This window comes from Hirundo rustica, chromosome 2 (genome assembly GCF_015227805.2).
Source record: "Hirundo rustica isolate bHirRus1 chromosome 2, bHirRus1.pri.v3, whole genome shotgun sequence".
NCBI classification, from domain to species: domain Eukaryota; kingdom Metazoa; phylum Chordata; class Aves; order Passeriformes; family Hirundinidae; genus Hirundo; species Hirundo rustica.
The window spans coordinates 83,484,214-83,628,392 of NC_053451.1; the positions used below are offsets into that span (position 1 = coordinate 83,484,214).

Here is a 144,179-nt window from a genome sequence, read left to right on the forward strand (position 1 = left end):
AAACCTCAGCACTGTGGTTCATGGCCACACACTGCCTGTAACACCTCTCAGACCTGCCTGTGACCCAAGAAATCAGAATGATGGCCATAAGAGCCCAGAATGCTGCCTGAAGCACAGCACTCGATTCACATACAAAATGCTCCCTTTTCACACCCTGGTGGCAACAGTTGTGTGCTAGAAGCCACTACAACACTACATTACCAGTAACTAGTTCAATATTTTGTGTGTGAAGATAGGACACAAAAATTAGGGCATGGCTTTTAACAGATGTACTTTTCCATGACTATTAGCAAGCTCCTGTTTGTTAATTCAAGAGATCCTAAACATTATAATTATGTATGTCTGTAGAAATAATTATTACTCTCAACTTTTAATTCTGCTCAGCAGGTAATGCTAATGTCTCAAAAGCAATTAAATAAAATTTAAAAGAAATTAAAGCAATTAGTTATTCACAAATAATATTCCCTGGTACAAGGTAAACAATCTATAGCTCTTCATCATCTGATAAGCACATGACTTCATACGTCTTTTCCATTTCTTTTATTTCCATTACATTATTGTACTACAATTCTTTGCAAAACATTGTACAAGCCACACCATTGTACATACTAACAGTTTGAAATGTACTCAATGACACATTTGACTACATTCATATGTCTACTTTTAAAACATTTCAGTTACTGATTTCACATCAGTAATTTTTCTTCCACAATCTAATCAATGTATACCAAATAAGGTCTAGTTAATGTAAAAAAACAGCTGCACGAAGCATGAGTTCACATTGCTGACTACAGCTTTATTTAGTCTTCAAAAGCTGTTAGGATTATATTAGCAACGATATTTATAAAACTGAGGACTTCCTCAGCAGTGCATAAGGATCACTAAGAAACAGGGATAATCAGAAAATCAAATGCCACAGGAGTATGGGTGCACTGCAGCTGCTGTCGTCTCCTCACTGCTGCACTGGGCCACAGCACCAAGAGGTAGAACACACCTACCTGTGTTCATGTGTGAAGGTCACCTACCCAGGAACACAGGCCATCCAGGGTGCCAAGGTTAGCCAGAGAGAGAACTGCTCTCAATTTCTCTGCTGCCCCTAAACTCCGAACTTGACCTAGAAGTTTGTATTCAACAGACACACCAATGGGATTCCCCGTTTAAGAGTTTAAGGATAAATGAGAACTCGATAAAATCAGAACTACCCCACAAAAGCAAAAGTAAATCCACTAATGTGAATATTAGGAAGTAATTCTAAGATACTCAAGGATTTTTTCTTCCTCTTCTTCTTTTAAGGGACCTTTTGACTCTTTCATTCCTTTCCTGATTTATTCCCTGCCCCACCCTCTAATCCTTTTTGATGGGAGGAAAAAGAAATAAAATTTCTGCTTCTTTCTTATTCTGCTATCCTTTTTCCTTATTAGCATCTATGCATGATAGTACATCATTGGTTTCAGACAAAATTCCCAAGATATTTCATTAGATATCTCTCTGCCAAATTTTGTGATGTATTTAGACCAAAACATTTCAAGTCCTGAAACACCACTGCAGAATTCTTATTCCAATATTGAGTGAGGCTATAAATAATTGACAAATATAATATTATATTACCCTAACTGTCAAGACTTTCTTTAAAAGTTTTTTTGCTTTGAAAGAAAGTATTTTACTTGATTGTTAAAACAAGCTCACTGAGATGAGTCAAAATTTAAATAGTCAAATAGCAAAAAACGTTCCCCTGTAAATGTCCTTAATATAATGCAATCTCATCAGTAGATATTTTTCTGGAATTACCCTCAGAGATTTATTGGTTCCCACACACAGCTATTGTTTAAAAGATCTTCAAAGGGCCTGTTTAGTAAAACAAGTGCCAATTTTGTTTTCAGTTGCACTCAAATTGCCTGCAGTATGGGGCAACAATGCCTAAGCCAAAGAAGGCCTTTATCAGCTGCAGTTTGAAGTACTGTAAACAAATTTATAAAAAGCACCAGAAGGTTTACACCATACTATCAGTGTTTCTTCTTCTGACCACACAACTCAGAATATGCAACTAAAGCTTACAATATTTTAAAAAGCATCAGTATCCTATGGCAACAATATAAAAGGTTAACATACATTATCACTGTCCTAGAGAGTTTTAAGCCACATTTCCTCACACTCGTTATGGAGCTGAGCAGCTTCCTATAACTAGGTAGAGCATCCACTAGTGATCTCAGATGAAGCCTGAAGTTCCTCTCATCCTAAATGTGTTTAAATTAAAAAAAACTCCTATGAGGTCAGGATTTCATCACTTCTTTCTCGTGTTTAAGTCTACATCATGGTCATCCTTGATGTTAGTGTTAGTTTGGTTTGAAGAAGAAGTTCTTTTTACTTAAATACTTTATAGCAACTTCTGAAAGTACTTTGGGAACAAACTCAGTTTGGAAAAAGTTCAACTTCCAAAACAATCTCAACTTCCAACATGTTTCCTGCACATGACTATTTCTGCAGAATGCAGATGGGGTGCATCAGGGAAGAGTGATAAATACATGAGAGTTCATACTCAGAAAGGTACCATTCATCATCCTTTAGAAGGCACTATGTGAGAACAATGAAGATTAGGAACACATAACAATAAAGTTGAGGCACTTTTATCAGTTAAAAACCAAGATTCTGTATCTATTATGGTCCCCCCCAAAAATGTACGTGGATCCACAATAACCTCTAACTGGTGTCAGCTAAACTGGTCAAGACAGCCAAGAATTCAAGAATTGCATTTCTAAAGAAATCTATCATGATGGGCATAACAGTACACCCTGTCTTAGTGTAGAAATGCATCCAATTTCTTTTTGATATGTTCAAAAGCATCTTTTCCCATATAGTCCATGCGCCCTTCCTCCCATTTTCTCCGTTCATCTTCTGGAGTTGGTTTTGCTGGTTTGAAGTGAATAGACAGCTCTGAAACAGAGCGTGCAACCTCATTCTGTGGGAAGAAGAGTGGGAAGAGATGGTCATTTGATTGTTCTTATTTCAGTATTGTGAATTTAAACCTTAAATGATAAACTTCTACACTGTACACTCCCAATTAAAACAATAAACAAACAATAATTCAAACATTCATTCCTGTTTTGATAAATTGACCTCATTTTCCCATGGTTTTAGTAGTTTCCATGGCATCTTTGAATATACCAAACATTTATTTTACTGATCTTAACTTGGATCTTGGCATACTCAGCAACAATATGATGAAAATATTACAAATACTGCCTGGTTTTTAACTGTTCAAATATTGTCTCCAACAGGTTTTCATATGAGCATACATTTCTAGAATTTTTGGTAATGTTTTATTTGAACTCTAGCGAGATCAGTGTTATTTAGCAGATGTAAGGCACATAGTTCATTAAATTAATTCAGAAGATGGACACTATTCATTATAACAACAGCTAGTGCATTTTGAATGACACTCCAAAATGCTGGTTCAAAGTCATGTCATCATGGGTGCACAAATGCAAGACATATTATTATTAGTGATAATTTCTACCACATAAAAGAAAAACTGCGTCCACAATTGACCAATGCCAGCAAAAAGGGAATGTCCCAACAATTATAATCTGTAATAAAGATGAACTATAACAAGGACTAATCAAGGCAGCCACTGAAAACCTGCTTTTAGTACTACTCAAAGATGCTCGTAGGAAAGCAACTCGTTATAAACAAAACTGAAATCAACTAGAATGGTTTTCTAGTGAAGCCCTCACAAATTCAAAGTAAAAACATTTCAGAATAGAATTTAATGGGCAGGAATCAATGTCTTAAACTGCCTAAATGCTCTGGAATATCCATTACACCTGCCAGTTTGGGGCAGATATGGCACAGGACTTGTACAAGACAAGGTAAGGTATTTCAAACAGTCAACACGCAGTAAGGTGTGAAGATTCCTTTCTTTATCATTGGCAAGTTTTATCAACAGCTTTGGAAGCAATTAACAAGACTACTGGAATCATCATATTTTTAGAAATTAAGAATTTTACCTTGGGCCCAAACACCCTTGACTGCACAGGAACTACACTTTTGTTCCTCAGTCTTAAAGTATTTCACCACGGTGCTTCACAATCCTACAAAAGCCCTCGTTAGGAAAATGGCCATGTTGTGTACCTTACAAATCCTTGCCACCCTGCCAACCCCATCAGCACCAAGTCTGGCCCTGCTGTCACACTGTCACTGCCCACATGTGTAAGTGCCCATAAATGCAGCGCAAGATCACAAAGGAAAGCCGAGTCACTCAGGCTCCTGCACATTCCCTTTCCACTTGCTTGGAAACATCACTTCAGCAGGTAAAAAAACCCACAACAAAGCAAAACGTAACAGAACTAACAAACAGAATACCCAAACAGCTTTGCTTGTGTCAGTAGTGGGGAACTAAAATTAACAGCATGCATTGATTACTCAGGGGTTAGCGCAGGAAAACACATGTTTAAAAACTCAAAGTTTTGAAAAGAAACCTAGAAAGGGATCACAACACAGTATTGGAAACAGTTAAGGTATTACATGGCTAAAAGATTAAGGAATTTATTTGTACATTGCATTATAATTAGTTAAACTTTCCCAAAATTATGTTGGCAGCCAAGATGCAGTTATCAATAGATGTTCAATGCACAAAGTACATGTACCATTTCTGAGGTTTCCTGAAATGCAGGTTGAAATACAGGTTGTTCTGAAGGTCTGTCAGGCTCAGAGAGATGGATGTTAGAATCTCCAGGTTCGACTTCATATACAGGTTGCTAAAATACAGCCACTGAGATTTTATTAGGAGAATACTCTTTCATAATTTCCTTTTCATGAGAATTTATACAATACAATACAATCACTTTCAGTCTTGGGGTAGGGAAAAGCAATGGATGGGAGGAAAGCAAGGAAGCACATTACCACCAAGGAGAAAATTCATATCACCCAGCTTTAGCTATCAAAAATGGCATTGAATCAAAGCTCCTACTATATTCAATCTAGGCTAAGGACCTCCAGAGGGCAGCTCATCTCATCCTAAAATTGGTTCAAAGTGGCTGTCTTTTCAGTGACTATACATACAGCCTGGGAAGCAAGCTTACAGTAGATTCCTACCGTTCATGAGCCCAAAGTCCAACAAGAAAAATCTCATTTCAGGATAATAGTTTGCTCTCATATAAGCTTTTCATATGCATGAAATAAGAAGAGAACGAAGTATTCCAAAACAGAGATTAAATAGATTGTCCAAAAAATATTATTGCCAATATTTGCTTTTGACAGATAGCAAAACATAAATAAGTAGATATACCCCCTTCTAAAGTCCTCTACCCCAAAGCAGTCCCACAAGACAACTGTAGCTGAGCAACAAAAAGTGGAATGATGGTATTCTTAAGTAGGGAACCAGGCTATTACTTTCCAATTAACATGGTCTTCTGATAAACCAATCCTAGTAATCAAAATAGTATTAGAAATTTAAATTTTAATGAAACTACTTTAGGTGAACATTATGATTTTTTTTTTTCCCCCCCAAACAAACATCTTGATAATGTGTCCCTGTTTAGTTTGAGCCTTTCCAGTGAAGTCAGATGCATAAGGCACACAAGAAAATATATCCCTTGTAAATGAATTATTCTAAAGTTATGGAACTGGAAGGTTTGCAAATTTTCTTCAGCCCCTTCACACTTGGAGGGGAAAGGGAAGAAGGGGGAAGAAGGAGGGGGATGGGAAAGGTAAACTACAGTTTTACTTTATAGAGTAACTATAGTCTAAAGAAATTAAGGAAAGAACATCTTAAAAGTTGTCTTCATTGTTCCAGAATGCAGTTCACAAATTACAATGCAGATGACATTAGAACACTAATTTTATTTTCTCCCAGTTGTACCATGGGGTAATGTGGTTTATCATGCAGTACATAATGTCTTACACCTGCAGAGGCATTGTGTTACTATGTCCAACTTAATTCCTGCATAAAATAAGGAGATTCAATGTAACAGAAACACACAAATACATGAAAAGTGAAATAAGACGCAGAAAGACTGCAATATTCATTAATGGATTTTTTCAAGACTCTCCTTGTTGCTCAAGTCACAGAAATTTGAGGAACAGTTTTCTGGGTCAACACTTGTGGGAAAAAACTTTCTACAGAGGAATAGAAAGGATTTTAGTTTTAAATATATTAATTCACAAAAGTATTAATATTCAAAATATTACTTTGGTAGCAGATTTTTTTTTTTAATATATTACATTTGATTAAGTACTTAACCACTTTGAATAAATAACCTTTTCCTAAAATGCAAAGCAAACTCTTTCAACTTCCAGACACATCATATATGCATTATTAAAGATTAAGGAAAATAAATAGTCTTTAGATTATTTTTAAATTCAATAGCTACAGCTAAATTGAAGGTACAATCGTCTAGATCAGAAGCATAATGAAAGAATCTCCTTTTGGCATATAATTTGACTTTCTTACTGCATATAATAATATACTACACACTCACAGCTTTGAAAGAGAGTTCCTCGGGTGAGCATGCTGTGGGATTTACTTCATTTGTCTGCTCTGGGAGCTCAGGCTTTTGTAGAGAACTGGACACGTAAGGACTGACCTTCTTCAGGGTAACTTCAACTCCATTGAAAGTATGCTAATGAAAACAAGAACACCTCACACTGAGATACAATTTTTCAGGACGGTAATAACTTATAAATAAGAGTTACACTTCCTTAGATGGTTTTCATCATTAAAGGAATAACTTAATACGTGCAAAAGAAGTATATGGTCCTAGATTCAGAGCATGCTGCAGTTTAGGTTGTGGTGGTGCAGAACTGTTTTATTAGATTTTTGTAAGAAGTTTATGTTATGGTTCGTTTCACTGTATCCCCAATTCTGTATCCCTTTTGTGTTGTCTGTATATTAAGGTATTTTGTGTCAATCATCCCATACCTCACATGATATGTAACATCCCTTCTGCCCCAACCCCCCTCTCTGGGGCAGCTTGCCTATCACTCCCGGGGTCCCTCCTGGATTGTGAAATCTCCGGCAGAGGGCTTCAGGTGATAGGTAGCCTGGGGGAAATTCCTTTAGCTCTGGATTTTAGTGGTCTGAAGCTTGGGGGTGGGCACACCTTGTTACCCCCTGAAACCCCTGATTTGTGGTCTTTTTTGTATCCTCCCTGGGACCCTCCCCTGCTTATAGGGGGTGGGAGGGAGGAGCAAACTCTCTCAGCCGCCAGGTTCTCAGCCTGGAAACTCTCTCAGCCGCGGGGTTCTCAGCCTGGAAGCTCCGAGCCGCTCGCCTCGGAGCTTGGAGATCTCTGCTAATAAACATCCTTTAACCTGCTAAGCTGAGAGCCAGCCTTTTCTCTTCTGCTGCTATTGACTGTCACCTTTGAGTCCAGCTGCCAAGCCGAGAAGCCAAAACGAACTGGAAACTTTGTGTCCGTGTTGACCCGAGCTAGCTGGGAGTCCGCTCCCACCCGGAGCGGGGACCCAACCGGACATAATTGGCGCGCCAACCTGGGGCACACCACGCCGGCAGAAGCAGCTTGGACCACGTGGAGCGCGGCTCCACGGTGACAGAGCGTCCAGCGCCCACGCAGGGCCCCCCGGAGACGAGGCGGACCCTGCGAACGGACTGGGGCTGATTTAGCCCGAAGAACAGTCTCTGGGCGTCACGCACCCCTGTGAAATTGACTTTTAAACAAGGCAATTCCAGGGGAAAGAAGGGGAGCTTCGAGCCCCGACCGGAGTCCTTCTTGCAGCAGAACATCCAGACCCACGCATCCCCCAGGCACAGGAACAGGTAAGTATACCCACAAAGGGACACACTTACTGGTTTTAGGGTTCCCCCGAGGGAGGGGGATCTATTGGGGAGGAAAAAATCCTCCAAAAATAGCTGCGCAGCTAAAGGGTTAAACCTCCTGTGATTTAGAGCGAACGGGGTCCGCGGGGGGAGTGCTTTTCATCTGGGTTTGGGTTCAAAAGTAACTTAGTATCGAAACATGGGCGGAAAGCTCACGACTGCTCAGAAAAGGTTGTATTATAATTATGCGTCAGTTTGTCTATCAGACCAAGGACGTCTACACAGCAAAAATATGGTGTGGCCGAATCGCCCATGTGGAGATGGCCTCGACTGCTGATGAGAAACCCCTGACCCTTCCTAAAGGTGTATTCTTAATTTGTGGGGATAGAGCATGGGCAGGCATCCCCCCTCGCCTTGTAGGAGGACCATGTACTTTTGGCCGGTTAGGCTTATTTTCCCCCAACAAGACCACTCTCATGAATTGGCAGCAGAAGAATTCCACCAGAATAAAGGTACAAAAGAGAGATCTGACCTCACTCGATGCCAACTGTGACTCAGAAATTATACATTGGTCAAAAGTAAAGGGAGTGGCAGTCACAGTCTTTCTACCCTGGGTATCGATTGCAAAGGCTCTGGGTGAGCTAGCTCACCTGGAGTGTTGGGTAGCAAAACAAGCAAATTTAACTTCCAATGCGCTGGCCGGCCTCCTATCAGACGAGGAAGTGACAAGGCAGGCAACGCTGCAAAACAGGGCAGCCATCGACTATCTCCTCCTCCTCCATGGACATCGGTGTGAGGAGTTTGAGGGGTTGTGCTGTTTCAATCTGTCAACAAAGGCTGAAGATGTCCACAAAGCCATCCAGAATATCCGAGACATGGTGAATGACATCAAGAGAGAGACTGGTGACTGGTTGAATGGATTGTTTGGGGACTGGGGAATTTCGGGCTGGGTGGGTTCAATTTTGAAATCAGTTTTGTTATTTTTGTTTGTTATTCTGTTAATTTTAATTGGATTTGGTATCATCAAAAAAATGTTAAGTAGATTAATTTCTAGCACCACACATGCCCCCTCTGTGAACCATGTTGCTGTATCATCCGTGCCTGGATGGGAGGAAGACGTGGAACTGGAGGAAGACCCAGAAGACAGAAGACACCCAGAGGATGAACCTCAGATGGAGTGGCCCACTCAGCCAGAGTGGCTCACCGAGAGTTACCCGAACTTCGAATATCATCCTCCTCCGTTCCAGCCCTACTCCTGTCATTAAAACAAAAAAGGGGGAGATGTGGTGGTGCAGAACTGTTTTATTAGATTTTTGTAAGAAGTTTATGTTATGGTTCGTTTCACTGTATCCCCAATTCTGTATCCCTTTTGTGTTGTCTGTATATTAAGGTATTTTGTGTCAATCATCCCATACCTCACATGATATGTAACATCCCTTCTGCCCCAACCCCCCTCTCTGGGGCAGCTTGCCTATCACTCCCGGGGTCCCTCCTGGATTGTGAAATCTCCGGCAGAGGGCTTCAGGTGATAGGTAGCCTGGGGGAAATTCCTTTAGCTCTGGATTTTAGTGGTCTGAAGCTTGGGGGTGGGCACACCTTGTTACCCCCTGAAACCCCTGATTTGTGGTCTTTTTTGTATCCTCCCTGGGACCCTCCCCTGCTTATAGGGGGTGGGAGGGAGGAGCAAACTCTCTCAGCCGCCAGGTTCTCAGCCTGGAAACTCTCTCAGCCGCGGGGTTCTCAGCCTGGAAGCTCCGAGCCGCTCGCCTCGGAGCTTGGAGATCTCTGCTAATAAACATCCTTTAACCTGCTAAGCTGAGAGCCAGCCTTTTCTCTTCTGCTGCTATTGACTGTCACCTTTGAGTCCAGCTGCCAAGCCGAGAAGCCAAAACGAACTGGAAACTTTGTGTCCGTGTTGACCCGAGCTAGCTGGGAGTCCGCTCCCACCCGGAGCGGGGACCCAACCGGACATATTAGGTTTTTGCTTTTTTTGCACTCATGAGTACACCAGTATTGTGAGGTAAATTTAACAGGTATTTCCACCTTCACTTACCACAGTTAAAATATTTCTTTACTATGCAAGGATTTAAAAATTAAAGCATGTTAAAGTATAAGATCAAAAGCTACCCATTCCTTCCTCTGCTTTCCAATTTGTCATGAGGTTAACAAGCCAAATTATTCTCTGAGGCTTTGATGGTAAATATTCAACTGATCTTATGGGACTATGCAATTAGTTCAATTATGTTAATAATTTAATATTACAAAACACAAAGAAAATATTTACATATGCACAAATGGGACCTAATTTATCTCATCTGGATACAAAATTAAAAATTGTACTTCTATACATTTCTGTATGCCACTGGTCTCTAAGAAATCATCTATTTATAAACAGGCTTTTTAAAATTCTATTCATGAAAAGCTGACATTGCTGCATTTCCTTTGAAGAAAAAAAAAAGCATAAAGAGATCAGTAAATAATGACATAGGAGTACTGTACATAACATCTTAAATGCAATTAACACTGCTTTTGCAAACCTGATTTATTTGTCATGATCTCAGAAAATAAGTTAGAGTAGTTCTGAAAAAGGTAAATTTTATTACAGTTCAAGAGTTAATTTGGTGGTCTATAACAATTTAGCTACAAGAAAAATAAAATCTGATTGTTTCCTGGTCCAGATTATTCCTTCTCTGGCTAACTTGTTTTGTATTTTACCATAAAAGTTTTATCAATTAAAAGGATGGCTGCAGGATATTTTGGGAAAGCAGATAGTACTAGAAATCCTTCCTAAATAGCTACTTCGGACATTTCTGCTACCAACAAACAGACACTAAATTTTTCCACACATATTGGGACTGCATGGCAAGGTTTGGGAAGCAGGGTAATTCCTGCAGTAGCTTCTGTGAGAAGCTGCTAGAAGTTTCTCCCAAACCCAATGGAGCCAATGCCAGCTGGCTGCAAAATGGACCTGCCACTGGCCAAGGCTGAGCCCATCAGTGTACCACCTTTGGGATAGCAGATTTAAGAAGGAGGAAAATCCTCCTCCTTAAAAGAAGGAGGAAGGAGTTGCCTACCTCTGGACAACTGCAGACAGAGTGAGAATATGTATAAACAACAACCCTGCAGGCACCAGGGCCACATTGAAGGGGAGGAGATGCTCCAGGTGCCAGAGCAGAGATAACGCTGCACCCCATGGTGCATCAGGATGTCCTTCTGTAGCCCATGGAGGTCCATGGTGGGGCACAGAGCCACCTGCACCCCATGGTGGATCACACACCACAGCAGACTGATGTGTGAAGGAGGCTGTGACCCCATGGGAAGCCCACGATGGAGCAGGCTCCTGGCAGGACCACTAGACCCATGAAGACAGGAGCCTGCAGTGGAGCAGGTTTGCTATCAGGACTTGTGTCACCGAGACACACAAAGCAGCCACACGCAGACAAGAGGTTTTTCAGAGCAGAGGTTTCTCCGTCCAGCTCAAAAGCTGAATCCAGGCGGAGAGAGAGCCTCTTTGTTTCATTTCTTACTTTTTATACATTTGTGGGTCTAGCAGAAGATTGGCTTTTAGAGTTTTCACCTCTCGAGCCAACTGGCCAGACCAGCCGTCAGTTACAATTGTTTTCAGGTTAGAAATATGCAAACAAAGGACAGAGAATGAAAAACAAAGGATTTGTTTATGTTACATCTGTGGGAAAAGGTAGAAAACTGATCTTAATATTGTACAATAACTAAAAAGATCTGACTCCATTTAAGAAAATCAAAAGGCTATAAAAAACTCAGAAGAAACAGGGTAACAGACTTGTGACCCCATGGGGGACCCACACTGGGACAGATAATCCCTGAAGGACTGCATCCCACAGCTCATGGGAAGGACTCATGTTGGAAAAGTCCATGGAGGACTGTTTCCCGTGGGAAGGGATTCCACACCTGGATTAGGGAAAGACAGTGAGGAATCCAGCCCCTGAGGAGGAAAGAGCAGCAGACACAACATGTAACTGACCACAGTCCTCATCCCCGATCCCCATGAGCCATTGGGGGAGAGGAGTCAGAGAAAACAGGGAGTAAAAGTGCACCCAGGAAGAAGTGAGGGACAGAGGTTAGTGTTCCACATCTGAGTTTATTTCTCATTACTCTGCTCTGATTTGATTGGTAATAAATTTGATTAATTTCATGAAGTTCAGCCTGTTTCACCTGGTGAGAGATCTCTGCCTGTCCTTATCCAGACCCATGAGCCTTTCCATTTTCTCTCCGCCGTCCAGCTTAGGAGGAGAGCGAGAGAGTGGCTTTGGTGGACACTGGGAATCCAGCCAGAGTCAGCCCACCACATCATGTAATTTCTTCCTCTAGCAATTTTCAGAATTTTTGGTTTTAATTCCAACATATTCCCACTAACTCCTTTTCAGTTACCTTGCATTCATCAGATTCTGATTCTTCCATCTTTTGAAGTTTTTCCAACAAAGGCAATATACTGGCACTGTATATATTCCACCAGAGGGCAAGAAATGACAGTTGATTAAAAGATCCAGAGGTGGTGCCATCCTCCGTAACTCTCTTTGTTTGAAGGTTGTATTTGTAGTTCCAGGGCTTTGTTGCTCCCAAGAAGTGAACAACTTTGGCATCTCTGCCAAAACTGTAGAGATCAAACATACAGGTCTATACATAAAATATTTTTTTAGCTTACATAAGCTCCTAGAAGAAACATGCTTACCTCACAGATGAGGTAATTTAACATTTTGCAACAGCAACACATTGGAGATGTGATTTATTTCTATTTCCCTGGTTTGATTCATCTTTAACATACAGAAAACAAAAAGTTGCATAGCTATTTGCTTCCAGCTGCTGATTCTAGAGAAAATTTCATGAAAGAAACTGACTGGCTCATGCAGTACTATTTCCAGTCCTCCTTCATGCTCTATTCACAAATAAATACATATCACTTCAAATATTTAATCACCAAAATTGGATATTACTGATCCCATATTAAAAATTACCAATAAATACAGTAGCCTAAGTTCATCTTCCAGTAAGAGTGTGTTGAGTAACTGGAACAGAAATTCATGACACTCTAAATCCAACTTGCCAGAAACCAAAAAAGTTTCTCAACTGCATTGTCTGGAATCATATAATTAGTAGAACAAATTTCATTTCATAGAAGAACCTAAGGAATGTCTCAAAAAACTTTATGCAATGCCAACAGCTTCTCTAAGAAATTACTTGACAACAAAGGAACAAGTTTAAAAGTAAACCTGTCAGAACCTAATGCCTAATTACATTTTCCCAAAAAAGAAAGAAGCTTCTTTGAAAGAACATAAAAGACAGTGTAGCCAACTCTGGGACTCTCCCTGTGTCCAGACATTCACACTAAATTTAAGCTTCTATTGCATAATTTCTAAGTAAGATCATTTGTGTTACTGTAATTTATGATCAACGGAATATGCCATTATTGCTCTCTTACAAAAGGATGTTCATTAACAAACTACAGAGGTTTACAGAAGTATTATTACTTACTGATTGAAAGCAGGAACATAGGTGTATACAGAGCTGCTGCTTAAGTTATAGAGGAAAGGCAAGTGTTTGCCAATATCTGCTGTTGCCCAGTTGCTGAAAAAGCTGTTCAACAGGCCTTGATCACCTCCTAAAGAATACATAAAACACTATTACCATAACATGTGTACACTTGAATTTGTATCAAAATTTCACATCCAAGGATGGGAGTGAGACTGGGGACTGAGATTGGTGTCTTCATGGGACTCCAACTTAGACTTGAAAATACAGCTTTATGAGCATGTACAAGTGAATAATGCCTGATTTACCCCGATGCAAGTTCAGTGTAAATGAAGCCTTATCATAATATAAGAAGAAAGGAGAAGTGTTTGGTCTTCTTCAGAGCAGAAGACTGAAGATTAGCTGTAGTTCTCTCGCCTAAGCCAGACAGCAAAATTAAAACTTACCGAGCAAAACTCAAGACACAATGTCCCTTCACTGCCCTTCTCTGAGAAGCATAGTCCAGAGTAAGTCAGATCTTAAATGCAGTCTAAAGGCAAAGTTCTGCACCTTGAATTCTTACATAAACTCCAGAGAACTCCTGCCTACCTCTATACTCCGTGACAGCATGGGAACTGTCTTGCACTTCTTTCCTTACGCCTTGCCCCTTACCATCAAAGCTGCCATGTTCAGCAGCAAACTGGAGCAGCCGGTTGTAAGTCTTCAAGGAGGGCCGGAATACAAATACACCACTATTGAAGCAGTCAGGCCAGCCAGAATCAGGAGCTGCAGAAAATTCTTCTCGATCAAACAGCTCATCAACATTGCAAAGTACCTTAGGGAGAGAAGGAAAAGAGAAAAAAATGTTAGAGTAAATGTTTGTTTAGAGCAAGCATTGTCAAATTAGTACCAATGGAATAAATTAATAGTTTGGCCTAGTATATGGCTTGCAGAGCATAGAAGCAGTGCCATTGTAAAATATGCTAGGGGTCAAAACCTCTCGTTTTAATATAAGAAGGCAACATTAATTGTGATTCTCCATGATGAAATGCAAAACCTGTGAAATTATTAAATGAACCTTGGATATCATCCAAGGTGCTTTTAAATATTATACCATGAAAGCACAAAATTTCCTTCTTTCTTAACTCACCTTCCCATAGTCCATTATTTTTGATAACTACAACAGAACTAAATGAAAACTGGGAATCTGAACCATTTTACTAAACAACAGACTGACCAAAGGGTAGTAGAAAAACTGTATTTGCTGACAGTTATCTAATGTAACTTAAGCTCAGAGATTTGGTTTTCTTTTTTCTTTTAAGCTTCACGAGGACAGGAGAAAATCAGTCAGGTTAAGGCACAGATAAAGTTTGTGGAAAGATAGCTATGCAGTCACTGAAATGCAGGTCCTCACCTACAACTAAGCCACTATGAAAACAAGAAGAAAATAGTTTAGAAGGAAAATTGCTCAACTGAATTTTTATAAAAGACAAAAGTTTGCCTTCCTCCTTTAACATTAATGTAAAACAAGAAATCATAAGCCTTCCTCCTCAAAAGAATAACTTAATTTGGTTTCTAATTCGAATACAATTCTATTAAATTAAAATGCATCCCAAAGTGAGCTATGAAAGCACAAGGGAAAGCTGACATGACTGTCTTTGCCAAAATTATGAGCATTTTTATGTCAATACATCTAAAAACTTAAAAAAAAAAAAAATAAAGTCTGGATTTTTTTTTTTTTTTTTTTTTTTTGAGGGGGACAGCCCTAAGGCTATTTTCCAAACTGAATTTATTTTTATGCATCCAGAACAACTATGAGAATTGCCAAAATGTGCCAGGATGGAGCTCCTGTGACCTTGTGGCCATCAGCAAATCTTGTCACTTCCCAGGCCAGTAGGCTGCCTGACAAGGAAGCATCCCACAATTAGAGACAGACACAAATGTTTCCATGGCTCCCACTCCACTCACCAAAGTGTCCGCATCCATGAAGACACATTTGCTGTAATGAGTAAGAGTCCAACAATGAAGCTTAGTGAAGGTTACACCCAGTTCTGGCCTCTGCATCAGAGCCAAATGGACTGAGTCAGTACTGTCAAGCACATCCACCTCGATCACTTCATCAAATACACTGCGGAGGACTGACCTACCAGAGCGAGCCGTGGAGAGAAAGAAGGGAATTTACAAAAGTTCATCAGAGCTCACCTCAGGCGTGAAAACAGCGACACACAGCATGACATTAATTATGACAATAACCAAAGCTAGATTGATCGGTTAGAGTAAGAAGTCAGAAGCAGTCTTTGCACACAGCCTGCTGAAGAGGCAGCTATCAGCTAGGCCATGAAACATTGTTTCTTCCACTGCGGGGGCCAGCACATCTCAAAAGTGAGAGCTGCTGTTTGAAGGAAAAAACAATGTTTATTTTAGCCACTTCTCTCCTATGGAAACACCAACAAAAATTAAAGCAGTTTTCATCCTGCACAATTGATTCCAAAGAACAGCACCATATTGTGTTCCCTCTGCATTTTACAGGACGAGATGTGCATTTGTACCTATTGTGCCCAAGTAAACACAGCTTCAAAACTGCACCTTTTATAAGGTGCATATATACTTGCTCACCATATAGAGTTCCTCACTACTATGTGGCATCTCAAATGAGACTCAGCTATATTTTTTTTCCTATGCATGTATTTTATGGGAATTGTACAGGAACACCAAAGTAGGTAATTCTCCTTCAAGAAGGAAGGAAAAAAAAAAAGTCCTTAAAACATAGCTTATTTACTCGCACTACACTATTATAATCAAAGTCCTCAATGTCTCACAAACATAGAAAATGAAAACCTGTGCTGATTGAAATCTAGATTTCAAGGTCATTAGCTTTTGCCTGATTGATCTTCAAGGAACAGCAATTAAGTGGCAAAGGACTAAATGAAATACAGATTATTAGAAGTTTATTTCAGTGATCCACTTTTTTTTTTTTTTTTTTTTTTTTTTTTTTTAATGTTAACCTTGCTTTAAAATCCATATTATAAATGCTTTTCTTCCCACTGAACAGGCGTGAAAAGAATTACAGACTTAGTATTGACCCATGCCTCAAACAGATACAGTATTTCCTCAGGAAGGTTACAGTGTTCTGACAATGTTCATACTTCAAAAGTCTGTAAAAACAGATTTATGTGCATCCAGTCACAGAAAAAATGTGAAAATATTTTTCTTGAGCCAGATGTATTGCAAATACATTCACATAGCATGCAGAAAACAGGAGCTTGCACACTTCCTAAGATATAGCAGAACTAAGAGTTTAGGTTGCTATGGCATGGCATGTGCCTTTTAAGAAGTGTCAGTCCTCCAAATAACAGGGTTTGAGTTCAGACTTAATGAGATTTCTAGAAACGCTTTTCTGCAGTGCCTGTAGAATCACAACATAAATTGCAAAGTGATTTATACAAAAAAAGCAAAAAGAAAATAATTTCTTATCATGATAGCTGTGCACGCATATTTTAAGAACAAGAGTCACGTGAAACTGAGCCTTCAGGTTTATGGAGAGTCCTGATGTCACAGGTGGTCATGTATCTTGGTATAAGAGAAAAAAAAAAATGGGGGAAAAACTTCAGTAGTGCAAGACACTAAAACCTTAGTTCCAAATGTTCAGCTCATGTTCTCAAATAAAAGACAAATTCTAGCCAAAAGCTCTACTTCTGCAAGTGAATTCTTAGTAGGCTTAGGAGCCTATAATGGATGTTATTTGAGACTCCTCTTAAAAATCACAAGCCAAGAGGGAAGTAGGCATAATGCTGGGAAATCCAGAGAAACCAATTTAAATATTTCAGGTTGTTGCTTATTCTTACACTATTTATATCTCCAAATGCATATTCATACTTACTTAATCCCACTGGAAACCTCTGGAGTAATTAGAACTGCCAGTTTTCTGGATGTATTATGGTTCCTCAATGACTGTCCGAGAACAAGAGCACCTTGACAGTACACATCATCAGTAGCAAGGGTCACAAAGGCTTGATCTGTTACTGCAAAAAAAAATATTCAGAAGAGTCACTTTATAGCCTTAATGTAAGCCCTTTCAGCTGGCTCCCTCTTATTCCAGATAAACAACAGTGTTTGGCTTGTAACAACCTGCAGCTCCTGCCATGAGTTCTTTTCTCTCACAGACTCCCCCCAAAACTCACCACTGAATAGAAAATCCAGTGAATGTGAGTGCAGAATGCATATTTCTGATTTTTATTATTTTAGTTTGCCTGATTTACACAGTAGCAGGTTTAAAGTTTTTGCACTAGCCTTAAAGACAAAATTCCCTAGGTCTTATTGCCTAAACACAATGTCAATCAAAAAAGATGATTTGTACATATTTAGATTTGATATTTAACAAACATAATACAATACCATTGATAAGGAAAATGTTCTTATTTATACAGTGCCGAAACCTAAGGAAAAGTACAAGATGTTGAGTATTAGTCAGAAATGTTCTCTCTGTAACATCAGTGAATCCACCCAACATTTTTGCTCTGCCTTCTTTTTAGTGGGGTACATGGTGCTGGCAGAACAAGTGCAGAGAAATCCCTACCAAGACCAGTACACCTCCCAGAAGTTGAGAATCCCTACCTCAAGTAACTCCAGGGAGTTATTATAGTCAGGAAACACATGAGAAAACAAGTTACAATAAAAAAGAAAGCAACCTACACTCCTGCACTACAGGGGAAAATGTATTTCGTAGAGACACCAGGCCAGTGGCATGATACCAAGGGGCTGCTTCTTCTGTTCTGCCCTGTGACAGAGCCACCACTATCAGAGCTCTCCTGGGGAGAACCTATAACTCAGCAAGATGAACAGCCTCCTCGGACCAGAAGGATAATACACTCTAGCCTGCAAAATTAACCAGAACAAGATGAGAAGGACACACAGATGAAGGGAAATCCACTGAGCTCTACAGAACTTCAATAAACGCTTGTGTTGGAATACTTTTTTAGAACCACTATCATCTTAAGGGACAGGCAATTGCATTAAATAAATTAAAACAACCAAATAATACCAACATAAACAACCTGTCATACAGTTTCCAGGGTCTGTGAGAAACACTAGGAAGGAATCTCACAGAACTAGTTGTAGAGAACTCAACAGATGACCTCATGGCTGCCTCAGCCAGAGGCTGCCAAAATGAATGAGTTCTAACCCCTAACCGCCATCATGGTATGCAATAAAGTATGGTTGATGCCCATGATAAGCTAACAGATACTAAATATTTTTTATTTTTTACATCCTCCAAATCCAGAGCAAAAGACAGGCAAACTGGTGTGCTGCCCTTCCCCCCTCACTTTTTGTCCTCTTTCACTCATCTCCAGCCAGCCAGCTTCATCTCAAGCACACATACCTTGCATTTGTTGACATTGACACATATCCCTGCACCTCAGGAGAATCCCAGTAAGTGTCAAACTTGGCCAAAAAACCCCCGAATCATCCATACAAACTTTTTAAAGTTTGCACAGCCCACAGCTGAACAAACTCCAGTAACGTTTCTAATCACAATTTCCAGACAAAGCAAATGAAGAATTGAACTTTCAAATCTCCCATTATAATAACAGCTCAAGCAAGCTCAACAGGTGTTCCAGAAATCACAAATAAGGAGTTGCATTAAAACAACAGACGTGAAGTAAACTGCTCCTACTGCAGCAGTTTTCCAAAAGGTTAAAGGAATTAGTATAAGCATCCCTAAAAATGAATGTAAACCAGAATACCACTGAAGGCTACTTCAGTAATAAAAGTACTCTGAAAAGAGGCAAAAAGTCAGGAAAATAAAGCAGTTTTGTGTTAGGCAACAAGATCCTCACCAAAGAAAGCTAATATCACAACTACTGAGAGGAATGTGGGAGTTAGATTAATATAAAAAAAAAAAAAATTGTGAAATGAGTGGGAGTTCCAGTCTTAAAACACTGTTTTAAATAACAACTACAAAACTGAACACAATCTTCACATGACTTTTGCAAATTCTTTTGGCTACATAAGCTGAATCTTTACTTAAGTAATACGTAGAAAAATGTACAAACTGCTCACTAAATGGTTCAGCAAGCTGGTATGGAGAATTACCACATCCTCCAAGCGCTTTTGTGCCCTGCACCCCTGTGGTCATAACCACAAGGAAGCAAACTGCAGAACAACTGCTGCTTCTAAGAAGCTCTTGCTGGCACCTCACAAAGAACAGAAACTAAGTGTCTGTTTTGAGAATCAGATGTGGGTTACATGCTAAGGCCTTCTTCATACAGTGAAACATCACAGAGATAAGTAAATAGATAATCAAACTATTGACTGAAAATATTTAACATGAAAATATTTCTGGTGCAAAGAGAGTAGCAAATCCTAGTGATTTTAAAATCATACAGGGGCATCACTAATTTAAGGATCCATAGGGGTTTAAAATAAAAATATTTTATTATTAATTTTTCTTTCATCTAATCCTTGCTTTCAAGTAAGAAGTGTTAATTGATCTTGTTTATAATTCTTTGGAATATAGACTAAAAGTAAACATTTTATTTTTATAGCTGAAAGTAAGGATCAGTTTTTCATTTTCATTTTTGGAAGAAAATGGTTTGCCTGAAATCAAGGACAACACATTAAATCTACTGTACACAGTATTTCACTCACTGACTTTGAAAGAGCAAACGTTAAGTTTGAAAGCCAGAGGTATAAATATTTAAATTCATTGCAACTGTTTTTTGGTTTGGTTTTGATTTTTCTGAAGTGTCAAGGAGACCAGTAAGCAAAACTTTAATTCTTTGTGCTGAATGACAATAAGATTTTTTATGGACAACACCTATTGTTAAGGGTATTAAGTTTTCAAGCAAGTTGTTTTCAAGTTGTGGATCCTTATGGCTAATACAACACCATTGGCTATCAGTGAACTATGAGAAAAGAAAGTGTATTAATAGAATCCCATTAAAACCCTGTCATATTTCTGCTCTTTTCTCTTGTCTGGATTACCACAAAGCACATGATGATGCAAATTAAGAAATCATTATCATCAGTAGTGGCTCCTCAGTTTTATTAGCTAACAATATTTTCTTAGAACAAAGGATCTTCAAGGAATTAACTTGTTGAGTTACTCTAGAACCTGCTCTGCAGCTACACAAAGACAGCAAAACTAATGTGAATCACTACAGTCAGGGTGATCTTATGTGGAACTTGTTACAGCTTTTTTAGCCAAGATCACCAATTTTTAATGCTGCTTACTCATAGAAGTAGTACCTCTGACACTGCCAGAGGCAAAATTCTTCGACAGCCATGAAAACTAATTCTAGGGCACCTAAAAGCTTTACTTAGAATACGAACAGAGCAAACAGACAGGGTGGTGCTCACTTTCATGTTCAAAGAGAAAAAGAGAATTAAAAAACACCAGGTACCCATTTTGAGAATCTGAGTGACCCAAGTGCACCTTCCAACTTCAATACAAGTTTAAGTAGGGTAGGGAGGTTTTTGTCATAATCCACTAGACATAGCTTTTAAATCACATTTTTATATTTCTTCTGATAGGCAGAGGAAGTGTAAATGTAGTCCAGCTGTAGCTTTAAGGTAGCAATTCAAATCTGCCAAGCTGCCCACTGCAAAATGGCAACAGGAGACCACACACTCTTATGTTATGATTTTTCTGTAAGAACATTCTAAGTAACACATTGTCATTTTATGCATAAAAATAAGAACAGACAAGTCAATAGCTAAAAGACTCCAGCAGGCTGGTAAGGTCCCCAGTGCCTACTGGCTTTCATACTAACCAACATTGCACAACTGCTTTCTTAAATTCCTCCCCAATACCATCTGTTGCTCTTTTTTCACCTCCCCCCTTCTACTCCAGAGACAATCTGCAGGTTGAGCAGGCTGCAGCCTCCACCTGCACCCACTGAGTCGAAGCACCTCTGAAATCTCAAGTGACAATGACACAGCTCCAAATCACAGCACGTTTCCTGACAGCAATTCTGTTGCTCCCTCTCCCACAGGAAGGATTCTATGGATCTTCCCCCAGAAGCACCCCGTGAAGGTATGTCAGGCTACCAAAACAGAATGCAAACTGTAGGCTTCTCACTCCTCTGGCCTAGGACAACCATATCCTGGAACAGAAAGCTCTGCTCCTCCTGACACCCACAGCCTTATAAGCAGTCTAGAAGTATTTTGCTATAAGTACAGAAAAAGAACAATAGTGTCAGACAATAACCTGAATCAGACCCCTATCAAAAATTATTATGCAAGTTTCCAGCAAAGGAGACAGTTCTTGCCCTAGTAAACAAATGACAGCTGGCTCTTTTAATTCCCATGCTTTCTTAGGTCCAATAGTACACACATTGAAGTTACTAATGAAGACAAAAAACAAACATTTTACACAGACCTTTTTATAACAGAATTTAAATTGACATTCAATGGCATACAAAATTTCTCTTGGCCTAATCAAGTTCTGCCTCATCCAAAGCCAGATTCTCTCTTATCTTTTATTAAAATAATACTGAATTTTAGTAGGTAGGATTACTGTTTTTGTGTTGGAAGAGTACTTGATTCCAGTTCTTTGTAGCTTTTATTATGTGTCTTTCAGTTAAAAACTGTTACATCCTGCTTCAAGACTCTGCGATGTTGTTATTCAACAGATAGTAAATAATCCTCATGAAAACTCAAATGCAACAATATCATAAGATGCAAACAAGCATAACACATCACACCCAAAACTAGTCCTAAAACAGAAACATACCAGTTTAAAAATTACTAAGAATTTGTAATAATTATTAGAAATAATTGCTTAAGCAATCCAGAGGCAACAATTTTCTGTATCTCCCCCGTGCTGAAGTGCCATACATGAATTCAAACTCGGCATCCAACAGTTCAGATGACTGACACCCTGCAAATGGTTCAATAAACCAAGATCTGTGGGAGTTGCGGCTCTCAGCATCGAGAAAAAAGGTAAAAAAGTCGAGTATGTTCTGGAACCAGAACAGCACCTGCAACTACCCCACGTGATTACGCTAAAACCAGTACCTCATGGCTTTAAGGACGACTGATTAAGACAAATACCACTGCTGTGTAAGAAGGAGCGTGAGAAAGGTTTCTCTGAATCTGCCTTAGACTGAGATAGCCAGCCCCAGCCTGTCACCCTGGGCATCCACCAGGAAAGCACGCAGAGACCTAAGCAGGCCAAACTGTACATACACACAGAATACATAAATGAGTTCACCTATTTCACCCCATCACAGTTAAAGTCCTCTTCTGGAGCTGCTCGTTACAGCACAGCACTCTGCTGATAAGAAAACAGACCCTCTCCTGCACCGGGATGTGAGAAGGGCAAAAGCCCCGGGGGCTCCAGGCTGCGCTGCCGATCGTCCCGGTCGGCCCCGAGAGGCTGCTCAAGGCCAGGCGGCCGGGGGTACTCACCGGGCATGCTGGGCAGGCGGGGGCCGGCCGGGCAGGGCTCTCCGCGGCACCCACCGCTCCCGCCGCCTCACCTGCGGCCGGGGGCCCGCTAAACCGCGCGATGGGATTAGCCTCCTTCCCGCCGGAGGCAGCGCCAGGTGAATTACGCTCGCAGGGACTCCTGCGCAGCAGCAGAGAAAAGGCATTACCGAGGGAGACCATGGCGGGGGGGTAGGCACGACACACCCCGCCCCCGCTGCGGGTGCTGGCTTTACTGCGAAGGGGGCACGCTCCTGCCGCCCGCTCCCGCCGCCCGCTCCCGGCCCCGCAGCGCTCCGCGGCGCCCCGCTCCCGGGGCCGACACCGCCCGGAGCTCGGCCCGGCTCCGCTCCCGGGGCCGACACCGCCCGGAGCTCGGCCCGGCTCCGCTCCCGGGGCCGACACCGCCCGGAGCTCGGCCCGGCTCCGCTCCCGGGGCCGACACCGCCCGGAGCTCGGCCCGGCTCCGCTCCCGGGGCCGACACCGCCCGGAGCTCGGCCCGGCTCCGCTCCCGGGGCCGACACCGCCCGGAGCTCGGCCCGGCTCCGCTCCCGGGGCCGACACCGCCCGGAGCTCGGCCCGGCTCCGCTCCCGGGGCCGACACCGCCCGGAGCTCGGCCCGGCTCCGCTCCCGCGGCGGGCACGGCACGGAGCTCGGCCCGGCTCCGCTCCCGGGGCCGACACCGCCCGGAGCTCGGCCCGGCTCCGCTCCCGCGGCGGGCACGGCACGGAGCTCGGCCCGGCTCCGCTCCCGGGGCTAACACCGCCCGGAGCTCGGCCCGGCTCCGCTCCCGGGGCTGACACCGCCCGGAGCTCGGCCCGGCTCCGCTCCCGGGGCCGACACCGCCCGGAGCTCGGGCCCGGCTCCGCTCCAGACACGGGGCCCACAGCTGCCAAGGGCAGCTCCTCCAGCCGCGGCTCCCGCTCCATTGGCCGCCGCTCGGCTGCGCCCACCACGGGATGGGAGAGACCCTTCCTCCTGTTCCCTCCCGTTCCGCCTCCTGTCCGATGCTCTGGGCGCCCTCCGGGTCTCGGCCGCTCCGACAAAGCCTCCCCACCAGGCACATGTCTGTGCAGAAACCCAGAGGAAGAGACATAGGTTGGGGAGACTCGGCCACGCAGCGCCCAGAGGTAAACACCTGTGATGGTGAAGGTGGCAGAGCGTGGAAAAAGGTCTCAGAGCATGAGCAGGGCGATTCCAGCGCGGCATGTGGTCACCCAGATACACGGGAGACACCGCCAATTGAGTCTACCCCTAACTCCCTGGGGCCATTATATCCCCTACAGATACTCACGGTCTGGTAACTTCTCACCCAGATGAGCTAGTAGATGATTTCAGTCTCAGGGAGCATATGCTATTCAGAGGGCTGAAAATATTTTCACAAGTGCATAAATAAGTGCACATTTACTCGCACAGTGTGCTTTTGACACTAGCTTAGAAGTCATATAATCATGAAGTAATTGGGCCACTCAATGTCTCTACAAATTAATTTTAGGCTGATGTGGTTCAGCCAAGGCATTTTTGTATCAAAATGTGCTGTGAACATCAGTATCAACATAGCGGAGATCAGCAACTTTCAGATAGTCTGCCACTATCTGGGGAAAAAAAAAAATGCCCTGTGGTACCACTCACCTATTTAAAACCTTATCTCCAGCAATTTGCAAGAGATCTCTGTTGCCACTCCAAGTTGCAGGATTTGTTCTCTCGCACCCTGAGAGAAACAAAATTTTCAGGCATCTATGTTCATCATTGGATTACACGGACAAGTCAGCTAGACAACACACTTATCACTACTGTGATTACTGTTGTAGATAATTTTACTGGCAGATCTATTTCAGTTGGGGAACTTTATGACTAATAAAAGCTTTTTCTTGGTAATAAAAGTGACATCTACGTTTAGTTGATAATCTGTTTTACTTGTGTGCTAGCAACTTTTTTTTTTTTACAGCATAGAATAGATTTTAAGTATCAGTAACACAAGCTAGAGTCCTGATGTTCTAACAGCCAGTTAATATTCATTCCTTCCCATCCTAATTTAAATACACTAGAACTTCCCTACATAACCCCTCAATTACCTGAAATAATAATAATAGAGGTAGTTAATACAATAATTATAAATTTTTTTTTATCTTCATCATCATTCTAGTTAAAAGGGAAATTACCACCTAAGAGTGTATCTGCACACTGATATACTGATATCAGATATATATTGGATATATGCTGACAAATAGACCAAAGAGCTTCAGGGGTTTAAACACTTGGGTCAGGGTTTATCCATTCAGATTCACGGAGTTTGCTCAAATTCTCCATAATAAATCTGGTTTGGGGCTATTAATAGCAACATAAGTAATAAATTATTTTGAAAATATTAAAAACACTTTTAAATAAATTGTCATAGTATAGCAAAACCAAAATGTTGCACATAGATCCTTCTCTAGACACTTACAAATGGGGAAAAAAAAAAAAAAAAAAAAAAAAAAAAAAAAAAAAAAAAAAAAAAAAAAAGAGGGAAATAAAAGAGAGAAAGAATAGATAGTTTTGCTATAGATAAGCTGTTTTGATAATTTTGTGGGTTTTTCCCCTGTAATTTTTCTTTAGTTTGAAGTGTTTCCTTCTTTTCCCTAGTGGGTCATATTTGAACTTGAATATAGAAGGTATCAAACCTCATATGTTCCAGAAAGCAGCAAACAAAACAAACAAAACTTGGGTCATCTTAGACCCAAACATGGTAGGTGTTTATTGAAAATTTTGAAGAGAAAGAAGCAAAATATATATTTTCATGTTTGAACAAACAACTGAAGTTGTAACAGCAAAACACTAGTCATTTCATTAATCAAATCTTTATGTCTATCTGACAAAACATATATCAATCTGTTTTAACTGTTAACATGGAAAATTAATATTTTAAAATAAATATTAAATGTCCTTGAAACCTATATTAAAAATATTTTCTCATTCATAAGTTGAAAGTGATAGCCACAAAGGTGTTCATTTGTATGTTGTCAAGATGTTTCTATGTTTAAACTGATGTACATTATAATTTCTTCTAGGATTAAAAAAAAAAAAAAAAAAAAAAGTGGTAATCTAAGCAGAAAACATATATCAATTTGAAATATAATTTAGATAAATAGTATTTTATGAAAAAGTACTTTTTTAGTGTAAGTATTCCTCTCAATGATGTAATAAACACAAAATCATATTCACCTCCATATAAATGGAATTGTGGTAAGAAAACCCATGCTTTGCATATAAAATGAAGATAAAACCACACCAATTTCCTTATGCTTTAAAAAGTTAGCTCAAATGGCTGTATTGCAGAATTATGTCAGTAAACTGCTAGTTTTGCCAGCTTCCATCTGTATTTAATTCATTTGCTGTTTTTTTGATGCAGTTAGCTAAATGAAGGCAGATAGACAGGAAAAGCACCAGTTTTCATGACAGATTAGTCTACATGAGGACATTGTTAGCACAGCAAGGCCGATCAGGAATGAGGGAAAGACATGAAAACAGCCTAGCTAGGAAAACTATGTCAATCACACCTCTACACAGTATGAAGTTTAAAAGTCATTGTGACTTAGATTTTAGAGATTGAAGCATCACAAACTCATTCTAAATGGATCAGAAAAAGCTTTGTACCCATTTTCCCTTTTCAGAAGTTACAAATAATACTTAAAGTAAACCCAAACCATCTTGCTAGATTAATGCCTTCAAAGGTTCCTAGAGCAGGGCCTAAGTTTGCAAGAAGAGAAAAGAAACTTAAGTGAAGTTCTAGTTCCTGAGAAGAGCTAAATACCATTTCAGTAATCAAATAAATAAATAAATAAAATCAGAATGTGTTCCTCTCTATTCTATTTTAAACAGTGGTTTGTCAATATGCATAATCTTTTCAATATATTATAAAATTAAGATGAATTTTCTAGCTATATTCCTTTTAATTAACTAGTATTCAAACATAAATACAAAGTAAAGGCATTCAAATTTTTAATTCTTTTGACAACAACAAATTTTCTTTAAACATAGTAAACATTACAGAAATATACTAGAGACCCAACAAGTGTGAAAGGAGATGGCAAACTCTTTATCCCAATTCTATCAGAAGAACTAGGTTTTTTGGAAAATTTTGAAAACTGAAAAAAAAATTATTTGGTGACTCAAATCCTCACAAACCCAAATCTTTCCATTTTTAGCTTATATCAAACTTGATTTCTTTGTACTTAAGATAATTTTTGAGTCAAAATCTGTATCTGACCCTTATGAATGCAGGTCAGAGAGTACAATACAACCCCTGGATGTTTTAAGCATATCTTTGATGACATAAAGCTCAAGGTGCAAAAGTGACGTCAGGTTAGAGAGAGCAGGATTGCAATGTCTCAGGAAAACGTCCGTTAGAGGAAGATTTTCTTCTGTCGGAATGGCAATGTAGAATGTCACCAACCAAAGGAGTCTGTGTTCAGACAGCAACTCTTCTTTCAGTAGTTTACACTGTAGCCCCTCCTGAAAAATGAAAATTAAACAATCAGTATTTCCACTGTGGGTGTTCTTTGCCAGCTTCTCGAAGCTGATCTGGGCCACCCAGGCTGGTTTCCCCACTCAGAGCCACAACTGTGAGGCACCTCTCTGGTGGCAGAGACAACTGTTTGTCAAATTCCCATCCACTTCAGCACTAAATCAGTGGAAAACTGTTTGGGCCTTACCACGTGGTTTGAAACAAAGTTTCTTATTCTTGTAAGCAGTGTAGGCAGCTATTGATCCAACAACCAGTATTACAAATGCAGAAATTACAGGAGAGGTAACTCCTGCTATTAAACCCGAATCTGTGGAAAAAAGAAAGAGAAAGGTTTCTTTTTCAGAGGCACTTAAGTGGTTTGTCTTAAGCATATTGTCAACTAAAGTGTGCCTTTACTAAATTATGAAAATAATTTGGTGAAACTATTGAATTAAGCAGATAAATAGAAATTGTGTTATATTACAGCTGATGTGAAAATTATGTCTAAAAGCCTAATTTATTATATGTGCTACTTTCATAAAGCTATCATTGTTTTAATATTTCATAGAGATCAGAAATCAATTGTAGAATAATGTAAATTATTTACTATACCTGTGTTCCCTCCATGATTGAAATGATGCTCCTCTTCTCCTGGAACAGAGGATGAAGTTTCATCAAAGAAATGTTTGTCATCCTATTTTGAGAACTAAGATTTTACTCAGCAAATTGTGATGTATAATGGGAAAAATGGGTGGCCCAACAAGACTGCAAGAGAGGAGCTGTTCTTCCACTCCCCACTGATAGTTGTGCTGGCCAGAGAAATAACTGTTCATCCTCTTGACACTTCCTTTTTGGGGAAGAATGTTATTGTCTTATAGAAGGACCGTATGTAACAGGCTACATCAAACTGATTTCACAGGGAGGCCAGTATACCCTTTTCTACTGCCAGGCAATCAGATCATTTATCAGTAGTTTGCATCAAGATCTTAATCTTGGTCCATCTACTTCATCATACCCCTCGCTTTTGGACTTTCCTTGCTGAATTCAAAGGGATAAAACCTGCAGGCTTCTGGCATATGCTAGAATGTTAAAAATGCTTTGGAATATGTTTCAAGTTCTAGCTTCAGGCTCAAACCCATGTTTTTTCATGAAGGATAACTAGCCTAAATAAAAATAACAGAGTCTGATCCTATACCTTCAGTGAGAGATTACCACCAAAGCAAAAACAACCAGCTCCAACTTACAGGTGTTAGGAACACGTTGCAAGGGAAATAGGGAAATGTTACCTGGTGGTAGAGGCTTTCCGTCAAGGAGATCTGAGTCATCAAAACCTCCTGCAAGATAAATATTCCAGCTGCAAAATTATCTACAGTGGTAACCCCTTCAGCTCTCTTGTCCATGCCTTTTGTAGTGTTCTAGGGAGAGATGTGGGACCTTTGAAATCCCAGCTTCAACATGGTGGATGGGTCACATGTCTTACAATGAAGAGTCACCTATCAAAATTCACCTGAAAGCTGAAGTACTGACACTACTGGTCTCTATGATTCTGTGTCTGCTTTGGGAACTTGTGGGATATGTGGGCTTGGGCTCTTAGTAACAAAAATTCCTTATTTAATTTGAAATACTGAGTCCCAGTGATCCCTGAAGCTGAGAGTCAGTGGGTCCTTTACAGGAAAGACTCCATAAGGACCTGTCCATGCTCACTACAGCCATACCCAAAGTAAGTAGAGGTACAGGGCGAAAGCCAGAATAGATATGCCACATTTACTTTATTTAAGCAAGCGTCTGCAACCAAACTCAAAAGCCATACAGGTTGCCCAGCCCCATTTGCTGTATGCCCCAGGGCCATCTCAGATGCACATCTCAAATTGATCTGAACACAGGTTTATCCCTGCCCTGCAGCTAGATGTCAAATTTGAACCTTTGCATAGTTTAGTGTATACACGCCCAAGGTGAAAATGCAAACAGGATTAAATGTTAGTCTTGTGCCACTTAAGATGCAGCATTCCACATTTTGAACAAACAGAAAAACTTTATGGCATCAACACTGACAGTTCTATTTGGACCTCAGCAAAGCCTTTGACACTATCTCCCACAGCACACTCCTGGATAAGCTGGCAGCCCGTGGCTTGGACAGGAGCTCTCTTCACTGGGTTAGGAACTGGCTGCATGGCCGGGCCCAGAGAGTGGTGGTGAATGGTGCTGCATCCAGCTGGCGACCAGTCACCAGTGGTGTCCCTCAGGGATCTGTGCTGGGGCCAGCTCTGTTCAATATTTTTATTGATGACATGGATGTGGGTATTGAATCTTTGATTAGTAAATTTGCAGATGACACTAAGCTGGGAGTGTGTGTTGATCTTTTGGAAGGTAGGAGGGCTCTGCAGAGAGACCTGGAACAGTTGGATGGATGGGCAGAGTCTAATAAGATGGAATTTATTATGTCCAAGTGCCGAGTCCTGCACTTTGGCCACAATAAAATGGGGTTTAGTGATTGGGGACAGCGTGGTCAGACAGTGCCCAGGAGGAAAGGGACCTGGGGGTGCTGGTGACAGCAGCTGAGAAGGTGCCAGCAGTGTGCCCTGGTGGCCAAGAGGCCAGTGGCATCCTGGCCTGGATCAGGAATGGTGTGGCCAGCAGGAGCAGGGAGGTCATTCTTCCCCTGTACTCGGCACTGCTCAGACCACACCTTGAGTGCTGGGTCCAGTTCTGGGGCCCTCAGTTTAGGAAGGACGTTGAGATGCTTGAGCATGTCCAGAGGAGGGAACAAGGCTGGTGGGGCACTTGGAACACAAACCCTGTGAGGAACGAGTGAGGGAGCTGGGGTTGTTTAGCCTGGAGAAAAGGAGACTCAGAGGTGACTTCAAGAGACTACAATCTCTTGAAGGGTGGTTGTGGACAGCTGGGGGTTGGTCTCTTTCTCCAGGCAGCAACTGACAAAACGAGGGGACACAGTCTCAGGTTGCATCAATGGAAATTTAGGTTGGATATTAGGAAAACATTTTTTACAGAAAGAGTGATAAGGTACTGGAATGGTCTGCCTGGGGAGGTGGATGTGGCACTCAGTACCATGGTTTTATTGAGATATTAAGGCATGGGTTGGACTCGATGATCTTGAAGGTCTCTTCCAACCCAGACATTCTGTGATTTAGGAAAAACTTTCTCAACTCTGACTCAGAAACAGTGACTACAAAAGGAGAACGCAGAGAAAGGATGATAAAAGATATTACTAGAGAAATAAGAGATTAAATCATTAAAAATGTCTGATCTGAACAGCTCATAGCACTACATTTTCTTAACAGCAAGTAGTCTTACCAGAATTACCATAGCTTCCTGGGCGTGGTGGAAGAGGTGGGTATAAAGGTTTTCTTGAGATGTCACCTATTGATAGTTAATATTGTTAGATGATTGAACAGGCAAAACTGGGAGCTGTAAATAAAAACATTTTATACCTATTTCTAATTTGTCCTCCCATGAATTAATAAAGGACCTTGTCAGTAGTTAAGAAGATTTAAGCACTACATCAACAAATACCTAGCTACAAAAACTGACTTGGAAGTAAACAGGGAATATTTTCAAAAGAGAAGAATTCACAAAAAGCATTGAGGGAAAATACTTTAAGTATACCTGGCAAGTGCTAACATTGTTGAAAGCTGACAGTTGGGAGGCACAATGTGTCATTGTGGGTGTCGGTGGTGCAGTTATTCAGAGCCAACAGAGAAGCTGGTGTTCTTGTCTGGGCAGGAGGCAATAGGTTATCTCATTGCCACCCACAGGTATTAAGGCCTGCAGATAAGTTTCATCTAACAGATTCTGAATTTGCCTAATGCATAATGAATTTTCTGCTCTTGAACTGTGCAAAATGAACTCAGACTTCAGCTTTGCTGTTGTTTAGGACTTTGTGCTAGCATTTAGCCTTAATTTTTTGCCAAAGAATTAGAAACAGATGCATTGGATAGAGCAGGAGATCTGATGACTAACAGCAGTTTCCAAACTGCGTATGCAATGCTGAAGAGCTCACTCAGGTCAAAGCCCGCCACATTTAATACCTAGGGTTGCTGCTCTGCGTGTATAGAGTTGGTTTTCTCTTGCCATCCTTTTCTCAACCAATTCAACCACATATTAAACTGTTCTCATACCCAGACAATGAATCTAGCTCTGCCCAGATCAAAATTAGGTCACAGAAATAAATAGCAATTTCCCTCCCCCTCCTTAAATCTTTCATCTTCCAAACATGCCAGATGCCCTTTTGCTATGCTTTATTCTCACCCAGCTGCTAAATACAGTGCTTCTGTTTCTGAGCATCATTTAGGTTCTGATGCATAAAATTATTTAGGTACATGCTTAACTTCAAGTGAGTTTGGCCTACAGCCAATGGATTTTAAGTAGAGTCATAAAGCTTTGCTGAATCAGACTTTGCCCAATCAATTATATTCAGTAGAGGAAAGACTTGTTCCATTCCAGCTCTCTGTGTAACGACCTAAGATTCACTGTAGCACAACAGAAGAAAACCACCAATCCCATATTTCATTTCTATTGTGATGTTGCACTTAGTCTTCTCTAAGCTTAAGAGGACATATTGTATGGCATAGCTGGTGAAAAAATAATGCCCAGAGAATACTGATAATGAGATATGTAACTTTAAACTCATTATACCATGTATGAAGGTCAAGTAAGAACCTGAACTAAATATGGAACAAAGAAATAAAAAACAACAGAAATGCAATTTTCCATCCTTGGAATTAAAATATTTGATTTAGTTAAGATACTTAAGCTATTAATACTTTAGTCAATATATTTAACCTATCCCCTCATAACAGTAAAATTAATAAATAAATTCAATAAAAGCTTGCAGGAATGAAAGAATTATGATAGAGAGGTATAAATGAAAATATAAACACGGGAATTATCAATAAAATTAGATTCAGCTTTGAAAAATGTGGAGTAATATGTCATTCAAACAAAGGCATGAAGTGCCACAGGGGAACTTGGAAATGGGAAAAAAATATAAAAATAAAAGGTGTCATTCTCTGAGGCTAAAACGTGAGTAAACCAGACCACTGCAGCTCATTTTTTCTTTTTTTGTGGCCGTGATTGAAGTGGAATTTAAGGCTTTGATTCAATACTAATTGCATTTTGGGTAACTACAGTATTCAAGAACCTTTCTGGAATACTTCTCATCCTTGGTCTATCTCTAAACACACTAAATAAAATTTGGTGTACAAATTTCCAACCTCAAGGATTTCATAAGTCTGCACAGCTCAGTACAATACTGTGAATATTTCTTAGGTCAGGTCTGAGTGTTATGGGAATATCTGGAAGTTAACAGCATGTTACAACATCTTGACCGCTTCAAGCATAAGCTGTATTCACCAGTGCTCATCTCTGAAACATTCCTTCCCGGATTTCTATTTTGCCATCAGCAGAGCTACAAGAAGCTCAAACCTCTCCATCCAGTGTTACCTCTGATTTCTAATCTTAGGCAGGCTCATTTTTGGTAGCTGAAAATATTACAGCTACTGTCAGAGGACTCCACCCTGAGCCATCACAACTGAACGGACCACATTTGCTCTCCCCAGCCATGCCTGGGGTTCTCTGCCAAGCCCCAGCTAGTTTCAGTTCATGCAAGGTCAGGCAGCTGGAACCTCTCAAAGGTAGCTGGTGACCAGGTGCTGTCCCCACTCTGCATGATGGCCTCAGGCAGAAGAGCTGCATGTACGTGAGTTGTAATAGCTCTCATGACCACGGCACCTCCTGCAGTATTGAAATCTCTTTCTAGAAATTAGGCAGAGTTCAGGAAAAGACTAAGAAAGAAAAAAATCCCCTTGTATTCAAGAAAAAAAAGGAATACTCACCCCCACCAAGAGCATCTCCTAAATGCAGATCATTGTCTAAAAATGAATATGAGAAAGATGTAGAAAAGTGAGTTACACACACATTTTGAAGGAAATTAAATGTTATTTTTGTTAGAATGTGTACAACTGCATGTTTGACAACCACATTTTTCAAGTCAGTGCCACAAATTCAAATAACTTATCACACTTTTCTTGAAAACTCTAATAGACTCTAACACCTTCCCACACACTAATTGACAAATAGCACAGTATTTTCTACTCAAAATACAAACGACTTTTTCCTGTTTTAAACGATGGTAAAATAAATCTTACACTTGAATCAAGATCACTACTTCTAATATACCTGCAAGTACAAAAATAAAATTAGCTATGTTATAACATGTAACTGTACCTGTTTCTAAAATACGCTTAATTATTAACAGTTATACTTGTGGTTAAAATTGGTATATGTATGTTTGGCTTCAGTGTAGTTTATTGAACTGCGAAAACTTAATACCCATTTCAAGAACAAATACTAGGGAACAATAAACCTACTTGGGGAGAGATTGAATCAGCTAATCTGTGTAAGGGTCATGGTGACCCCCTTGCTTCAGGCAATCAAATGAGCCTGGCTGAGGTTGGGAGACAGTCTGTTTTTACTTGCCTGAGCCATAAATGTTTTTAGATAGAATTAAATGTCCACATGTGATAGTTACCCAGTAAATCAACAGGCTGTGACCATTGCCCAGCACCATGAGGTGTCTCGCTGTACCTGGGATGGAATAAACAATTTGTCCATGAGCTGCAGATGTGTAAAGAGGAACTGTTTCTAACACACATGTGTGGATATGAGTATGTGGGTGGTGTTTTAAGGTGTATGTGAAATGAAGGTGAGCTCTGAAAGAAAAACATCAGATGGATGTCCCCTTCTTGATGCTTATATGTGTGGAGTGATACAGTAAATCAGAAGAAAAGGGATAGCAAAACTTATCTAAATTTTGGTATCAGTGCTTTTTGCCACAGAAAATTAGATAGACTCTCAATTAAACAAATAATTTTTTTCATTAGAGATGTGTCAGAATTCCTGAAATGCAGGAAGGTCACCATGCAGAAACCAGTTTTCTTCTGTTCTTTATACCAAGGAGGAGTGGGAAGCTGTGTTTGCACAGTATCTAGTCTCATTTGGGTAACAATGCAGAAATACTTTGATGTCACTAGGAAATCTGGCAGAAAAATAATGTAATGCATGACTTGGTTTGTTCTTGTCAGGTGTAGATCCTCCCTGTGTCTGCCCAGCAGAGAGCTGCATTTCAAAAATGCCTTTACCTGTCAATTGTAAGAAGAAATAAATTGGAAGCCGGATTCAATTTATTATTGAAATGAAGAATTCAGGTAAAAGGCAAGTTCTGCTCCAGAGGGTTCATGTAGAGATTGGTTTCAGAAATGCTAAGGTTGATACGAATGAAATAAAAACAGAATGTGTCTTTCAGGACCAGAAAAAACAACAAACTCTTAAAAGAACAGCAGTAAAACTGAGTAAAACTGAGGAATGTCTTGTTTCTGTCAAAACCAGCAGGCCTGTGCTCCGATGACAGCACAGATAACTTGGCAGCAGGGGAAAAGTAGAAAGGCATTCTAACACCAAAGGTGGCAGCATCTGCACATAGCCTGTGTACTCCAAGCAAATGAAAAATATAGCGGTCAGCAACCTGACCAAGGGTCTAGAGACACTAGAGTGAGAAATATTGTGAGGCAAAGGACCTGTCTATAATACCTGATTACTCCTAAAGGATACAAAAGATCTGTGGATTCTACTTGTCATTTCTGATCCAGAAGAAGCACAGAGACAGGACAAGGACTGGCAAGTTTTGTCTCATGTCGCACATGACGCTCACCAGACCACCTAAGCACACTCATCTTGGTGCTCGTAAGCATGTGGGTGTGAGGATATGGGGGAATTTAGGAGAATGCAGGAACAATGTTGAGTGGGTAAACATCAACTTACTTTGAGATTTTGTAAACAAGCATTATCTTCCATCAAATTTTGTGATGAATTTTGCTAGACTAGGGAGGTGCCTACAGGAGAGCTTCAGCTCAGGCAGAGGTGCATGGGATGCCCAGAGGATGCTGCCTGTAATTAACCTCAGTTGTACAAAAATCTCAATAAGCCTCACTTCTGAAGGATATAGAGGAAACCCTGAAGTTAAGATGAAGCATTAAGCAGATGCTAGAACGTACTTTTGTACCATCTTCCTGCACTTTCCACATCCAATAATTTATTTGTAACGCTGTGGATTTGGGTTTTTTAATACGTTTTAATTGGTTTTTTTAAATTCTCTTCAATCCTCTGTAGTACTGAAGAAGACTTTGAAATAGTTGGAAAACATGGAGTTCTTCCTCCCCAAAAATTAGTGGAGTGGATTTGATTAGGGCAGATATTCATCTGATGTTCATATCTCTAACAGATTTACGAGTCCATAAAAATTCCTTTCACCTGACTGAGGGAACTTCAGTGCAGATATTGGCACTCTAAGCTATCTTTAAACATGACCAAGTATAAAGTATTTTAAGGAGACAGATGTTATTCACACATTATCTCAGCTAAAACATGGCAGCAAATATGATGAAAAACCTCAGGTGAAAGTTTCTTACATATACAAAATCAGTTTTATGACCTATTACTTATTACTCACTGAACACTGGTCTCGTCGGTCTTCTGATCACCGTAGGCTTCCTGGTAATGATGTCATCTGTTGAACACAATGACACGCCAATAAACATTAACAACTTCAACGTAACAAAAGCAGGTAGCTGCAAATATAGGGAGCTGCTTTCAATAAACCTTTATGTATCACAGCAGAAACCACAAATGAAGGAATATGTTTTCAAAGCTATTTTTTTCTTTGTTTTAAAGAAGATTTTCATTTCATGATACAAACATTGAAATCTAGCATTCTCCAGTTCTGTGTATCTTTAACGTAAGTAGTAGCCACTTCATATTCCATTCCATTCCTTTTTCCAAGGAAAAAGATTTAAGATTAGATGTAAATGCCATAGTAAAATAAGGATAGAAAATCTACATACCAGGGTGATCAAGGGCATCAGCTAAATCAAAATCACCTTGACCTAGAAGGAATGTGACAGAAGACACTAAGTCAGCAGGCAAGTTTCCATGACCTCCAGACATGAGGGCTCTGTACAGAGCCAGAATAACAGTAAGAGGCAAAAGAAAGAGCCATCCAAACAGCAGCAGGCACAGAACAAGCTATCAGCTGTCATCCCTGTGCAGTGCAGTCCTGAATGACTGTGAGAGATGGGCTCATTCAATTCAAGGAAGTTATTTGTTCAGGCAGGCCAAAGAAAAGCTGCTCTCTTGTGTTACCATATTCACCTGCTGAGCAAACACCCCTTTGAAGAACACAGGTTGCCAGTTAGAGGGCATACGACTATTGCCAGGAGACAGATGAAAGTAGCATTCAGCATAGTACTTGTGAACCAAAACCATTAGGTGAGAATTTTTAATATATTCATTATTATTGTACTGGCTTAGCTTAGCAAGCAGCTTCACTGTCAAGCTTGCCTTGTGATCATTTGCAGCACAAATCAACTTGTTTTTTTTTAAAATTCTTACTGTAACATGGGCCATAAATAAAAGATAGTAAATGTGTTTACCAAATTTCATTTCATCTGTAAATTTAAAGATCTGAAAAAGGAAAAAAAATAATTCTTCCTGTTCTCTGTTAGGTGACAGCAGTCTTTGAATGTCACAGCAGAGTAATTAGCATCTGTACTTTTGAAGTTAGCAGGCAAATAAAACTGGAAAATATTTTAAATGTATAAACTGAAATAGATGACTTTGAACTGAACACACTGTTATTCATTTGAATCTTACTTTCAACTCTACAATCTGCCACTTTCCTTGTAATATACAGGCTTCATGAAACACATTTGCAGAATATGAATCCACTGGTTTCCATGCAGGGTGATGCATCATCCTTGTGTTTGCATTCCAAATATAAGATCAGCCTACACAAACCCACAAAAAGTCATGACATTCTATGACTTCCCTAAACAGAAATGCAAGCTGCACTTGATCTGCATATGTTTATTATCCTTTCTAAAAGGCCTAATACTTTGAGGAGTTTTTCTTGGCAAGTTTTGAATACTTCACAGCAAGAAAGGTGTCACTGTTCAAGTGAAGAAGCTGGGGAACAGAGAGAGGCTGTACAAAACACAGGTTTGTCAGCACAGCAGTGCTCGGGGTTCAGCTCAGCTCCTTCATCTTGACATGTCCTTTACATCTTTATGGCATTCTTCTCATTAATCACTGTTCCTGAATAATAGCTCTTGCCTGTGTCAAAGAGCTTCCAGAAAGATTAATTATCAGTGGTGAAACACTGTGTGATCCTCAAATACCAGTCAGCGCAGGAATATAAAGTAGAAATGTTTTGATTCCCATGAGGATTTTAATGTAAGTCTGTGAACTTAATTTATGGACAGGGTATAATGGAAGAGATAAAACAAGGTTGGAATGCAAAGTATGAATGGCTTCTAAGCAAAACTGCCCAGTAAAATATTAAGAGGAATACGTTTGGTAAGTAAAAATAGGCAAGAGCGTGTAAGACTTTCCCAGTAATGTTAGCAGAGTGGCAGGTTATCTCTTTATTATTTGATATGTTTTCGGTGTGTTCCCTCATTTGGCTGGCATTCCCTCCTCTGCCCTGGCCTCTCAGCCAACATTGCCAAGTTCAGTAATTTTTGGATTGGATCTTCAGGTGGATAATATTCATGGAACCACAGAAGCACAGAACAGTTTGTGTTGGAAAGGACCTTAAAGACCACACACTCCCGCTGCCATGGGCAAGGACACCTTCCATTAGAGCAGGTTGTTCAGCAACCCATTCAGCCCTGAAGAATTTCTAGGGATGGGGTATCCACAACTTCTCTGGACAGCCTGTTCCAATGCCTCACCACACTCACAGTAAAAAACCAAGTCTTCCTAATATCTAATTTAAAACTACTCTCTTTCAATTTAAAGCCATTATTAAACCCATAATCTAAGACTCTGACAGATTGCATTTTTTAATATTAATCCATTAAATACATAAATATATAAAATAAACAAGTTTCTTTATCAGAAGATATTTTCTGCTTGAGCCCTGAGTGCACCACCAGCCCCGGCCCTGAGCTTCTGCTGTCACCCCAGCCATGGAATCCTCTGATCTTGCTTCAGTCATGCTACGCACAGGTGGACATCCTGGCATTGATTTGACTTATATGGTCAAATGATATTATTCTGATTATAATATTATTATATTATTTCTTCAGTGTCTGCAGTACAAGCAAATTAATTTTGACAGTCCTTTGATTTTGTCCTCTGGTAAAATCCTCATTTTTGATCAGCATTCTGAGTACTGGAGGAGGCTGTCTGGCTTTGCCCCAGGATGCCAACATCAATGGCTAAAACCATTTCTTATTGGAGTGAGTCATCAGGAATAATTTTGTAACCATAATCAGAATAAGAGTCATGATAAATAATTCTGTAATACCGAAGAGCTGTTGGCCAAACCAGCTTCTTTGTTACAGGTCATGACATGCAGAAACTAACAATATGGAAAGCAACTACAGAGGTCCTAATGCTGTAAAGAGAATGTGACAAAATCATCTTGTGAAGGAAGACTGTGGAAAACTTTCACGTGGAATATTTCTTTGAAGTTAGGGAAAAATAAAAATAGAAGCTGGAATCTAATCAGATTATGAAATTCAAGCAAGATGATGCAGATAACTTCAATTGCATGAGAACTAAAGCAAAACAACAGACTGAAACAATTACTGACACCTGCCCTTCTTCTGGACAATACCAATGTTTCCTTCACCTATTGTGTATGTCTGTTTTGCTATGGAAAAGGTGCAAAAAGGCAAAAGGTTTGAGACTTGAAGGTTGAGACTTCAAGGGAGAAACAGAAGAAAGGTACAGAAATTCTAAGAAGAGAAAAAAGGAGACTGAAAATCTCCTGCAGGAATTATTCAGACTGATTTTTTAAAAAATTATTTCTGATGATAAACCAAGTTATAAAAAGAAAAGGACACCAACACAGAACGACCGCCTAGGAGTAAGACAAGAATCCACAGTGAAATTTCTTTGACTATGTAAACATAAACTTTGACAGATGGGCACTTTGTATCAGGACATCTGTGCGGCATGGTAAATTATACTACAATAAACCAAAAGACTGCTTGGACTTCCATGCCAACTTCCTCTGATAATAACATCAAATGACCTCAAGGAGTAAGATTCTGTGGAGCAGAATTTTAAATGCTCATTACCATTCCTGAGACTGTACCTAGACATTTTTAAGAATCTAATTTCAGAAGGATAACAGTTGGTTAAATAGCTGAACAGCTCAGACTTTATATGGTTGGTCTAAAAACAAAACCACATTAGAGTCTCAGAAAATATTTAGCTCAATAGGACCTGCAGTCACTTCAGAGAACTCTGAAGATAAATGACGAGGGGAATAAATTAGAGAAGCTCTCCACAGAACAAACAGACTGAAATAAATTAATTTTCCACATTTTTTTTTTTTATCAGCTTCCATAATAGAAAGAGTTGGAAATATACTGATTAAAATGAAAATGAAAGAAATTTTAGTGGGGCAGAAAGAACTTTGTTCCACTCTTTTTTGGTGGGTGTTTTTGTTTTGTTTTTTATTGGTTGGGGGTTTTGTGTTTGTTGATGTTGGCTGTGTTTGTTTTAATCTGGATAAAGTTGCGAAGAGATTTAGCTGTGCAGGTGGTATTATCTCAGCGTTATCTCTGTTATTACTGTTTTTCAGCTAGTGTTCTATTTCTTGGCATTACTTCTAACCTTTCTTCTGGGAGTATCCCTGTTTTGACAAAGAAATAAAATTACTGTAATAATATTTTTTGTGGGTGGTCCCCAATGACTCATAACAGAGAATTTGAGAAAATGCTTGCAAAGTCATGTCCTCAGGCACATCAACATTTCTTGCTCCCAAATCTGGGATATTAATTTTCTGAAAATATTACCCAAATATCCAGTCACTAAAATGTAGACAGTAGCATCTTCTGTCTGTGGTTTAATTTGTTAGCTAAATGTTGAATGGATCCACCACACTTTAACCGTGCATCTGTTTGATCACGAGGGTCTGAGGTGCTACAGCTTTTGAGTTGAATTCTTGAGGAACAAGGCTGGATTCTGCAAGGGAGTGTTGTCAGTTTGTCGTGACAACAGAAGTAAAGTTTTCTGACCAAAGTCTACCACGACATCACTCTGCAATTCTCAATCTCCATACAAACACAACTTGTGGCCCTTAAAATGACACAGATTTAAATAAGGCAGTAATGAATATTTCTAAGTGAGGATCAGGTTACATGACAAATGAAATTAACTTCTCAGGATTTTAATATGCATAATTTAATATTAAAAAGGCAGCTAAAATCCATGAGAAAATGTGTTTGTATAACTTTGTACATGTTTCTGGACACACACCTAAAATGTATATATCTGCATGTTAGACAAATAATTTTGTCATTAAGATGCTTAAATTAATTGGGTTTGGGTGCATTGCTGGTAATCGTGTTTGGGATAGATTACCTGTGTGACAAATAAATTAGAAGCAACTAACTTCTAATTCTGAGCAAGATAAAAAGGGAGAATAAGTCAACTTTACAGTATTTAAAGACTTGTTCAAGTATGATTTCTTCAGTGTAATTAATTAGGAATTGTTTTGCGAATACAATGAGCTTAAAACAGTATGAAGCTGGCAGAGAATGAGAAAGAAGTCTGTGACTTAAAAATGAGAACAAAAATTTTCTAAAATGGAACAATATGTTACCAAAATCACTCATGAGACTCACTTTATGTATTTTTTTTAGCTGAAATTTTAAGTTATTCTTTGCACAGACCATTTCTGATTATAATACAATCAAGAAACCTATTTGCTCCATCATGAGAAAAAAGGATGTATTTTCCCATGCATAGGACTTGAAGCATGCTCATGTACTGGTCCAACTTTATTCAGGAAGCAATTATGTTTGTTTAAAGGAAATTACTAATTTCTGGGAGAACATGAAAGTTTACACCCCAGAGTGGACACTGCAGACAAAATCTCAATGAGCAGGTACTATTTCTTTCATGTAATAGCCTCATGATCCATATTTCCTGATGATGTTACTGTAGCTTGTTTTTCCTTTCGTTTCATAAACAACGATTGCCATTACAACCCCTTGATGCTGGGGTGGAAAATGAGTATATTTTAAGATCTATAATTAAGATCCAAGGTCCAGTATATAGACCACAACATGTGGACCTGATTATTGGCTTCATAGTTTTTGCTAGGCCACTTCTGGTTTTAGTTTAAATACAAGGGAAATGAAAAGGACTCTTTTGCTTATTCATACAAGAACACATTTAAATAATTACCAGCAACTAAGATGCACTAATAAAGTAGGAGTGCCCGTACTGCTTTGGCTCTGTGCAACATAGTCTCACCAAACACAAAAGAAAATCTTTTAGTTCTATGATATTTGCCTTGCTGTTCAAAGCTAACTGATGTTCTTTATGATCTGATATGCCCTGCATACATTAAAAAATAAAATTCTGAATTTTGCTTCAGAATGAGTGCAGAAGAAGATGGTGCTGTAAAATTGCAGGCAGAGCAAAAGAATTGGGATCTCCCATGAAGGAACATACATGTTTCTGTGCACTTTACTCAGATTTTCAGCTTTGTGTCATGAGGCAGAAGAGCTTAGCCCATGGTGTGGGCTCTTAATCCAAAGCTTCTCTCTGTCACTACAGGTTCATGAAGCTGCCAGCCCTTTTCAGCCATTTGGTCTGAGAGTCTCAGGCTTAATGATGGTCACATTACATGAGAACATGTGCTCAAACAAGAGACTTGTATGAGTATTCCTACTGAAATCCTTAGTGTGGCACAGGCAACAGCTGTGTTGGGCTCTCAGAATGACCACTAGCTGCTTAAGTACCAGCTAACTAATCCCACCTTCTCCAGTGAGTAATTTCGAGACCACAGAGGGAACAGAATATAACGTAGGTGGTCAAGGAGATGCCAAGGTTTTCTGTTTTCTGTCGCTCACAGAATGTGTTTTAATGTTCCTCTTCCCACTTTCACACCAGGTACACTGGTAAAATGCATGCAAAATAGCTCTTGACCTTCAATATTGATAGTCCCTGGTTCCTTCACCACTGGTGTAACTAGACCAGGGATGTAAGGAAGGACTTCAATTTGTCTGCTAATCTTAGTGCCTACTCTGGCCTTTGCATTCACTTTTTCCCTGTCATTGTTGCCCTTTGAAAACATATTGCTGTGATTTAACTTTTACATAATTCTTCATGAATTAAAAATCTACTGATAACAGGCAAATCTTATGCAGCAGAAGCGGGACTTATATTTTCATAACCCATCCAAGCCCATTCTTCCAGCTGGGATGGTGTGTTTGCCTTCAGAAGATATTGCACTACAGGCCAGATTGAAGTATTTTTAGTATTTTCCCATAATGCTCACAGACGTCAGCCTGTGGAAAGGAAGGAAGACTCTAATCCAAACAAACTGAATCTCTCCCCTCCTACTACGAGGCAAAATGCCACAGAAAGGTCTGTTTTTATTGATTTCTAATATTGAAAAGTATCTGACATTTATTTGTTATTTATTATCCTCAGTGGGATGGAAAGGGTTCGACAACTGATGGTGCAAAGAAGTTAATAATACACACTCAAGCAGGCTTGCAACATGGCAGCAATGTTTGAAAAGTGAACCTGAGAAGCTGAGTAACTACACCAGTTGTTTTCTCTTCCCGAGCTCTGATGTTGCAACCGTTCTGCCGTTGTTAAGTGTCTCAACCAGTTCAGGTATGTGGATTTTTCGAGCTGCAATCACTCCCTTAGCTGATAGCACTGATGTGCCTGTGGATAATCACAGTTCAGGTCTTGGGAGTGAAATAGTTTTGGCAGCCAGCAGAAGAGAATTTGTTGCCTCCTTAATCTGTAAGTGCTTCAGCACGTCCACAGGGACCTCACACTGTGAGGACAGTGAGGACTGCAGATACATGGAGCAGTAAAACAGGACTGTGTTTGTCATCTCTCCTGTTTCTGTCTTTTAACTCCAGTGGAAACTACATTATTCATAGAACTAAGTCACATAGGGTCTCAAATTCAAATAGGTCTACAATTTTCCCCCCATAAAGTGCAAAGCTGATTAACCAAGACTACAACTGACTTTGAGTCAAAAGCTTTGTAAGCCTTGGCTGAACAGAGGTGCATGGTTTGCTGACTTGCAATAAATGCTGTTCCCTTTACCTAGAGCATTCAATACCTGGTGGAGTAAAGCATCTCAGACATACCAGTCTTCACAGTGTCTTTGTTTCTGGCTAAACATGTAATCTATCAGTCAACATTGAAGACCATGAAAATATAGATTATATTTACATTGGGAATCTGAGGAGCATGCTGAGCAGTCAGGTCTGAGTGAGAGTCTCAGTTGCCTTCCCAGTCCATACAGGGGAGAGCCCCTAGGTTGCACAGATTCCCTACTGCAGGTATGCACACAGGTTTGTGGCCAAGATGGGGATCTATGTTTCAAACAGATGCATGATCTCAGTTACCTGGGAGCAATCTGAGTTGTGTCTGAGCACACCTGAAATGAAAAACACAGCCAAAGCTGAAATACCAGAGATCAGCCAAGCTGCAGGAACTGGTGAGGAACGTTACCATGAAATTCAGTGGAAGAAGTTTCTGTGAAGTTTATTTCATTTGGATTGGGCTAAAATCCTCACAGACAATTCATTGTTGAAGCTCAAATACATAGGAGAGTTCATGTAACCCACCTAAGTCTGGATATTCCAAAAGCTAGAGCGTAGCTAAAAATGGAATACTGCAGTCAGCATATATGTTTCTGAACTGTATCAGATTTCACTTTCCTTGTGCAATATTGTTCTTGGTTCTGTTATGCTTCTGTTAAGATGTGTCCATCAAGGTAGTTTAGCCAACTAACTCAAGATAGTCGGACACAAAGGAAATGCTGGATAGTGGGAGGAATGATGTCATCTGGTCTGGCTGTGATGGTCCAGTAATTTATAGATGCTATCACAAAAGATTGCGATTTAGAAAAGAATTAAGCTGCCTATAAAAGGGTGAATCGTGGCATAGACATTCCTGTCATAAGAACACCAGACCACCTTTTCACAAGCACGGGCAAGCATTTCTCATGTCTTGATTGGGACTGAGAAGAGGTTCTTGTAAATGTCCCCTGAAACATGGTGAATACTTTGATGATAAAATTCAGTGGCTGTTGCCACAGTCTTAAAATAATTAAGTTTGCTTGTCAAAGTGGATAAAATTGTCTCCAGAGTCTTAAGACTGTGCCCAAAGCCCACAGCAACTTTCAGCAATGTCTTCTCCCCCAAAGCAAGGGAGAGACTAAATTGGCTCTAAATTAACAGATGTATAAATGAAGAATGATTAGGCTGACTACCCTTGTAATTAAAATAGTAGAGTATATGCAAATTGGCTTGCTCATGCTCAGGTTGTCTGAACAGAACTATTCAACATATGACAGTTACAGAACAAGAAAGTCTGCATGCCAAGAGGTGAGAGACTGCATGAATCATGACTGCTCACAATACAACAGGCAGGCTGGCACAGTCCTACTGCTCTGCTCTTTCTATGCCATGCTAATTGCTGAAGACCTCTAAAAAATTCCTCACTTGTTAAAATGAAACCATTGAACTAAGAAGTTAAGACAAGGTGATTTCCACTGCCCATCACTGCAAGATCTCCTAGGGACTTTGTTTAAATAGGGGTGGTGGGAGAATCAGCAGCAGCTGCTATTTTGGAGCAAGTGATTAATAATTGATTTCTTCCTGCACTGTACTAAAATTTTCTGCGATATTGTTAATATACAAAAAAGAAAAGGTTACAAGTATACCACATGGCAGGTGCACACAAAGTTAATTCTATTTGGTTTGACTTCAAGAAAAGTTAGAAATAATACTTTGCTGAAAGAAATTATGTTTGAATATAGTAAAATGACTCAGTATGAAAAGACTACATTTCGCCTATTGCTATTTATTCATCAAAAAATATATACAAAATGTATTCAATTCTAAATTAGCCCTGCATGAAAAAGTATGCTTGTGTGTGGAATACATTTATTAAGGTTAATAAACAATTAGTTTAAAATTACTAAAGTATATGAACCAATATAAAGGCCTTTAAACTGAATCAGAATTTGGTTTTACAATAAATATCAATAACCAAGAAAAGCTTTAACACATGAAGTCATTCTTTGACTAAGAATCTCTTTGGAGCAAGTTCCCCTTGAAGCTTTTATTTTACAGCTTCCAATTTAAAAATTTATACTCAAGCCTAAACTTGTGAATCATTTTAGGGAAGGAACACTAGTGATAAAATAAGAAATGAACAAACTCCAACTAGTATAGCTATTACGAACAATCATCCAGGAGACACGTATCACTTTAGAAACTGGTGAAGCACATATAAACACTTTTGAATGCTTCTCATGAAACAGTAGCTTAAAAAAAAAAAAAAAAAAAAAAAACAAACCAAAAAACCAACAAACTGCTAGCAAGTTTTTCAAAACAAACAAGCATCCCTTTTAGGCGTTGGGAACTTAGGTTTTTTTGTTTTGTTTGGGGGTTAGGCATTTTTTTCATTTTTAATAATCTAGCCTTTGAAATTAGCCAAGGTAAAGGTCACTTACCTCTTACACAGACTAGAAGAAAGCCAAGGCACAAAAGAAAAATACTCCTGAATTTCTCCATGCTCTTCTATGCAGTGCCTTGATTGCAGCAGTTGGTTTTTTACCAGCAATGATGGCAGATGTTGCAACTGCAGTGCCAAGGTTTGAGGGAGACTCTTGGAACCAGCAGCTCTGTACAAAGATTATTTCTCACCACCACACCCAAGCTCTGCAAGAGAGAGAGAAACCTTTTTGCACACAAGGCAAGTAACAAAAGCAAGCAGCCCTGCTTGAGCCAAGCTGCAAGCAGCACATTAGGTGTCACCTGTGCTTCAAGAAACTTATTTATCACCCAGGGAGGAAGCACGGAGAGCTGGGGAAGCAGTGGCAGCACCCAATCAGGAGGGTGCCTGAACTCTTTGGATCCACCTCCTTCCCAGAGGGGAAAGCCAACCTGTTTGACATCCTCGCCTTCAAAGTAGGGTGTGGTGCTGTGGAAGCTCAAGTAGCTTGTAAGAGGAGACCGTCCTTCTCTGAAGCATGCTTGAAAGGATCACTCAGACATACTTTGTCCTCAAAGCAGCACTTCCCTGCTTTCTTCTTGGCTCAGCAATAGCAGCTGATAAAAGCCATCCTGTCAGCCCCCTTACTTGGCCCACCAAATTAAAGAAGTGGATGGAGGTTAGGAATCCACTTTGCAGCAACTTGGAATTGGCAACAGAGGGACAACAAAAAACCCCTACTTTTATAAATTTAAAATATGATGTTGGACTATTAAACTGAAGCATGCTCCGCTCCCCAGTGAATGCTTATCCTCACAGGCAAACATTGCCCACCATGACTGTTTCTATTGATCTAGTTTGTTTGTTTGATGTATAAATATCCATGCATATTCTACATGGCGAGAGATGTCAGATACTGCAGACTGTGATGGTACAAAGCTTTGGAAAATGAAAAAATCATGCATCTATCTGTACATGGACACACTTTTAAATTATTGATGTGATTTAAATCCAGTTTTGTCATAGCATCATAGCTATCTCATGCCTGTCTCTAGCAAACACATGTGCCTACAGCCTTGTCCTTTGAACTGGATTGCAGCCATCACCCTGGTGCCCAGCACCAGCAGGGTGGCTGGTGGGCATCCTCCCTTGTGCTTGCGGGATAACGTGCAGGGGGCTTGTCAGAGCTGTTTTGTCTAGGGCAGCAAATAGCTCAGGACTCTGCTACCATGAGTGGCCAGTCTGAGCACTGATGGTGTTGCAGGGTGATTGTCTGTTGTGGGGCACAGGCTGCCCCCAAATGCATTTCTGTTGAGTTATCCAGAACATACAACTGAACTCGTGCTTTTATGCTAACTACAAAAACCAGATGCAACAACATAAGAGGGACTGATAGAACTTGGTGACACTGGATGCTCAAGAAGGTTGATGTTCAAGCAGGCAAACTCCCTCTCCCCTGCCCAAATTTGAAACATCAGAATGGTTTATAAAGGTCTGGCTTATAGCTACCTATAGGAGCTCTAAAATTCAATTTGGGTATTGTCATTCTCCATGTCAAGGCCAACTGCTGAGTCTCAGAACAGTTAAGGACATTTAGGCTGAAGAGGTGACTTTTTCAGCCAGTTAAAACAAGAACTATACCATGAAATGAGAAAGGAGCAATCCCATAAATCCTCAGGGGTTTTTTTGTTGGGTGTTTTGTTTTTGTTTTTGTTTTTGTTTTTGTTTTTTTCCCCCCCCCCAGAATGTCAAAAGTAGGCCGACATGTGCTGATCTCCATACAGGTGATGAATTTGCCCAAAGGGAACTGGAATGTTGGCAAGGTTAGGTACTAGTCCCAGGCAGGTCTGAACAGCTTATGTACGTTCAGTAGCTTTACTTCAAAACAGTTCCTACAAGTGAAGTCTTCCCAAAACACATTGTCTCACCTGTCTGCTGATACAACTTCATTGTGATATTGAACATTCTCAGATGATGATGCACATCTTGTTCAGTTCTTCTGAAGCCAGCTATTGCCCTATCTAGCTAAATAACAATATGAAAGTGGGTGGCACTGGAAGGAGTGGACCTAGGGTAGGAATCAGGATGTCTTGAATGTTTATTGCCATCCTGTTCTTGGGAGCGTTAAAGGAACTTCTTAATCTTGGTGCATCAAAAACATGCAACAGCTTGCCCAAGATAGCAAGCAAAAAATATTGTATATTAAAAAGAAATATATGATTTAATACCATAAATCACAGTTTTAGCACATTATCAACCCATATTTTTCTGTGTAAAGGGAAACAAAGTTCTCTCTACTATTGACCCGACAAGGTGGAAGAATTGCCTGTATTTTTTTTACCTGTCTTTTAAGGAAATCCCCAATATTCTAGAAATGCAAATGGAGGTAGAAAAGGAGTCAGTGTGTCTGTCTATTATAATTTACACCACATAGTTTTACACCATCAGGCCTCTTTTAGATGAGACACACTAAAAGGGAAAAAGTTCAGTCACAACTCATCACAGTGGCAGTCCCATCTTCCTGTGGGCAGAGGTCAGAAATTGCTCTCTTTGGCATGGGTAACCTGCTCTATGTGTCTGCTGGAGATGAAAGAACTGAATTATACACTAGAACTACTTGGGAATGCCACTAATATCCTACACTACTCATCTTTTTTCATAAAAACAGAGGCACCTTAATTAAAATATTGAAGCATCCAGTAATACAAGCCATTAATTTAAGTGCTAGCCAAACACACAGCTGAATTGGTGATACAATTTCTTGACAACAGAAGACTACAAGTACTATGTACTAGCTAAAGCTTCAATGATTTTTCACAAGAAGATGGAAGAACATGTATTTTATTCTTGTGGTTATTAAGGTACTCCAAATGCAGAGATTTGGGAAAACTATGGGTTTGTTCCATTTAAGTTCTTTTTCCATTCCTAATAATCTCTTCACTTCCTTTACAACGTGTTTTCATATCTTTGTAACAGAAAAGAGCAAAAAGGAAGTAATATATTCAACTTGTGAAAAGGTTAGGGCTTGCTTCATAATCTTCTATAGTGAAAAACACACATAGAACAGGTGAGATGTGTTTGAGGTGGTGGCCTAAAGTAATAAGGGTGGGGGGGGGAAGCCGCATTGAAAATGTAACTCAGCCCAAGATACACTGAAAATTAAATGCACTAAAATGTTTTTCTTAGCATTTAAAATTTCACACAGATACTGAAATATGCCTAAATAAGAGCTACAGCAAAAAGCTGCCAAATGTTATGCTCAAGATTTTCTTGCTTTCATTTGAATAAGTATTTGAAATGAACATCACATTAGAAAACCATCAAAACAGTTTTCAAGAAGTCTTTTCTGCTTTTCAGTCATTTCTTTATTCACCAATACGATGAAAAAACTGCCACTGCAGCTACCTTGTAGAAGCTGAAGTGATATATTATTCTACAACTGTGAGTTTATCTTTTCTTCGTGTTAGAGCTGGGATTAACGCACAGGAGTTGCAGTTTCGTGTTCAGACTCAGTGTTTATTAATTCTTATCTATAGTACAGTCTCACGAGTCCTGAGCTCTAACTAACAAGGTAGAAAATGGAGCTGAATTTTAACTCCTTCCAAGGTCTTTTAAGCACTAACTGTCCAATGATGAGATGACACCTGTATTATTTTTACTTTTAACCCAATAACCAACCACCCAAGGCCTGCAATGCCTTTTTCACCCAATTAGAAAAAAACACCTGAAACCAAGGTGAAGAAGGACTTGGACAACGCCTTAAATCCTCCATATTTCCCCATATCTATTACTATATACTAAAACCTTAAATTCCAAGTTTTTCACTCTGTGAGATCACACAATACTATTGAAACTACACACCCACAACCCCAGTGCCATCACTCAACTTCATGAGCCTGTTCCACGGCCTCAAGTCAAATGCACTGCTCGCTTGAGGGTCAGTGTCTTTTAGCACAGAAAGCCTGAAATCCTCACTTACCACAATTCCAACATACAACAAGATCCTCCTCTGATTATTTTTCCTCCTATTCCTGATGATAACTCCTCGTTATCCTCAAAGGAGGTAGACTAGAATAAGAAATGGAAGTGAAGAGGGTGTGCCACAGGAACAGGAGAGCACTCCTTGTTGTGCCATCCATTTTAACTCAGTTTGAAGGTAAAGGTACCTCACAGGGATCAACTTGCAGTTTGGACCTAGAAAGAACAGTATTTTTTTCATTCTACCACACAGTCTGATTGAAGCATGTACAAAAACTACACTAATTCCCAGAACTGAAAGTCAATGGCAGCTCATGAGGCCATGATGGGCAGCAGCTAATCTGTGGGACATGACTGCAGAACTACTGGAGTGGAGTGGAGAATAATGGTAAACTGATAATGTTTCCTTTCCCAATGGGTGGGAGAAATAATGACTTAGAGTATTTAGTTCAATAACGTAATGGCAGTTCAGCGAGAAAGAAACAAGATCAAAGTTTCTGTGGGTAGTGAGGCAAACAGCAATGCAGCAATTAATACCCCAATAACTGAAAGTGAACTGCTACATTTCATCCACAGGTAAGTAACAGGAACCCATAAACTGGCACCTTCTCACAAGAGAACAAAATGAAATTTCAAGTCTTCTGTTTAACCTTCTATGTCCAGGGAGCAGCAGCCAGTCTTTCTTCCTTCTTCCACAACTCCAGGCTGTGGAACCATAACTAGACAAATCAGTTAAGTTGGAAAAATCAGTAAATTTGTTGCTATCTAGGCACTTGGCAACCTCTGTTTTGCCTTCTCATTTAGTTATGGTCCTCTCACATCAGAAAGTGAGACAACACGTGGCCCTGCAAAAGTGTCTGCTGCTAAAGGATCTGAAGGTATTTGGATGAGAAAAATTGAACGCCATTAAATATACCCACACTAAGATGTCAAGTGCGTATTTTCAGTAGATTCTGGGTCACTACATCTTTTTGTTCAAAACCATTCCTGTCCTTCACACAGACAGATGTCTTCTCTACACTTCACACGGGTAAGCATCTCCTGTAAGCAGCTCAAAGCTTTGTTGCTTCTGGCCAACTTCATTCCAAAATGATTAAAATGTCTGACTGAAATAAACCTGATCTGCTGATGGAGCAGGAAGACAAACTATTTAAAAGATCCTTCTCTAGGTGAGTGAGCACCAAGCTTTTTATTTCCAGAACTACTGAGAAGAAGGACACATAAACCTTTTTTTTTAATTTATTTTTAGAAAAAACACAATGTTTATCAATGTTGATAGGTCTTAATAAGTAAATTTTAGGCTCACAAAAACTGAAAAGGGATTTAAGAGTCTTGGTCAGCTAAAAGCTAGTTTGAGCTCCTCCTGCCATTTTATCCCAAACAAACACTGACTTATTTTTATTTACTCTATACTTCACATAGATATATCTGTTTATTCATGTAGGCAAGCAGTACATTTCTTTTCTTTGTATTTACATAAATCAAATGTTTATGTAGGAATCACTTTTGCACTCTCAAACACACTTAAAAGCACTTTTATACTGAAAGCAAACGTAGGGAAAAAAGAGACAAATCAATTCCATAAGAAAACACTAACATTTGTGTAAAGCTTTGTTGCAAGCTAAGAAACATGTACAAGAAATTCTTAAATGAATTATCCTTGACATACATTCATATTTGAATGTACAGATATATTTACAGGTTTAATATCCAAATTCATTAATTGCTAAGTTTTAAGATGTTCCATGAAACGTCATGTTCCTGTAGAACTTTGTCAGGTGGCTGAAGCCCATTAATAAGATACCTACGGTAAAATCGCATGAAAATTTAAAGCAATTAGAATGAAAGCCAACAAAACTGGTCAGACCATTCCTTCCTGACAGAACTCATTATTATTCCAGATTTAGTCCTTTAGCTGTTATGAGTTGTAGTTTTCCATGTTTCCACAGATCCTTGAAATGTTTTGCTGCTTTCAAGAACCACAGCATGGGTCACAAGTGCTTTCAGAGGTGGATGCAACCATAGCTGATCATCCTAGGGGAATCCTTCACAAGTCCAAAAGCACTCCACGTGTTTGCTATTTCTACTGTTCAGTGGATGCCTGTGGAGTGAGGTTGGTTTGTTCTGGTCAGTCTTGCTGTAATTTGGAACTGTGGTACTGTTTCTGTCCCTTACACATGTATGATAAGCCTTCTGAATTCAACACTACTTTCTCTTAAGATTTTGGCTACAAAAGCCTGAGGATGTTAATCCCCACTCCCAAGTACTTCATCCACAACTGTTTACACAACGCCAAACACCAATGTCACCAGAAATACAAAGTCCAATTATGTTTCTGATCTGCAAAACAAGCTTTTCCACAACTGACCAGCCCAGTACTTGCTAAGCAGGAAAAGCCAGAAAGGATGAAGGCTCCGTGTGCATTAACCTTGGGTTTCCTCAATCTGTACCAGACAGATGCAATGGAAAAAAAAAAAAAAAATCTAAAAACAAAACAGAATTTTTGTCTCCTGAATGCTCAAGCACAAGCATCTCTTCCCTGGCAGCTGGCCCAGGCAGCTACACAGATTGGATCACCAGCACCCACACACAGATCAACCATCCATACACAGTGAGCTGTTTGCTTTCAGGTGCCCACAACATACACCACCTTGGTTGGTTGGTCCACTCACTGAGTACAGGTTATTCAAAAAAATATTTGTATTGCCTGAAAGCAATAACATAACTAAATCCATAATTGAATATTGGTTTTGGAGAGGTAAGGAAAAGTTAAACACACTGAATGCACTTGAGACACACCCATTTGTCAGAGGAGTAAAGGAAAAATGTAAAGGCACAACATACTTCTACGCTCCCATCATTAAGGCCATGTACTGGTGTGCAACAATGCTTCACAGGGCTAACCATACTCAGATCTAAGTCACAGTCCCAGAGGTGTTTCAAACAAGAGCTGTTTTCTCATGAAACTTCAGGCACTGCTGTTTATATTATGCTTTTTTTGTTTCCTTTTTTTTTTTTTTTTTCTTGGCAGAATGCAGGTTGTTTATCCAGTTCCAAAGATGTGTTCTTCACCACTCTTTTTTTAGTTTAATTCTCCAGAAGTGTGCGCTGAACTGAAAAGAGAAAAACAATTCAAGATTAGCGCACTGAGTTAGTGTACAATGTAAGTTATACATTACTATGTAACAATTTATGCTGTTAACAACTTTCAGTAGGTGTTTGATATTGTGATAGATTTAGGTAAGCAGAGGCTTGATTCTGTGAAGCCAACAGGCTGCATAGCAAGGGACATTACATCCCAGATCTCTCGCTCAAATAACCACATCCTACTACATCAGGGAAGCTATCTATGCTTGCAGTGTAACCCAGCACTCAGTCCATGCTTGCAGCTCTTGCACATGCAAACAGGCTGCTCAAACAAAAAGTAAGCTTCTGACACTAAGTTCCTAGGTTCAGGAAGTCAAAGATAGGCTTACATAACATCTTAAAAACACAGACCTACTCTGCTATGCCATGTGACCAGGCCTAATGAGAGACTGCTTCTAACTGGAAGGTAGGTGTATATACATGTACATCTATTACCAGAAGCAGACCTAACATCTGCTGACTCCCAGAACTCAGAGCAGGAGCAGCACCATGATGCACCCAGTCTCTTAGCTCAACACATGATCATGCTTGTCTGCAAAATGTAACAGAGGTATGAAATTTGGGATGTAATATGACATCAGTATGTAGGCAGAAGTAACCATATTTGATAACATACCAAGTGTGACTTTCTGATTAAAATACGGTATGCATCATCTAATGCCTTTCACTTTAAGTTCTGGTAAATCTTGGCCAGAATTTTAGTATAACCCAACTACAGCTCATATTTTAACTGCCTTTGGTAGAGGACTTTGAATGATACTACTTGCTTCCCTAATGCACAGCTGAACTGAGGACAGCTGAGTCCCCTCAGTCCTTACAGCCAGTCACAAGAAAATGTTTTGTACTTGAGAGTTTAATATATTTAACAGCTTATAGTGTTCATAAAGAAGATAATGAAACTGATAAAAGTTTATAACATACTGATGCAATACTTGAGAGAAATAAGGCATATTTATTGTTTTAATTATTAAAAAAAACCCCAGAAACAGTTCTGCAGGTTTAAGATTAAACTCACAGAAGAATATACTGCAAATATATACTGCTTTGAGATTTTAATACTCAGTACTTCAAAACCAATGAAATTCAGCATGAGGTTAGTGCCTCTTCCTTTGTTGACGGTCACAAGGGCTAGAAGGCCAAATTTCACCAACACCATTTCCTCCAGTTCTATCCATGGATTCCTGGAGCTAATCACCTGCTCCATCAGCCATACCCCTTACACAACCATACATGGAAGTGTGTTCGTTGCTCTAAGAGAGATCCTTCTACAGCTCTCACCTTTGTAGAAAGGTTAATTATGTGATAGTTCTTTCATACAAGAATCATTCTCTGTTCACAACAAAGAATATTTTAACTACAACATGCTAGTGAGTTCAATCCTCTTTGCCTCCAGTGTAGTTTCATCTCTGCCCAAGTATCTTAATTTTTTTAGTATGCATTATTGCAGTGTTCTGTATCAGTTTATAATTAGAAGACATTTCAGATTCTAATCAGAAAAAATATGCACTAATAAACTTCCAACTGCAGTTACTTGTCACACTGGCAGAGCAGGCTTGTGTTTTCACAATTGTCTCTAATGACACTTTTGCAGCAAAAATTCAGTTCTTCACTTTCTCCAAGCTCCTACATTTCAACACATTCTCAAGGCAATAAACCAATCTGTTCAGTAAAATCTAGAGAAAAGTGACCATACTGTCAGAACTAAGTGCTTGATTCAGTTCTAAGTTTGTTGTCTTGGTAAAATCATAGAATCACAGAATCATTTATGTTGGAAAAGACCTTTCAGATCTTTTAACACCTATTTTAACTCTTACCCTAGGACTGCCAAGTCCACCACTAAACCATGACCCTATGTGTCACATCTATGTATCTCTTAAATACTTCCATGCATGACAACTCCTCTGCTTTCCTGAGGAGTTTCTGAGCAGCCTGTTCCAATGCTTGACAACCCTTTTCATAAAGAAATTTTTCCAAATATCCGATCTAAATTTCCTCTGGCAAAGTTGGAGGCCATTTCCTCTTGTCCTATGACTTGTTACCTAGGAGAAGTGACCGACACACACCTGGCTACAACCTCCTTTCAGGTGGCTGTAGAGAGTGAAAAGATGATCCCTGAGCCTTCCTTTCTCCAGGCTAAACATCTCCAACTCCCCCAGTCACTCCTCGTAACACGTGTGCTCCAGACCCTTCCCCAGATCCATTGCCCTTCTCTGGACATGCTGCAGCACCTAGGTGTCTTTCTTGAGGTGGGGGACACAGCTCTCGAGGTGTGGCCTCACTGGAGCCAAGTACAAGGAGATAATCACAGACTTGGTCTTGCTGGCCACACTATTGCTGATACAGGCCAGGATGGCACCAACCTTCTTGGCTACCTAGGCACACTGTTACCTCCTATTCGGCCAAAATTGGGGGGTTTGGAGGTTTTTTGCCTTTTTTTTTCCAAACAAAACAGCACAATTCATCTTCTCCAGTATGTCAGATGTCAATAGTGCATTTAATAGGGTCCCCACCAAAGAACTGATATTCCGTCTAGATTCTTGTCTTACCAGGTGGCTCAGATTGTGCTCCTCTATGGCTTTCCATATTCACATTCTCTTCATCTGCTGGGAAAAAAGAACAGATATTTAGCATTCAAATTCTCTTATATTTCAGGTTCTTGATAAATAGAGATAATTTGAGAGAAGAAATAGCAGTGAAGAAAATGGGCTACTGATAGTTGAGTTGCCCTGTTTTGTGTGCACATTAATTTTAGCATGCATGGCAGAGATGTTTTTCCATTTCCAAGCTTCTCAAATTACAAAACAGCCAGTGTCTGGCTGAATGACTGGTCTATTCCTCTCCTAAATACTCAGAAGACTGAAACAGACAAAACCAAAGCTTCTGGCCCTCTTATCACCCTCAGTAATCCCAAAGTTCTCTGATCCAAGTTATGTCTTCTTTAGGTGGAAAGGAAGCAAGCAATAGATAACTGCAGCAGAATCATTTGGGGATGAGCACTGGCTTAAGTTGCCATAAAACTAGTAAGTAGGCAAGTGAAGACACAAAGGCAAAATTTACAAAATTAGAAACTATAAAGTATTTTTCAGCATGAAAAAGTCTCTAATCCCCAACCTCCACTTGATTCTACTTTGAAAGTATTTTTTGCAGTCTCTCCTGCTTATTTTTTAGCAATAAGTGCTTTTATTTTAAGAAATGTAAATCTTTAAGTCCTACTAGTTTTGAAACTCTTATTTTTGGGCAAGGAATTCTTCAGTCTTAGATGACTAGTAGGAACATACTAGGAACACAGGAACATGTTACTCCCTCTGAACATAAATTCACTGGGTTATCACAACTTCCTTATGCATAGGATCAATTTATAGTCCACATATAAATACAAAAATGCCTCTATTTTAGACAGTAGAAAACAAAACTAATTTGGAATTCTTACCGCTTTGCTTGAAACAGAGTTTCTTCTTCTGATAAGCAATGAAACCAGATACGGCTGCAACTGCACTACCAGCCACAGCACTTATAATTCCAGCTATTGCTCCCGGAGAGGCTGAAAAAACAGAGACACTTGTGTACATTTTTCAGAACTGAAAGCCAAGTCAAAGTACTGTCTCAAAGTAAACCCTGTGAACACTTCCCAAATCCATTAAACTGAAATTACATGAACTTGCAATAATCAACTCTGTGCATAATGAAAAGTGAATAATCTCATTTTATTGATTTCTTAGCAATGCCCATTGTTAAGGGACTTAAGCATGCCCATTTTAAGTTCCACTAAGTAAAAAAGCAACCATTTCATAGCCATATCTATTTTGTATGCACACCATCACTGCACCAGCATCTCAGACCTTAACACTTAGCAATCATTTGTAACATAGAAATATTAAAGGACACTGGAAGCAGGGCTTAAAAGAAAGAACTCCAGACTGCACAAAAACTTTTTAATTGCAACCCACTCCCAATAGTGATCATTCTAGCAGAAGGTCAGTAAATAGAAACCCCAAGAAAACAAGCTTCATACATCCAAACACCGTAATACACACAAATTCATGCATTTACCCTCCTCTTCTTGGCCAGTTTTTGGAGTTGGGCCCTTTCGTTCTGTAAAAATGAATGGAGAGTTTACATTTTATATGTCTAAAGAACACTTGTATCATAACTGACAAACCTTTTGTCAATTAATTATGCAAAATTGCAAACCATCTATTGTATCCATACAGTGCTAAACTGGCCCTGAAAGTTTCTGCTTTCAAAGCATGGCTCAGAGCAGTGCCAACTCCAGCCTTGAGTGCTCAGCACTTCTCCAAAATGACCACATAATATCTGCGGAATCTGGTTCAATAAGCCTGTGCACCACCTCAGAGAACTCATATCACTTCAGAGTAACATTCAGCTGTATTTCCACAGAACTATCTTTTCCTAAAATCCCACCCTCACCTACTAAATGCCTTTGCAATCCTCTTCACAAGCAAGCCAGAAGTTCTATAAATACTAACTCTATTTGTCACTGTGCAACTTGTACCACTGAGGCAGGAACCTGTGCAGATGAAATCACCACAGATGTTTCTTGCCCCTTCCAATTTTCAAGTATTGCCACAAAGGAACCTTGGGCAGGGAAAGCTACCCAAAAAAGTGGCATCAGTAATCCCTACCCAGGACAACTCTCCAGAGAAGTCAGTAACCATTAGCACATCCCAAACCCCATCAAGATCACTAAACTAACTCTGATCTGGAAATAGTAAAATTGCAGTAATGCACCAATTAGTTAGACATAGTAAATTATAAAAAAAAAAAAAAAAAAAAAAAGTTTAGCAAGTTATGAAATGGTTTCATACTGCTCAGAGTAGAATCATATGGTGGAGAAGGGACCTTAGGGACCTTAGCAATAACAGGGCTTCAAACCCTTTGCCACAGGCAGGGACACCTTTCACTAAACCAGGTTGCTCAGAGCTCTAGCCAACCTAGTCTTGAACACTTCCAGGGATGGAGCATTCACAACTCACCTCCTCACCTCTCACCTGCCTCACCACCACCACAGTAAAGAGGTGAAGACTAAGGATCACTTGGAAGTGTAAAGATTAGTTCATGCTGTGGGACAAAGGAGAACTTTGAGAACACAAGATGGACCCTCCTCTGGCCCACTCCCAGACTTTCTAACTACAAGAACTAAAAAAATCTAAGAGTATGTCATAGAAGATCAAAGATAACACTTGGATGACCTTCAAAACTACATTCATCATGAATTTTGAAGTACTGCATTCACATTTCAGTTTTAGAAGCCATCTTTCTTCACACTACAGTAAAAATCACTGCAAATTTTTGCTCTAGACCAGTTTTACCCCTTAAATATTTGGGGCTTTTTTCTGGCAGAGACAGAACTTCTGAACTCGAAAGTATGCTCTTAAGTTTCAGATACCAGAACCAAATGCATTACAAATTAGAGCATGTCTAATCAGCTTGTGAGCAAGCTTTAATCAAAAGCTCAGGTAGCCACAGAACCAATATGAAGCACAACCTGCTATCTTACCATTACTGCCACTGCCATCACTCCCTCCTCTTGGGAGATCGCCATCCCATAGATCTGAGTCATCAAATGTGTCTATAAAAGAATACAAATAACATTACCATGTTTCAAGTTCAGTGCATAAGACACACCAAGGTATATAGTAACACGGAATTCTTCTCAAGACCTTTCAACTGAATTTGTGGTGGTTTTAGGCTCAGCACTCGAGTCACAACAATTAATCTTTTAAAAGCCCTCACAATGTCAAGTCCCTTCAGCTCAGCACTACACAGTCTGACAGCAGCACTCCTTTCTCTAGACTTCCTGAACAACTGAGAGTAGTCAGTGTCCAAGAACAGGTAGCACAAATCAGGTTAAGCAAGCAAGGAGCCCTCTAAGCTGCTTAACTCTAACAGCCCAAATCTCACTGTCCTGCAAAAGCAAAGAAAGAACATGAACAGAAAAGGACCATTTACTTTCAATGCTGCAGCTGTGAATGATTCTTCAGACTTCTGTCTCTAAGTCACAGAGTCCCTTCTCTGACTGACTGCAGGACACTGAAGTAGTCCCTCTCCGTTTTCACTGAGCCCTACCTCATGGAGTCTTCCTGTGCCCCTCATGGCACCTTCTCCTCATTCCTTCTGCTGCCAAATGAATATTTAATTTACACAAAGCAAATGTGTTTCAGGCAGAAAAACTAAAAGTATTGCATCAGAGGATGTTTCAGTTTGGTGCCAAAAGCGCTGTACTGAGGCAGGCAAGACTCAAATTCAAGCATCTGATGCAAATCAGACAGGTGAAAACAAGAAGTGACGCTTGCATTCCACAGCTCTTTACCACCATGTTTGTGAATAATGGCATCATCACACCGACATCCATCTGAATCTGTTTTGGTCTGGGTTAGGCAAAGACAGAGAGGACATCTAAAGCAGAACAGGCAGGGAAGGACATGCACTTTAAACCTACCTTTCAAAACACAAATAATTGTATTTCTTAATGAGGCCTTCAAATGAAGGGAAAAAAAAAAAAAAAAAACAAACCAGCAGTCTTTTAACTTGGAGCTTTACCTCTGATTTAGATCCTTTAAGAATAAAGATCATAGGCAGTTGCTACTTGCTTTTGAGCATGACTAGAAGGGATTCAGTTTGTAAAGAATAAGAATTCACCACTACATGGGTGCTTCACCACAGGCAGCCAAGAACAGCATTGCCCCAAGCATACACACACACTGTCTCACCCTGTCTCTTCCCCACACCATCCTGTTTTTAAGTGAAAGTGACTCAACAGGTTTGCTAAGAATTTTCAAGACTGGGGCAAAGCTTATTTGCAAGACAACTTTATCTCAATCTTTAGTGTTTGATGTAAGCCACATATGACACACATAGCAGGCAATTAACACGAATCAATTATTAGAAATGTAACTGAGACAGTAAAACCAACAGTTTGTGCTACAAGCCTTACCAGAGCCTTTAGGTTGATCTCGCTTGGGGTTATCTAATCACAGAAGAGAGATTTAGGGAAAGAAAAAAAATAAAAAATATTAAGATAACAAAACCAGACTATAATACAGTAATGTTCAAAGGGACTAGGAGAGATTAACAAATACTTTTACTATTCAGAAATTCCTGTTAGATCAGTCTTACCAGTGTCTTTAGGGTTTGCAGGAGGATGTGGCTTGGAATCATCTGTAGACAAATAAGAGTTGGAATAAATTGAGCAAAATTACTAGTGTGAAAAAACCAAAAGCAGAGCATGTAGTGACCTTGAAAGATAATCTGACCTAAAATATTGTACCAAAACTTCCCCATCTAATTTTCCTTTAATTAGCTAATGCTGTATTACTTTGGTTATTTCAGCTAAACACTGTGTTTAATGCCACCAAGAGTTTTTCTGCTACATTGACCAGCATGTCAGATCCTTGCTATGATGGAATACACACAGAAAAACTCATTAAGTCTTATGCAGCATTTTAGTTTGCACATCTGATTTCAAAGGCTGAGCTTCTTCAAATTTTTCTATCAAGTACAGTTTACTTGGCTTTTTTATCTTTTAAAATTACCAGGTTTTAACCAAATTTAAAGCTTGGTACCTCTCTTGAAAAACAGACAAATTACAGAGAATAGAACTAGACATACAGTCCCCACAATGACACTTCATTTGGATCGCCACAAAATAGGAAAATAAAGAGATCTTAGAAATTATCTCTGTACAGTTCTGTCACAGCCTTCACGCTGGAAAGGGTACTTTCCTTCAAATTATTTTCAGCAGATTAATGTTTCCTTGTGCTACTAAAAATACCTCCTGAAATGGGAGAGAATACTTAGGAATTAGCATTTACTTCCATTAGTAATAGTTAATGGAGTTAGTGCCATCTAGTGAAAAAACAGCAATGAAACAAGTAGAAGCTGGCTAAGAAATTATTGAAATTCCTACAGTTTTGGTGATCCAGAACCTTAAGATTAACAAACATAATTAGACTGCAATTATTTTTATTGACAGTCTGCTACCTTAATCAACTCAGTGACTTATTATACTTGGGTCATAAAGGATGGATAGACATTGGAACAGGTACATTTGAGCAGTATCCAGGAAAATATGGTACTTACCAGGATCAAGAGCATGGATCAAGTCAAAATCATCTACAAAGAAAGAATGGAGTTTTAAATGTCACGCAAAATCTGAAGTAGTCTCAGACTATTTTTTAAACAAAATGGACCTCACAATGTTTTCTCAAAAGTGAACGACTTTCCCACTCATCAGTGACTCATAGAAGAGGGCCACAAAGTTATCAGGCATTACCTGCCAAGTGATTTGCTGCTTTTGGAGATGATGGGACCTGTCAAGAGCCAACTCAATGTGAGCAAGCTCCAAACATGTAGATAAAGCCAACGGAAGGGATTCTCACAGGGCCTTAAAGCTTGTGAAATCACAAAATATATTTCTGAGAGCAGATTCCAAAATGAAGAAACCCTTTTGCTGGTAGGGAACTGCTTTCTTTTATAGAAATATCACAACCCTGTGTGCCACTAAATTGAAAAATTCAAGATCTCAAATTGGTATGTACACTACACTTGATTTTACAGTGAAAGGCATTACGAGCCAATTAGATCTCACCTAGATTTGATGATGGTGTCTTCTGAGTTGCAAGAGGCTTCTTTGTACTTTCTGTCAGGTATGGTTAGGGAAAAAATAGTAATTAAATACTATTTAGCACACTATTCAGAAAGCTACATGAAGGACAAAGGACAAATATAAGTACACATCTATACAACAAAATGCACAAGATCAAATCTATACCACAAGACAATTTAGCCTCAAAGAGAAATCTTTAAGTCTTCAAAAGACAAATTTGAATTCTACGTGGTCAACATCTTGACAAACACATGGCTGAATTGTTCCACTGAGGTTTAAACAAACCATATGTGGCAAAGTTGTCATACTTGGTCATGCAACAATGCCTAGAAAGAAGTCAAAAGAGCAGCCAATTTTCTGCCTACCTTCCAAAAGTGCATCTCCTAAGGAGAAGTCATCTTGGCCTGTAGAAGATAAAGGAAACAGTAAGGACACTGCTTTTTCTTACTCAGACCCAACATTTAATAAAGTCATAAACATGTCTGTGATCGATCTAGAGGTATGTTTTCTGCTTCCTGAGTCAATCTTGAAGAATATTTTGAGTCAGGGTTGAAGGCAGACATTGTTCTCTATTTCTCGATGTCACTATTCACATGTCTTTTCAGAAAAAAAAAAAGGAACCACCATAAAAATTGGCTCTGTAGAAATGACCTGAAGGGTTGGAACATGCATCCCTGCAACCAATAATGCACTTTTTTTCTTGCCACTGTTATTGTGTGCTTTCTTAGTGCATTCACAGCATTTTCTTTCCCACCCTTCTTTCCAGTGAGCCACAAAATAAGCTGGGGGACAGCTCCAATGCATGAGAACATAAAAGATTCAAGTCTGAAGAAGGGTTTTGGAGCACAAGGGCCATTATGAAACTTCTGTAATGGAGTTAATATCTTGGCATTAAAAATTATTTTTCACGGGTTTGTAAGGGTTAGCAGTATGAAGGTGGTTAAGATATTAGCACATATGATCTTGAGCAGTCTTTTCAACTTCCTAAAACACAGCTAAATGCAGCTGGCACCACTATGGGGTCTCCACTCCAGGGAGATTAGATTCTGTTTTCAGCCCTTAGGAAAAGAACAGTCTCTTGCTGTATTAAATCAGTAGCTAGAGCTACTGCTGCTTACCCAGCCAACAGCAAACACACCAACTCAAGACATACATGACACAAACTGGTTTCACAGCACAAATGTAGTGGTGTAATCTCAGCAGCAGAGGCTTGTAAGGTAAGTGGATAGCTAAAACAACTGCATGGGTGTTTCTAATTTTTCATCATCCCTACTTTCACTGAAGCATGGAATAAGAAAAAGGCCTGAAAGTAGATACCAGGTATTCAAGAAAAAGACACCCAAATAAACTGCTTCTGCCCCATAGAAGCTGGAAGACTTTTTCTACCTACTGAGTATCAAGGCAGCCAGAGCAAAATTTATTTCCAGACAGAAACAACCTTAATTCAGAAGACACCTGCATAAAGCATTTATGTGGCTGGCTTTTCCTCTAAGAATGTAACCACCAAAGAAGCATCAGAACCAGCTACTGCGAGGTCTGAAGAGAGGAATATAAACATCAAAATCAAACCACAAGCAAAACGCACCTTTCACTTACGCAACAGACCAAGTACAACAAGTCATGAGTGTAATAATGATGGATGTTTATATACCTGGTGACGTCTTTCACTGTAACTGAGGTCAAAATTGAAATCCCTTTTCCTTCTCAAATAACCGCCCTAATAATGCTCTTTTTCCAGAAAATAAAGGAGAGTTAGATTTTTTTTTTTTTTTTAATAGGGAGGCAACTGGAATAGAATAAAAAAAGTGTGGACTCTGGCCAACTGAACTGCTACAGCAGAAACTGAAATCTGAAGTTTAGGAAGTGATTCCCATACTGTAACATTTGAACTGAAAAACACCTTGCTCACAGCCAAGCAAGGAGACAGGCCTGCCTGGTCTGTGACAAGCCCTTTCACAGAAACAGAGGTGGCTGATGGCTTTGTTGTGGTGCACGAGCAAAGCACATTTAACATCTCCTGGATAAAAGAAGTAGGTACAGATCTGGAACAGAAAGCAAGAAGATGCTGTACTTGGTGTTCCTTATTTCAGGTGGAGACCACAAGTTCTGTTAGATCACAAGAAATTACTTCAGAGAATGCAAAATATTTGCAGGTCATTTACCTGAAGTCACATCAACTTGCAATATAATTTTATAAACCTCTGTAAAATTAGCAGGAGCTAAGACACAAATGCCAGTTACTTCTGAAATTACTCTTTTGAAGAAACCTCCATATCGACAGGCAAAAAAAAAAAAATGGTCAAAGCATGCACAAGAAATTTTAACAGGCATATGAGTTGTTCCTCAAATCTGAATTCTAGTTTGCTTGTTCTCAAGTACATCCATCTCTCAGGCTACAGTCCTCTGAGAGGTATGCCTCTCAGATCAGACAGGATCTGATCAGAATTTGGTAGTCTAACTCCAAGAGGGCAGGCAGAGGAATCTGTTGAAGATGCACACTCCTCAAAACACTCTACCAGAGGAGGAACCATTGCGAACTGATAATACCATCTCTCTCAAATTCAAGGTATATCACTAACACAATGAACATTACACTCATTTGTGTATATTTCCAGAGCCCTGTTAATTTTCAGGCAGATGGGGAAAAAAAAAAAAAAAGCACATACGCTCAAATTTATGCTTTTGTGCGGCTGAAATTTTACCTGGAGCAGAAAAGGACATAGGAAGAGTTTCCCACTGTCAGGAGGAAACAGAGTCCAGGAACTCGGAATAGCTTCAGCTGCAGTGGTTTCCCTCAAGAGAAGGAAACCTTTGTAAAAGGGTGTGTTTTCAGTGACGTTGCTATTTTAAGGGATTTTGCACATGAGCTTCACAGAGAAATAATTTAGGATGAGACTGCTGACTGCCAAGCTCACATAAAAAATGCTTTGACAGAGGAATAGACAAATTTGAGAGTCAATAAAGGAAAAAAAAATTGGCTGGAATTATTATATTGAAACCAAAATTCTGTTTTCCAAGCATGCAGCAAGGTATCAGGCTCCTCATGTATGTTACTTTTTTTGAGATAAAGTAGCAAAAAATGTCAAAACTTAGTTTATAGAACTCATTACAATAATCTGTACTCTACGATGCTGGAAGCCAGCTTTCCCAGCAAAGAAAGGTGTTTCTCTGCTGTTCATGACAAATCTTGCTATGTCTTTAAAACAGTTGCTTTTATAAATGTACTCGCTCAAGTTTTGGTATGGGTGGGTCCAACTAAAGCAGAACTCCAGTGACTTAGTCTAAAAGGAGAAAAGCTCAGTATGATTCAGCTTGTTCCAGGAAAGAAAAGTAGTTAGAAAACAAGAGATAAAGCTAAAGAACTAGAACAAAGGTACTATCAGGGTGCAAGAAGGAAAATTCAGCAAGAATATGTTGCATTCCCTACAGATTTAAGGAACACCCAGAGCAACTAAGCTTATGAACATTTTCTTAGTCTAAACAAAGATATGTACAAATAGAGCAGATACTGTATTGCATATAAAGAACAATACAGCAGGTATTTCTACCTCCTAGGGGCATGATTTAAGAATACTTCAGAAGTGTCTCACTATTTTCCTTTCATGTCTGTTGCTCAAATGCCTGGAATCTCAAGAGACATATGTTCAACAGGCCATCTCTAGTAACCAACATAGTTTGTATTTGCTGAGGTAAAAACTGTAGCTAAAACAAAAAGAGCAAACATAGGCTTTGAACAGCTGAAGAACTAGAGCGTATTCAAGAGATCAAAGTAAGCAAATAAGAGCACAAAGACCTCTGCAAAGACTTGTCACTGCTTTCAGATACTCCCTGCTACAGTATTAGATTGGTCATACTCACATTCCACTGCAGAAGGCAACAGGAACTTTGGAAAGTTCCTCCATTAGTCACATGTACAGTGATACACCAAGAAAGGAGACTTGTGATGAATCACCACAAAAGTAACTTTCTGACTTGAGCAATAGACTGCTTCAATTTTGTTTCCCTAAAAATGTCAGGGCTCCTCTGCTTCCCTTCCTGCTCCTCTCCCTAGGGCCTTGCACACCACAGGGTACCCACAGAGCCTGCATGTTGCAACAGGTCTTCCAGCTGTAGGCCTATGATGCAGGTGACAGTGATCATCCTACCTCCATTCCACAGCTGGACATTACCTGCTACTCCATCACTGGCTGACTTACAATCACAGAATATCTCCTCTTAAATGGGACCCATAAGGATCACCCAACACCCTGCTCCTCACTATAAATAACCCGTATGAGTAAGAGCCTCATTCAGACATTCCTTGAACTGTCAGGCTTGGTTCCATGCCCAGTTCCTTCCTGTCTGTTTCAGTAACCAACCACCCTCTCAGATAAGAACCCTCTCCTAATGTCCAATCTGAACTTCCCCTGAGGCAGCTTCATTCCCTTTCCTTAGGTCCTCTTGGAGGTAATCAGAGAGAGGAGAACAGCACATGCCCCTTTGCTGTCCTCCCCACCCCTTGAAGCAGCTGTAGGCTCTTGTGTAGTCACCTCTCAGCCTTTTCCTCTCCGTGCTGAGCAAACCAAGTGACCTCAGACACTCCTAATAATTTTTGCCCTTGAGGCCTTTTATTATCTTGGCCACTCCCCTCTGGACACACTCTAATAGTTTGATCTCTTTATTGCTTTGAGACACCTAAAACTGCACACAAGGACTTGAGCAGAATAGAATGGGATAATCACCTCCCTTGAACAGCCACCATTGCTGTTCTTAATGCACCCCAAGGCACAAGTGGCCCTTCTGGATGTCAGACTGTTGACTGATGTTCAACTTGCCATCAACCCAACCTCCCAGGTCCCCTTCTGCAGGTTGCTTTCCAGCTTCCTGCCCTCCAGTTTGCACACAGAACCAGGGTTATCCCATCCCAGGCATGGAACCTGGCACTTGCTCTTGTTAAATTTCATATGGTCGGTAACTGCCCAGCTTGTGTCTGCTTTGCTCCTTACCCCCTTATTTTTTGTGACTTACGCAAAAATCTTGAGCTCAAAGATGCCTTTGATGTCTCTAGAGTCTGCATGAGGTCTGGCAGCCCTCTTGCAGAACAAGCATATTGATAGCACTCAGGCAGCCAGGCAAAAAGCAACTTCTCCAACTTCCAGAATGAAAACTGGATAACTGGATTTTATATGCCTATGTCTTGTGCTCCTTCTTCTCAGGGGACTGAAAATACAAGGAGTAAAAACATTCAACACCTAACCATAACAGAACCTGTAGAAAACAGAAAAAGGCCAACACACTGGGACTTGTTTAAGAAACACCTTGAATAAGAGAAGATAGACACTACATCCCTTCCAGTTGGTTTTTAGGCTTACCAGCACTTGATTTCGATCCAGGTTTTGCCCCAGCAGCATTAGTTACCTACAACAGAAGTCTTTTACTGCTCATCTCACATTCAGACAATTACTTTTTTGAATGTTCTATGCAGGCAAAACCAAAAGGGGCAGTTTAATTATAAAAAATCTGGGAGAATGGTGACTTGGTTCTCCGTATCTTACTATGAGGACTGTGTCCCTAAAGGCTTTAAATGGAGAACCTGGAATGTGAAACATACACACAGGTGGACAGCTATTGGAAGTACTTAAAACTGTACTCTTTCCTCTCAGCCAGCGCAGAGGTTTGCAGGCAAGATCTGTGTGTCAGGCAAAGCTGATCCTCCCACTGCTAAGCAACAGTTTATAATTAGCCCTGCCCAAAGTCTCATGAAATTAAATCCCACTGTTTTTTTCAAACCCTGTACCCTATCGTTACCAGTTGTCAAGTTTGGTTTCACTGCAGAGCAAGTTAAAAAACCAAAGAACTTTGCACAAAATTCTGTTTAGCAAATGAAGCCGCTTCCTACCTGAAATAAATATGCCCCAAATATGAATAATAGCTGTAAATCAGCCAAAATAAAAAGCAAAGTTAATTTTTTACATTTGGGGGAGCATCTGCTTTCTGCACATCTGGAGCATTCACTAATGTAACCAATGGGAATAAGGTCAGCTAGTTCTCTGCCATAACCAATAAAAAGATTTATTTCTTCCTCAAAGAGACACATAAGACAAGCCTAATAATGATCACATTTATTTTTTGTACAGTAATCCAAAAGCTGCTTCCCTGAAAAGTTAATTTATTTGACCTATCTTGAAAACACAGTACATAAAAAGTTAGGCAATTCTGTGGCCTAATCTTTTCCTGATCTGACCGCTAGTAAAGAGCTTTCAGACTTGTTTAGTATTTGAATTACTGTTTCTTTTGTTCAAAAATGGAAATTCAATACTTTTAAGAAGTCTACAAGGCCGTATTTTGACTCAAATTTATTTATTAAAATAACTAGAAATGTGAGGGGTTTTTTAAACAAAACATGGTAAAATAACGCATTTGGAAAAGGAAAAAAACCTCAGATTTTGATGCACAGTTTAGGGAATTTTGCTTGCTTAAAAAGTTTCCTGTGGAGTAGGCAACTTCTGTTGTCACTTTACACTATAGAAAGTAGGAAAACACAATGGAGCTCTTAGAGCTATTATGCACTATAAGCAGTTTTCCAAGGGAGGATTTGACATAGGAATAAGAGGACAGAATGAATAGCTCTAAATCAGCAGAAAGCACACAGAAGAATGGAGTCAGTTGCAAAGCCAGAAAAGTAACATGATGGCAACAGTCCTGCCAAATGCTGAGCTGCTTATAAGAAAGGGTAAGAGAGAACTTTGCAAAACTAAGAACTCCTGTGAGTCCCTCCAATCTGGTACCAAGAATAAAAGCAAATATATGGCATGTTAATCATAACCCAACCAGGGATGAGCTGTCTGCTGCAGTCTGGTTCATTTCTTACAGTTTGTAATTCTTCATGCCCATAATGGATGTGACCAGTTCCCTTCCAAACTGCAGCTGGGATGTTTGGTGATAGCACTCAGCGGGCAAAACAACATCAAATAGAAAATCCACGGACCCCAGATCTTCTTAAGATTAAAAGAACTTCCAAGACACTGCCACTGATGGCAGCTCGGAAAGAGCTGAAGTATTACTCCATGCTGTCAGAGACTGAATGTTGTAATTTATAGCTTAAACATCTTCGTGAAGGACCTCTGCCTATTAGACAAAACCCTATTACAAAAGCTGCAGAGAACACCACCACACCCTGAACAGGCCTTCTGACTGAGGCCCTGAGGTGCTCTGTGATGGAGATGAGACAAAGTAAATTCAAGTCTGGAGAGAGAAGAGGAATCAATCTTATCTTCTGGGATGAGGCCATAGCCCAGGGCTATCAGCTGACAGACCCTCACACCAAAGGGCAGTGGGGAAGAGAAGTTTGGGGGGTGTGGGGTGATAAAGTCTCTGGGCAGAGAGTGAACGCCCATCCTCCAATGTGCAGAGGAGCACAGCTGAGGGGCTTCTTCCTCCAGGGAAAAGCATATCCACAGCAGAAGGGGGTGTCATGGCCCATCAAAGTCCCCCCAGACCCTGTACCAGAGCATTGCAGTATGATGCAACAGAGCCACAGTGCTGCAAGGGACAGCGTCAAACCCAGACCCCTCAGAGGCATGTGGGCACTCCCACCTGCCCAAAACATATATTAATCCACAGGACTGTATACTTTTCAGCATGGTGTTGTGACTGGGGACCCGCACCACCAAGAAGACCAGGTGGAGGGGAGCAATGAGACATCACTGGGACCCCTGGAAGGGTGATATGCTTTGCCAAAGCCCTGTCACTCTTTCCCTGTCCCCCCACGCCATCCACACACATACTTTTCTCTTCCTTCCTTCTTGCCTCTATTACTATTAGATTAAACTTTTTTTTTAATTATTTTTTTTTTGGCACCAAAATCTAACCTCGTTTGGTTTTAATCACATTTTTTGGGTATATTTTGAACCTTTCTGGGTCCAATCCGTTTTATTACTTTCCTGTGGTCTTCTGTGTTAAATTGGTTTGTAACACGTGCTTTGGGGAAAGTTGTTTCCTGCAGAGAGAACCACTACCCCACGTTCAAAATAAGTAAAACCCAGCTGACCACAGTCCTGGGCAACCTGCAGTGGCTGACTCTTCTGAAGCAGGGGCTGGGACTAAGAGGGCTCCAGGGGTGTCCCCCAGTTTCAGCAGCCTATGGTTCTGTGACATGGGCCAATCCTAGCCACTGGATTATACTCCTTGTGCTACAAAGTCGTAGAACTGCAGATAAAATAAGTCACTCTGTCCATCTGTAATTCTTTTTTACAAATAAGAACTGAAATACATCACTCTGTCTCCTGACATTTGTAAGCAGAAACCTAAGCTACACCAACAAGAGCTGTTAGAAGGACATTTGGTTGATGGAAGCATGGCACTTCCACCAAGAAATGACAAGGTCTGGGGGCACTGGGATGGGAAGTAGTTAAGAGAGAAAAAGGGTTTTGCAAAATGTAACAAAGGTACTGAATCCACATGACAAGTAACCAAAAGTCATTGGATGTATTTATTTTTTTGTTCATTTTTTTCCTACCTGTAATTTCAGGAGGACCTCACCACAATTCAAGACTGCAAGTGCCATATATTATGCTTATTGCTACACTTTGCACTTGCCCTTACCAAACATAAATGCATTACTAAAGTTAGTGAACATTTAAATTATTACTAAGTTACCTTTTGTGTCAGTTCAGGGACTAAGGCAACACACAACTGGCAGACAGAAGCAAGGGCTTGCCTGCATCCATGTGCAGTGTACCCTTGACAAAGGCCACAGATGTTTGATTGAATTCTCTTGCCTTAGTTATTTAAAGCTCGGTTAGTTCTTGCTCATGCATGCTGAATTTTTCACCCTTCTAGGTATCTATCTGGTCTTGAGCTCATGGCACCTTCCTCACAGCAACCCTAAACCACGCTGAGGTCACTCTGTGCATTAGACATGAAGTTACTTGATGTCATCAAGGCCAGCCCAGGGCCACTGCTGCCACTGCCTTCTCTTGTATCAACAGAGCATCTGCTGAAGCCAGGCCTGTTCCTCACGCCCTGGAGAAGGCAAGGAGCAACCCTGCCCCTCTTCCCAGGTCTCAGTGTAATCCCTTTTCCTCTAGGGAGGCTCACAATGGACCAAGACCTCTCTGATCTCTATTGCTGCCTCCATGGTCAGGGGGTCGGATCAGGAGCTCTGAAGCAGACTTAGGAAAATCTCAAATCTCCAAGATCAAGAAGGCACTGCACACCTGCTTTGCATTCAGACACTTCCAAAGTGCTGTCTTGGCATAAGAAATGTCAGAATTCATTTTTTATAAGCCTAAGATACCAAAATTCTCTAACTGCATGTTGCTCACAGTCTACAGCTTCAAACAGGAGCTCTTTCTGTTCAACAGACAGGACTTTAAACTTTCACAAAGCTGACAAGCCTTGCAGCTACTACTGACACACCCTGAATTTCCATAACCAGGTGCATTCTGACCACAAGGCTCACACTTACTCTTCCTCCCTAAGTTCCCTTCCCTAACTATTATATCAATCAGTTTTTGTAGCATAAAAGTATATTAACTTTATTAATGTATATTAATTCTCATTTTACATTACAATGCAATGTGGTAGTGGAATTTTAATGGACACTTTGGTTTTGATCATGCTAAAGTAAAATAAACCAAAGGACAGCTTGGCCCTGTAAATACTGAGTTTATTTCTTTGAAACTTAGAGATAATAAAATATATGCCTGGACAACCAACAACCTAACCTTTGTAACACCTCTTAGAAACCCTCCTGGTACTGGCTGGCATCATAGATAATTAAATAAAGTGAATCTGATTCCAAGAATGTCTGGATTAGTTGAAAAGCAATATAGATACTCTCCAAAGTTTTGCTATGACTAGTATTCAGTACTGTGGGTGTCAGTGACTAGTCAAATTGTGTTATATTCAACATTTGAAAGCTACAAGAACCCCGTGTAAAACCACATTTGGGATGGTCCAATTTGGCTAGGATACCTTGGATGCACACAAATATTTATTCTCATAATTCTGCATTTTACATCCTAGCCCTCCTCTCAGTCTGCAAGGGTCTGTTGCAAAATTTCATAACATCCTCCAAAGATCAAAGCCAGTACGTCAGCACCGCTCCCTCTTCCAGTGTTGAAGCTCTCACTACTTCTCAAGGTTTTCTGTGCTTACATCTAGCAATAGCTTCAGCAGTTCTTGACAAGAATCTTTCTGACATCCATGAAGGCTCTTGGCCAGAAGTGTGTACCTCAAAACAGTGGCCACATCACAAGCAGTCAAACCTCTACATGCACTTCTGCAGTTCAGCACCCTGTCCAGTCTAGTGCAGAGAAAGGAAGAAATGTTTTCAGGGCGATTGTGTGATGTCTGGGATGTGACTTCAAGGGCTGTGTGCTTTTTCTGCTCATCCCACATCAGTAAAACACTTTTTACAGCAATAAAGTGTGTAAGATGATAGATTAAAGGCTTCACTCCACAACAAACAGTCCAGAAACATCAGCATTTTGTTTGGTCTGCATCCCCACACTTGTCATCTCTGATGGCCTCTTGGATTGGGGCAGGGAGGACTGGAAGGAAGAGTAATCCTGGTGTGGTGGGCGGCTCAGAGGATAAACAGAAAGTGTAGCAGCAGGTTCAGGGGGCAAAAGATTAGGGCAATCCGTGCTAGGTGAACCATGGCAAAGTTTTAGCACAAGGAATGAGGAAGTACTAAGAACCCAAAATTTGTGATCTGACAGACATTGTGTAATGACTGGCATAGACATGGGTCCCCAAACCTCAACTGCTGGACCGGTAAATAATCCTCATTCTGATTCAGGAATAAAAGTTAAATTATAATTTATGTTGAACAAATTAATGGAACATGGATCTTCATTTATAAATTCCTTCTTTAAAATGGAATTTATTTGAAATACACACTTGCAATGCATACAGAGCCAGATCAATACTGTTTGTTTGTTTTTTTAACAGCACACTGAAGATTCACAGTAAGCAGAACTCCTACATCTCCTGACACTTTTAAGATGACAGTTTCACAGCTTGTTTCTTTTACCTTCTTCACCACAATTCTTACCAATTCAATACAGTTTGTATACTAATAGTAGAGTTCACATAAAATCTTTAATCTAACCAGAAACATGAACTGAACAGTAAAATTGACTTTGTTTTTCCAGACTCTTTCATTGTGGCTTGTTCAGTTATGGCTGAAAAGACTCTTCAGGCTCTTCAATCTGTGTACTTAAAATGAGCTACAGCCTCTTGCACTAAAAGAAAGAGGAAGACTTTGGGTTTTATCATGAGGTTTTCCTGTGGAGAAAGTGTGGGCTGAGGAAACCAGAGTCAGTACAGTGTTTGTAACGATTTGAGTCATAGGAGTTGGCACAAATACATGGCAAGGCAGAAATATGATGTAAGTTTTACTTCTGATTTAAAAGAAGGTTGAGAGGTTCTCCTGTTTACTTCCTATCCTTCAGTACTTGAGGAAAAAGGCACGTCTTCCCTTTTGAACCAATGCTTCAGTAGTTTCAGTGAGTTCATGAGCTCAGAGAAACAGCTGGAAAGTGTTCACAGTGGAACTGTAAGCATTTCCAGTTAAAGTGCATCTTGTGAAACTACTACTATTTAGACAAAACCTTTAACAAGAATGCTCCATGTCCGCTCTAAGAATCATTTTCATCATCTTCACTTTGATTCTGCATCACCTCCTTAAAACCAAATTAGATTTTATGTTACAGTGTTAATCATTACACATCTGCCATTATACATGCCAGATTTCAGTTTGCACTATAAATTTACCCATTTATTAGGAATTTCATCATTTCATAGAACACCATAGGAAAGCAATGGGAATGGATACAGGACAGGTAAGAATTGCAAGCTGAAGGACCTGTGCCAGGATATAGGACTGGCAATGGGCAAAGATACAACGGCAATGCCCAAGGGATATGAGTAGAAGCAACAGTGACAGGGAGAAGGAAGGAGAGAGAGAGGGAGAAATCTGGATGCAGGGGAGTTGTGATTCTAAATCTTGTGGCTGTAGTGAGCTGACAAGTCTTGCCTGAAGTTTGGGGGAAAAAGGTCCACATCTCTGCTTAGTATACAAAGAAAAGAGCTGACCTTCACAGAAGGCCAGATTATAAAAAAGGAAAGCTGAAAGTTTGTGTGAGAATGGTGGAGAAGAATACTGTAAATCAGATTCCAAATTTGCTGGCTAAGACAAGCAGCTCTGAGATGAAGAGATGTCTCAATAACTATTTGCAACATTTGGGGAGGAAGAGAGCAAGGAATAGATGGGGAAGTAACTACTGAATTTGGGATCCAGTTGCAAGATGCCTGGCATCCAGGATGGAATGAGAAACACAGAGTAGGCAGGAAGGCATTTCTGGTATTGAAGAGATAAAATACAGACATGTATGGGTAGCTAGAGGTGAAGGAAGAATTAGAAGATTGAAAAATACTGATATAAAATGTAGAAAAAGACAGCCTTATCTAAAATCTTTCTGCATAGGCTTCTCCAAGCCCCTCCCAAAAGCTTATACTGAAACTTCTTATTTCTAAGCTTAACAATGACTTGTGTGACTCTAAAGCTGTCTGGTTTGTCCAACAATAGCATCAGCTCTAATAAACACTGTACACTACCCAACACATTCACCTCACTTTTTACTCGCCACATCTCACAGCACATACTGCTACTATCACCACTAGCTCTTTTCCTCATCACATACGTTACTCTTCTCCTCCAAATCACAGGGAACAAGAAAAGTGGTGGCAAAATATAAATCTAAACACTCTAACTTCACTTTTTCGAGAAATAGAAGGTTTAGAGGGTAATATTTTTGTGTCAGTCATAAAACCAGTAATTCTACCGATATCACTTGGATTTGCTTTCCTGGAAATATCAGAGTTAAAAAATGTTTGACTTTATGTTATCCTCAGAATGTTAGATTTCTTCACAAATATACAAGCTAACATGTGGTTAAGCAAAAAACAGTTTTATAATTAAGATCAGATTTTTACCATTTAAATTGATGGGTGCTTAATCAAAAATAACTTTTATTTCATGGAAAGATTAACTTGTATACTGAGTTTAACTTTTAATCGAAGAAAGAGCAACCGCTATCCTAAAAAAAAAGTTTGATTTTACTATAATTAAAAACTCTTGGACTCAGAGTGAAATGAGCTTTGTGCATACTTTACTCACATCAAGAAATGGATACCATTTCCTGCAAAAAATTTGGAAGCAAAAAGAGATGCAATGGGAGTTTTACAGAATGCAAGCTATGAGAAAAGTACAGCAGAATTAACATCTGCATTTAACTAACCATTTCCCCTGTCAATAGGCCTTCCCGTTACAAGTACTGTTAAGGATGCCATTTTTAGATGTTTATAGCATGTGGACACTTCCTAAGTGACTGAAATGTACACAGAGTAAACTAAATGCATTTGTTATGCGGCCAATTAAAATTATATAGTCTAACTTTAAATGTAAATGTTTTCCTTCAAAATGATCTTTTTCCCAAAACGTGTTTGAGTTACTCCTGCATTTGACATGTCAACTATGTATTTTAAAGGCACTGCTCTAAACTTAAAAAAAAACTGTTCAGTATTTAGAAAAACTATTCTAAGCAGGCCTTACACCACAAAGAAATAAGTTCTTAGGGTTTCACAGGTACTTGCCTTATGACTTTCTTGAATTCTTTGTAAAAAAAAAAAATCTTCTGGATCTTATTATTCTGGGCTTCACAGTCACATCAAATGCAGAGACTAAACCAGTTTAAAACAAATTTTTGGTGACTATCACTGCATTTATTTTTAAAAAGTGAAAACTGTACCTGTGGAAGGAGCAACAAATTTTCGGCAGCAAGCTGGGAAATCTTTCCCAGACTAGAATTTACAAATATATAGAGAAACATTTTTTTTTTTTTTAAATGAAAAATAAACTAAACCTACCTTGTATGATACCATGCAACCTTCCAAACACTAGCTTTGGGTCTGCCCTCACCTGGAATGGTGTCCAATATATCTGGAACTGGCTGTAACAAGGGGTAGAAACGCAGCCCTACCATCTCCCAGGGCAGCATCTGCAAGGGTTCAAGGCAACCTCTCTGGAGAATTTTTTCCATGGTATTGACAAGATATTGATTGAAGGAAAAACCTTCAAAACAGTACTAAGTAATGGGCACCATGTAATCTTTGTCTTTCCCCAACCTGATCTGATTAATCCGAAGCCAGCAAATCAACATGAAGGTTGAACTCCTCAGGCTATAAAATGCCCCAGCATACAAGAAGTTACATGCTGAAGAGGCAGCTATGAATTTGCAGAAGTTAACAGCCTTTGTTCACCTTAGACCATGCCTGGGAGCCCCAGAGGCCCTGAGAATACACATACACAGCCTCCTGAGTGATCACTACTGCAGTGCAGAAATGGCTCCAAGATTGGAGACGTGTTAATCAGCAGCAGCAGGGAAAACCATTTTCCACATCAGAAGATTGAAAGTCATACAACAGCTACTCAGAGAAACATCTATTTGAATACATGATGTAAAAAAGAATATCTGAAATTAAAGGCAATTTAAGAAACACAGTAACAAGACTGACCAGTTAGCCAGACTTCCCAGTAGAGGCTTACAGCGTGGGCACAAAGGAAAGCTATTTTTAGCCAGGTAGGTCCATGAAATTTCTGCTCATGTACTGAGGGAGGAAACACAGCTTAGACATGCCTCAGGAAGCTATAGTGCAAGCAATCAGGCAGTTTGAAATCAGTGGAATAACAGGACATGCATCAAAAGTATGAACGTTGAAACAGTAAATGTGATGGGAGAATGGGAAGTTTAAAGAAGTTTGGCAAGTAGATCAGCCCCCTTTATCTTCACCCACCAGTCTATGCAGCAGCAAAGTCAGGAGTTGCTAGACGATTTTCTACTTGGAAAGATAATGTAGGTGGCACCCTAGGTGCAACAAACACGTGTGTGTTGGCATAATGGAATGCAGCCTTGGCTAGTCTTAGCAGCAATCATTTCAAAACCACAGCTGTTGAAGAATGAGGGGAAGATTGTGGAGTAGATCGGGTGTATCATATTCCTTCTAATCCCCTGGCATCTGGAAAGTAGAACAGTACAATGTCTCACTTGAAACTGCACTCCAGGAAGAGGGAATCTCAACTCTATGAAGCTGCAGAGGAGCCAGATAACACAAATGTAGGAACTCATCATAGCAGTCACGCAGAAAGCCATTTATCCCAATTTCAACTGGGTGACAAAGTACCACGCAGCCCCTGGGACACCAGAATTAGGACACAAGGTTGTGTCTATCCTCCTGGAGCAATTGAAATCCCTAAGGAAGAAGTCCTTGTCACTCAAGGACCAAGAATTACCTACTAGGTTGCCTTTGAAAAAATGATAAAGAGATTGGATATGTGCTGTTATGTACCATAAATAGTCTTAATTTAATCCAAAACCATGCCATGTGTTTTGGAGACACGAGATGTAGATATTCGAAGATTTATGTCCAAACAATTCCTGGGTACATGTTGCTCAAGAACAGGTTGCATGGATGATCCTAGAAGTGTTCATGTTGGATGGGGCTTTGAGCAACCTGGTCTCATAGAATGTGTCCAGGCCCATAGCAGGGGATTCAAACTACAGGATCTTTAAGGTCTTTTCCAAGCCAAACCATCCTGTGATTCTACTGCACTGTCAATGAAAGTACAGGACATGAACTTGGCAGGGGTTCAGCAGCAGGCCGCCCTGCCTGGGAGGAGGCCATGAACTGCCCTGTGCCGCTCACAATCATGTCACCGCGGCACTGACACTGCTAGTGCACACCTGTCTTGGTTTGAAAGACCGGTGTCTGCCAAGGGAGGTAGCAACTCCCCTGGAACGGAGAACATGACCCCCTTCCCTGTGAATTATTATAACTTTGAAATTAAGGGGATTATGGGAAAATGAATGAGAGTTCTTTACTAGTACGTGTACATGTGACAAGGCAAACAAACAACCGCGCCGGCAGCAGCAACAGCCAGAACCACAAACCCAGCGAGCCCTTCCCGGCCGCGGGCGCTTTCCCTTCGCCGCCGTTCCGGGCACAGCCGCCAGGGGCGCTGGGGGCTCCCGCGGGGCAGGCCGGGTGCGCCGATTCCCCCGCGCCTGCCGGGGGCGCTGTGGCGCGGCCCACCCGCCTCTCCCTCACGCGGTAGTGGCGGATGGGCCGGGTGGCGGAATGCGCCGCAGCAGGAACATCGCAGCCGCGCCTGGAACGGCAGCGTGGGCTCACCCGGAGTAGCAAGCAAGAGGTAGCAGAAACTCCACACGTGTTGTAGGAGCCATGGGGAGCCCCAGCAGGCAGGGGGTGTGGGTTAGAGTGCAGCAAAAGAGCCTGAGGCAGCAGCAGGGCTTCTCCTCCGCAGCTGCCGCATGCGCCAGGGAGACACACCCTCCGGGAAGGGGGAGAGATTTGAGGTCTCAGTTTTCCCCCCGGAGGCACGCAAGCAGATGGCAGGGGTCCTTTCCAGTGAGGCAGGGTGCCAAGAAGGTCCCAGTTCAATGGCCGCTCTCATGAGCAAAGGCTCACCCTTGGCAGGAGAAAACGGCAGGGCTGGGCTCCGGCAGCGAATTCCCCCATCAAGCAGCAGCTCAACCATCCTCCTCCAAAGTCAGGAAAGCAAGAGGGCTAGGAGCCACCCTATCCCGTTTTTCCCCAGCCCAATTCTCGTGGTAGCTCTGCCTCTCCAGGAGAAATCCCCCAGCTAAGAGAGGAGCCAGCTTCCTGTGGAAACCTCTTTCAATCTCTCCTAAGTATCAGTCTTTATGATTTTAGTGGCAGATGGGACCAAATTCCATGAGAGAAAGAAATAGAAGTTAAAATCCTAAATCCCAACAACACCAAACCTTCAACTGGTTCCAGGAGCACAGAGTATTGCTGCTGGAGCACACTTCGGGAGTCAGCCAGCAGGGACAGTAGACAAGACATGGTTTGTGACTCACTGGAGATGGTACTGTAGATGGGCTGTAGATGTGCTCTAGGCAGTAGAGGCTCCATGCCAACAGGAGACCTCCTGAAGGTACTGTGGCAAAGACACCACTCAGGGAGCGTGGCCACTCACACCAGGGCTACCCACAACAGAACAGTGACAGCCCTGATGGGACCATAAGTGACCCTCATAGGGGCTGGGACATGGAAAAGCAAAGAGGAGCAGAAGATCAGCATGAAGGAGCAGCAGAAAGACACCATTAAGCTCATTACAACCTTCCTGCTCTACATGTTACTCCAGCAAAGGAGCAGAAGATGGGCTGAGCACAACCCGCAGTGAAAACCAGAGAAGCTGATACAGATTGGTAGGGTTGTTTTGGCTTAAAATTAAAACAGAGAAGAGGGAGGACCTTTAGGGTTTGATGATTTTTTTTTTTTTCCTCTCAGTTCTCAAACCCATGGTAAGTTTGTGTCAATTGACAGTAAGTTAATCTAAATTCCATGACTTGAGACTGTTTTGCTCGTAACATTCTCTCAAAACGTTTTTACTAGACTCCAAAGAGCAGGTTCCTGTGCCAGAGCATGCAAAAGCAGTTTGCAGAAGGCTAGAAGAAATGGAATGCTCCTGTCAAAATGATCCTAAGCAATGACTACTGTTATTGTTGTATTTTCCAGCACAGCTGACACCTGATGAAATTCAAGGTTATTGCAGTGAGAAGTTCAAGACAGCAAGAGTTAAAGCAGGCAAGAGTCTCAAGCACAGGCAACCCAATCATATGAACCAGAGTAACATCAGGAAAATATTGAAATTGGTCTGGGCTGGATGGCAGTAGGCTGAGTCACACTTAACTCTTGCCAAGTTAAATCAGTGTAACTAACAGTTACAGCTTAAGGAAAGCTTAAGGATTATTGCAGTGACATCATTTTGATGTAACAGTGCAGTGGCCATTTTATATAAAACCACATAAAAAAAATTAGCCATTTCACATTAGAGAAAATAGATGGAAAAACAAGTGCTGCATTTTTAAAGTTCATGCTGCCATGAACCAATGCTCTAGCATTGCTGCTGAAATTGTTCAAATGAAAACTATGCGGTGGTTTGTTGGCTTATTATTGGTTTTGTTAGGGTTTTTAAAATCAGATTTAAAAGGCAAAAAAGTCCAGAGCCCACAAAGCAGAGCTCAATCTCCAGAAGTTCCTGCAGCACCTCCCTGTCCCAGCTGAAAGCTCCATCTACTGGATTACAGACAGAATAATTTCACCATCTTTCATCCAGCCAGTCGTGCCTCTCAACACTGAGCTGCCTCACCAACAAGTCAGGAGCACAAGTGTTTCCTTCCCTTGCTCAGGGCCCTCTAATTACAGAGGTCATAGAATGAAAGGATCTCCACTTGCACTTCACCCCAGGCTACTGATCTTGCAACGTGGGTACCTCATTTGCCAACCTGTATTTTGTTCACCGCCAGGTGTCTTTTGATAACTATGTTTCAATCAACACACTCTACCCAATTCTTGCAACAGACACTGAATCCCTGTCCAAAATCCAGGTCCTCAGTAAGCAGATGGGTTTTCATGCCTTGATCTTCCTGCGGTAGATAAGGGAGACTTTTCAGCCTTGTGTCTGAATGCAGCAGATTTTGCTGCTTGTCATGTGCAGAATCACAGAGAATCACTGAGGTTGGTTTAGACCTCTAAAATAAATCATGCAAGGCTTTTTGTTTTGTTTGATTCTTCATCTGCTATGGTCTCCATACACATCGTACAGAAGTCATGCTGCCAAATGCCTTTTTTTTTTTTTTTTTTTACATTATTTTTGAAAACAACATGCCTCAAAATAGACACTGAGCTAACCTGATGATTTTGCAGGCATAAGATGGCCAAGTCAGTCTCACACCTCACAGCCAGCCACAGCGGGAAGTCTCCTGCCCTTTCCTCCCCTGTCCCTACCTCATTTCCACTCTCCCGTGCTATGCCCTGCCACTCCCTTGTGCTGGCAGGAACACCCATCGAACACTCCGCAGAGCAAACTCAATGCAGATTAGTCATTTGCTGACTTATCAAACTGAATCATCTCAGTGCAGGCCTCGATGGGCACCAGATCAAAAAAAAAAAAAGGAGGAAGAGAAACAGAGATAGTGCTCCTCAGCAGGGGAATGCTGTCAGACTGCCTATAGAAACTGGTGATATAAACACTCACATTCAACCTTCCTATGGATATATCCCCAATGGTATCGCAATTCCAGCTTTGCCAGATTGGCAGAGTTCATATTTGGCATACGAGATAACACTTAAATAGCAGCTTTGAGGTTAAAACTGTGAGCTGTTTCCCTAAGCAAGCTCAAATAACACAGTTCACCCTTGCTTAACAATACATTCAAATCCTTGTTGATATTTTGAGTATTGATTTAACACTGACAACTTTCCTGTGCCTAAAATGGATGACCCTGTAAGAAGTTATTAATCCAGAGCACAGATTCTTTTGCTTAAGTCATGAAAGCAGGCAGTCCCAGTGAAACCACTCAACTCCACACAGTTGTATGACAGCTGATCTGCTGACAGAGCAAGACTCCTTCTATAGCAGTTCTGTAAATTCAGACAGCCCAGCAACAATGAAATAAAGTTTTTCGAAAGCATGTAATTCAGGTTTTGCTTTTGTCATTTACAACTGCATGAGCACAAATATCAAATTCCCCTGGAGGGCCCCACCCTTTTCAGACTGACATTCTCAGCAGTTCTCAAATTCTTACACATTTTGTTGAAGGAAAAAGCATCCAAACTAATTATGACCTATTTACTCAGTTTGCATTATTGACATTAACCAGTACTCATATAAATTAACTAGCTTTCTAAAAGCAAACTGCCTAAAACGCAGTATCATTTTCCTCAGAATTCAAAACAAAACCCCTAGAGGCAGTTGTTGTGCACCTTCCCTCTAGAAAAGCATAATCCAGACATCTCTTTTCATCTTCACACTTCTTGGCAAAAAGTTTAGGAAGACTGTCAGCCCCAAATACTTCCAGGTGTTAAGAGCATCACAGCAAAGATCTTGCTGTCCACAACCATGAGGACTGCCTGCAGAAGTAGAGAGGAGGAAGTTTTCCACACATGTAGTAAGATGATAAATGTAAGCAGCCTGAGTAATCTATCAGCTTAAATGGTGGTTTCCGTAAAATTGTACTATTTTTCCAAGAGCTCAGCTTTTCTAAAATCTGCAAATCAAGACTACAGCAAAACTGAATTCAAGCAGCCTCACTGTCAAACTGCTTATTCGGCATCATGTGTGCACTATCTACAGCTTCCAATCAACATGGAACATGTTAGGAACATGTGTTTCTCCTTCTCTTTTACGGTGAAGAGGCAGATATTTAAGATTTGAGGAACTGCTTTTATGAAGTACATGAAAAAAAAATCTAGGCATAGCAGCAAGTATGCTCATGAACATGGTAAGAGAAGAAAGAAATGTCTTAAAAACAAATCATATAAATGGGAAATGACAGTTTGGACTGCATATTCCAGTTCAGCAGTCCTCCGCTTGGGGAAAAAAACCTCTGTATTGGGGACTTTACTACTTTCTCCATCCCCAAATGTTTTTGGTTTTTTTACCAAATACCAATTACTATTATATACTTTTTTGATCAGGTTTCAGGGAAATCGTCCCTGACACATACTGAAGCAAAGAGAAGCTTGTCAGAAAACATATCAGTGTTTCACCCTGCAGTTTTGCCAGAGTTATTTTTTAAGGGCTGTCGTGTGACAGCAGACTTTCTGGTGAGTAACTATCCGAAGCCCTGGGAATGCCTTAACTCCGCTTTCTTTCCTAAAATGGAAACTGCGCTCCTGCCGAGCTCCCCAGGACCCAAAACCCCCTTCAAATCTCCTTCAAGGACCACCCTGCACCCAAGGGCCCTACTGGGACGGCGACCACGTATTCCCCGCAGATGATAAACCAATCAGTTTCGAAAGCAGACGGGAATACTTTTCCGGCGAGTTAAAGGAGAAGAAAGGGAAGGAAAAAAAAAAAAAAAAAAAAAAAAAAAAAAAAAAAAAAAAACCAAACCTGGAGAGAGAGAGCGCTGTGTTTCCCCGGTCTGGACAGACAGATAAACACGGCCAGCCAGGGACCCACCCAGCTCCTTCCCGGGACCGCTTCGGCGCCCCGCACCGCTGCCTCGGGTCCGTGCGGAGCGGCAGCGCTCGGCCGCGGCCCCGGGGGCTCCGGCCAGGGGAGCGCTCGCTCCCCGAGCCGCGGCAGGACCGCTCCCACCCCTCCTCACCTCTGACGGAGACCAGGACGGCGAGGAGCACCGGCAAGAGAAGGAGCGTACAGCGCCGCATGACTGCCCGAGCCACAGACTCACAGACAGAAACACAGACGGCCCGCTGCCCGACGGCCACTCCCGGTACCGCCGCAGCTATTCCAGAGGCGTAAAGGGCGGCACCGCCCCGGGGCCGGGCCACCGCCCCAACGCGCTCCGGCCGCCGCGCCCCGGGGCCCCTCCTTCCAGCTGCGGGGGTGGGATAGCTCCGGGACCCGTCTGCTGAGTTTTCACTGTGGGACGAGATGAAGGAGGAATGGGAGTTCGTCGCGCTGCTCAGCGCTGACCGCTGCCGTGGCTCCGAAAAGAGGCTACGGAGCTTTAACTCTGGTCCCAGGTTTTAATAGCAGAGATGAGTGCTCAGGTGCTCAAGTACCGCCGCCCTCTCTTAAGCTAAGCACTTCCTTTCATTGCTTTTCCTCAGGAAAAGTTACCCAACATTTAACACACCAGGACACCTACTAATGCTGCCCATGGCAGGCTTGCTTTTTCTTTAGTCAGAGGAAACCAGTTTTGAGTTTTGTACTTGACACTTGTGCTGAGCTGTGTCGAGGGGCGTGTATGAAAAATTCACAGCCCCTAAATCCTGGCTCTTCAATTGCCGGGTCTGCACTGTTTCTTGACTGGATAATAAAGAGTATAGTGACACGCACAGTGTGATTTAGAAGGTAGCTGGTTATCTGCAGCCGACTTGGATTCAGTAGTCACACACCTATAATTTCCTCAGAGAGGTCCATACCTGTTATTTAGCATTTGTAGGACCTTGCCAGCTGGAAAAGTGGGATGTCAAATCATTGTCACCAGTTCATAAATTGATGGGTGTTTGTTTGTTTGTTTGTTTGTTTGTTTATTGACAGTGCCTAATCAGGTTATTTTTCGATTACTCTAAGGCATAAAAGAGTAAGTGTTTAACCATACTAATAAAAACACTTAAAATTATGCTGTGTTTTAAATCAAGAATAACCTTTTTCATTAAAATATCTGAGTTTTGCAGGAGTAGTATTGAAGTCAACATTATGTAGTGGTTAGCAACTCCCATTTTTGCCAGACTCCAAGCCTAGAAAGTAAGATTGAATATGTGCACATGCATTGTGTAATCCATCAGTATGGATCTTGCCATTAATGCTATGTGCACATACACAGGAAATTATTAATGTTGCTCAAAGGATGTCCTTTAACAGAGTGTTTATGGTTGTTGTTAGGAATCACCTAAGAAGTTGGTCCCTTGCCAAAAAGAACATGAATTGGTACTTCTTAGACTGCTGTACACTTCTTTAGTCACATCATACCAAAACATTCCTCTCGCCCAAGGTCTGCAGAGCTAACAGAGAAAACCTAGTTATCTCACTGATAGTACCATGTCAGAACAGGGCCCTGTAGCTTCCTGTTGCCAGAATTACTCTTCATCAAAGCTGCCTTCTTCAGATGAAGTAAAAGCAACTTCCTGTTAAAACAGACATTAAATAACTGCACTTTGTACTAGAGCTTGTGTTTTCCACTTGGTTCAGTCATTGTGGCAGGGGCACAGCTGGCTGGCACTTGCCACTTTATGGCTAATAAATTTTCCAAATTTATAAATGTCTGGTAATTTTTTTTCCAATCTTACTAACCTTATGATCTGAAAATTTCACTGATATTTTGTGAAAATGAGGTTTCTGATTTGTTGTTACCAGCTTTTCTCTATGTGTGGACTTGATGAGAAAAAAATCCAGGCTTTGTTGTTTCACATGTAAAGCCAACTCATCTTTAAAAAAAACCCCAAATTTTTTAAAAATAGTAATAAGGTGGTTTTTCCTATTGTGCGAGTAATAGTTGTAATCTGAGACCCTCTTCTTCCAGTAGCACCTATCTCTGTCTTGCCCAGCCTGCAATGCTTGTCCTAGCAGGTCTTTTACTCTCTCTGTACTGTCCATAGCCTCTACCAGGAAGTCTCTGCAGACAGCGTGGGCATTTTTCTGATCTGAAGATGCTGTGGTAGGAGAAAAAGTTGCCATATGGCTTATTTCTAAAGAACATGAACTTTAAGACATGTATTGTCTGTGGTTTGACCTGAAGAAAAATGTGACTTTATAGAGCATCACAATGAAGCCTGGAAATTGTAAACCTAGGTGAAACTGTTCAAACTTGAATAAAATCTGTGATGTGCACAGCTGAAGAGCTGTCTGAGCTGTGAAGGTAATGTTCTTTCTTCTCAGTTTCCCCCAATTCCTCTTCTGAAATAAGATCCTTGTATCTCTTTTACTGCCTCACTCTAAATTTTTTTCCCCTTTTACCTATGAGTTTTCAACCTTGCCAGGAACATCATAGCTCTCCAGATGTCCAAAGAATCAAAGGAAAGACAAATAGATTTTTATTTGCTAAAACCCAGATCTTCATGGGGCAGTTAAAACCTTACTGCTCTGTCCCCCAGGGACACCCTTTGCAATCAGAGGGCTACAGCCACTGTCCGTGGATGGTGAAGCAGATGGACAAAGACAGCACTAAGGAAAAAAGAAAGAAGATGGGTAGGATCAGCAAAGTATGCTTTGAATCACTCTTGTGCTCAGTTACTGCTATAAAATTGGTAGGAGTATGAAAACAACCCGAGGAATTATGTAGCCTTTTTTTGCTTTTACAATTCACCAGAATCTGTCAATACTCTGTAGTGACTACATTTCAGGTGCAGTGTTTTTGAGGCTAAGAACACACATCCAAGAGGTGTGTTTGGGTGTGTAGATGCTGTGGCTCCATCTAACAGCATGTATTAGAGTATTTGCCGTAAGTATGTCACGTTTTTTACTCATTTGGAAATCAAACTGAAGGGCAGGGTTTCATTTCTGGTTTTTGTCATGGTATCACTGAAGTATGAGCTCTGATCTTTAGGTTTATTCTCACTGTGAGGATATAAATGTTTACATTTATATACATTTATATGTAAAGTTAAAAAACCAAAACAACAACAACAACAAAAAACACCAAAAAACCACCACATTTATATGTACTTTTAACTTAAAACCAAACATGTAACAACTCATTTTCTCCAAGTGTTTTCATCTTGAGCTGTGAGAAGGGGCTAGTTCCACCAGCAAAGTTTCCTGCAATATTTTATCAGCAAGTGAAGTTTTAGGGCTGCAAACAATCTGATATGGCATAGTCAGTCAATACAATCATAATTTCTTTTAAAAGGATTAAGTATAAAGAACTTGTTAAAAACATAGTTAAGCCCTATTTGATGTTTAATCACAAATTATAAAAACTGTATCTGTTTGGGTTTTTTGTTTTGTTTTGTTTTGTTTTTTAAGTGACAGTAGTATTCCCAATTCTAAAGATATATTCAGAATAAGCAAGAGTCCAAAGACACTCCAGAATCTCTGCTGGCTTCCCCTTGGATGCTATTTTCTAATGGTCTCTGCCTTGCAGGACAGGAGAGATATTAAGGTACTGCAGCCTAAGTGTTTCTTCCCAAGGAATCAAACTAGATTCCTCTACTTCAAACCAGCTGCTTGATAACAACTAGTGCTTCAGAAAGGAGATTCTGCAGGTGATTCTGAGCGACTTCTACAAACTACCTGATATTTGCCACCCTGAGCTTTTCCTGCAGTGAATGTCCTCTTTCTGCTGGTACCTCTTGCTACCTCCAGTACCAGCAATAATTGCAGTGTGCTTATTGCAGACTTTCAGCACTGGCTTTCATACGTTGGCACCAAGGTCTACTGCAGCTGAGAGTCTATCTCCTTTAAAACTCAGCCCATTACTCCCACTATAAATACCAGCTAGGTATTATTTCCTTTTCAGATTCTGCCCACATATTTTTGTATTTTGTTTTGTTGGTTTTTATCTTTCAGTAACTATCCAAATACCTTTCTATGACCAAAGTCTATTGCACCTTTTTTTCATAACAGTTCATAAAAAGAAACATGATTTTTTTAGATCATTTTTCTGTATACTGATCTGCATTTGAAGGGACATTAGGCAAAAAGTTGTTTATAAAGTAACTGTTACTTTATGACCTGGATACCATCAAAGATTTGTTCCACAAGAGAAAACTCAGCTTATTGATTAATGAAATAATTTGTATCTCTTAAAAGGATTTTCTTAGTAATATTGTATTTTATCTGAAACGGAAGGATATTGTTTTTCATGTACCCTTTAAAAAAAACCAAAACAAACAAACAAACAAACAAACAAACCTGTAGCAACAACCCTTTAAATGTTTTTTCTTTAACTCCTGTTTTGTTAGACTATAATAACTTCACTGAATTCTAGTAAGTTGAACTTTTTGGTGTCTGGAGAGACATTTACGACAGTTTTTCTTAATAAAGTATGAGCTAGAAATATCTAGTCTAGTATAAATGCTGAACGCAGTCTGGTTGTAGCAGTAGATGATGTAGACCTCTACACAGGCTTTTAAATGATAGTGAAAAGATTTAGTTTTTTGGGTTTTTTTAAGATAAAGCCTTTTAAGGCACACTATAGTATAAGTTTTTTCCAAGGAAAGTAAAGTAGGTCTTTTGCTGATAGGAGCTCTTGATTACTCTAATAATGTTTCAATTTTATGCTAATTGCATAAACTTGTATTTGTATTTAACTGCTGACATTGGGGTTTCATCGTTCACTATATATCTTTAGAAACCTGCTTCTTCTATCTCTTCATTTTACCGTGAAACTTTGTTTTGAGTATTTAAGGTCATTTTTATATAATGTAAATATTTGACTTACTGAAAAGAAAATCTGGAATACCTTTCCTCTCTTTTTGGCTAAGTGACATTTTTTGTAATGAAATGTTTGCTCCTTTTGAAAAACCTCTGATGTCCAATTTATTCTTTCTCTTTGTTTCAAGAACAAAATAATTAAATTTTAAGATGGTAACTTTGTTTTTGTATGTTATTTCTCCTGGTACTAAGTTCTGCTTGTCTCTGATCTTCAGAGAGAAAGGAAAAACTGACTGAAGCAGTTCTTCAACAGGTAAGTGCCACATTCAATTTATACTGTTTGATTGAACTGCATCCTTCAAAGTCTAATCGAATGTGACATATTTTAAAGGTCTTTTATTCTATAAAAGAGGAGCATGTGAGTATATATTTTAGTTGTTCAAGTACTGCTGCCATTTGCCATATTATCTAAACATTTCCTATTTAAGGCTTTTGTTCCCATTTACATTTTCTCCTCAAAGGAAAAATAGCTTGTTGTCGTAAACTGTTATATTCACAAGAAGTAAAACAGAATTGGAATGCCTTCATATTCAGTAACAGAGTAATGTTTGTGGTATTCCCAGTACTGACATTGTCTAGACAGTAAAAAAAGGGAGAAGGTTACTTTATTCTTAAAAAATCTTCCTTTCAAGCTCAAGTCTGTGTGTCTCATTGTTTCAGAATCGAGTTTCCTAAAACATCTTTCAGGTAAGAATGGATGGAAGCAGTCATACATGCCACTGCCTGTGTTCCACTCCTTCTTGCCTCAGGGATGCATCCCAGTGTAACCAGGGCTTGGTAGGGCCCTCTTTCCTGCATGGCCTCTGATCCATGCTGAAGCCTCCTGCAGTGTGGGCCACAAGGCCACCTGCACCAGGGATGTGAGCTGGACCAGTGGCCTTTGAGGGGCTTTTAGTTTGATACCAACTGCATGAACTCTGACCAGGACTGAGGAATTTCCAATGAGATAATCTCAGGTTATTACTGTGCTGATGGCTTGGGTTTAAATAAATAAATAAATAAATAAATAAATAAATAAATAAATAAATAAATATCAGGGAAGAAAACTAATTATTCTTCTAAGGTTTGTTGTCTTCTCTATTTCCACCTCTGTTATGTAGGATGAGTTATGTGACTGCTCAGTTTCGTAAACACAATGAGGGTGTAGCTGGATTCTTGAAAGTGGCCAGCAGATCTGACAAATATGGCAAGAATTTAGCATTCATTTATGAAGGCATTTTCATGTTCATAATGACTTTTGTATATGCACACAAGATGCATCACATCAGGGCAAAATCTTTTGAGCTCCACTGATAAAACAAAACCATCTCTGTATTCCTTGCTTAGATCTCCTTCATTAAGATGCTGTGGCAAATGCTGTTGGCAGCTTCAGCTATCTACAGCCTGACAGGAATAAACTATTTTAGTCTTGTGCTGCAGCTGCTCCAGTATGTTATGAAGTGTACTGTTGTTGCCCTTAGCCTTAAAGGGGCTATAAGAAAGTGGGGGAGGAACTCTTTATCAGGGAGTGTAGTGAGAGGACAAGGGGTAGACTAGGGGAACCTGATATAGCAGGTGTTCCTAACATGGCAAGAGGTTGGAACTGGATGATCTTTAAGATTCCTTCTCATCTAAACCATTCTATGACTAAAGTTTTTAAATTTATGCTTCAAGTCCTAGCACAGTTTGAAAGACAGTAGTCTTTGTCATCCCATAGCCTGGCTACAGACTTAATGACCAAAAGAAACTCAAGTCATGTATGTGTTGGAAATGATGTTCCATTTGGTGCCTGTTCACAAAGACAGGAAGACACTGTTATAGAAAAGGCATAGTTATAAACATGAATGAAAAATCATGACTGTGAGAAATTTGCAGTGCTTTAAATATGGGAATACCCAGAATTAATCTGAAGTCACGCACAAGAGAACTAAACAAATTGCTAGTCATGCATGGTCTGAGGAACAAATGAATCCAAATAGTCAAATATCCCCCTAATGGGGTGAGTGTTTGAAAAACAGCTAGGAAACAATAATTCTTATTTCCCTTTGAAAAATTTCAAATTCCCCTTTAAAAAATAATTTTCAGCATTAGAGTGTATTTCCTGCTTTAGGATCTTTGTTGTGGTTTATCTCATCGTCTGTTTATGAGCAGATAACACTCTGTGTCTTTGTGTTCCATGATACTGATCAGCCAGCTCAGGAGGTTCCCTCCTCAGCCCAGAAAGCTTTTTTTCAGATCATGACACAGAAGTACATAGCTGTTCTTATGTACCTTGTTGATGAAAATAAATTGTTTTCCTGAGTTTGGCTCCCAGAGGAGGTCTGTTGGTATCATTTTCCTTGCAGTCTGTACCACAGTGGTGGAAAGAAGGATGTAACAGTAGGGAAGTCTAGATATTTGTCCGGGTCGAGCAGAGAGCTGAGGAGTTGCACAGTTGATATTGTGGTACAGCTGAGAGAAAGAAAATCAAGAAATCAAAAGCAGTTAAAATTATTATATGATTCAATTTGCAAGGATCGATAATATATTTCACAAATTAATCAGTTGCTTCATATTTGGAATTTTTCTTCTTTTTTTGAAACTCGTGATTTAAATTTAGTTGAAGGTCTAGAGTAAAACTATAGGTTGGGAGTTTTCTCCCTACTACAGAGGGTAATAGTTTTTCCTCCAATTCTCTACTAATTATTTGCTTCCCTTTCACTTCTGCCTTTCTCCCTTTGCATGAAAAATAAAAGCATGTATAACAGAAAGGCACCTAGTAAGACTAAAAAATTCAAGTTTTCTTTAGTTTTTCCCTTAAGGGATATCTTATTAATAAAAATATACATATTTATGTGGTTTTGTTGTTAATGCTGGGATCTGGGGAGACAGATCTACACTTTAATTCTTATCAAGAATATTCACAACTGTATTTTTTATATTTTCCTCTTATTATCTAAAGGAAAAAAGAAAGTACAGCTTTCTAAAGTAAAATTATAATGTTCTTGATTGTCTAAATTTTTCTGCACTGCAAAATTAAAAAATAAATAAATACAAGGCAAAATGGGAAACTGGTATGTATGTGAAATACAAACCACACAGCTGGAACACCCCCTTTTCCTGTGCCTGTGAAATTTAAGAAAAGCCGTTAAGTCAAACAATACAGCATTTTCCATTTGAACACATAAAATGTGAGTTCATAAAACAAGCTAGCATAACTCTTCCTGCCCTGGGAACACTAGCTGTGAATAACTTCTCCACAGAATGTAAGAAACGTGGAAAGCAAGCGTCACTTGAGAAAAATAGCTCATGCATTTGTCATTCCCACATCCATTTTTGTGACTCATTTATTTTTACACTGCTGTTTTCTTAAGTGCCCAGAGTGCTATCAGGAAGCTTAAACGAATGACAGCAAATCCTCTTGCCTTTTTTTTCCAGGAGTGGAGTGGGAAATTGAAGTGACGTCTTATTTGTCCTGATAGAGCCAGATTTTCACCTATGGGGTTTGTTATAGCCAGGTTTAAAAATCTCAGTTATCATTCTTTGCTATTCTTATTGTTGCTTTACCTTCTTTTGCCCAGATGCTGTTCCATTTTGTTGCCTTGTCTCCTTCTTCTGCATCTGGGTAATAGGAAAAGTCAATTTGACTTGTCCTTGCTGCCAGCTGAAAGCACTAGACAGTAGCCAGCAAAGGAATTCACCACAGCTTTAATGTTAAGCACCTCCAGCTATGTCTGCTGCTATGAAGTCAGAGAGGAGAACATGTTGACAAAGAGATTAACTGCAGACCCTTTCCTGCAGCCCTCTAATGTAAAATCTGAAGCTAAATGCAAGCCAAAATTTAAAAGAAGCTAAAACTACATAGTGATATCAGATGTGGAGGAGGGATCAAAAGAACAAATGTGTATTGATGAGGTCTTTCATTGCTACTGACTATGTTGCATCACATTTGTTGCCAAACGCTAATGACTGGGGTGGTTTGTTATGCTTCAGCCTGCAATAAGTGATTTCAGTACTTCAAAACCAGATAAGGAAGTGGAACACATCAGTTGATCATATCTTAGATCTCAGAAGGGCAGTAAAGTTTATAGATCTGTAAAGGGCATTTCTACCATAATTACGTATTTTATTATAGATGGTCCCCAGTTCTAGTCAGCATCTGCTGGTATGTGTGCCAGGGAGAATTTTTTAAAGGCACAAAATACTACAGAAGTCTATAATTAGTTTCTTCCTGCTTAGTAGTAAGAACTAATTGTGTGTCCACATATGTGCTTTGTGTGCCAAATAAATATTTTTTACCCTTCCCTCCATATGCATCCTGTTAGCATGGGTTCCATGTAATGGCACACTGGGGACAGCTATGGCCGGTGGTTTAGATGAACATTGCAGAAAGGTAGAGAAAGGTGCCCCTAGCCTCTCTCTGTGAATATTCTGTGAGACAATGTGATTATGGGGAGTGAACTGTCTTTTTATAATTAAAGTAGACCAGTCCTACAGACTTCTTCTACATTAGAGTACAGATGTACAAAAATACTTTTAGTTTGCATAAAGGTTCAAAGAGGACTTTCCACATTTTGAGCAAAGGCAGTGATTATTTAGTGATGCAACTAGGGAGATTACAAACGGAGATTTCTATTTCTATTACCAGTTTGAGATCTTGAAACACCAGAACCTCTGCTTCTAATTTCTTTCCACAGCTCTACGCGTGGACTGACATGAAACTTCCAAAATTTAGCTCTGATTTTTTTTAACAAGATAAAATGTGCCTGGTGCTGGCCTTGGAGAGAGCCAATGCAGATGCATTGGATGACTTGAACGAACCACAGGTAGCATAAACGTAATTTCTGTCTTCCTGAATACAGAACCAGGAAGGATATGTATCAGCCTGCACAGCTGAAATTAACACAACTGTAAAACTGAACAAAGCTTTGTGGCAACATCTTTGCAGAGGCTGTATGAGCAGGAGGATGCAGCACACTAAGCCTCAGCTGTATTACATTCTGGTGCTGGGGGGCTCGGCATTGTGAAACTGATACCACCAGAAAAAGCAGATGTTTACAATGTTTTGTTTCTCTGACATAGCAACAACAACCCATTGATTTCCAGAGGCTTAACTTTGTACAAAGATCTCCTCCCTGCTCTGCCAGCCATTTTCTACAATAGCTTCCCGTCCCACTTTCAGAAGACAGCACTGAGAAGGAGGTAGAAGAATCTCTTCTTTACTGTCTTATCCACAGCTGAAAATATTTTGAAACACCTTCAGGTTTTACAGCATTTTTCTCTGCTGCATTAACTTTAATCACTGGCCTTAGTCTTCATAACTTAAAAATTACTAATGAGAAGAAAAATCAAGATTTGTTTACCTATTTATCTTATAGTAATGAATTTTCTGCTTCAGAAGTAATGCTGGGCAGGAGAGGATGCATTAAGAGGGTGAAAAATCTGCATCTGACCTGACAAGTTTTGTTCTCACCCAGTACTTTTGCAGTGAACTTTTTAAACTCAGCACAATGGGAATTAAGAAAAACTCAGCTCAGCACACCAGTTTTTGGCAACAGTTGAATGTCAAGTTTATGCTGTTCTTGCACATGCCTCTTTGCCTTTTTTTACTATTTATTTAATAATTTATATAACTTTTGGGGGTTTTTTTATACAACATTTTAAGTTTCCTGTGAGTTTCCAAATATGTTTAAATACCAGTGTAATTCACAATATAATATATATTGTCTTCTCCCCTGCACTCAGCATTTCTTCAGTTAAACATTTGTACAATGTACAAGGATTTTAAATTATAAAATATGAGATTGATACACACAACTGTTTGCTATATAAACAAAATCTAGTACTGTTTCAGTTTAATTAGATTAAGTTTACATTGTTTGAGTTTTTACAATGTTTTTCAAGTGTTCTAGTTTATCGTATGGGAAGGTAAAAATCAATACTTGATCACTTGATCAAATTCTCAGGAATCTGTCTTGCAGACCCTTCATTATTTCAACAGCATTTATTTTGTGTGGAGCTATTTGAGAGCTCAGAAATATTCCTTAGTAGAGAATGGAAGACTGGAAGAAAATAATTACCTATACATCCTCAGAGGTATGTTCCCTCAGAAGCTTAAGTTGGTTTTTTTTTTTTTTTTTTTTTTTTTTTTTTTTTTTCACTGAGAGGAGGATTCATTTTTATGTTGCTATTAGTCCTTTATTGATTGTGTTTTTGAGCTTGTTTTCAAGAAGATCATTCATTTATGCTGACATCCTCAAACACTATTTGGGGAATGTCTGAGAAATGCCTGCTCTTGCTGGAAAAGTCAAGAGGAGTAGCCATTAGCTGATACCTGATCTCCTCCAAACTGAGCAGGAAAGGTTGCTGTTCTTTTTCCATAGAAAGGTGCTTTCTGCATACAAAAACCCACCACAACTTATTTCCCAACCACAATTATTGTACTGGTGATCCAACAAGGCAACGTTGATGCTAGATATAGTTACTTTTTTGTTAGATACCACTGCTTACCCCTTATGTTAAAATGCAAGCAACCGAAGACCTGCTCTGTTGTTTCTATTTCTTTACAAAGACTGGGAAAGGAGGAACTGGGAGTTCTAGCAAGCACAATGAATGAGTAATGAGCTATAGGAAGCACAACTCCATAGTTCGTGTTAAGGGATTTCCTGCCTGAACTTTTTCAGCTAATTTCAGCTGCAGCAGTGTGTGGTAAAGGAAAATGGTCTTTTGGGTAGGGCACATGCACTCTGCCAGAGAGAACTTACACACAAGTTGAAACTTTATACAAAGCACATTCTCCACCCTCAGATAGAGGAAACAGTCAGCTAAGCGCACAGAACAAAGATGCTTATGACTCATGAAACAGATGAATGGCGTTTTACTGGCATGCCTAGTTTGAGTTGAATATGAAGGATAAAAAATGCCTCAGACCATCCCTGGTGAATTAAGCAAATGCTGGATTCAGCTGTGATTATGCTTGCTGCTCCTATTTGGAAGTTGATTTTTTTGGAATTTCTCATATCTGTTGTTTTTCTTCATAAAATCTTTTGTGTAGCCAGTAACTGTGGGTCAAAAAGAAGGCATGCACACATAAAAAAGCTGTGGGTTGTATTTTAATAGGGAACCCTACTGCTTATCATTGCTGGTTTATGTAATTGTCTGGAAAAGGTCAGCATAGTTTGTACTGTGAGCAACTGAGCAACTGAAGCTGAAAATTTTTGTGTGTTTTTTTTCTGGTGGGGTTTTTTGGGTGTGTTTTGTTTGTTTGTTTGTTGTTTGTTTTTGTTTTTTGTTTGGTTGTTGTGTTTTTCTTTTTTTTTTTTTCCCCTGCACTGGACTTGTAATCTTTTGACTAAATGCAATATGAAAAAGGAACTGTAGGAAAAAAAACACTGAAAAAAACCACCAGCCTCAGGCTATTGCACCTTTCTTCTTAAGTTGTTGTGAATCTTACTAACAAAGCTGTTCCCAAATAAAGGTTGGTCACAAAATATTTAGTTTAAAGACCAAATATTTTCAGATCTTTAGCTTGAAGGCAAGTCCCACTTTGCTTGGCTAGATTGTTTCTGTATTTCTCTTATAAATTCTGTGCTAAAATATCTATAATTTTTATTTTGTTTACTCTGGTACATACTCAAACTGTCATATTCAGTGTGATTTTTTATGTTGATTATACTTCTCTAATTATTTCTGTAGGTCTCATATATAATTTAAAATATTTTCTTTGCTTTGTGTTGTTCAAAGCAGCTGACTGGTTGTTTAAGTACCTCTCAGATGAGGACAGGGCTGAGGGAGTGTTCCTACTATTGGCTGAGCGAAGTTAGCCTCTGCTGTCAAGGGGAAAATCAGGAAGAAGAGTTCAATGTCAGTTTTTATTTGTATTTCAGAGCACTCTAGAAGAAGGTTCCGAGAGTTTTGGGCATGGTGCTTGGTCCTTGAGGCTCTAGGGAAGGAAGGCAGCCCTTGTGTTGTATTGAGAAGAAAAGCTGGCATGTCACCTGCAAAGCCAAGGCAACCTTTTGTTCTTTAGAAATGGGGAACCAGAAGAGATCATTGGCAGTAGTGCTATTTTATGGAGATGCAATCTAAGGAAACTTAGAGCAGAGGCAACAGGATCAAACTGAAAATAGTCTAGGGAAGACACTGGCAGAGAACATCAGGGTTCTTCAGCATTTTTTCTCTTACTATTAAATATGTAATGGATGGAATGCAAAAGATTTTATTCCTGAAAATAAAAGAAGTAGCGTTCCTGAAAAAAAACAAGTATTAATTTCTTCAAATTACAAGGCTATATGTTGTTATTCCCACTGTCTGTCTGGGAAAGCAGGGAGAGCGAGAAATATGCACAACAGAAAGACTGCTGAATTTTTGCAAAAACTAGCACTTTCTTCTAAAACAGATGAAAAAATTCCATTAACAGTTGCACAAGCTGCATTTCTACCAGGGCAGCCTGGGAGTGATTTCCACCCCTTGGCTCTAGATGAACCTCTTTGCACCATTTCTGTATTGAGTAAGGTGAAGACCCAGATATACATCTCTCCTGAAAACTTAAGCATGGGAGATAGTTGCAGGATTTTTCAGGAGATCCTGTAAACAGAATGACTGGGAATCATAATATGGTTCTGCTGTGGAGTATGTCTGTCCTTTGAGGTAAATATAGTACAGATGCTCTGAAATAGAAGGCATGTTTATTACATAAGGAGTTCATCTACCCAAGTAAAGAGAAAATAATATCTAGGAGACTTGCTTTGTAATTGCAGAAGCAGTCATGAGGAGTGCCTTTTGACACACCTGATGTTGCTTTCATAAAATATTTAAAGAAACATGTGACTAATGAGCTGTAACCAAAATTAGTTTTACTTCTGAAAGCAGTACTCTGTGAGTAAAGAAATCTACCAGATTTACTCAGAGTAACAGAAGCTGCGAGACAGCTGTCCCATCAGAATTCAACTAAGTGACGTTTTGTTTCAGAAGGGCCTATGTACTTGTTTGTATTTTATTTCCTCTTTTCAGCCTTGTTTTGCCCCAAATTGGACACAATAAAGTAGGTTAATTATTCATATTTGAATTTCGTTTCATAATGAGTATGGCTTCATGGGAACAGGACACCTGTGTGTTTACATTAATTTCATTTCGAGAATAAATAAACCTATAAACAGGACAGGCAATCATACTTTCCCTTTACCTCCTTTTAGATTTTTCTTACCAGTATCAGGTGTTTACATGTACAAGGTTACAGAGGTGCAAAGGCCAGATGAAGTTCTGTAACAACCCCTGCTGCACTTGTGAAGAGGAATCTCCTTCAGCAGATGTTAATTAAGACCGCTGTAGATAACAGAGCTGCACAGGTACTCATTCACCTGACATAGGTGTCGCTTCTCCTACCAAAGGCAGAACATGCCAGAAAACACAGAAAGCTAAAATCTTGGTGGGAGCAGGAGAGTGCAATCTAGAGTTTGTCCTAGCAGGATGCTTTTCTTGGGAAAATTATTAATAATATATTAATATTGGGAAAATAATAATAATAATAATAATAATAATAATAATAATAATAAATAGTGGGCCATTGACCTAAAGTGCATTTATAGGAAGAAGGTTGGCTCCTGTAGCCCTACAGTGCCAGGGACAGTCATGCACTGAAATGCAAAGTAGTTCTGCAGGGTGGGTAGCCAGTGCTGTTGGTGATGTCTTTCTATTGACTCCTGAGCTTGTCTGAATAAGTTTGTGTACCAGAGGAGAAGCCAGAAGGAAATGCAGACATAGAATTTAATTCTCTGTGTGTGAGGGAACAAGGCTGGAATCTGCATAAGAAACAGGGAGGATCTGAAATTAGTCATGACACAAAAAGGCTTTTGTGTGATATAACCAGCTCATCTGTGATTGCTCAGACAGCACTTCAGCTGTCCTAAAACTGCCTGCTGGCAACCAAACGCTGACTTTTGTCAAAAGATCAAATGCTAAATAATGAAAATCAACATGTCAGATACATTACTCTCTGGAAGTGACTGAGAGTATGGCAAGATAAAATATCGGAAAAGGGCAGTCTTCTCTAAGTCAAACTGGAAGTAATGCAAGGGTGTGAGTGGCAAGTGTTAGTCATCAGTATTTTCTGTGCTCCTGCTATCCTGGCAGATCCCAGCTGCCTGCTTAGGCTAGATGCAGCTGTGCAGGGCAGTGTACAGCCCCCAGCTGCATCTGTGGAGGAGTATGAACTTTCTGGCTGAACAAAGATTGAACTTTCTTCCCTTCCTCCAGAGAGCTTTGCTCATCAATAGAGCAGATGTGGAGTATATGTTCTACTGACAGGGTGGAGGACCTGACTTCTCACAGGAATTCTGCATGCTCTGGATTTGGTAAAATACTTCAGAACAAAACCTCAAAACCTTAGTCAAGACTGACTGTTTTCTGAGTCCTAGCTGTTACTGACTATATGTCTGCTGAATGGCTCCATACCAAGCACTATAGTTTATCTTATCATCCCCTCAGAAGGAGATATGCTTCACTGTGAAACTATGAGACTTCAAATTTCTATCAGTCAAGTCTTTGAGAGCCTTTTAACCAGGAGAAGCCTGTAGTACTACACTGGCTGACTGGATTCTGCCTTATCAACAGTGAGAAAACACTGCTAATCTTTTCGTAGGTTGTGATTTATTTATTTATTCATAGAGGCTAAAACCCAGATAACAGGAATTCATGGGCCATCTATTTAAGACTGCATACTCAACAAACTCCAAATATATAAGCCTAGACCAGAAAGCTTGCCAAAGCTTGCCAAGGTGAAGTATTTATATTTCTCTTCTGTAGTATATATGTATGGCAAAATTCTAAATCTTACAGCACCTTACAGCATCTTACAGGTTTGTAAAGAATCTTTACTATGTAAATCTCTAGCCTTGCTGCATGCAACAGATGGTCTCGGAAGAGAGCTGAAGATCATCACAGCTGCAGTCCAGAGGCTTCCTATTTTCATTGTTCCCAGACCTTGTCCAGATAACAAAATTAATTTTTTACCACATGATAGCACAGAAAAAGCATAGGTAGTTTGGCTTTGTTGTTTGTTTAGATTATTTTCATCTTAGATATTGGATGTAGAAAAAATCTGAAAATATCCAAGTCTAGGTGTGGACTTGCAAAGAGAGGAAGGGGATCTGTTGCTCAGTGGAATTCTTATTGGATGTTCCAACCTTTCTTCTCTCAAACTGCAGCTAAGTTAGTTTTGTGTTTCTGGAAGGAGCATGCAGCACACTGAGCAGAATACAAAAATACTGCTCTTAGATAATAGGATATTAAGTAACAGCCTAGGTTCTTGGGAGCATTTGCAAGCCAAAGACTTTGTACTAGGGGCAGGGTTAGGCGGTAGCAATCCATTTCCACTGCAGTTGAACTGGTAAGATCCTTTCAGCTCATGGAAAATCATAACATTTAAACCTTATTCCTGCTTTTCCAGCTCTTCTATGCATGCATGGCTTTCTGGTGGATTAATACTGTTGAGGCTAGTGAAATACAGTACTAAAAATATATTTTAAAGCTACAATGAGAGACAGGGTTTTAGCAGATTTTTAGTACTAACAGAATTGAGTCCAAGCTTTTCTAGTCCCCCTTTCAATGTAATGTTTTGTAAATGTGATTCATAGAAATGGAGTCCTAAACATGGGCCTGTTTAAATCTCTGGCATTATCTGGTCCTAGCCTCTGGAATCCTGAAATATTTGTCTATTACAGTTGTGCAAAGGCAAATCCAAATCAAACATCCTAGGACCTGTTATTCTTTTCACCTCATGTCAATGTAATTAAGGAAAAAGCTAAGAGAATAGTTACACTGAATTATAAAAAAGTTCTGCCGAGTAAGCATGCCCATCTGTCCTCTGTCTGCATGCTATGACTCACAGATGTCTGGAAATCATCCCACTTCCTGCCTGCCCTGAAAAAGAGGTTTTTACAATTAGAATGCAGCTACCTTCTTTTAGAGTTAGTTTTGATTCCTGTACAGAAATCTCATTCTAGAGAAAATAAAATGGATGTAATTTGCTATCTAGTTAAGAACGCAAAGTCAAATGTATACTTACTTTCGTATCTTTTATCTTTTTCTGTATGTCACTTCTGTGATGCGTTCAAAATCCTTCTGGAGTAGTAAGAGGTGATGTATCTGCTGTTCGTCATTGTCTGTGTGGTCACCACCTGGATACAGGTTCCTGAGGGAGCTGGTGCAGGAGCTCACTGAGCTGCTTTCCATCATTTGCCAGCAGTCCTGACACACCAGAGAGGTCCTGGTTGACTGGACCTTAGCAAGTGTGACCCCCATCTACAAGAAGGGTCACAGGGAGGATTCAGGAAGCTACAGACCTATCAGCCAGACCTTGATGCTGGGGAAGGTCATGGAGCAGATCATTTTGTGTGTCATTGTGAGCACATACAGGACAACCAGGAGTCAGGCCCAGCTGGAATGGGTTTAGGAAAGACATCCTGTTTGACCAACCTGATCTGCTATGACAGAGTGATTCACTTAGTGGATGAAGGAAATGCTGTAGATGTTGCCTGCCTGGAAAATTTAGTAAAATTTTCACGTCATTTCCCACAGAATTCTCCTGGAGAAACTAGTAGGCCATGGCTTGGACATGTGCCCTGTTCACTTCATAAAACCTGGCTGGATGGCTGGGCCCGGAGAGTGGTGGTGGCTGGAGCTCCATCCAGCTGGCACATGGTCACCAGTGGTGTTCCCCAGGGTCCCAGTGTTGGGACCACTCCTGTTTCATATCTTCATCAGTGATCTGAATGAGGGGACTGTGTGTGCCCTCAGTCAGTTTGCAGAGGACACCAAGTCAGGCTGGAGTGTCGAATCTGCAGGAGTGCATGAAGGCTCTGCAGAGGGATCTGGGCTGATGGGTCAAGGCCAGCGGTGTGAGGTTTAACAAGACGAAGTGCTGGGTCCTTCACCTGTGTCACAACAACCCCATGCAGTGCTACAGGCTGGGGGCAGAGTGAAAGCTGCCCAGCAGAAAAGGAGCTGTGTGTGTATGTTGACAGCTGGCTGGACATGAGCCAGCAGTGTGCCTAGATGGCCAAAAAGGCCAGTGACATCATTCCTGGTTTGTATCAGCAATTAGAATGTGTTCCCAAAACACAAGAGAGAGCATTTTGTAAATATTTACTACAAATGCATTGTTAGCACTTGATTAATATGATTGTACAAGAGACAAACATTATTATTGTTCTGTTTAATGTTGTGGTCCTTGTTCATTTATGCCACTTTGTTTTCTGAAGGCAAAAGGACACACAAAAAGAGTTTTAGCAGTTTAGAGAACAAGGTTATCCTTGCAGATACAATAACTTCTCTGTTTTTCAGTAAAATGATATTTCATGAGCACTCTCACTAGATGAGTGGAAAATTAGGAAGATGTCGTTGTGCAAAACTTTCCAGATAGATTGAGTGTGTCAAGTAAAAAGACCTGCTGTTTCATTGATGATGGCTTCCAAAGAGATCACTCTATTCACCTTGCTGGATTTGTGTTGGAAGAGCCAGATGAAGTTGATGCTCTTCCACATGTTACATATGAAAACTTTATTGGAAGCTTCAGAGAAGTAACATTTCCAGCCACAGACTTGCTACTGAGGTACCAGCTAAGTCAGTTTTGTATGCTCTCCAAGATGAAGCTCAGCAAAGCACAGTGTAATACGTCAAGGAAATGGTAGACTTGACATCCTAGATACACAGTCATTTGCAAACAGTCCATAAGCTAAGGACTGTTTTGTTTAACCATAGACATATGGTTTTTGTGGCCAACTTCAATAAGCATTTAAGCTAACGCAGCAAGGATATAAGTAATTATTAGTGCAAGCAGCTGCATGAAACAGCTTGGATAGCTTTTCAGATAAAGAGAACTGCTAGTGAAAATGCTGATAGATACTGACATTTGTTCTCAGATTGTGACCTTTCCTTCTGTGGTGTTTAGCTGAACTTGAGAATTTGAAATAACATCTTTCATTTCAAATGAGAGAAGGGGTAAAATATATCCATTAAAAATGATCAGCAAGTGCAAATATTCTTCACAGCTTCATGACTACTGCTTCCCCCTCCCTGCAAGCAATCCAGTCCTCCGGTCTGTGGTTCTGGAGGAGTGATGATTCATTAGCGTGCCCTTGACACTCGTTTGTTTTACGAATACCACTAGTTTTATAATAGCCTGGGATTTCCATAAAAAGAGGGTGAAAACAACTTCTAATCATGTATTCTATTCTCTCACAATATTGTGTAGGAATTTGGCTTTTGGTATGATACCTATGGATTCTGAACTCCAAGTCTTTGGTAATTGGATTTATTGTTCTCTCTCTTGTGGGATTTCTTTGCTGTGCAGTCAGTATATTGAACACATTGTAACAGCTTTAAATGAAAGAAAACTTTTTAAAAAAAAAAAGTCTATGAATAAGATTTCTTTTCCACTGTCCTCCAAAAGTACATTACAGTCTCAAACGTGCTTCGTAGAGGTATTTGTATTCAAAACAATCTCCACACTTTTATCTTTAAAAAAAGATTTTGAGTCTTCCTGGTAAAATACATGAAATCTGACTAGTAAAAGGCAAGTAGACTACTCTCCCTAGTCCTGCAGTGCTCAGAGCAGAAAATAAATGCTGGAAAGAGCTGCCCTAGAACTAGTGCTACATGTCAGACTATTGTTTAGAGTTTCACTAGAGCTCTGAAGGCACTGGCTTCAGCAACTTAATAGACACCATGAAAGATACCTTTTTCAAAAAATGTCAAGGTGTGATTGCTCACGTTAATGCAAAGTAGCAGTCTATCATTTATCTTCTCCATAGAACGGAAGTGCAATTATTCTACTGATCTCTTACTGTGTTTCAGGTTCACAATGCTCAGGCTCTGTAGGTGATGTACTCAAGAAATATTCACACATGGCTGCTTGGGAATGGTGCCAGTGTGTGCCAGCATCCTAAGAGTATTCTGAAATACCATGACTGGCATGGTATTTCACACATCCAGAGACTGGTGATCACTGTGGGAGATGAGGGCCTGCATATGAGGGCTTATTTCTCAGATCTCCTTTCCTGCTTTGTGGAGATGTGATGTACCAGAGGTGCATAAAAAATGCTTTTGAGAGAATTATGAGATTGGCACAGTCATACTTTTCACCTTTGTCCCTGACTTAGCACAATTAATGACATATCATCTTCATGTTGGCTCAAATTATCATTCTGACACAGGTATTTAAAAGAAATTCCAGTTCTACTTTTTTATCATACCCAAGTAATTTTTCATATAGACCAGACAAGAGCAAGGACCGTCTGTTTTTTGTTTGTATGTGAAGGTATTTCACTCACATGTTCACTACTACAGGGAGAAACATTTGGGAAATGACTGGCACATAGCAGCAGAAAACAATAGGTCTTTTTTGCTGTTTATAAGATTAATCCTTTTACAATCATAATAAAGAGTCTGACATTGCAAACACAGAATCACAGAATCACTGAAATCAGAAGGCATCTCTTGAAATCATCTAGTCAACCAGCCATCTGAAGCAAGGTCAGCCAGAGCAAGATGGTCAGGACAAGCCTCATCCTGATCATCAAATGATACTGGATTATTAAAAAACTACAGTAGTTGATTAAAATAATGTATTTTGTCTTACCAGATTCTGTATGTAGCATTCATGGTTCCTGTTTGTAACTATTTCTCTGAAACCATGACAATGAAGAGTTGTAACTGAGAAAACAAAATAGTCTGTTCTTAATCACAAGAGATGACATTTTATGACAAAAAAAATTCAGAGATTTTTGAATTATGCTAACATCATGTCACATCTGTTCTAGACTCCACACAAAGCTGCATAAAATCTAGAACTATCAGCCAGCCCTTGAGCCAAGCAGTGGATATGAATTAACTCCCTGTACTGTGAAAATAGTGTTCTTTACAATCAAGAACTTCTTCAGTCTCTGCTCATCTCAGGTATGAAGACTAGCAATGGTTTTAGGAAGAAGCCACAGTAGATCTCAGCTACCATCATGACTTTTTGAAAGGGGCACTCCACTTGTTCTTGGCAAGGATTGATCCCTTCAGAAACAGCTGAGGAAAGGGAAATGTTGATGAATTACTTTGAAATCTGCAAATAGTCATAAGCATTCTATGCTTTCCTCTTCCAGAAGCTTCAATTTCTTTCTTATGTCATTTGCATTTCCATCACATGACTTTCTGTGATTCATCCCCATCTCCTGTTTCTCATAATTCTCCTTTCACCCTCCTTGTTTACATCTACCCCACCTTGAGGTTGTTTGTTTGTTTTTAAAATAACATGTGTTGTCATTCATTTAAGTACTCCATAAAAATCATGGAGATAGGAGATGTTTTCCTACTCATGTGAGTAATTTCACAGGCATGATGTATCTATGATTTTCAAAGGATCCAGACAGGTTTGTTTCTTAAAACTGATGAACAGGTAGAGCCAGAAGATTCATTGGCTGGTTGGTGGTTGGGTTTTTTTTTTCAAAGATCTTCTGATGGGCTTGGTTTGGCTGCAGGAGTCAGTAGGGGTAATTGATTTAGAGGTTTGCTCCTTTAACTTTTCTACAAGCATACTGTGTCATTTCTGAGAAAGCTGACAGTTTTAAAATTTCCCATGGGTACTATGAATTCCTTCATCTCACATCATATTGCCAATTACAAGTAGACATTGATCAAGGGTCCTATTCAGCAAGATGCTATTGACCTTGAAAATGATTTTTTGTGCCCTATTAAAGTAAACCTGATCTGACTTTATGAGATGATCTAGAGGAGGTTCTTTACCAAGAATGTGTTTACTTCTGGTAGGTTATTTTCTACTCCAATTTATTTGTAGATATAAGGCGTCTTATTTTGGACTTTGTTTAGAGAAATAGATCTTCTTCTAAAAGCTTCCTCTTCTAAAAATGGATTTTCTGTGTGTTTTTTCTGACTTCAGTTTTTTCAAATAGAGCCCCTGCAGATTAACACTGCTTTAATGCATAGTTCCACAATACTTAAAGGAGAGAGTTTTAAGAGATCTGCTAATATTTTCTCTGTAACTCTGGTACAGGACTACTGCACTGCCGAGTGTTCTCTTTGCACTGGCAAAGGTACTGGCAGCCCTTCCATGCATAACTGTGCTGTAGAGCTACATAACCTCAAGAGGCTTCTAGGCTGAGCAAAAGCACATGGGGCAGGGATGCAGAGTCCAGATAAAAATGAGAATAATGGCCACCAAGTAGTTAATATCACATGGTGATCAGGATTGCTGAGATTAATTTGGATTTGGAGTGTTTCGTTTATTAAAATTTTTGTTGAAATGTTTACATTCTTTGGGTTTTTTTCTTGAACATAACCGTATTAAAACCAATCAATAAAATCTGAGTCTGCAAGTAGAAGTTGATTATTTACTAGAAAGTGGATATTGACCAAAAGATGTAGCTGTGTCAGAGTTGAATGAACAGGGGAAAATTAGAAATTATAATCAATAAACACTCACAATGAAAAAAAAAGAAATCGTCAATTTTAATAGACAAATTTTATAAGTTTGTGATCTGCCAAGTGAAATTAAAAGACAACCCCCTCCCCCATTGTTTCTGAAGGAGTCATGATGCTTCAAATCACAAGAGCGGGCATCCTGGGTTTGGCTGGGATAAAATTAATTTAAGTTACAGTGCCATGCCTTGGATTTTTGTGGCTCAGTAGTGCTTAGTCTAAGTCAAAGACTTTTAAGACTCCCATACTACCTGCCAGGGTACAGGTATAGAACCAGCAAAGAGGCAAGGACAGCTGATCCAAACTGGCCAAAGGGATATTTCATACCAGAGAATATCAGTATATAAACTGAGGGAATTGGGCAAGAGGGGCTGATCACTTCTTGGGGACGGTCTGGGAATCAGTCAGCAAGTGCTGACAATTGTATTGTACATCATTCGTCTTTCTTCAGTTTTATTCCTCCCTCTCTCTCTCTCTCATTTTCTCTCCGACTACTGTGATGATTATTATTAATTATATTTTACTTAAATTATAAAACTGTTCTTATTGAAACTGATGGGTTTCATCTCTTTGCAGTTCTTCTCCCCATCCCACTGGGAGTGGGGACAGAGGCAGTGGCTGTGTGGTACTTTGTTAGTGACTGCGGTTACATCATGACAGCAGCGCAGTAGAAAACATAGATTGGACTTCCTGGCCTTGAGGAAGAAAACACACCTATGTGTTGACTGGTATCTTCACTCAGATCCTTTTCCATTATTTATTGCCAGGAAGCTGGAATGTATGACCTAATTCCTGGAGTGGGTCCTTCACTTTTTCTGTTAAGAAAAACTTGTCCAATAGATGTAAATCTTGAGGAAGGTTCTTGAAGCCTCTCAGAAAGAAGAAGGAAAGATAAGCAAAGTTCCTTTTCTTCATCTCCCTGTTCCAGGGTCGCTTCCATCATTTTTCCTCTGGGCAGTGCTCCTGCCTTGCTTCTCTTTTCAATACCACTTGAGTCTTCCAAAGTTTCATCTTCTTTCCATCTGACTGGAAGGAACACACAGAACATGCAGAAGCCTAAGAGAAAGATTAGTGTGTTGCTCATATCCTTTTCTCACATCAGACATCTTGCAGTTGGATATACTTGGTGCATTGAACCCATCTTGCCCTTTATAAACTTGAAAACTGTGACAGATCTTGGTTATAAACCAGAAAAATCCATGCTGCAAATTGCAGCTGTTCAGGAGCTGACCCACCAGCACTTCAGATCCCTGCTGTGGCAATGGGAAAACAGTTGGCTATGGCACAACATCCTGTCCCAAGCCAAGTAACCCTCACATGAGAGCCAACTCTATACAAACCACTCACTGATCTCCCTTTTAAATGAATACACAGCTGCTGGGCCTCAGGAGGGAAAGAAGGGGCCTCTGATCACTATAGAGGCTGGCATTTGTTGATCCATGTGATGTGTCTGATCTAGAGGTGAAGATGCAGATGGTGACTTTTGACATAATAGTGGGACATGGCAAGTCACTGAGAGGAGAGTGGTTTCAGTTTCTTTTCCAGCACACCTTTTCTCAAAGAAAGTGGAGGGGCAGAGTAGGAGACTACTTCTCACTCCTCCTCTCCCACATCTCCTCAAGGGACATCTTGAAGAGCCCCTACCTTTCTGGTCACACTATATACTTATGGCTACCTCTGAACTCTAACTTGAAGAGATCACCATTAGCATATTTCTAATAATAGTATATAAATGTGTATATATATATTAACATATATATTAATATATGTTAATAAAAAGTGCTGCCAAAAGCAGTACAGACATGAATTTTATTAGTAAGCTGTAGCTACGTAAAATGTGCATATGACCTGTTCAGTGACCCCAGAGCATGCTGAGGTTATCAGGAAGATACAACTGGCAATGTTAGATCTCTAATCAGGAAACACTCTTAAGAATGTTGAAGATAACAGAGGTATTCTGTTGGGGAAAAAAGCAACCAGCCATTGCACAGCAGTCACATAACCCAATCATCTACGGAGCAGTTTGTAACAACCTGAACAGGCAGAGACTGAGTATTTAAGATCCTGATCAAAACCACTAGTTGTGCACACACTTTTGCTTCAGCACTGGGTATGCAAAAATGTTCACTTGTTACCTTGTATTACTTATACTGTCGCAGTGTCCTTTCCAAGCGCTGACCAGCGCAGCCACAGGCTAGCTCAGTGTCCTCACCGCGGCAACGTGGTGAGGTCGGGGTGGCAGGCAGGGCGAGCCACCTCCTCCCTGTGGGAACTTGGATCCCACCTCCAGCGACGGGCACGTAGATGTAAAGCGCAGCCGCGGCGACCGAATGAAGGGTCGACTCCTCTGAGCAGGGTTAAGGATGGTTTATTGAGGGGAGAGGGAGCACGGAGCTCTGCACTCTCAGCCTGCTGCCCAGAGAGAGCGCCAGGAGCAGCTGCGCAGCAGCTTATAAACAGGGGAGGGATTAGGGGTGGTGACAACCAGTCAGCCAATAGGGAAAAACCAGGGCGTAACTGGGGGTGTTAACCTTAGAACCGGGGACCAACCACAGATGGGCAGTAGGGGATTTCCCAGGCCCCAGCCTATCACTCGACGCCCTCTCTGGAGCTTTCTAGAAGCCAGGGAAGGGTCCTGGAGTGATAGACAGGGCGCCCAAGAGGGGAGAGAGAGGATTGACAGCAAGGTATGAAGGGGAAGGGATGATTGACATTTAACAAACAAGGGACCACTTTGTGGTAAACAAGTTGAAACCATTACAAAATCCGGGGGGTACATGGAACGAACCATTACAAAATTCAGCATAAATTTACATAAAACAAATGAAACAAAACACACACCACCACATTATACGTAAGTGTTAGAATGTCATGAGAGGGGAAAAAATAACCTATGTTTATATGCTTCCCAATGTGCTGTTGCACTTCAGCTACAATTGTCTGTCTTATGTATAAAATGAAAAATCCCTCTGTTTCCAGCCTGGTAATTTTTCCTTGAGCTAAAGAGGTAAATGGGCCTCAAAATTAGGTGATGACTTCATTGTCTTTGCATTTGTCATCACTGGTGATTGTAAGGCCTACATGATAAATACTGATGGCTTGTATGATGAGTGAGGATGCACTGAAAAATAATCATGATTCATTTGCTTTTCTCTTACAGAAAGTTATTTCACACAACAGCCACGAGAAGAAAGTCACAGGAAGGGAACAGCTATTAACAAGCCTTTAACAAATCACTGTAGCAGCCTTTTAGGTGAGACTTAATAAGAGTGATGGAAGGAGGAAGCTAGTTAGAATTTTGTATAGCAAAATCTTGTTATAAGAGAACTCTAGGACAAGATAATTTATTCTTTCTTTTATAAATACAAAAATTATGACTTCACTAGCATGCATCACAAGGCCAGTGCTTAGTAAGGCATGCAGATTCATCTCAGATGCAGAGTAGAACCTGTAATAAAGGACTAGCTGTTGAGCTAGCTGAGATGTCGTGTTAACACTAATCCCCACTCCTTGGAGAAAAAGTAAAGAGCAAAAGGACACACAGTCGGAGTGCTATGCTATCACTGTAATGAATGCATATTCCCAAGGAAATACTTGATTTTTTTAATAAGTTGTTTTTTTTTTTTTTTTAATTTTTTTTTATACTATGCAGCTGTAGCAGAGATGTAGCAAGACTGAGCTTAACAGAGGTGAATGCCTCTGTTGGTTGTGGAAACAAAAGATCTGCTCTACTAACATTTGTTTTGGATGAGCTCAACTTACAATTACACAAATTCTTCTGTAGTCAGCTTTTGTATCTGGCATTTCCATCTAACTGGCTTTAAAAGCAAAACTTGGCTCTAGGTAGCAGTTGATATTCAACAACTTCACAAAATTTTTATAACTAAACTGTAAGGAAATCACAGAAGCAAATAGTGTTGCTAACAATAAGGAGTGATAAAAATATCTCTTTGGAGAACTGAAGTTAAAAAGGATATATCTCTAAATGAAGAATAGCAAATATCTGCTCATAAAGTTTCCCTTTCTCTTTTTTCCCCTACCCCAGTTTTCAAGCAGTAGTAGCATTAGCTTCTGGTTATCATGTTGTTGAATATTCCTCTTAATTTTTTCCTGGCTCATCTTCTTCTGAATCATGCCAAATTTTAACCCAGTGTAAAATTTTGTGATGATGTTGCAAAGTAGAAACTTAGCAGGGGAAGCTGATGTCAACATCCAAAGGAGTGTATACAGTCCTGTTCATCTTTTAAGGGAGATTTTTGTGTGGTAGCTCCTCTGATCCAGCTCTATGCATGAGTGATTAAATTAAAACAAACAAACCCAAACAAACAAACAAGCAACAAAAAACCAAACACCAGCCAAAATTAGCAGAAAAAAACACTTCCTCCATAATTCAGCCTCTGCTTTCCAAACTGCAACTGCCTTCATGCCAAAGACTCCCAGTTCTTTTCTTCCAAAATTAACTTTTCCAGTGTTAGAAATCCCACCCGCTTCCAGCTGCAATACTGGTGAATTTTGAAGAATTCTTTTAGTTGGAGCAGAAAGAAGAAAGTATTCCTAGGCCAGTGCAAACAATATAATTTAATACTCTAAATGTCATATGAGCAATGCTCTCTTTCTCCATCCCTTCTTGTCATTGTTAAGAATACACTATGATGCCTCTCTCCCTGGCCTTACAGTTTATATTCCATATAAACAAAAACTCTCTTTTCCTGGATATGTCATTGGGCTACTGATAAGTTGTACACACTGACAGGTTTTTTTTTTAATAATGTTTTGAAATAAAATTTCCAGAAGTACAACCTTGCCAGCTCTCCAAACTTCCTGTATCCCCATTCTTTTCTTCATACTTTTCAGCTAATGATATCACAAGACAGTGTTTTACATGGAGAAGCTGAGGCACACTAAACCTGCAGGTGTCTGATGAAATCAGACACAGATCCAGCAACTGAAGAAGAAGAGCTGTTCTGGCCCTTCAGCATATGCCAGGAAAGCAAAGAAAGTATGGGCCAAAAAAAAAAGGAAAAGAAAACAATGCTTTCTACCAGAAATGGAGCATTTGTCATGCTGAAAACCTGTCAAAAAAACCCCACTGGCTATTAGTTCCTTCTTTATATATGAGAGAGTCTAAAGAAGACCAAAGGAAGCTGAATCAACATTTAAAACCTGCATCGCAAAACTCTCATCAGTATGCAGGAGGCTGTCTTTTCATAGTAACACTCTCATTGCCATCTTTCAAATTTTGGTGAGGGTTTTTATGAAACAAAATTATTAAACTTCCTTGTCTTCAGAAAAGAGAGCCTGTGTCCTGCAGATGCAGTGTAAAGCCTTCTGCATTATTCTACCTCTGATTCTTCATTTTATGGAGTGAAATTTTAGAGCATTAGAGAACCTCACAGGAGCATATCTCACAGGCCATGAGGTACTCCTGGGATATGAGTGCTGTGAGGAGAACTTTTGGACTTGAGCTCTGTCTATATCAAGTAAGTGACTTGACATGGAAGACTTGAAGAAAGGGTGTCACCTTATACTCACACTTCTTTGAAAGACAACTAAAGCCTTTCTAGCTAAAGCAAAACAATATCTGCAGATTCCACACAGAGTTAGGAAGTTGCCTGCATCTCCCTGTAGACAAAGCTCAATTTATGTTTGTACTTTGAACACTGGCCTCTGTAGCACCATAAAGTGCCTTATTCCCTCTGAAGATTGTTGAGACTTGTTGGGAGAGCTGCACAGGCAGCACTGAGCATTATGCTAAATTCTCCACATGATTGTTTCCCTCCCTACTGTTCAATAGAGACATTTGTAAGAATATTGACTCGGGAGACTCCTTTGCATACTATTAGTCAGCAAAGGCAATAAAGAAATAGTCAATGAAAACATGATGAAGATGTTCAGGACCTCTAATGTCACAATTAACAGCACAGAGCTGTATATAACACGTCTCCTGTTGCAGTGACACCCATAGTTGAGGTTCTTTTCTTCTTTGTAAAATGTAATTCCCGTTGGTTCTCACTACAAGACAGAAAAGAGACCCTGTCACTCACTGTTGGAAAGCATGTGATAACGGTTGGGAGCTGACTAAATAAATTTTCAATGTGCTTATCAAATTTTCCTTCAGAAGTATTCCAAGTCTTCATATGATAGAGCAGCACAAAGCAGTGCTCAGCTTTTCCAGTGCAATGCTGTGAGAATCTTTCCAACAGGGGAAAATGCATAGTTTTGGACCTGCAGGGCAAACACAGCTGAAAAGTTCATTTTAATCAGGGTGATCTTTGTAAAAGACTCCAGTTTTTAACTTTTTCAAGGTTGTGCAAACAGAGGTATTCAGTAATGTTAATCAAATTGTTAATGGTACTTTGGCAGGATTACAAAATTACTGTCTCAAAAGTAAAGACATTCTGGGGAGGTGTACATTTTGCAGCTGTTAAATGCTGTGTTGTACCATTTGGGAATCTGTAATGTGATGTAAGTCTTAAAAAAATTGGAGTTTTTCCCACTGATCCTGGTATATCACTCTGTGCCCAGGGCAGAATGAATAATTTCCTGAGCAGTTATTTCCTTTGTCAGCATGCTGCTCTGTGGGAAGCCTCTTGTCTTGTTCACTGGTCACTATTTCAGCCTAGCTTGTGTGATGTAGCTGTTCTCCATTACTTTTTCTCTGTCCCATGATACAGGTGCTTCAAGAAATGGAACTAATTCACCATCACATTGTACTTGTGGGAGAGGGAGATTGTACCCTTCACATTTAAGCAAGAAGCAACTGAGATGCAGAGGAACCCAGGGAAAATCATCCCACTGTTTTGGAAAGTCCAGTCTGAATCCTCTTCAGCCTAATTTTTTGAGAACACCTTATATTAGCATTTAGGTTTAAACTGCAAATTGCAAGAAGCAGGGTGCTAATACTTACAAATTTTGATGATAATATAATTAGAGACATACATTATTTCAGATTCTGTGAGAATATGTCTTTAAAAAAGCACTGTAACTGTGTGCTGATACTTCAGTAACTCAGGTGGCACCACTAGAGCATAAAGCAGGTATTATATGAAGAACAAATTGCACCCTTTCTACCATGTATTTATAGAAATTTGTTCTTATGCTAGCACAGATAATACAAGATTCCAAACTAGCAATCAGATTGCCATCTTGAGGCTCCACGACTTGTTATGTGTCACTCTGTCACTCTGATAATAGCTATTTATCTTAGATCTCAGCTCTGCTAGACACAGTCTAAATTATTTACCTCTCAAGAGACAGCAGTCAGGCTTTCTGCATGTGATAAAGAGGAGAAATATGCTAACCAAGTGCAATGCACGAGCTGCTCTTAAACATATCACTGCATTAGTCTCTGTTTTCAGTGGCTTGATCTTGAGATCCTGTTTACTGACTCAAACAGCTGAGAGCAAACCTTAATGTCTGGGAGGATTAATAGAATCTGTATTATCCATGTTTTGATGTTTGGTTGGTTGGTTGGTTGGTTTTTGGTTTTTTTTTTCCTTCGACTTCAAGGGCCTTGCTTGTGCAACTATGTGTACTTTAAACCCTATTGTCTTTTGTTGTATTCCTTCCCCATTTTGGCAAAAGCCTTTGATGATTCCTAGTGGTTCTAAGGAGCTGCAAGTGGAAAAGTTTTTAAAAGATAATTAGCAATTCCTTGAGAAATTAGAAAGGCTTGTGCTTTTTGTGTTCAAACAACTATGAAAAATCCATTCCAGAATAGCCCACAGTAGCCAACAGTCCACTGGACAATGAAGAGTTCTGGTCAGAGGACCAGGAGTCAAGCACCTTGCCATCATGAACCCAATCTCAGATGTGTGTCAGCTCTCTGGACTCCTAGAATTTCTGCTCAGGCCTTGAGGCACCAATTTTTTTTTTTTTTTTTCCTTGTTTTGGTAAAATTGTTGACAGTGACTTCAAAATTCAAACTGTCTTGCTCTGTTCACTCTTTCAAAATGGAATTCTTCTTCTAGAACTTTTATTTTCAAGATGATGGCAAATAATTGTTGCTGATACAAGCTCTCATTTGTACCAAGAATGTAGCCAGCAGAACTCAGGAAGGGATCATCCCCCTATACTCAGCATTGGTGAGGCCACACCTTGAATACTCCATTCAGTTCTGGACCCCTCAATGTAAAAAAGGATATTGAAGTGATGGAGCGTGTCCAGCAAAGGGCAGCAAGGCTCATGACAGGACTAGAGAATATGTCTGTTCTACTGTGCCCGCAGTGAGAAGAAAACAAACCTAGGGACCAGAAAGGTATTAAGACCTCAAAAAAGCCTAGGGAACAGAAATGCAGAAAAGACTCCATTCTAAGAGACATTAGGAATTCAAGAAGCAACATGGCCACTGACTGTTTAATCTGCCCCCAAAGGACAACCAAAAAATGCAGTTAATAATAATCAATACAAGTTTTTTCCACTCTCTTGAGCCCCACGTTGGGCACCAGTTAGAAGTATGTCCTGGTTTGGGACAAATTTGGGAGAAAACCCCTGTATAGGATCCCTCCAAGGAAGCAAACCCAAGTGGCCCCTCCCTCCAACTGGTCTGGTTAAAAAAAACGTATTTGGAGAAAAGTGGAAAAAACTATTTTACTAAACAAATGAAGTGCATACAAGTATAAAGAATGAATAATATGAAACAATAAAACCTCTCCTTCTGAAGTGAGATGGCAAATTGAGAAAGTCCTTGCCGTGGGTGTAGCTCAGCTCTCTCTCAGTCTCTCCTCAGTCCCAGTCTCTCCGGTGCTGCTGGAAAATGCCGAGCTCCAGGCCCCAGTGGGCCGCAGGTGCAGCCCCCAGAGCTCCCCTGGGTTTTCAGTCCAGAGCAGGTTTAAACAGTTCCAAGAAAAAGGAAAAAAACAGTCCAGGGAACTTCTCTGCCCTAGCTAGCTGAAACTAACTAAAAGCAAAACAAGATCTCTGTCCTGCAGTCTCTCCAAGCCTCCGCCGAACACGCCGTCCGCAGAAGAATGTGGAGGAGTCAGGCAGTTTTCTCAAAACAAACTCCGCGCTTCTCCTTGCTCTTAGAACCAGTCTTAAAGGCACAGGACTCAATATACAGCACAAACAGAACAGACGATTGGGGATACAAGCATCATAAAGTTACCCTAGGACAGGGGCGGAGGAAATGGCATTGGGCTGAGACAGGCATCGCAGTAGGCTGCCCAGGCAGGCGGTGCAGTCACCATCCCTGGAGTGTTCAGGAGGTGCCTGGGTCTGGTGCTGGGAGATGCGTTAGTGGTTTAGGGGCTGCAATGGTAGTGCTGGGTTGATGGCTGAACTTGATGATCTGAAAGATCTCTTCCAACACTGATGATTCTGTGACTGTATATCATTGCTTGCTTTCTCTTGTGTTTCTTTCTAGTTCACAGCATGGCACTGGGTAAAAGTTATTTGCAAATTAGGGTTTGTTTAGATTTTTTCCCAGAAATGGCAGGTCTGTTTCCTTCCTTTTCTAATCAATTGCTATGTCCTATTTTGAATAAAAGATAAAGCAGCCACTGGACATAACTATTCAGTTTTGTTTTCACAGAATATTCTAATGAAAATAAATCTAGAAATTTTACATGCTGTGTCTGGCTGCAAACCTTTAACCATGAGCAAGCTGTGTTTTATAAGCTATGAAAGGATTTTGCAGACTACACTTTTACGAGCGAGGGTTTTGAGGGCAGCGCTCATCCTGCAGCCCACCTTTCCCCCAATAGCTGGCATATTCAGGGTATGTACTCAGGCACCAGGAGGTACAGCCAAGTGCGCATGAGGAGGCATCTGCAGTCCCACACATAAAACGTGTGCTCAAAATTCTGGCTGAACACAAAAATGCACTTCCTCTTTTAATCCTTTAGGCTGAAAGTATGCTGCTCTGCCATGCCACTTGCAAGATAAGCATTCAGAAAATGGTAGAAAAATGAAGAAGAGGGGATTTGTAGAAATCTAGCACCTTCACCACCGATGAAAAAAATCCCTCCTGGAGCTGATGAAGTGTCAGAAACAAGAAATCAAGCATCCTTCTCTGTTAATATTATTGTTCCAAACTAAAGAAAACACACAATAGTGGCATGAAATTTCTGTGAGTTGCTTTTTTCCAGCTTGTGAGATTCAAAAAAACCAGTGCCATACATGTTGTAGTTACACCAGTGGCAAGATACTATATAGAAGGGATCACCTGTGTATAAACAAAGATCACAAAAAGAAAAGAATAATGAGTGATGATGGGATTACAGTCTGAGAAGCAGAACTTTCCAACCCCATTTGGTGTACAAAGCACTGTGAATATTACTTTTTCCCCCTTGGCTTTATCTTATCACTTCTGAAAATGGAAATTGTATTTTCACCCTCACTTCGCAATGACTTTGGAGTAATTGGTTAGCAAAATACATAAAGCTGAGGGGGAGAAAGATTTACTGTGGCAGTTTTAGCTGTATCCATACAGAGTGCCATCTAGGGGAGCTCAATAAAACCTCATCCCAGATTGATAACCTCATCAGTCCTTATAAATCCAACTGGAAAATTCCTCAGCTGTAGGATAATGCTCCAGGATCTTGCTACAGCTGATGAGAACACTGCTTGGAGTACATAGGGTGACATTAAAATTATACGAAAATAAATTGGGAAGAGATTACAACAAAATACAAAAGAACTAGGTCCATAAAATCAACAATCACTTGTGAGAAAAATGATGCGCTTTAAAATCCTAACTTTTAAATGTAGTGATTAAATCAATTAAGAAAATTACTTTTCTTTTTTCTTTGATAGGACACAAAGGAAATCTTTAACTCTTGCAAACTATAAGGAAATTAGCAAATTTTTTTTTCCATTTTATTGGCCTGGTTTGATCACCTGTTCTAACTTCATATATTTTTAATCAATATATATTTGGAGTAATATGATCAAGTCCATAATTGCACTTCTGCCTAACATTTCCTTTACTTAGCTTTGCTTGAGTCAGCCTAGAGAAGTCTGGTTTTTCTCCTATCTTTCTGGAAATTGTGATAGGCAAGCATATAAATTCTGAAGGTCTCAAGGCAGATAATTATGCTGAGCTACTTTGATGACGCTTGAATTTCTACCATTATTTAATTTCCCAAGATAAACTTGCTAAAGAAAACGTGTTCTATTTTTATTCTATTAGAAAGACTGCTAAAATTCTTGTAAGAAACACTCAGAATGGCCTGTGCATTTTGGACCAGCTCTTCACTCTTCAGGCATGGAGCCATACGCAGACTAGGTTCCTTTCTTCTGCAGGAAGCAGCATCTGTTCCTTACACCATCCCTATCTTCTCAGACTTGCAAGTTCGTTTGTCATCTCTTTTTGGCCTAACATGGTCAAAAAACTGTATCTTACACATGCCAGTCTCACAAGGCACTGCTTAAAAAGGTCTATTTGAGCCTAATAGCCGTGTTTTATCTCCTCTACCGTATACATTTCCCAAATTCTTTGTGTTAGGAGCAGTCTCCAAACTCTATTCAGCTCCTAAGTCACAGTTCAGTCTATGGCTTGGCTCCTCAGACTCATTTCTGGAAGACTTATTCTGCTTATGCCTCTGACATCACCACTGCATCATGTTATCACATTCTTCTCCTAAGAAGAGCTGTGATACACTGGTGCTGTGTTAAATCAGCCAGTGATAGAAGCTGTTCTCACTTTTCCTTGGGCTGCACAGTGTTTTTTCTCTACAATATTGACATAACAATTTATACATATTTGATATTTACAAGTAACAATGGAGGTAAAAACTGAGTTTGCAAACATATCAGTGTTATTCTGTCATTTTATCGTCCCTCTCATGAATTCCTAGCACCCCTTTTAGCAGCAATCTCCACTCACATGACTTAAACTTGAAGATAACAGTAAGTTCCTTTATACTTTGTAAACATGATTTACAGAAAGGGCGATGAAAATTAATTATAATTTTGGCTGACACACTAAAAAAAACCCCAAAACTACCTGAGTTGTGATACTTGGAAGCAAATTAATTGGTAGAAATTGTATAAATGGTTAATAAGTATGTAGTCTGTTCCTGCTTTGTGTAATATTTTTCACATTACTAAACTGGAAATCTCGAAGTGTTAATGGCACCAGTGGGCAAAATTCCTCCCACTTTCATCCCCTTCCAAGTCAGTGTCAGCATCCATTGAATTCTATAGGTCTCAGGCAGTGGGACAAAAAACATCCTTCAGTTTTGTGCATACCTAAGCACACACATACACTTAAGTAGGTATTATTTCTGAATATTTCTGAAACCAGGAAATGGTAAAGGATCTTACATTTATTTCACACCGAGTAAGAGTGGGTGAAGTTGTGCTGTGATTTACTTTTTCCTTGGTAGCCAGCCTTAGAATGCAAGCTCTCCTTCCTCCCATTTTCTGCTTTTAGGAGAGAGAGAGGTGCTGTTATTTAGCAAGTGGCTTTGTGTGCTCTCCTTCATGATAAAATTAAAAAAGGTTAGAATAGAAAAAAAAGCCAAAAATTGTAATGATAACACAGCAAATTTTTCCCTTTTTAAAGAACAAGTATTATTAAATCATCCATAATAGCATATGATTATCTTTTACAGTATCTACATTATAAGAAGCATAAAAGCACAATAAGCCTCAGAAAGGTAAAAATGAGTTTTGCAGTGCTTTTTATTTTGTTGTTCAGGGTATACTATACTATATGGAACATGATTAATACCCAATAAATGTATAAAATAAAGAAAGGAAGCTTAATTATTCATACTGGATATAACTGACAACACTATTTAATTTTGTTGGCCAACAAGTTTTTGCTTTGTGTTTTGTTTTTCTTAGAAGTATTCAAGCTTCAACATGCCTGTGTACAATTGCAGGACAATTCCCATTCACCTGGCACTAAGTTGCAGTAAATCAGAGTTTTAAACTGAATAATCTGCCATGGGAGAATACTGCATGTGGTTAAGCCCTTGTCTCCTCAAAGTGTTCTACGTTAAAATGCCAACATGGGGAATTGTATTAACCAAACACATCTCTGTCTGCCAGTAGCTGCTTTGAGTGGAAATCAAGTGATGCAAAGAACCTGAACTGGGGCAAATCCCTTCCTGAGTGAGGGACTGGTACACAGAGATCCCTGCCCCTTTCTAATTAGCTCAAGTAGTCACTGTGCCCATGATTCAATTAGCACTTTGTAATTGTAATTTCATTCTAACCCTATTTCTGATTTTATATAGTGCCTCAAGCCCACTAAAGTTCTTTTCCTTCTGTCAGAAGGGAGTTACTAGCAGGGAGCTGGAACGGCCCTGCCAGACCTCCCTTGGCAGAAGCTGTGCCTGCTATGTGAAAATGTACATTTCACCCTTCAGCTAGATCTAATTTAGAAATCTTTGCGCTCTTAATGATTTCCTATAGTTTGGCCTAATTGAATCTAAGTGCTTTTGCATTAAAACTAGAATGCCCAGCTGGGCTGAAGCTGAAAAGCTGTGACCCTGAAACACAGTCCCAGAAACACAGAAACTCTCCTCTGTGTTGGCAGTTGCCATCAACTGCAGTGAAGCCACAGCCTTCTTCCATTTAAACCCAGTGCATAGGGGCTGCTCTGACCAAAGTGTCCCCCTGGGAGGGAAAGGGCTCTGTTTCTGCTGGGAAATGTGCCACCCAGGACAGCATCACAGTGGGCAGCTGCACTCTGGAGCTCTCCCTTCTCTGTCTGACTTGAGATGCTGTGAAAGATCGAGCAGCACCTCAAAGGTTCTGCCTCCAGCAGGTGCTGGGGGCAGGGAGATGGCAGACTCAGACTCAGACTCAGACAAAGCTGCCTGGGCTCCTCTCTCTGTGCCTTCCACCAGTGCTTGCTGTTGGCTTTTCTCCAAATCTATTAAAGCCACTAGTGAAATTCCATTAGTTTCTCTATGAAATTCTCTTCTTGAAGGCTTTTACAGCAGAGGAACATATACCATGCAGGGTTGATCCATTATCAGTGTTTTGTTTGGGGTTTTTTCGCCCAAGTTCCACTGTTCTCTTTAATGTTCAGGCAGGAACAAGAAATATTTGCACCATGTCTAAGTAGAAACCTCTTCGAAGAACACCACACCACAAGTGCATAGTACAGAATTCTTACTGGTCTGTTGGTCTATTAATAAACACAAAATATTAACAAATAACTTTCAAGCACAATTACAGAATATGAACTCTTATTCTTATCCCCAAGCTAAGAATGATTCAAATGATGGTATGAATATCTAACAATTGTCTAGCTACTAAAATCATATCCCTACTAAACTAGACAGGCTTTTTTAATTTATTTTATTTTCAAGACTATGTTTAAGTAAAAGCACTGCTAGTGTGTCCAGAGGGTTGGAAGAACTTAGCCAACTGCTGTCATACATTCAAACTAACTCAGACTGTAAGGCTCCAATATTTACATCTCAGAATTTCTGGCCTACTAAATTATACTTCCAAAGCAAATATCATTGCAGTATAGCAAATTATTTACAAAAGATGAGCTAAGGAAGGCAACTGCATCATTTCTGTTTTCAGTGAGGTGGAAAACACAATCATTTTACTTAATCCTATGCTCCATTAGCAGGAAATTTTCCTTTGAAGTCAGCCCCGATCTTTGTTTCACAGGAAAATATTGTATTCTGTAGCAACACCTCACCTTGCTGTCAGTAAAATCAGTGGAAGATGTGCTTCTAAAGGTGACGGTAGTAAAGTGAGATCTTCAGTCATGTTTCCTAATGTGCTACATGGCCAGGAAAAGAAACACTGATTTCATAGAATCGTAGAGGTTCATCTCAAAACCAGATTTGCTTCTGGTTAAGAAATTCATGGCACTGGGTCTGAAATTTAAGAAACTTCAAAGTAACCTGCACTGCAGCATGGAAAGAATGTTATACCTTATGAATTTTAATAATCCCCACAAGGACAAATCACCTGATTCATTCAATGACTTCTGTGTTGCAGTTAATGTCCAGATGCATGCAATATAGCACCTTAAGTTGCTGATTTTGAAGTTTACTTCTGTTTTTAATAAAACCCCCTTTGTTTCCCCCAGAAATGCCACAGAAACAAAGGAAAGATGCTTCATTTGACCAGACAGAAGTTTGGGGTTTTTTTTCAGCTTTCAGTTTGGCAGGAAAGCAGGAGAGTCCTCAGTTTTATCCATATTTATTTATTTTTACTTTGGTTTGTTTGCATTTTCCTTCTTTGAACTCTTTCATAGGTGATCTTCTGAAACTTATTGGAAGTTTTGGAAGAATTTGATGGTTAGAGACAGCATATAGCTCTAAAATCACTTCTTCCGTCCTCCCCGGATAGTATGTGGGACCATCCTCTCCATTTTCACATAGAGGCCTTTGGACCTCTCCCTAGAGATGTTCACATTGTGCAGTTAAAGAGGGGTGGTGTATAGATCTTGCCAATTTTCCTGCATGTTTCAAACAGACCAATATTTTCTCTGGATTTTAGCCAAGGAAATATTTTAACTTCTCAGAGCAGGAAATTTTTGTCTTTGGCACAGTGGTTCTTTAGGTTCTTTAGGTTCTCCCTAAAGAAATAAAAAGATCAGCTTATGAGTTATTTACTCAGAAAAAAGAAATTATTTTAACAGAAGTGTATTGCAGTAATGTTACTTTTAATTAATTTAATCCAAAAAAATTTCCATTTCTAAGTTTGTGCAAAAAATACTCATCTGGGTAGATATATAATACCAAACACACTTCCGTATTTATGGAATACATATTTCCATAAATAATTGGCAGAACAATCTACTAATTGTTCATTGTTTGTTGAAGATATTCCTATATCTTTATAAAATTTATTACTTTAACAGATTCTTTATGATTAAAGATTTTACAAAATTGATCACTACAAAAAATAAAGTTTACAACTTGTTCTTCAGTTTGAGGCGTCACTTGTTTATAAAGTTTCAACCTTCGTAAATTTTGAATTCATGACATCTCATGAGCTGTATACCAAGATTAAAATAGTAACCATAGCAGTCACTTTTAGGATTGAGCATAGTTTATACATAGCTTTATTTTCCCCATGATTGCTTATTGCCAAGCTCCCCTGTACCACCTGACCCTGCAGTAGAGCACTTGGGTGGCAGTCACACTAGGCTGGACATCGAGGCCATGTGCGGGCTGCTCACACTAAACACACCTTGGAAACGTGTTGTTAAACTTTAAAAATGTTTCCAGTCATGGTTTTAGCCTGACCAGATGCCCAGAGAATTTGCAGGCACGGCTCAGGGGTCAGCATGGGCCACGGACAGCTCCAAATAACCTGTGCAAGTGACCATGCTGCTGTTGGTGTCTGTGAGCTCAAAAGGGGAAGCTTTCTGGGGTCAGTAGGCCCCTGATAGGAAATAATCCTCTGCACATTTAACTTACTAGCATAGCTGAAGCTTTAGGGGCAGCAGTACAGCTAAATTAATTTTCATGTCAATCAACAGTGGATGAACAATTTTCACAAAGACAAAAGAATGAGCCTGATCTTTACAACTCAGTTGACTTCATGCTTGTATTAATTTCCTCTTTCTTAAGCAACGGTTGAAGCATTTCCTGACCTCAGATCCTTGGCAGAATAAAAGTAGGTAAAAAGATCAGTGCATCTTATACACTTCTTTTCTTTGAGATCCATAAAAGCTGTACCTTTGCACTGCTGCTGATTGTCATTTTTCAGATGCTCTCTATTTCAGCACAACCCCAAAAGACACAGCCAACACGTAAATAATGCATAGACCAGGCAGCAATACAGTACAGTGAGGAAAAGCAAACATTGAGGCAAGGAGGAGCTGAGGCAGGGAAAAGGAAGGAAGCAGAAAATGCATGAAAATCGTGGCATACAACATAGTAGAAATCAGCTACTTTGAAGTATTAGCTATGACAGGAATCATATGAAATGAGTTCTGCATCATCTGCCAATTCTAACACATGTCCTGTGGGACTTCATCTGGAGCATGGAATCAGCATCATATTGCAGTCAACTACACTCTTTCCCACAAAAATTTCTCTCCACATTCCACTTGAGGGGAAACCCCAGAGAGCTGACACATAAAAGCTGCACGGGATCTTGGGGAACTTGTAAGCCGAGGCAAAAGGATCAGCCTGACTGTGGTGCCTCATGAAGCAGCTGTTGTTGACAGAGGAAGTCATGGGGTTGGGCAGTGGAACAACTGAGAAGTAAATCTCAGGAAATTTTATTCACCATCCCTTTTTTCCAGACCTCTCACTGTTTTTTTCCTCCTAGGCAGGGACTGCTTAGCCCATGGTGTCTCAGTAATACCCAGCTGAAAGTGAAGCACCCAAAACAGTTATGTTCTTCCAAATGTATGTGGCAGTCTAGTGTAGGCATCAGGAGCATAATTCACCAAACCAAGGCAGGACATATCTGAGTTAGCTGTCTAGAATACCTTTATCATGTAATGAAAAGGCTGTTTCTACAAAGTGACACACTTCTTGCTAAAGTTGGTTTCTGAAATGAATCACACACAGAAAGTGCTTATTTACCTCCACTGGTAGCAAAGGGACTTCAGAAGTGCTTCAGACATGGTCACAAGACTGCAGACACATAAAGTTAATGAGGTGAGCTCAGTCACTGTTGCTATATATAAGGAATAAAATAATCCAGAAATTAGACTATCACAGTCCAATATGTGTGTCCGGTTGTGTCCCCGCTCCGGGTGGGAGCTGACCCCCAGCTAGCTCGGGTCAACACGGACACAAAGTTTCCAGTTCGTTTTGGCTTCTCGGCTTGGCAGCTGGACCCAAAGGTGACAGTCAACAGCAGCAGAAGAGAAAAGGCTGGCTCTCAGCTTAGCAGGTTAAAGGATGTTTATTAGCAGAGATCTCCAAGCTCCGAGGCGAGCGGCTGAGAGCTTCCAGGCTGAGAACCCAGCGGCTGAGAGATTCCAGGCTGAGAACCCAGCGGCTGAGAGCTTCTAGGCGGAGAACCCAGCGGCTGAGAGAGCTTCTTCCTCCCTCCTATCCCCTATAAGCGGGGGAGGGTCCCAGGGAGGATACAACAAGACAACAAATCAGGGGATTCAGGGGGTAACAAGGTGTGCCCACCCCCAAGCTTCAGACCACTAAAATCCAGAGCCAAAGGAATTTCCCCCAGGCTACCTATCACCTGAAGCCCTCTGCCGGAGATTTCACAATCCGGGAGGGACCCCGGGAGTGATTGGCAAGCTGCCCCAGAGAGGGGGGTTGGGGCAGAAGGGATGTTACATGTCATGTGAGGTATGGGATGATTGACACAAAACACCTTATTATACAGACAACACAAAAGGGATACAGAATTGGGGATACAGTGAAACGAACCATAACATAAACTTCTTACAAAAATCTAATAAAACAGTTCTGCACCACCACAAATATGCCTTGTAGCTGAATTAATACAGTCAAAGTTTCATTTAAAAAAAAATAAATCCATTTCCCACAACATGTTTCAGTTTCTATTTAATATAGAAAACAGCGTTGAATTAAATATTATCATTTGTAATATTGCTGTTGAGTGTCCACTTGACAAGTCAGGATGTACCACAACCAGAACAGGAGATGTTACATAGACTTCAGGCACAGGATTGCTTAAAATGTGCCTATTGCTAGAAGTAGGTGCCAGCTTTCTCATTTTTAGGAATCAGCTATGTCTCCTTGCCAAGATGAAAGCTCGTAGTACCTGTAGCCTTGTGCTTCCTCACAGCTTTTTGGGAGCAGCCTCTCCTAGCTCCAGCCTGAGGCAAGAAGCAGTCATGGCAGTGGTGTTCTGCGAGACTCACACCCTCATGTTTTTTCTTCACCACATTAAAAGTGTAAGCATGGCCATATGTGTCATTTCTGAGTTTCCCCAGAGCAGAACAAATTTACAGCGACACGTAAGTAAGGCCTCCAGAACAAAGCCTCATTTCTGCACTTATCCACAGGTACAAACCACAAGATTTAACAGGGATGTAGAAACACCCATCTGGACCGCCCCAGTGGTCCCTGCAAGCATTATTCTCACTTCAGCAGTGGCTGCCTGATATGTTCTGTAGGGCAAGTATGTGAATGTCGCACAAAAGGGATGTTCCTTGATCCATTTATGTTTGTTTGGTCTGTGGGTGCCCAGGGAAAGCTGAGACCCTCGTGCCTGCCCAGTGTGCCAGTGTCCCATTATGGGGACGCCAGTGATCAGTGTGCTGTACCGGAGGGTGGCAGTTTGGGTCACTTGCTCTGGGACATGTGCTGCCAATCTGTCAGAGCTGAATATTTTAGAAAAATTTAGGAATAGGAGCTTCCTCCTGGATCTCCCCACTTGTATCAAGTATGACCTCTAGCAGCCTTTAAGGACACACATTAAATAGTTTATTGAATAACACACTATATCAATAAGCAGTCTGATAATAGAAAATTGTGAAATGCTAAGTTTAGAAGATTGCAGTTGATAACAAAACCAATATTAAAGCAATAGATGAACAGGCCGTAATCACCAATGAAAGCTATTTTGAGATAATCATTCGGCACATAAAGAGTAAGTTTCTTCTTATCCAATAAAAGTTCCTATGGAGGAGAAGACAGGTTCAGCCTTGTCAGCTGATCTCAAAAGTTGTGATGGAGTCTTCCATAACTTCTTCCCATTCTTATCTTTCACACTATTTCTTTAAATTTTGGGAGGACCTTAAGTGACTCCAGTCATACATTCTTTTGTTACTGATTGGTGTAAAAATATCTCATTTTGCTCTTAAATCCCAGAATCACAGACAGATCCCAGTGACCCAGACAGATCGTTGAGTCCAACTCTTACACATATGGGGCTCAAACCACAGCCTTAGTGCTATTAGCACCATCCTCTATGGTCAGGAAAATATTCAGCACATGCCCAGTGAAGGGGTGGTGGTACCTTGGAGGCAGGCACACCTGGGAGGTGTGGGTTAATATCACAATTAGGTTATAATGAACCAAGTTCGTCCGAGGAGAGCGATTTTGCCAGTTGCTGGTAGAGCAGCAATACATCTGCTCCCCTCTCCCCTGGCTGGCAGGTGCTGTGCACTTCATTGGCTACACGATACCATCGAGTTCCCCCCCTGCAAGGATTACAACAGAGCCTGAGATGTCTCCACTATGCCCCACCCTCCATTTTATCCCTCTTAATATGTGCCTAAGGTTGCAAGCTGAATGTGTGGGGAGTCACTGTGGAATAGGTTTCATGCATGCCAACCACATTCCATCCAGGAAGCAGCATTTCACGCTATAACTTCTGTACTGTTATAACTTTCATTAGAATTTAAATATGACTTCCCAGTTTTCTCTAATTTCAGCCCAGTCATCTTCCTACAGCAAGTTTACCATTTTCCACAGTCTATGCCCTCTCCTACATCCTCAGAATCAAGTAATTTCATTCACAAGTTGAAATTTGCAATAGCGTGACCTCCTTACCTCCTCTACCAAGTCACGGAGGGATTTAATTGGAGTTCTTTCCTTTTTGAATTGAGGCAGTTTACCATGGTTTATAAAACAATATTTGTAACAGTATCAATACAATAATAACACTACTGTATGAGTTCTGGCATACTGATATGGTATTTAAAGCATCACAATTGTCTGAATATATTTCCCTTTACCTGACCTTCAGCCATTCATTGCAATCTTCAATACAGAGCATCTGACTCAGCTGCTCCCTCTCTACACCATTAGAATCTGCCTGCTGGCCTTTTCTCTCTATTTCCTTAGACACCTGTCAGTACCCACAGCTCTCTTCCTAACATAGCATCCTTTGGCTTACACTTACACTTTGCAGAGTAAAATGTTCTTAGTCTGACAGGTATCAGGAAGACATATTCCTCAACAAACAGCATCCTTACTGTATTTTCAAGGATTCATATTGCTCTTCTTTTCTTGCTGGTCCTGTTACCATCTTCCATTTGGTTTAACTCTCTGTGCTGAGGCAAAATGCACCTTGTCAATAATGGGGTTAAGATATTTAAAACATTACACACAATTGTCTTGGTTTTTATAGGCTACAGGTTTAATGATGTGCTACATCATGTCCTGCAGGTCTTGGGTACTGAAGAGTCTTGCTTACTGTGAGGAGCTCAGCTTCCACTGCAAGAAGGGGAAAGAAATATCTACCCCTCCCTATTGCAAAGAAAACATTGAAAACATTGTTGCAGCAACAATAAAAAAATTTAAAAATCTGGATTCAATGTAATATAAAAGGTAGGTTCATGATTTTTATTATTATACATGACTTTGGTGAGGGCAGAGGGAAAGGACAGTCATTCTTTACTTCTGAATGTTTGCAGGGGTAATATTGAGGGAGAAAATGTCATCTTTGGGAATGTTTTGGCACCAAACACCATAGAGCAGTAACAATAGCATTCTCTCCTGAGTCTGTGTGGACATGAATAGTCCTATGGTCTCATTTATTCTCTCTGCAGATTCCGACCTTGATTTTGTAGGCTATTTGTTTTGTACCCATAAAAAGTGCTGCAGTGATATGCAGTAGTGATGTGCACAGGTAAGCCCTCACTGTTGAAGATGACAGATCTTGCAGCTAAGAAAACTGAGTGAAAAAATTCAGAGACATTTAGTTTATCTATATTAAATTTGCCTTTATAGAAATTGCAGTAATTTCAAATCCTCTGCAACTAAAAAAAGGAGACTGCATAGTACAAAATTCCGGTTCACTAATTGTCTTTTACTCCAAAAGTCAAAGGATGCACCTCCTCCCACTCTTCATCCTGGCAACATGCAAACACCCGCATGAAAGTAATGAGAGGGATTTTAATGGAAAATCTGAAAGGTTGATACCTTCCTTTTGATTCCATTAGGTGGAGCTCTCAGACAAGAAGAAATGAATGAAAAAACAACCCAGCGGAGGCACACTTAGGAATTATTAGTTCTGTACCATGCGGGTATTTTTCCCTGCCGAGAGCTCTCTTTTCTCGATAGAATTAATTTTTATCCAACTAGAACTCTTATTACATGTTTTCAAAACTACTATTAATCAGCAACCTGCCTCTACAACTAGGTTTTCATTATCTTAACACATTGCTGAGATCAAGCTGCAAACTTTGGAGGCAGCTGAAGGCTGCATCATTGATCTCAACATAAATAACCAGACCGACAAAGAAATAGCTATGGAACAGGGAAGAAGAGCAGATAAAGAATTTAAAAAACAATTTATGGAAGTCAGAACATTCTAGCAAGTTACTGACCTTTGATGATGGAAGTTCACTGACATTAATGGTGCAGGATTCAGCTGAAAACATTGTCATGCAAATGCAAGGGCATAAATCAAATAAAAATGGCAAATTGTTTGCTTCCTGATTTTCTGCCACTTTCCCATTCTAGTTTCTGCTCTTGTTTTGATCTCATACTTAATATATACATTCTTGCAAATTTTGGAGAAGCTCTCCCAGTTCCTGGAAAAGGGGAAGGATGAAAATAATCCTGTGTAAAGCACTGTATGAGCAAAGGACAGAATGCTGCATGCATATTTTCAAGACTATTTTCTCTTACACTACTTGTTTGTTATGTGCAGCAACTTAGAAATGTCAATACTTTTGCCAAATAAATTCCTGCTTTTGAAAAAATGCGAAAAACATAAACGATATTATAAAGAAATTAGCAGATATTGTCCAGAGATATACAGAAGGAAAAAAAGTCTGACTTGTTTCCTATTGGATTCTACACCTTAGTTAAGAAAAATTATTAACTTAATTTAATCAATTTAACTGTAATCAAATCTTGCTAGTTTTATCTTTTATGAAGGCAAACATGACACATTTGTAACTGACAGTTTACGTAAAGCTTAGCAAATTTCAGTAAAGCTTAGCATATCTCCTAAATTTATCCTTGGTACAAAAATATGATCATTTAATGACTTCTGAGTTATGATGTTGGAAGGTGGTTTGTATTTTTTGTTTGAATATCATGTCTGAAAATCATGTTCCAGATTTTGTAACAAAATCTTCTGCAGACAGTTGAACAGTCTGGAAGTCTGTTCCATTTTCAGACTTTTTAAAACCTGTACTCTATTGTACCAAAACCACCTTTCAGCACATTATGCTAAAATAAAAAATATACAGTGCCCATAAGACATGAGAACCAGCAACTCAGTTTCTGTGTTGAAATCAGTTAGCCTCAATATTTAGCAGGCTTTACTTTTACACATTACTCTAGATTTGCTTCACCAATGTGAAAAGAAGCCTTCTCTAAGTATTACAGACTGCTGCAATGTAGGAAGGGTGTCTTTCCCCAACACTGAAGCTTTCTCCCTCACTTCCATATTCTGTTCTGCGCAATTCCTCAGAGGAATGTTTAGCAACAAGGGGTATCTTTTAAGCTTTTAATTTTTTTTCCCACAGGCACCTGCCGCTGACATTAGAAAGGGATCACAGGTCAGATCTGACCTTTCCTTCTTGGCACAGATGACATGGAGCAGGATTGTTCTGGTCATACTGAGCAAAGAACACTGCTTCTGGTGCCTTGTAGCTTCTACAACTTGTTTCAAATGCAGAAGGCACAAAAAGCCAAAGCATCAGGAACACATCTAATTTTTAACTTTCCCTTGCCTGCCTTCAGGATGGCTTTGATGAATACAGCATGGGTAGGCAGTTTTCAAGCTCTTGTCTCTGAATCTGTTCCTCTTTCTGATGACAATACATATCTGTGTTTTGATATGCTCCATACTTGGTCATATATGGCTACTCATAGCCCCTACTGTACTTATCCTGAGACCCTTACCTCTAATGGAGGGAGTTATTGCAAACCCTCTTTTATGTCTTCAGGCTACGTGATTTGTTCAGCATTAACCATGGAGTAGGAGTAGGAGTAGGAAACCGAACCCAATTCTGACACATTCCGGCTCTGGCCATTGAGCTACATTTCAAGGTAAGGTGACAGTATACAGAGACATGAGTGTAGGTCTGATTTAAACTTCAAGTGTGGGAATGCAGGTTATGGCAGTCTTACCCTGCTTGCCTAGATTCCAGAGAGAAGGAAGCAGGAGGGGGGCCAAGATGGTGCAGAACTGAAGTATTTTGGTGCCCCACAGCGAGCCTCTGATAAAGTCCTGTAGGCAGAGAGCACAGCTGGTGACATTCATCTGGCTAGGCATGTCAGAACCAACACACCCTTTTTCCCAGTGTAAACCAAAATGCACTTTCCAAATCTGAAATTTTTCCACCAAGTTTTTTTTTTTTTTTTTTTTTTCCAAAAACATGGCCTTGTTTTTAGGAGATAACTATTTTTCCTTGGAAATTTTTCCACCAGAAAATTCTCAACAATCCACTATATCCTCCTTAATTCCTCTCCTGCTTTCCAGTGTTCACGTCCCTGAATGGGTGAGAGTGTTCGCTTTTCCATGATTCAGTATTTCCCTAAAGCACAGCACGGTTAAAAAGCAGTCAGGCAAACTTATCTACCGAAATTTCCATAAAGTTCAATTAAAAGTGCCAAGCTATTGTGACTAGCTTTGTCAAAATCTGGGTGATAATCTGTGCAGCAAACCATGCTTCTTTCACAAAGTGCTGGTGAGGAATGGCAGGATGTTGCTACTCAGGAGGCTGCAGGCACACGAACTTTCCAGCTGTATCTCCTCAGCTTGCATCTGACCCAAGCACCGAAGCTGAGCCGCCCCTTTGGAAAGGAGAGTCTGAGGAGGCAGCCAGTGCACATGCTCTGGGCTCAGAAGGGAGACAGCATGATCTTGACAGGAAAATAGCATTCACACAGCCAAAATCCTCGTCTGTTGCTGATCATGCTGCACTGTTATCTTTCTTTTCTTCACCCGATAATCAGGCATGGTGCTTTGAAGTAAACATAAATCCACTTTTCTTGACTTCTTTGCCTATCTTTTCGGAAAAGTGCTCAGTGCTTGTACTGTGTATCCCAATATGGTTTCTTTTTGAATATCTGTTTCAGAAAACACACCCCTACTGCAGCAGAGTGCACCCTATAGCAATGAAGAGGGAAAATAATAAAATCCTTAAAGACAGATCTGGCATTCTGAGTGCTATACTGGGGTCAAACTTGAATCTGAAAGGTTTCTTTGGACCATTTTTTTTTTTTTTTTTTTTTTTTTTTTTTTTTTTTTTTTTTTTTTAATCCTGATTTCACAATAAGTTATTGGAATGTTAGAAATTTCTGCTAGCAATTATGTTTGAGTAAGTTGAATTAGCTGAATTCATTATGCTTCTTAAACCAGATTTTTATTTACTCTGAATAAATTCAGTCTGCTATTTAGTAGCAGTCTCCTCCTCCTCCTCCTCCTAAACTTCATTAAAGCCTCATCCTGTCAGTGGCTCGGCATCTGCTAGTAAACATAGGTGCTTTGAGAGGCTCAAGGTGCTGTGGTAAAGCTTCCCAGGTGAGTTCCATGTTTCACTCAGTTCTGATCTGTTCAAAACCTGGTAATCCTGCACATTTGTTTGAACAAGAGGTTCTGTCATGACCAGCCCTGACCTACCTTTCCCAGTGCCTTATTTGTTGCACACGTTTCACCTTTCCGCTGACTATACTCTGAATACAAGCTGCCTTTTGCTACCTCTTAGAAAAAATGCTCAAAGCAATGTGGGCCCTCATGAGGGGACTCCAGTGCCACTCTGCTACACAGCGAAGAAAGAGCAACATATGGCCATCACCCATCAAACCAGGAGTATTAACCTGCTCCTCAAGCATGCTTGGGATTCATTTCTCTCAGCTGGCTAGTTTGACTTCTTATGGCATGGTAATAGAGGAGCAAGTTGAACATAAATGTGTGACTCCTGCAAAAATAAAAATCTATAGAAGAAAATAGAAATGCCATTAAAGGATAACAGCATTTAACAGTCTAACCTCTCTTTACTGCTATCTAGAGACAGACAGAAGACAAAACCAGTTCACTCCCTGCAGAATACATTGTTCCTCATCTCTCAAACAGACCCAGCATAGATTCTTTTGTTAGGCAAATTGATATTTTCCAAACTGCACGTGGGCTATCCTTTATTTTTCAGGACAGCTTGATTGTTGGAGCCAATCTCCAGTGGTTGGGTGAGTGGAGCTGTTAGTCCTAAAGTAGTTATGTGGTCACTGGCTAGAGAAAATGATTTAAAGTTGAAAAGATTCTGTTTTGATGTCCAAGTCTTTAACTTATTAGGGATTCTTTAAAGGTGCTTGCAAAAACAAAAGAAATCTCCACCAGCTCTTCCAATGAACTCAATATGGTGCTGGGCAACTCCTAGATGTTTCCTAAATAGTTCACCTTGGGTTTGGTTTTCAGTAGAGATTTTTCATTCCAAATGTATGATACAAAGGGACAGATTTTATTTCAGTGCAAATAAAAAATCTATAACCCTAGGTATTTGTAAAATGTTTGTGTAGGAGTGTGCAGGATGAGGGAAGGGAAGGGAAGAGAAGGGAAGGGAAGGGAAGAGAAGGGAAGGGAAGGGAAGGGAAGGGAAGGGAAGGGAAGGGAAGGGAAGGGAAGGGAAGGGAAGGGAAGGGAAGGGAAGGGAAGGGAAGGGAAGGGAAGGGAAGGGAAGGGAAGGGAAGGGAAGGGAAGGGAAGGGAAGGGAAGGGAAGGGAAGGGAAGGGAAGGGAAGGGAAGGGAAGGGAAGGGTCTAGTTAATTTGTATACTTCTCTCTCTCTGTAGTAAATGAAAAAAAAGACTAGATTAGTATGTTTTAAAAGAGTCAAACAACAACAACAAATTTTACAGACTTTTCCACCATTGTACCAGGTAGGAAGGAGAAGGCATGAAAATTTCATCAGATTTCTCTTTTGAAATCTGAAGGGAACATAGCTGAGCCATATTAGCTATCTGTTAGGACGAACATCTGCCTAATGTAAGCTCTCTTCTTTCCTCTGATCCAAAAGACATGTATCAAATGTGTTCATAGACAATTAGGTCAGAGATAACTCATTTTTCTTAACTTGCTTGCTGAGTTTATTCCAGGTTTTTAAATTCCTGTTGATAAAATTGAAGAGCAAAAGTGCAGCTGGAGTTTGTGCAAGTGGCAATTTTAGGAGTACCTTCATTCTCTAAACAGCTTGACTTTTCTTGTCAGGGAAGCGTATCTGTCAAATCACATGTTCTTCTCCTGAAGATCCAGTAACAGTTAGCCGATATCTGAAAAAGGATGATATTCAAGAACATGCAATATTTCACCGTTACACTCACAACAATACAGCAATGCAGTCACATCCACTTTCTACTCCTCCTGGACAGAAGAGTTATGTAAATCACTCAAACCTGGATAGCAAAGCAGTGCCACAGGCAGGAGTATGACTGAGCTTTCCCAAGTCTTAACTCCACTGTATAACCACAGGGACATATAAGTTGCTCTTGTGGTCTCTTAGAAACCCCAAGTCACTGTAGCACACAATGACATGAGGAATAAATCCAGCTGGCGCCAAACACAGCCTCAGCTAGGTACAGGATGAAATTCAACCTGGGGAATAGTGCGAATATGGTCCCTATGGCCAGGCCATGCTGCATCATCACACAAACCATCTTCCCTCTTTTTCTGGGATGAGGTGTCAGGTTTGGATCATGCCCAGCACATGGACAGGCCCAGAGGTGTGTGAGGCAATAGCACAAACTCTATCCCAAATGTAGAGTTTGTGCCTGTGCCATAAGCCAGATGCCCTGAGAGAGGCCCAGGGGGCCTCTAAGTAAATCCAAGGCAAAGAGACCTTTCCATCCTCTGCATCCTCTGGTGTTATATTCCCTGAAAACATAGGAGGGCTTGTATCTGTAGCTTCAAGAGAGTCTGGGAAAGTAGACCTACCTGATTTTCTGCCCCACTTTGAGGCTTTGATTTGATAAAGATTCCATTCTTACAGCCTTGAGTAATTTTAGCTACTTTTTCTTGCCTTTCTTTTCCCAAACACTCTAACCTGGAAAGTGGAGCTCCAGTACCCCAGGAGGGTATTACTGACATGATGCAGCCTGACAATATGTAACTCCTGTCTCCATCCTGCATTTCTAGCCTCAAGTATTCTATAAAAAAATATTTTTTTCAAAGTTGCATTGTGTATAAGACTCAGTTAATCTGTTCTTTGCTGTGGCAAATAAGGGCTTTTTCTTCTCCCCATAAATATACCTCTCCTTGCTGTGAATTTCTTGAAAATGTAAATTCTTACACTCCCTTACATTAAACTGCATCTTCTGAATATTGCATATGGGTTATGAACTCCTATGATTTTTCTCATTACTTTGGTTCATCCAAATAGCTGACCAGAGGGAGGTCCATTAATTAACATATCTGATAACTCAGATCTTGTTTTCTGGCTCATTCTTTTGAGAGGGAGATTTTTTTTCTGTTTGATTGCTCTTCATGCTGTGTGTTCATGTCTACCCAGGCTTTTATGTTGTGTCCATCATCATGAAATGTGAGATGGTTGATATTTCTCTTCTAATTCACAGAACAGATACTGTCTCGGCAACGGCTCATTTTGGCCTGAAAAGCAGTAATTGAAGCTTGACATGTAATCTATGGATTTGTCCAATCTAATTACTGCCACTTCCATCAGTGTTTTTATGATATAGACATACATCCATTCAGAAAAATCACTAAAGCTACCGAGGTAGCTGCCAGGCAGTCATTCCATCACTTTTGGCTTGGAAATTATTTGAAAGATGCTATGGAGTTGGAAGGCTCTGATAAGCACCATCAGCCCCTTAAACAATGTGTTTTCTATTGTTTCTGCTCACATTCAAGCACTATTTTAGTAGATTAGACTCATTTTCTCACTAATATAATTGTACTTTCTTGTAATTGGGTAAAATTCTGGTTTTGTTGATGTCTGAGTAATAAAACTTCTACAGCAAAAACTACTGAATATATCTATTTTTTGAGATAATAAACTGAGGTAAATTGGGGTAAATTAACATGCATTGAGCACTGTGCAGCAGCCCCAGACAAACTGCTGCACTCAAGCTTGTCTGTTCACTCTTGCCTTTAGTGTTTCTAACACGTGTGACCCTCTTCAATGCAGACATATTCCAGGAACAGTTGGCCATGTGCACTCACTGGGCATCTTAGACATGTTTCTGACACTCATTCTCCAAGGAATTGTTCCATAAGCCTAAAAATCTTTCTAATAAACAAAAAAAATGTCTTCTTTTATTTTTCTGGGATCTAAAATTCCCGTGAAGCCGTTGGAAACTGGGCATGCAATGAGAGATTATATTTAGAAATGATCAGTCTGTGTTTGCCTATCTGCACCAGAACTGCCTTCCACTAACACCAGTGTAAATCCCAAGCCTTTCACTGACACCCTTGAAATTACATGCAAAAGCAACTGCCCTAAAAAATAAAGGTATTAGGCTGGTTAGATGTTTTAATTGATAAAGGAATTTTAAAAAAGAGTGATTTTTTAAACCTCAACTCATCAGTGTTCTGGCCAGTCTGCCCCTGTCCTTACTGAAAGAGGGAAACACATTGGTTTTGCATTGCTGCCAATTTTGGGGTCATGGTGAGAGAATATTAACAGTCACAACTTCTCCATGCAGCAATCTCCATCTGTACAAGCCTTATCCAAGCCTTATCCAGCAGCACACGCCACTGGTTGTTTCTTTGTCAAACACCACAGCCAACTCCCAGGGATCCGATGGCTCCAGATCCCATCCCAGGCCCTGGACGTACTGTGAGTCCTCAGGATTTGCTCCCATTAGTGGGATGCAGGGTGACATGGACTGTCCAAGCCTGGAGGTAGAAAACTGACCCTGCCTTTCCAATAGATTTTAGTGGGTCTGAATAAACATCCTGGCAGGAGGACTGGAGGGTCGACAGGGAGGAAGGATAACTTCATTTTGGCTAAGATTGCCGGTGAAATTAACGAGAAACAGCCTGGTCTCCTCGTGCAGTTTATGTCGCACAAGCATCCCGTGCATTAGCATGGGATTTAATTTGGGCATTTAAAGCTGTCTGCATTACGTTGTGACTGTGGGTCTTTTTACCCATCTTTTCTGCATGCTCTTCCTTGCAAATGTTTATTTGATGCAGCACATTTTCAAAGGGAATCGAGAAAGAGAAAACTGAAAGCTACATGCTTTAGAATTCCTGTTTAATTTAATATCAGCTTACTAGGTGGAAATTAAAATGATTTTTCTGTCACTGTTATCTCTCTTCACTTGGCAAAGATTGATTTCCTCTTCCCTGCTGCTTACTAATAAGATATCTGAAAACAAAGATGGTTTTTATGTTTACTTCTTTGTTTAAATCAGCTTTCTTATCTAAGGACAGCTTTGGCAATATATCTGTTGTTTAACTTGTGATTTCTGTGTTGGCTCAGGCTTCACCAGTGACAGAACATCAAACTAAGAGAGACTACATATTTTTAATTACTCAGGGATGCCCTCGTGCATAAGTACATGCAAATTAAACAGACTTCAAAACCGGTTCAGAACAGATTGTGCATTACACAATCAATCACATTTTTGTTTCAGAAATGATGGTGCATTATTTTGCTTCTGCTGCTGACCGGTATGGAGGTTATCAGCCATCCCTTGCCATTGCTACCGCCGTGTCCGGCACTGCCAGGTTTGGTACCACTTTATCGGGAGCTGACAAGCCAAGGAAGGAGGATGGCAATGCACAAACGCTTGAGTGTGAGAATCAGCTGGACAGCTACTCTACATGGAATGACACCTTCCTACAAAGGAAGTACCAATGTCCAGCAATGGATTAGAAAACATTTGTCTCAAAGAATAGAACACAGGCACCCAGCCATCTGCCTCCAGAACCCAGCACTCCTTTGAACTGGAAATGATAAACTAATGAGCACAGTTGCAGTTTGGAGTCCAAGCTGCATTGCAAGAACTTGGTACTTGCACCCCGGTGACAAGGCAGCTCTAAACAAGATCTAATAATTTCAAAAGACACAAAAGGTTCAGCGAAAATCTTGCAGGGCAAGGTGGTCATATCAAAGGAAAAAGGTGGGAAAATCGGCCATTTGCATACTGCAGATGAGGAACAAAAGCATTAGAGACAGGGGTGGCATGGTGGGTATCCCTAAAGAGCTAACCATCCCTTCTGCACAAAAAAGCTGAGCTTTTTCGAAAAGCTGTGTGATGTGTCCTGCAACACATTCTCTTGAGATATTATCTCATACTCTTTAGATATTTTACTGTATTGGAGGCCTCCTTATTTAAGAGCCTTCTATTTCTCTTTCTTCCTTTCTTTCCACTTCATCTTAAATCCCCATGCTCGGCATTAATAACAGTGTTTCCTCTAGAGTATTTGTGCCTGGAATACCTATATAGCAGCATCTTACCTTCTTCCTCTCAAATTTGATTATCCTTAATTTATCTGCTTTTTATATATTGAAGTTTAAGCCTTTTTTTCTCCGTCTTGATAAAGTTGCTCTTGTTCTTCTTTTGGGATGACGTCTCCAAGTTTCTTTCAGCCCTTTCTTATGTGGTTCAATGACATTCTTCTGTGTTTCAGTATTTTTGATACAACTGCACTCAGAACTGAAATCCAGCAAGAACCTTCTGTGAAGATGCACCTGCTCTGTCCGCACTAGAGATCAAAGGTGACAACTCCTTGCATTGTACCAGAAGCAGCTCACACCACATGAGCAGCCTGTATCCCACCAAGGATGCTCTGCTGCTCAGGTGACCTGAGGGAAGGGTGCCTGCATCTCTGGTTGCCTCGCAGCACAGGGCTGGTCTTGTGGCACCTGGCTCCTCGCCTGTGAGCCTGGTCCTGATCAGCTGTGCAAGGCGGGCAGGCAGGTGTCTGGGCACACATCAGGTCCTGTGTGCCAAGGCTGGTGTGCACGTGATGTGCCAGCTACACGGTAACTTCTGGCGCTACAGAACTCGGGGGTGAGTTGAAAGCTAAACCAGACCCGCTGCTGGGGGTGAATATGCAAGCGATGCTCTCTCATCCAGTTTCCGTCTTCCTGTCCTATTTTTGCACTATCTGTCCTGATGCACCTTTGGTGCATATGCCAAAGGCCACAGAGCCGCTGAGGAAATCTTGGCAGGCTGTGACCCATGCCGACCTGCCTGAATTTAAAAAAAACAAAAAAACAAAAACAAAACAAAACAAACAAACAAAAACCACACACACACACAAAAAAAAAACCACCAAAAAAACCCCACCAACAACAACAACAAAAAAAAAAAACCCAAACAAACACAAAACCCAAACCACAACCCAAAAAACAACACTTTATCCTTCGGAGGTGGGGAGGACCGACCTTTCTGCTTAGAAAACGAAGACAAGCCTCAGCCGTCCTCCCCGCCACCGGCCCCCGCTCCGGGTCGGTCTCTGATGGGGAATGTGGGTGACGGAGATGCCAAGTGCAGGCGGAGCGGGTGGACGGGGAAAGGAAATCCCGTTCCCTCGCACCCCGCTACAGTCACGACCACAGCACAGACCCGGCCGGCGGGAGGCGGGGGGGGGGGGGGGACCGCAGGAGGCGGCGGAGGAGGAGAAGGAGGAGGAGGGAGGAGGGGGCGAGCGGCTGGGAGGGGAGGGAACACCTCGGCTGGGCGGAACGCGCCGGCCGGCGCGGTTCCAGACTGCCGCGGCCGGGCTGCCCGAGCTGCCCGCGGATCCCACCGGCCCCGCGCTCCCCCTGGGGCCGGGGGCGGCGTTGCCCGCCGCGTCCCGCCCGCAACTTTCCCTCCCCCGTGGATGGCTTTCGTCGGAGACCTGCGGGGCAACCGGGCGCTTGACACCTGTCCCCCATGGGCCGCCCCCTCGCCTAAGTTTCGCGGCGCCCGGCCGCGCTCCGCCGCCGCCGCAGGGCGGGCTTGAAGCCGCGGCGGGGCCGCGGTGCCCATGGCCGGGAGCCCCGCCGCGCCGAGCTGTCCGTGCGCGCCGCCCCGTCCCGCCCGCCCGGGAGCCGCCGCGCCCGCCCGAGCGCCGCAGCGGGGGCGCTGAGCGAGGCAGCCCCCGGCTCTCCGCCACCCGCTCGGCGCCAGCCGCCGGTGCCCGCCGGGTCGCCGGCGGCGGCGGCGGGGGCGGCGGCGGCGGGGCCGCGGGATCCGTCCGCGCTCGCTGCCCCCGTGTAGTTCTCGAGTCGTCTGTCCTCGGCGGCGGTGCGCGGGTGACATGCAGTCCCTCATCTCTCCGGTGACCAAGGCTATCCTGGTGGCTTTGTTCATCTTCGCCATCCTGCTGATCCTCTACGTGATTCTGTGGTACATCTGCCGCGATGTGGATTGCGACCATGGGATCTGAGCGGCGCCGCGGGGCCAGGGCTTAGGAGCCGGGATTCACCCCGCGGGGCCGGGAGCGGCAGCGGGAGCCCCTCCGGGCGGCAGCCGCCGCTACCGCAGCCGAGCAGGGGAAGAGAAAGGGAAGGAAAGAAAAGAGGAAAAAAAGAAGGGGGGAAAAAAAAAAAAAAAAAAAAGCGAGCGAAGGACCGAGCCGAAAGAGCCCGGAGGACAACCGCGATCAAGAAACCAACCTGCGCTTGACCTTCAGAGTCCAGGGTGACCCGGTGAGTCTCCGCTCTCCGCGGCGCGGGGGCTGCGCGGGTGCGGCGGGGCTGCCTCCCTCCCTTCCCGCTCCGCTCCCCTCCCCTCGCACACACACACACTAACACACACACGCTCGCACACGCACGCACATGGATGTGTCGGGCGCCCCGTACACACGCCGCGTACACACACACACACCAGTGGATGTGCGTGCCTGAGCGCCTGCTGCACGCAGGCACGCGTGTCCCTTGGGGACAAGCGGGACCCGTCCTGCTGGCCGGGGTAAATTGTGCCTGCCGCCGTCCCCGTGTCCCCCCGCTTTGAAATTTTCGAGGTGACGAGGCGCAAAAGGCAGCGCGGGCGCCCGCGGGAGCGGCCGGGCGCGGGTGCGGGTGCCGGAGGGCGGCCGCCGCGCTGCCTTTGCGGCCCCACATTGGTATGCAGGCGGTGGCTGCGCCGCCAGGCAGACCTAAAAGGTGAGCCCAGGGGATGGGGGAAAGTCAATGCTTCAGCAGTCCAGGGACAAATCGGGAAGTTACGGAAAATGAAGGGAAGATGTCAGGTATTCGGCTAGTGCCAGCAGGCGGACTTCGGGGAGGGGATGTGAAGCAGGGTGAGTTTCTCCTTTCTAGGGCCAGGCTGATGGAAAGAAGTGGGGGAGATGAGAGAAAAATGTGCATGGGAAGTTCTGGATGGTAGCGCTCCGTGTCTGGTCTCACTGACACTGCATTTCCTACGTGCTGCTCTCTCTAAAAGGGTTAATGCTCAGCGCTTTACCACACGCTCAAGCTGGGCGATTTCAGAAAATGTTGACAAAAAGTACACAGTTGATGAACGTGTACGTGCTGACTGTGTTGGGACGCAAGAGGGGATGTATCCTGCCCAGCCGTTTTCCCACCTGAGAGAATTTGTTGTTGGCGATTTCTGCTCTTACTGTTTGGTTGTGTTGAATACCCTGTGCTGAAGCGAACACACAGCAACGCACTGTGTATAAAGAGGAAAAGACCTTCTGAAAGAAAAATTGTCCCAAACACTTGGGCTGTAACTGTTTCTGTCCTTGAAAGGCAAGCTGTCAGGAATAGGAGCAAACTCCAGCTGCGTGCGTTATCCCTGGCGGGATGCATTCGGATGCCGCAGGGTGTGGGTGCGTGTACACAGTGGGCAAGAGAAGAAAAATCAAATTCACCTTTCAAGTGGGGGAGCAGGGACCCAGCCAACTGTGAAGTGTGATTGTGTGATTCGGGGTGATTTGACACTGAGTACTGGTGACCAAAAGCTCACCTCTGCAACAGGGGTCTGTACATGGAGGAAACTGTTCAGAAGACGATTCTCTTGTCATTTTGGTTTGTGCTTCTGTTCAGACTGTATTTTGAAGGGCTTTTGACCTGATCAGTTGATCAAACATGACATTACCGTTAACACACGCTACTAATGTGATTATAACAGCAGTGACATCAATGTTTCCTTGCCCTGCAACTACAGTAGCAAAGCATTTGTTTACTTCCCCCATGCATGCTCTGAAATGTCTGTTACTCAACAGCTCTGAACAGCAAGGGAAGAGGGAGGAGGAGGGGGAAACTCTTACAGACATTTAAAAATGGCTATAGCTCTGTTTCCATTATGCATATAATGATGTGGAAATAAAACAACCTCCAAGTCCTCTTCATCTTTTATTTTTTTTTTTTTTTAACCCCTGCCAGTACACTTGTTTTCACCTAAGTGGCAAAAACCTCTTCACACTTTGACATGTCAGGTTTTGTCACATGTTCCCTTCCGAATTAACAGCAGTACACACCTGCCCCTCTCTCAGCTGCAGGAGCTAGTGGGTGAGACAGTTATAGAGGCTTTGCCGTTTGGTGTTAATTATTTCACAGTAAACCAAAGTGTTATTTATAGAACTGGATGAAATGTGGCAAATTAATGTGGCTTTCAGACAACTTTAAATATCAAGAGATATGTGTGCGGGTGATAAAATATCTGAAGTGTTGGTATGACCAGACATATTTTGTACTACCCATTATAACTGACATTAATCAACTTAATAATTGTAGAAATCATGAAACAGTCCCTTCAGTTGTTGTCTGATCATTTGTGTTTCCATCTGGCTCATTATTATTTTAAGCATATTGTTTTTAGGAGGCAAGATGTAGATTTTTTTTTTTTTTTAACACCTGGCTTTATTCTAAATAAGGTGAATATATATGTGTTTATATATAAATATTTATATAAGGTTTGTATATAGTCAGATGGGTATTTTCCAGCCTGACAGAACTGAAAAATAAGCAGAGCAATGATTAGCAGTATTGAATTTGATTTGTAGTTATAGTCAGAGATGTGTTGGCTTTGGTTCGATACTGTGTGTGTTCATTATCGGATATTAGCAAACCTAAAACCCTAAAGATCTGAAACTCACCTTTTCCTATTGCAGCAATGCCTCGTAGAAGGGAATGATATCCTGGCCTTGCTCAGCTGTGTGTGGAATTTTGCAGTTGGTTTTGATGGAGTCAGAAATATATTGGCAGATTAGCATCTGAATTTGTAACGGCATGAGGTTACTAAAGTTGAGAGAGATATTAAAACAGTAAAAAGGGTAGAATTGATTACCGTGGAATACCTAAGGACCTTATTTTTGGCAATGTTTTTATTTCTAATAGAAGTTTATTTCTAAAAGAAGTTTGGTGATGATTTTATTTCTATTTTGTGTTTGTGCTTGTGCCCCAGCTTAACACTTTTCACCATCTTGCTCTGTCTTAATGTATGGTAGTGTTTCAGAGGTGAACTCTGAAATGCCACCTATGACTGAGATGCAATGCATCAGGTAGATATAGATCACCTGTAAGTATTTTTTGCAATAAGGTTGTAACATTGTGAGTAGTACTGTTGTTTAAGGCAAAGACAACTTGTTGTCGTGTTTCTACTTGAGCCAAGAGACATTTTTTACCATATTGCAAAATTAGTAACTTCATGGTCTGAAAGTATGTTTTTAGTCCAAAAGCTATTTAATAGACTGTTGAAAATTGTGTTACGTGATATTTCAAATCTTTGCATTTTTGGGTGGAAGAAGACTGTGCAGTTACCACTGCTTCATCAGGAGAAGTGTAATGAATTCCATGGATTAATTCCTACTGCAAGGTAGCATGCTATAGCATGGTCCTAGGAATCTTGTCACATCACACTTAAACATGCAGACTTATCCATGTTTCTGGATAAGTCATTCTTTACTCAATTCCTAGTCAGGCAAATTACCTGCAGATTTATTAAATATTTTCTGTAAGTGGCATGTAGGAAGAGTAACTGGGCAATAAAAATCACACATTTGCTTATTTTCTATTTTCTTCCCTTTAAAATGGATTAATAAGAATCAGTCTTCATGGTAGGCCCTCTGTATATCTTGCACCATTTTCCCAAAACAGGCTTAAAATGAGCATTGAAGATGATTCCAGCATAGAAGGGTCTCTGCAGAGATAAAAGGTTAGCCGAGGTCCAAGGATGGATCCAAGTGCTGCATCCCCAAGATGTCCTTGTGTCGTATGATTGCTCAGCTGCACTTTTCCCCTCCAGGTGAGCGTAAAGCAGAGAGTCTTCAGGCTGCAGTATGGCAGGACACGTAGATCTATGTAGCTCCAGCCCCATTTGTTGGAGAGCCCAGTCTAGGACTGATTTTCTACTGTCTGTTCTGTGCAAGGTGATGATTTTGTAGTTGTTCCTCGCAGTCTTAAAATCTGTGAGCCTTACATTATTGGTAACGTGACAAGCACTTAGCCCAGTTTGTGTGTTTATAAACAGCTTGGAGGTGGGATGGTTGGGATTAATTGTACAACTGATGCCACAATTCTAACACTTGAAACTGGCAAGGCCCTTTAAATTTCAAGTCTCGTGGCAGTATTAGGGAATACAGTGTCACTGTAATATGTGTGTTAAGACTGCAGGAAATATCTTGCTTCTTGCTTCACAAGAATAACAGTCCTGAATTGGTAATGTGAATACAAACTCTGTGTGTAAGGAGTTATTGAAAAGGTGGTGTAAGGGAGTCATGGAAGACAGGCATATTTTCTCTTCACCCAAAGATCCATCTCTGCTCCGGGTACGATGTGCCATTAGATGCTCACCTGCCTGCTCCCTCCCTGCTGCTTGGCACCGCGTCAGGGCTGCAGTTGGACGTTCAAACATACGGCAAAGTTCCACTGCCGTTTCTCAATGGATGGCTTTCCCCCCAGTTTCCTTTGATGCATGAGTGTTTTCTCCTTTCCCTTCTAAGCATTAATCCTCTGAACTGTGACTTGGTGCGTAATGCGGTTTGTAGACAAACTGCACGGATTGATTTTCCTGAAGCGGGCTGACCAAATGATGAGTGTATTGGAAAGCAACATGTACTTGCTTATTTGTTGTTCTACGTTAAGTTAGGGGTTTTTTTATGAAATATCCTATTTTCTATTAAAATAGCTTTAAAAAAAAAAATTGCAGGTTTCTTTTAAAGTACATTGCTGATATGGTTCATGTAATTGCATAGCAGCATCTGCTCTTGTTAGGGACATTCTGATAATTTTAAAAATTTTACTCAAGTGAGAAAATGTGAGCTCTAGCTTGGAGGGGCTTGTAAAACTCTGCTGTTGAGAACTGCATTCTTACTTTGAATGTTTTGATATATTACCTTGGAATACTAAAGATATTTACTGGTGTTGTCACAAGTCATTAAATCATACATAAAGGATGCCAATAAGGCAACATTCAGAGTTTCATTGTAGGGTGTAGTTTGAATGTAGATTATGGTTGCAAAAAGCATGGAAAAAACTGCCTGTGACTAATGAAGAAAGACAAAGGACTGGGAAAAGAAAAAAGAGTGTTATATCAAGGCAGTAGAAGAGAGACTCCAATGTGTTCAAATTTTAAAAAGTGGAATTAATGTGAAGTAAAATGAGAAGCTCAGAACACAAAAATTGCCACTTTCCCATACAGAAACTGTATGTACATATAAGTATACATCAGACATATGCCTGTGTATATGTATATACATTTGCACAGTGTATGTGATCAAATTAGAAGTTTGCAACTCTAGAGCAAGCTGAGATTATTTACATGAATGATTTTTTTTTCTTTTTCCTTGAAATCTGACTCTATTAATGCCTAGTAGGAATTTACCTGAAAACCAGATAGAGTTGCAGTTGCTTTCTTGAGGACTCAATGATCAGACATGAGTGATGTTGAATATTTGTTTTATAAATGAATCATTTTATAAAGAAAATGCTAATGCTTTGTTCACTTTGGAAAAAAAAATATTTCTGGTTATGTGGGCTGGAAGAAATACATTAATAACAAATAGATTTTATGTCTCGTGTTTCCCTTTTACCTCAAAGAGACAAAGTTGCTACTTACCAGGGAAAAATCCTATTAAGTAATTAATCTATTATGACCAAGAAATACATGTGAGAAAAGAAAATCTCAGACAGAAGATAGCAGAACTGCAATATTTTGGCTCAAACCAGTAATAGCATACATCTCCTTGCAAAAGTACAAATGCACAACTCTTTGATGTAATATAACTTCTGTATTTATGTTTTTAAGTGCAAAGGATGAAAGAATCCTCCTGAAGTTCTGAGTGTTAAAGCTTATTCACAGTGAAACCCGCTGCAGGATTATGATGCTTTTTTGGGTATTATGGTATTTTATGTAACACCTGAGTAAGAAAATGTTTTGGTTTGTATAAAATACAGCGATGTATTACCAAGGGCTAGGTGGGAAAAGTGTCTCTTGTATGAATAGCCTCTTCTGTACTTGTTGCCTGTTGGGGTAAAGCTGAACTCACGGAGAGAATTTGTGTGCTATTCAGTATCCATTTTAGTGGTGAGTTTTGAGTGCTGTGAACCCCAATAAATTAATACCCAGCAAAGTCATCATGATATCTACAGCAAAAATTAAACAAGGTCTTCATTAAGTT

At 40.5% G+C, this 144,179-nt stretch overlaps 4 protein-coding genes across 11 annotated transcripts in view; 1 reads left to right on the forward strand and 3 right to left on the reverse strand.

Annotated features, from left to right (window-relative positions):
* Positions 1 to 545: 545 nt before the first annotated feature.
* GYG2 (glycogenin 2) lies at positions 546 to 23,872 on the reverse strand. Of its 6 annotated transcripts, none has more exons than XM_040056432.2 (10): positions 23,828 to 23,872; positions 17,951 to 18,133; positions 17,139 to 17,280; positions 15,227 to 15,401; positions 13,931 to 14,093; positions 13,283 to 13,409; positions 12,182 to 12,404; positions 6,477 to 6,617; positions 4,644 to 4,754; positions 546 to 2,956 (listed from the first exon to the last, which is right to left on the reverse strand). In XM_040056432.2, exons 4-10 carry the CDS (start codon positions 15,320 to 15,322, stop codon positions 2,795 to 2,797), a joined length of 1,023 nt encoding a protein of 340 aa, XP_039912366.1. In that variant the 5' UTR covers positions 15,323 to 15,401; positions 17,139 to 17,280; positions 17,951 to 18,133; positions 23,828 to 23,872; the 3' UTR covers positions 546 to 2,794. The 6 variants fall into 6 exon arrangements, with proteins under 6 accessions (XP_039912366.1, XP_039912362.1, XP_039912368.1 ...); XM_040056428.2 differs by lacking the exons at positions 17,951 to 18,133; positions 23,828 to 23,872 and adding exons at positions 22,670 to 22,829; positions 23,643 to 23,821; XM_040056434.2 differs by lacking the exons at positions 17,951 to 18,133; positions 23,828 to 23,872 and adding an exon at positions 22,473 to 22,616.
* A 2,870-nt stretch (positions 23,873 to 26,742) lies between these two features.
* XG (Xg glycoprotein (Xg blood group)) lies at positions 26,743 to 50,184 on the reverse strand. Its single transcript, XM_040056127.2, has 10 exons — positions 49,725 to 50,184; positions 45,765 to 45,972; positions 36,091 to 36,132; positions 35,700 to 35,756; positions 33,028 to 33,063; positions 30,488 to 30,553; positions 28,462 to 28,509; positions 27,788 to 27,826; positions 27,384 to 27,503; positions 26,743 to 27,183 (listed from the first exon to the last, which is right to left on the reverse strand). Exons 2-10 carry the CDS (start codon positions 45,823 to 45,825, stop codon positions 27,167 to 27,169), a joined length of 486 nt encoding a protein of 161 aa, XP_039912061.1. The 5' UTR covers positions 45,826 to 45,972; positions 49,725 to 50,184; the 3' UTR covers positions 26,743 to 27,166.
* An 800-nt stretch (positions 50,185 to 50,984) lies between these two features.
* Positions 50,985 to 82,862, reverse strand: CD99 (CD99 molecule (Xg blood group)). 2 transcript variants are annotated; one of them, XM_040057009.2, is made up of 11 exons: positions 82,706 to 82,862; positions 61,862 to 61,900; positions 61,479 to 61,529; positions 60,971 to 61,003; positions 60,008 to 60,049; positions 59,826 to 59,858; positions 58,389 to 58,460; positions 56,921 to 56,962; positions 56,301 to 56,411; positions 55,417 to 55,473; positions 50,985 to 52,836 (listed from the first exon to the last, which is right to left on the reverse strand). In XM_040057009.2, the coding sequence occupies exons 1-11, from the start codon at positions 82,764 to 82,766 to the stop codon at positions 52,811 to 52,813; spliced, it is 567 nt and encodes a 188-aa protein (XP_039912943.1). In that variant the 5' UTR covers positions 82,767 to 82,862; the 3' UTR covers positions 50,985 to 52,810. The 2 variants fall into 2 exon arrangements, with proteins under 2 accessions (XP_039912943.1, XP_039912944.1); XM_040057010.2 differs by having other exon boundaries at positions 50,991 to 52,836; positions 55,417 to 55,470.
* Positions 82,863 to 137,787: 54,925 nt separating this feature from the next.
* Positions 137,788 to 144,179, forward strand: part of ZBED1 (zinc finger BED-type containing 1) — a 52,431-nt gene continuing 46,039 nt past the window's right edge. Inside the window, exon 1 of one of the 2 annotated variants that reach the window (XR_009208619.1) lies at positions 137,788 to 138,264. The gene's annotated coding sequence lies outside the window, so the exon portion shown is untranslated. The remainder of the gene's footprint in view (positions 138,265 to 144,179) is intronic. The other variant, XM_040090599.2, reaches the window with a different exon arrangement.

What these genes read in the sequence shown, in the direction of transcription:
- CD99 (XM_040057009.2), bottom strand. Translation starts at nt 82,766, where the DNA reads ATGCGGCGCTGTACGCTCCTTCTCTTGCCGGTGCTCCTCGCCGTCCTG. An exon ending in CGTCCTGGTCTCCGTCAGAG is followed by an intron (nt 61,901 to 82,705) that starts GTGAGGAGGGGT and finishes TATCTTCTACAG; the next exon opens with GCCAAGATGACTTCTCCTTA. An exon ending in GATCCATGCTCTTGATCCTG is followed by an intron (nt 60,050 to 60,970) that starts GTAAGTACCATA and finishes ATTTGTCTACAG; the next exon opens with ATGATTCCAAGCCACATCCT.
- GYG2 (XM_040056428.2), bottom strand. An exon ending in TATGTTCCTGCTTTCAATCA is followed by an intron (nt 12,405 to 13,282) that starts GTAAGTAATAAT and finishes TGATCTCTACAG; the next exon opens with TTTTGGCAGAGATGCCAAAG. An exon ending in TTCAGGAAACCTCAGAAATG is followed by an intron (nt 2,957 to 4,643) that starts GTACATGTACTT and finishes TTCTTCCCACAG; the next exon opens with AATGAGGTTGCACGCTCTGT.
- XG (XM_040056127.2), bottom strand. Translation starts at nt 45,825, where the DNA reads ATGGAGAAATTCAGGAGTATTTTTCTTTTGTGCCTTGGCTTTCTTCTA. An exon ending in AGGAAGCTATGGTAATTCTG is followed by an intron (nt 28,510 to 30,487) that starts GTAAGACTACTT and finishes TTTATCTTGCAG; the next exon opens with GAGGTTTTGATGACTCAGAT. An exon ending in CGGAAAGCCTCTACCACCAG is followed by an intron (nt 27,827 to 28,461) that starts GTAACATTTCCC and finishes CCTCTGTTCCAG; the next exon opens with GAGAAGAGGAGCATCATTTC.